The sequence below is a fragment of the Rhipicephalus microplus genome, chromosome 7 (genome assembly GCF_043290135.1).
Source record: "Rhipicephalus microplus isolate Deutch F79 chromosome 7, USDA_Rmic, whole genome shotgun sequence".
In the NCBI taxonomy this organism is placed as follows: Eukaryota; Metazoa; Arthropoda; class Arachnida; order Ixodida; family Ixodidae; genus Rhipicephalus; species Rhipicephalus microplus.
The window spans coordinates 133,821,199-133,965,377 of NC_134706.1; the positions used below are offsets into that span (position 1 = coordinate 133,821,199).

General features: G+C 47.0%; 3 protein-coding genes across 4 annotated transcripts; 2 read left to right on the top strand and 1 right to left on the bottom strand.

The window, feature by feature from the left end:
* Positions 1-36,420: 36,420 nt before the first annotated feature.
* LOC142767872 (uncharacterized) lies at positions 36,421-89,913 on the top strand. The gene is made up of 7 exons (XM_075870121.1): positions 36,421-36,562; positions 77,113-77,368; positions 78,474-78,627; positions 80,342-80,454; positions 81,966-82,104; positions 83,706-83,897; positions 88,105-89,913. The coding sequence occupies exons 1-7, from the start codon at positions 36,421-36,423 to the stop codon at positions 88,330-88,332; spliced, it is 1,224 nt and encodes a 407-aa protein (XP_075726236.1). The 3' UTR covers positions 88,333-89,913.
* Positions 89,914-93,035: 3,122 nt separating this feature from the next.
* On the bottom strand, positions 93,036-102,540 carry LOC142767873 (chitotriosidase-1-like). Its single transcript, XM_075870122.1, has 6 exons — positions 102,511-102,540; positions 101,510-101,742; positions 98,117-98,273; positions 96,359-96,607; positions 94,469-94,768; positions 93,036-93,451 (listed from the first exon to the last, which is right to left on the bottom strand). Exons 1-6 carry the CDS (start codon positions 102,538-102,540, stop codon positions 93,206-93,208), a joined length of 1,215 nt encoding a protein of 404 aa, XP_075726237.1. The 3' UTR covers positions 93,036-93,205.
* A 959-nt stretch (positions 102,541-103,499) lies between these two features.
* On the top strand, positions 103,500-107,645 carry LOC142767634 (uncharacterized). Of its 2 annotated transcripts, none has more exons than XM_075869750.1 (2): positions 103,500-106,314; positions 107,119-107,645. In XM_075869750.1, the coding sequence occupies exons 1-2, from the start codon at positions 103,640-103,642 to the stop codon at positions 107,498-107,500; spliced, it is 3,057 nt and encodes a 1,018-aa protein (XP_075725865.1). In that variant the 5' UTR covers positions 103,500-103,639; the 3' UTR covers positions 107,501-107,645. The 2 variants fall into 2 exon arrangements, with proteins under 2 accessions (XP_075725865.1, XP_075725866.1); XM_075869751.1 differs by having other exon boundaries at positions 103,500-104,923; positions 106,184-107,645.
* The last annotated feature ends 36,534 nt before the right edge of the window (positions 107,646-144,179 follow it).

The following is a 144,179-nucleotide window of genomic DNA, read 5'->3' on the forward strand; positions in this document are numbered from 1 at the left end:
AGATCCTGTTGGTGAGCGGCACGACGCACCGAACAGCAACTGCGTACCACCCACAGACTAACGGGTTAACCGAACGTCTTAACAAAACGATTGCAGATATGCTTTCGATGTATGTCGCCAAGGATCAGAAGAATTGGGATGAAATCCTCCCGTATATAACATTTGCCTACAATACGGCTTTGCAGGAAACCACCGGCTTTGCTCCTTTTCGTCTGGTTTACGGCCGCGACGTCACCACAATGCTTGACACCATGCTGCAACCAACTCTGCCGGACACGATTACCCCGGACGCAGATGTATTTGTTCAGCGTGCCGAAGACGCCCGGCAGCTGGCGCGCTTTCGCATTTTATCGCGGCAAAATCAAGATGCTCGCCGGTATAACACCCACCACAGAGCAGTAATATACGAACCCGGTGACCTAGTCTGGGTTTGGACTCCTATACGTCAATGTGGACGCTCAGAAAAACTGTTATGTCGGTACTTCGGACCCTACCGAGTTCTTCATCGCCTCGGCGAAATGAACTACGAAGTTGTCCCAGCAGACACGTCACACCGTTCTCGCAGACCCCGCTCCTCGGATGTGGTTCACGTCTCTAGGATGAAGCCGTACTATTCTCGTTGACTGCAAGACAAGAACTTTGTGATGTGGCAATATCCTTCAAGACAATTGCACATTACTTTCTTGCCTCTTTATTTTTCATCTCGTCCTTTTTCTTTTCAATGGACACAGACATTTCTTACTACTTTTCGTTGTTTCTCGGAGCCATGGCATTCATTCGATGCTTCTTTTTTTTTCATTGGGGGAGGGTAATGCCACGCGCTGTGTTGGTAGCAGAAGACGAGAGCGAAGAAGTGAATGGCAGCTGTGGCTGAATAAACAGTCCTCTACTTCGAGTTCCTGCCTATCGTTTCCTCTAGCGACAATATATATATATATATATATATATATATATATATATATATATATATATATATATATATATATATATATATATATATATATATATATATATATATATATATATATATATATATATATATATATATATAAAGAAAAGAAGTGTATACCTAAGGGCTCGTTTTTCTGTGTTTTGACACAATATTAATGAGATCTAACAGACAGTAATGCTAAGGAATGTACAGGGCAAGTTATTAGAACCAATGGAATGCAAATAAGACGAAAGAGAAGTGGATGAAAAAATAACCAGCCGTGAGCGGGAATCGAACCTACGACCTTCGAACAACGCGTTCGTTGCTCTAACCACTGAGCTACCACAGCGGCCTATATATATATATATATATATATATATATATATATATATATATATATATATATATATATATATATATATATATATATATATATATATATATAACGTGGAGCCGTGAAACGTACCCTTTTTTTATTAGAGTAACGAGTAACGTATTGAGTCACTTTTTACTGTAACAGATACAATACAAAATATATAGACTCACAGGAATGATGTCGGCCCACACCGTCAGTTGTGGCTGCGGTCTACAGGCTGTCTGTAAACATTACATGGATATATTCCTTTCATCCAGAAGGGTTGCTCGACCTTTGAGGAATACACAACAGCTTCTTAATAATATGCATATCATCCCACTGAAGCGTGCACATCGTTTTGCTAAACTTTACACTCAATGTGAGTGCTGTCATCCCACCGTATGTTTTAGGTAGAAACTTAGCCTACTCAAAATATCCTAAGACGTTGATCCATCCACCTTGCAACGCGTGACTACCCGCTGACGGTTCTGTATGAAAATAGCATCCACAGTGGAACCTGTTGCATCTGCTGAAATTTTATCGCAACATTATACTGCCACGCTCGCTCGTAACTGTCTTGCGCAAAGGCACCGCCGTAGTGGTTCAGGGGATAAGGTACTCGGCTGCTGACCTGCAGGTCGCGGGATCGAATCCCACCTGCGCGGCTGCATTTTCGATAGAGGCGAAAATGCTGTAGGCCCATGTGTTCAGATTTGGGTGCAAGTTAAAGAACCCCAGGTTGTCAAAATTTCTGGAGTCCTCCACTACGGCATCTCTCATATTCATATGGTGGTTTCGAAACGTTAAACACCACATATTAATCAATTGCCTTGCGCAAAGCGCACTTGGCTGTATGCGGAAATTCTAGATTATTTTAGAATCTTCTGATAAGCTTGAGACACCTACAATATGGATGATGTTCGATGCCACGTGTATATATGGCGACGTACCTTCGCGCAGATCACATTACCGACGACCAATTCTCTGATTACCGCTATCTGCGTATAGTGTGAATTTCTAGTACTTTGTACTTTTCTAGGCGCATGTTAACTCAATAAAAAGTGTCGTCTTGAGCAAGCCAAGTACCATATTCTTTGCCGTTGCAACCACGTGGCAATACGGTAAGTGAGATGAGAACTGTGAAATGATTTATACAAAACAGTGAGATGGGATGTAAGTGCACGGCATAGTTTTATTTAATATGCGTATACCACAAGCTATTTCATTTCTTCTAGAGAACCAATATGATGCGGATTCGTTAAATTACTGTTAAGTTGAATGTCAAGAAAGGAAGAACTAGAACTTGGAAAGAGACAGTGGAGACGAAAAGTGATAGGTGTCGAGGTAAAGTTTGGTCGGTCATTCCACGCCAACAAACGTCCAAGGCATATTGGCGACTACCTCAAGTGTATTAAAAAAAATGTCGGGCTGATTTACTCCATTGAAAGCAGTCTATTGCGAAAATGTTTTGCAAAAAAAAATATTTTGGTCACCTATATGTGACCAAAATACCGGCTATAGGCTGGGCCCTATATCGAGTCCTAAGATAAGGCACATATACTGAGCGAGTCCATGTGGGCTCCATTTATTTTGCGGACCTGTGATTCCGAATATTTAAAACCTCCCACTATGGCGTGCCTTGTTGTCGTATTGACGTTCCGGCTTGTAAAGCCGAAAATTTTATTTTTCAAATGATAAAACTGTTCATATCTCCCCCTCCCCGGAACTCATTCTAGGGTTGGTTCTTTGATAAACACCAGTCATATATCTTTGAAAAAATGCTTGGATATCAACTATTCATAACTCTCATTTAAGGATGTGGAAATGAAATGACCGTCACTAAATGACCAGTGAGGTGAAATATTAACATTAATAAGCATAGTAAACGTGACTAAAAAGCTAATTCTACGCTAAAACAATGTAACCCGAACTAATAATGTCACCACACCTCTAAAACATCATGCAATGTATATTGCATACCTGCAAGGTGCAGTTATTCTAACGCTTCTTGCAGTGAAATGTGGCCACGGAGTTTATCCCGTGCATGGTGGTGCTATTTTTAAATTTAACGCTCGAATATCTAACGAAGCATTAGGAAATTCTTTCCTTGAAACCAGTATTTTTTATTTTTGGCGATGTAATTGACGATTGTATGCATTGTGCTGGCACGAATTTTAATGTAGTTGATGTGTTTATAGAGTACACCGTTCGCTGACTGTGGTGAAATAGAAACAGCAATTAATGTTAATTCATGCTACAAATATCACGTGATCTGGTCCCAGAGAATAGAAGAATGCATAACGAAGTGCGTTACTAGCGAACAGAGGAATTACAAATTTCTCAGTCTTTTAATGTTTTTTTCTGTAGTCCAATCTACAATCGTTCGTATTAAACTAGCATGACGGTACGAAGGCATCGAATTGGGTTCTGCAGCTTGTTGTGACAGATGTCCCACTCCAGGTCACCTTTATTACGTGACATCAGAATCCACACTGTGCTTGATCTACGATTATGTACCTAATCAACAGAGAAATGTGCTTAGCTGCAGATTCATTATTAATGTGACTTCAAATACGAGAAAGCAGCACGATTTGCGAGCAATCGAACACCCGTTCTCTCTTTCTCTTGCGTTGAACTGCTTGTGCCCTCAGATGCCACTTCAGTTTTTTCTTAAATGAATGCGGCGATTGGGAAAGTTGTGAGCGCTAAACAAGATGTTCACAAGAACGAGAGAGACAGGACGGGTGCTTGTGAACGTCGTGTGGAAGCATGAGTTTGCGCTAAAAATTTCCCGATAGCATTGCGCCAGCTGGCTGGATTTCAAGTTTTGTTAAAATGTAGCGATGGCACAGACCATGGGCTTTTGTCATGTCATTTGCTACCAATTAAACAGCTACTGCGTAATTTAGGGTACCATGAAAATTGTCACGGCCATATTTCAAGAAGGAAGGAGGAAGAAACACATCGTTCATGCCGTACGTGATCCTTCATCACTTGCGGAACTAAATTTATTGAAGCTGTAACGTGGTCGAAGAATTCTTTTACCTCTCGGCAATCAGAGAGGCTTTTATTTCTCGAGACTCTTTATGAGATATTGCTGCCATCTTTTTCCAACAGGCCTGCTATTCTGTTGTACCGACACGACATAGCAACGCCCGTGTTTTTGTAGATATATTTTTTTCATTTTCATTCAAACACTTTTCCAATCATAGCCATCTTTGAAGCGCGTAAGAACTTCCTGTCGTCCCTCACCCTTCATTGCGTTCTTCCAGTCCACGCGGCAAAAGGCTTGATGGCAAAGTCGTTTTCCCCGCTGATGTTTCTCGTACCCAGCTTTCGCGCTCTTTGTGCACTTCAAGGAATGCCCCTACAAAACAACGCAACGAGCTATACACCGTGCCGTCGAGACTGGCAAACATGTTGCGAGTGGTGTCGCAGTGTTCTGCCATTGTGCTCCGTTCGCTGTTCCCTGCGCTCAAGTTGGGTCGTCACGCGGCGTCGTTGCGGCGCCATAAGTGTCGTGTTTCCCGTGTCTTTTCTTATACACAGTGTTCTGTGAATAAACGCCCCCGTGTAACCGCAGGTGCCGAGGTCACCGATTACGTTTTTTTTCCTTCCTTCCACAGCTGTGGTGACAATTGGTGGTTGGATTATCGGTTATTTCTTTATTTATTTTAGTTTCTAGTTTAGCTAATTTTCTGTATTCTTGCCCAAGAAAGGTGATCTAGAACATTTTTTTTTCTCGTGGGATTGACCATAGGTATCTGCGTACGTGGTTGAAGCTCCACATTTCCAAGTCGTACGACTCGGACTGCCCTGCCAACGGCCCCTATTCTCCTTCTGCTCTAGCAGCCATGGCCGTCACGTTCTTCCAAACCTTCTCCTCCTACCTACTTCTAAACTCTTTTCTACACTCCCCCCCTCCCTCCCTTCAAGCCACTGAGCCGTGCTTTCGCAAGGAAGGTAGTGTCTTTTTCCTTTTTTTTCAACAACAGACTCAACCATTTAGGGGAAGCTTGCATGCAGTAACTGGTTTGGAAGGCAGGTAAAGTTCGCGGAAACTCACCTCACCCGGAGATGCCGAGTACAAAACAAAGCTTAGCCGAGAGTCATGAGAAGGCAAGGAGATTACACAGCAAGATGAAAAGGGAAGATATTTTGCCTAATGGAGTATTGCGAAAGGCACTGGGGCAACCCTCTCCTTTACCACCATCCCCACTTCTATTCGTACATTGAAGCAATGAGAGAACTCCAACCAAAACATATTTTTTTTAAAAACGACGTTTTGAACCCAGTCTCTCACCCTGAAGAAGGAGCGGGACCAGCTTCGAAACATCGTTTTTTTTCCTGAAATATATTTTGGTTGGAGTTCTCATTCCTTCAGTTTCTATCCAAAAAAGACAGACTTATGTCGAATGTCCACCTTTGATTCTAGCCGTACAAATATATCATCGCTGCTCCGACGAACCCCATCACACCGAAACATTCGGGGAAGGAACGACAGCTGCGCAACCCTAAACAGCCCCTCTTCCTTCTTGGACGCTTACAGCACTGGTGTGCGTGTGTGTGCTGGGGGGGGATAGAGAGGATTACTGACGGAAAAAATGTTCCATCTTGTTTTTTTCATTTGTTGCAGCAGGTAGCTAATGCCCTAGTCATTATTTTCTTTTTGAGGAAGCAGCATACATTACAACACAATCATGCCCACCCAAAAAGACGCAAACACAGGCGCTGTATTGCAACTGATGAGTTATTGTCGAAAGACTCAGCTTATGTAGGATAACACGTACATGTGCACTAACACCTGTGCATCCAATGAAGACAAATTTTTCTTGCATTGTTTTTCAGGAAGACTTGATGAATAATGAACCATGAATGCACCTAACCTGATTCGAAACTCGAGACCGGTAACAGGCTTTTTAAAGAACGAGACCCTGTCAAGCCATGGTTCTCAGATTTTCTGCTGACAAAAATTTTATATTACAGCATTCCACACAATGACCAGATTACAAGCGTGGGCGAATGTATTGACAAGCATAGTATCACCAAATTTCAAAATAGCACAGGTATTTACAGCAGCCAATTCGTATGGTACTTATTGTATTTAGTGCTATCAGCGCGCATGTGCCTGTCGTGGAAATTGCACGTAGTGTTAAGTTTCTCTTTCATATTAATACTTAGAGGCACAGGAAATAACCTGTTTGTTTACGTTGAAAGCTATTATATATATATATATATATATATATATATATATATATATATATATATATATATATATATATATATATATATATATATATATATATATATATATATATATAAGGCAAACAAGTGTATGCTTGAGGGCTCGTTTTTTGTGTTTTACACAATAATAATGAGATCTAACAGGCAATAAGGCCAAGGAAGGTATAGGGGAAGTTATTATGCCAATTGTAATGTAAATGAGAAGAAAAAAAGTGGGTGAAAAGATAACTTGCCCTGGGCAGGATCCGAACCTGCAACCTTCGAACAACGCGTTCGATGCTCTACCACTGAGCTACCACGACTGCGATCACCCCAGCCACTTTATTGGGTATCTATGTCAATTTAAACGTGGGAGTGTCAGTCAGCGCCACTAGTAGCCATGGCGGCGAGTGTGGCACATTCTTTATGAGCCTGTTTGGCGTCACGTAGCACGTGAAATATATATATTTCTATGTTGCTTGACAATTTCAATTCTTTCACGTGTGTATTTTAATGGTGCTCCTTCGACCAACTCGAATACCGCTCATTCTCATTCAGTCCAAGTGCGTCTGTTTTAGAAACATTTGGCGAGTCTATGAGTCCGAACGACTCCTTTTCAGGGAAATTTCAGTGAGTCTGAGGGAGTTTAATTAGAGAGAAATTTCAGTAGTACCAGTCCGAGTGAGTCCAAGACAAGATATTTTTATATATGGTTACTGAGTTAGTCTGAATAAGTTCCATTTATTTTGCCAACCTATGCCGTACGTGGGATCTTTCCGTATTTCGCAGAGTGTAGTCTGAGTGTTGTTTACGAAATTTGCAATAACCTTGCTCGTTTGAATGGCAAATTTGGTTTTCATGTTAAGCAAAATCGTTTGTGCCAGGTGTTAAAAGCCGAACAATATTGCTGCCATTTTCTGTCATACAAGCATCCAGAAATCTTGCCGAAATGTTCTGTTTGAATTTATTCCAGGTAGCGGCGCAAGGGTTGGGCACGGGGAGCTGGAGCACCCCCCCCTCAATTATTACTCGTCCCTAATTGCCCCCCCCCCACAAGAGAGAATATAGTCACAACACAATGGCTAAGGTCCCTGCCTCCCTGCACACTCTTAAGGAACTGACTTATTATGAATGCCCCACCAGTAAAATAATCCTGACGCTGCCCCTGATTTATTTCGTTGTGTTGTTGCGCTATGCATAAATACCTGAGTAAGAAAATGCTTGCTCTTCGGAGGGTATATTATGCCTGTATTTTTTGAGGCATAAAGTTTTTTAAATTTTGTAAAAAAAACATGGGCTTAAAAAAATCGTAATTTGGGTCCTCATTGAGACGGAATTTTCACCACGTGGGGCTCCAAGTGAAAATTAGTTTTATACCTCAATCTAGAGCAAAAAAAAACAGCTTTATGTGGCAATTGTTATCACTAAGCCGTTGCACGCCATCTCTCCAAACCTTGGTGCTCGACCATTAGAAATAAGCTTTAAAAAATTTCAGGATAATCTATTTATAGAGCAAGGGCTTTTCCCCTGAAATGTTTCTTGGCATACATTTTTCAGTAGCGTAAGACGCATGCCAATTGTTTTCGGAAAGCTTGAAGCTTGACTCGTAAATTGTATTGCCAAAAAATCCGTTCGACATTCTCAATAAAATTTTTACTAACTCACTCCTATATTAAATTAGAGAAAAGTTTGTCCAATTAAACAGAGGTGTTCTTTTAACTTGAAATAATTTTTACGAACCATTTCATGGGTATTTATTGCTACCTTAAAGAAGAGAATTATGGCCTATGTTGGAGATTTTTTTCGTAGACAGATAATAGTGAAATGAAATAGATTGTATTAACGAATTGTCAAGTAGTTTTCCTGAAGGCGAAAAGTAATTTTAAACGTACGTAATGCAAAATAGTGTGAAGAACGTACGTCAAAATTTGCTAAAAAAGCTTTTTTTTTTGCTCATAAGTGGTCGTAAGTTTAACATTGACGTGTTCCAGGTAAAAATACACTGAACAGTTCATTTAGTAGTAATTTTCATTGCGTACTGACTGATAGTTTTTGTTTACTTTTTGTTTTGGGTGAGAAAATTATTCACTAATTATCTTCGGCCTATCTAAGTTATCCGTGTGCTTGCACGTGTTCATTAATACAATAGCGGGAACACACACAATGATTTATTGAGGGCGAACTTGTGCCCAGAAAAGTAGCCATGTCACAAAAAAAAAGTCTGCTAAAAGTGTTCCGCCTACGTGTCCCTTTCTGAACAACCACTCCGTCAGTCTTCCCGGCTCGTGCTCGTACACCAGAGGCATGCGCTGCTCTGCCCAAGATGCGAGACTAGGCGCGAGGCACAGTAGACGCCCACATAGCGTCTCGTAGGTTGCGAGGCACTGCAGACGCCCACATAGCGTCTCGTTGGTCGCGAGTCACTGTAGACGCCCACATAGCGTCTCGTTAGTTGCGAGGCACTGTAGACGCTCACTTAGCGTCCCGTTTGTCCTCTTTGTAAAATAATTAGTAGGAGCAATCTCTGTGGCATTACTCCCTCTCCGAAATACGCATCGTCTCGGTGCGTGAATTAGGAAGGTTAATAGTGGAGGGGGTAAATGTTTCATTCTCTTTCGTGGTATGGCTTCATGCGGACAACGTGGACGACCTCCGCATGGTTTTGCCGTTTCGAGCGCTCTTGTCCGTCAGGGATTACTTCTTAAGTTAGGTCACTTAGCCGGCGAAGGATCTTGTATGGACCAAAGTAACATCGAAGGAGCTTTTCTGACAGGCCGCGGCGTCGTATTGGTGTCCAGATCCATACTTGATCACCTGGCTGGTACTTGACTCCCCTGCGACGCAGGTTGTAGTAGTCCGCATCCTTGAACTGTTGTTGACGTATTTGGTGCCTTGCCAACTGGCGTGCTTCTTCAGCTTTCTGCAGAAATTCGTCAATGTCAGATGGCTCGTAGTGGTCATTGTCGACTGAGAGCATGGCATCGAGAGTTGAATTGCCTATGCGACCATAGACAAGCTGAAATGGGGTGACGCGGGTGGCCTCTTGGACGGCCGTATTATAGGCGAATGTTGCGTAAGGCAGAATTTCATCCCACGTTTTATGCTTCCAGTCCACGTACATCGACAGCATGTCAGCGATCGTGCGATTTAGGCGTTCCGTTAACCCATTCGTTTGGGGATGGGACGCAGTGCTTTTCCTATGGCTGGTGTTCGTCATTATCATCAAAGAGTGCATCAACTCTGACGTGAAGGCTGTTCTTTGGTCGGTGATTACTACTTTTGGGGCGCCATGTCGAAGAACTATGCTGTGCACGAAAAACTTGGCTACTTAAGCTGCCGTTCCTCGCTCAAGGCAGCCGGTTTCAGCATACCGCGTTAAGTAGTCGGTGGCGACTACGATCCACCTCTTGCCCGATGATGACATTGGGAAGGGTCCAAGAAGATCCATTCTAACTTGTTCAAGTGGTGTAGCAGGCGAATCTATGGGTTGGAGCAGGCCGGCCGTCTTCAGTAGTGGTCTTTTGCGCCTTTGACATTCACGACATGTCTTCACATATTGCTGCATGGACGCCAGCAGCTTGGGCCAGTAATACTTCTGGTGAATTCTGGCAAATGTCCGGCTGACGCCCAAGTGACCAGACGATGGTTCATCATGACAAGCTTCTAATATTTCGGGTCTCATTGCTAATGGAACGACGAGTAAGAACTTCTCTTTGTTATGCCGGAAGTTCCTTTTGTATAGTACATTTTCAGGAAGACACAATGAAGATATTGTTCTCTAAAAATACACGTGGGACCTGGCCGGCACGCCCTTCGAGGTGTTCGATCAATGGGAGCAGTTCTGCGTCAGCTCGTTGATGCTCCGCAATATCTGAGGCTTCCATCACACAGAGAAATGTCGAGTCTTCTTCTGAAGAAGTAGAGTCACGTGGCGAGCGTGATAAGGAATCGGCATCATTGTTTTTTCGCCAAGACCGCTATACAACAGTAAAGTCGTATTCTTGCAGTCGGAGGCTCCGTCTGGCAAGACGTCCCGACGGGTCTTTTAAGTTCGCCAGCCAGCAAAGTGAGTGGTGGTCGCTGACGGCACGGAACGGTCTTCCGTGGAGGTATGGTCTCAACTTGCTGATAGCCCATACCACTGCCAAGCACTCTTTTTCTGTCGCGGAATAGTTTTTTTTCGGCTTTTGAGAGAGATCGGCTCGCGTAAGCTATCACTTTTTCTTCTCCATTTTGCCATTGTACGAGTACTGCGCCGAGACCAATATTGCTTGCGTCTGTATGGAGTTCCGTGTCAGCAGTCTCATCGAAGTGGGCAAGGATCGGCGGGCTTTGCAAACGTTGCTTTAATTCGTTGAAATCTGTTTCTTGTTCTGCACCCCAAAGAAATGATTCTTCGTCTTTTGTGAGTTTGTTTAGAGGTTCAGTGATTTTCGAGAAATTTTAAACAAATCGTATAAGCCCAAAAATTGACGCACCTCTTTCTTGTTTCTGGGCTTTCGGAATCCTGCGACCGCCGCAGTCTTGTCAGGATCAGGGCCAACACCTTCCGCGCTGATTACGTGTCCCAGAAAACTAAGCTTGTCGGAGCCGAACTGGCACATTTCTGGTTTGATTGTCAAGCCGACCGACTGGATAGCCTGAAGCACTGACCGCAGTCTCTCTACGTGTTGGTCAAACGTTGCAGAAAATACCACAACATCGTCCAAGTAGACTAGGCATGACTGCCACTTCAGCCCCGTGAGGACGCTGTCCATCATGCGCTGGAATGTCGCTGGCCCACTACAGAGGCCGAAAGGTAGTGCTTTAAACTCGTACAAGCCATCCGGGGTTACGAAAGCAGTCTTTTTACGGTCTTTTTCATCCACTTCGATTTGCCAATATCCGCTTTTTAAGTCGAGCAAAGAGAAATATCTGGCGTGCCGTAGCCGATCCAATGTGTCATCAATGCGTAGTAAGGGGTACACATTCCGCTTGGTTACGCTGTTTAGTTTCTGGTAGTCTGCACAGAATCTACACGTATTGTATTTTTTCTCACGAAAACTACCGGCGATGCCCACGGGCTGCTAGATGGCTGAATGACATCATCCTGCAACATCTCCTGCACCTGGCTCTTTATAATCTCTCGTTCTTTCGGCGAAACTCTGTAAGGGTGCTGATAAATTGGCCTGGTTGTTTCCGTTGTTATACTCCTGTGCTTCACGATCTGCGTGCGACGTACTTTTGATGAGGTGGAAAAACATGCTGCGAATTCATCTATCAGGTCTTCCAGGATTTTCCTCTCGGCTGGCGATAGACTTCGGCCGATCGAAACTGATGTTCCAAGGTCATGCGTAGTTTCCGAAGTAAGCGGCTCTGACGCAGTGGCACATAAGTCGGTAACTTCAGTAAAGCTGTCAGAAAAGCGATGGCATTGTCTTATGCGACATGCTGAATTTTATTTCCGAAATTAGTGAGCCGTACGTTGGCAAGCCCACCACGTAAGCGAATAATGCCTCGAGCTATGCAAATACCTTTCTTTAGCAGCAGCTTGACATTGCCATCCGCTATTCCTTCAGAGTCGACGAGTGCGTCATTCCTTACGCCAACCAGGACGCTGCATCGTGGTGGCACGGTTACGTCGCCGTCGATAACACGCAACGCAGAACTTCCGTCTCCTCGTCCATGGCCAGCTTTGTCGAAAAAGGAATACTAAAATTCTGCAGGTTTATTATGGCGCCGTTATCTATCAGGCACATCAGAAACGATCATTGATCTCTGTTTCACTAATTTATCCCCTGACAGTGCATTAGCCGGAGTATTCAGTTCTGGTATAAGTGACCACTTACCTTTTTTTGCACTATTAACAACGCCAGAACTGCAGAATTCTCCAAAATACATGCGTAGAGAAATAAACGATCCAAATATTCTTCGTTTTCGCTCTCTAATGTTTAACTGCAATTGGGATGACCTGTACCGAGAACCTGATCCGTCTAAGGCATACAACCTGTTTATGTCAAAAATGGTTAGTAACTACAATACTGCTTTTCCGTACGTTGTTGTAAAGAAACACAAGAGAGCAAGAAAGGAGTGGATTACGCCGGCACTTCTTAAGCGGATAAATAAAAAAAACAAACTTTTCCAGCACTTTTTGAAAACAAAAGAACAAACTGACCTCATTGAGTTTAAAAATTTTAGAAACAAAGTAAACAAAGACCTCAAGAAGGCGAAAATAGATTTCTATGCCTACAAGTTTTCTACAGTGATTAACAACTCAAAAATGGTTTGGAGCTCGGTTAATAAATTGATAGGAAGAAAACAAGCCACTGTCCCTAGCTATATACAGATAAACGATATTCACTTCAGTGGCAAGGCACTGGCAGACAAATTTAACCTTCATTTCCTTGAGGCAGGATCCTCAAGTAATATAACACAAGCGACTGACCTTAAACCGGCTGAATGCTATATTGAAAGCTCTTCCACTAATTCTTTGTTTTTATTACCCGTTACCGAGGAGGAAGTAGCCACTGTCATATGCTCACTAAAGAACAGCTCACCAGGAGAAGATGGCATTTCCGCAGCACCTATCAAGGCAGTTGCTGATTTGATTGTCGCCCCATTCACTTACATATGCAACAGACTCTTCTTGACGGGAATTTTTCCATGTGCCATGAAAATAGCTCGCGTAACAATAATTTTTAAAGGAGGTGATAAAAATGAACTTCAAAATTATCGCCCAATCTCTATTCTGCCGCTTTTCTCTAAGGTCGCGGAACGCCTGATATATAAGAGGGTATTTTCTTTTATAGCAAACAGAAATGTCATTTGTGAAGAACAGTGTGGATTCCAACCAGGTAGATCAACTCAGTCTGCTTTACTCCGTATTAAGGACAGCCTACTTCATAACTTTGAAAAAAAATTTTACACTGTGGGAATATTTCTCGATTTCCGTAAGGCTTTTGACTCGATAAAGCACGATATATTAATTAGGAAACTTCAACTGTATGGAATACGCGGGATTGCGCTTGATCTAATGAAAAGCTATCTTTGGGCCAGGAAACAATATGTACAGCTCCACAATTATAAATCTGATTTGGGCGTAATTAAGTATGGGGTTCCCCAAGGATCGATACTTGGTCCTCTACTTTTTATACTTTATATCAATGACATAGTTAACATTCAGTTCACACCAAACATAGTCATGTACGCCGACGATACCAATGCCTTCTTTTCTGGTTTAGATCTTCGCGATATTGAAATAACTGCAAATTCTTGGTTGGATAAACTAAAATCATGGCTTACAGTCAATCAGCTAGAACTAAACATAAAAAAAACTAAATTTATGCTCTTCAAACAAAAAAATAGGCCTGTAGATTATGCTATCTCTCTGATTTTTAATGGAGAAAATATTGCGCAGGTAAATAAAATTCAGTTTCTGGGTGTGTGTTTTCAAAGTGACCTTAGTTGGTCCCACCATGTGGACAACCTGCGAATAAAAATATCAAGATCGATCGGTCTAATTCGACGCTTACAGCATCTCCTTCCAGGGAGAGTTAAACGGCAGCTTTACTTTTCTTTTATCTACTCGCAAATCATTTATTGCATTTTAGTCTGGGGTACGTGTAACAAAACAAATACAGAAAGTATAATTCTTCTTCAAAAACGCGCACTAGGTTTGATAAGTACCTCGGTCCCCACTAATATGTCTCTTTTTTATATGTATAATGTACTCCCGTTCCCAGAGTGCTATAGGATGCAACTAGCCATGTTAATCTTCAAAAAAATTAAAGATAATTTCCAGATTTTTTCTGATGTGTACTTAAGCAGAGATCTTACGTATAATCTGCGTACTGTTGCGTTGGTCGGGCCAATGTGCCGGACTAACTATGGTGTACAGTCAATTAATAACCAAATCATTCTACTGTGCAACAGGATTCCTGAAATAATTGAATACGCTAAGGAGGCTAAAAACATAACACAATTCAAGAAGCGAATTTACAATGTAATAAACAGAACACAAGTCTACAGTGTATGTAAAGGAAATATGTAATGTATGTAATATTTATAGTATTCACTGTTTTTCAACTTGTATTGTATTTCAAAATATGTTATGGTGTTTTGTACTGTCCTGCTCTACCTGCCCGAGGTGCCTCACGAAGAGGGGCCAAGTCAGGAGACACACTCTCCTTTTGCCCCCTTCGTGGGCATTTCTGCGGAAATGTCCGAATAAAATAAAAATGAAAAAATGAAAATGAAATGAAATGAAATCCATTCCGATTATTACGTCTCTCGAGCATTCTGGCAGAACTAGGAAATCAGCGACATAAGTGGCACCCTGAATGCCGATCCTGGCGGTGCATCTTCCCAGGGGTGTTATCAGATGGCCCTCAGCCGTGCGTATTTTTGGTCCACTCCAAGGTGTCAAAACTTTCTTCAAATCTTTTGCGATTGCATAGATTACGACTGAATAATCGGCACCAGTATCGACAAATACGTTAAATTCCCATCCGTCCATAGTAACACCCTAGTCTGAAGAAATTTTTTCTTCACCTATATTCGTCATCATTTTCTGCTCGTCGCTGCTTCGCTGTGGCCTTGACGGAGGATCTTTGCTCTGTCGGACATCAGTGGCCTTGCCTCCCCAGGTCGCTGGCTTCAGTTTTCCTGACGCGGGCTCGTTGACCGATGGTTTCGTGAATTTGGTGGTGAACTTGAACGTCGCGGATTTGGCGATCGATAATGATTTGGTGCTGGTGACCTTGGCTGGTGCTGGAAGCTAGCGGCTGGAGATCCACGCCTTGAAAGATACTCCTCTATTTCTATAGGCCTTTCACCATTACGCGGTCATAGAGCATACACAGAAAACCTACGCAGACCGACCCTTCGGTATGGACAGTGTCGGTAAAGATGTCCAGCTTCTCCGCAGTGAAAACAGAGCGGTTTCCTGTCAGGTGTGCCCCACATATCGCTTTTCCGTGGTCTCTGCTCTCCAAGAAAAGGTGGGCTGGTCGGAGCTGACTGGCGGGCACCGGGAGTCGCGAACAAGGCATTGTGGACGGCAGGTTGGCGTAAAGCGTCTGCATACGTTGATACATGGCGTTCCTGCAGGGGAAGTCGAAGAGGTTGCACTTCTGGTTCCGGCTGGCGAATGGCGTGCCGAACTTCATCACAGATGACGGATGTGAGGGATGAAACTGTCGGCATGACTTGCGGTTGGAGAATGTTACGAAGCTCCTCTTTGACGATGGAACGCACCAGCTCCCTCAACGTCTCGTTGCTGCTGTGTCGCTTTGCCAAAAGGACGCCCATGGGCTCACTACCGGCATCCCGATTGTAGTGAAGGGCACGTTTCTGCAGTGCTCTTTCTATGGTCGTGGCTTCTGTGCGGAATTCAGCAATTGTACGAGGAGGATTGCGAACCAAGCCTACAAATAAATCCTGTTTGACTCCACGCATCAAATGGCGCACTTTCTTTTCTTCGGTCATGTTCGGATCGGCTCGTTTGAAGAGGCGGGACATGTTCTAGATATACATGCTGACACTCTCGTTCGTGCGTTGGTTTCTTGATCGAAGGGTATTTTCTGCTCTTTCCCGGCAATACGTGCTGGCATATGCAGCAATCAACTGCTGCCGAAAGTCTTCCCACGTCGCTATTGCCCCTTCGTGGTTCTCAAAATATATTCTCGCTCCATCCTACAACACAAAGTACACGCGGCCCAATTTCCTCGCCTCATCCCAGGCATTGGTCCTTGCGACCCGCTCGAAATGCTCCAGCCAGTCTTCCACATCTTCGTGCGCGTCACCGTGGAATGGTTCAGGTAAGCTCGGGGAAGACACGATGAGTTCAGATGTTGAAGCTGGATTGGCCATTTCTCTGAGATTGGCGGTTACCGCTGCCCGTTTTGCTGGAGTAGTGAGGAGTGGTCCGAATTCAGGTGACTTACCTCGGAGGCGGCGACTTGAGCGCTGGTGTACTGGAGTAAGTTCGCTAGGCTCCAATCACTGGGGGTCAAGGCTTCTTTCTCTTGCGCCAAGGGGACTTCCAATCATACCCGGCCCGCACCTCCACCAGAATGTCACGTAATACAAAAGGGGGAACACACACAACGATTTATTGAGGGCGAACTTTTGCCCAGAAAAGTAGTTATGCCACAAAGAAGAGTCTTCTAAAAGCGTTCCGCCTACGTGTCCCTTTCTGAACAACCACTCCGTCAGTCCTCCCGGCTCGTGCTCGTACACCAGAGGCATGCGCTGCTCTGCCCAAGATGCGAGACCAGGCGTGAGGCATAGTAGACGCCCACATAACGTCTCGTTGGTTGCGAGGCACTGTAGACGCCCACCTAGCGTCTCGTTGGTTGCGAGGCACTGCAGACGCCCACATAGCGTCCCGTTGATCCTCTTTGTCAAATAATTAGTAGGAGCAATCTCTGTGGCAATACCTTGTAAATTTGGATCCTAGCATGAAGTACAAGCTGCGTGAAAGCGAGGAGTATTTAGAGAACACAGTCAGCTTTGGTCAGGCTAATTGAAGTGATTTATTAGGGAGTATTAGCTTGGGTCCCTATCAAAACGCCAAAAATCAAGACTGATTTATTAAAATGTCGATTGTCAGAAAGCTGGAAAATTTTAATGCCATAAAATCGAAACACTTAAACAACGAATGCTGGAAAATCAAAATGCTGAGAAGACGTATCGCCGAAAATCCCTTGGACCATGCAAGCGAATACCCCCGATTTGGAGGGAAATGAACGAAGATGTGGCGGGGTGTGTTTCCAAAAATGAAAACCAATACTTTGTTGCAGTTGTGAATATGTTTATGTTTTTTGACAAGAAGGTGTATTCTAGGCACTATTGGAGGTGCGAGAAGTGAGGAGACTGCAACGCCAGAGTGACTACCGACCTTCCTGTAGAAGGTACTCGCATGGCAATCTCGAAGAAAGTGATCTACGACAGCCATGCACTTTCGGCTTATTGCTACCATGAAGAGGAAGCAAGCCAGACTCGAAGACATCGTAAAGAGAGCGACAACCCTACCGTTTACAGAGCACGAATCAAGGGTTACGCAAAATCGCTTGATCCTGCTCTGGGCAACCCGGACAATGACGACGTTTCATGTTTTGGACAACGAATTGCACACAAGCTGTTTGCAATAAGCAAGAAATCACTCTGATGTGCGAGTGAAAAGTTTGGAGGTGGAAAAGTTTTTAGTTTGCTATTTTTATGAAGGCTTGAGATCAATGTAAAGGGACAACTTGAAATGAGAGTGAAAGAGTGTGCTGGCGTAACCTCTAATTTAGCTAGGTACTTCATCTTCCAGTATAGCTAGGTGTTGCAGACATTTTGATATTTCGGCTTTTGGATAGTTAGGTGTTTTGACTTTTCGACATTTTACACTTTGGGTGTCTTGTGTAATCGGCTTTTTGATTTTTCGTTGTTCTAAATTTCGGCATTCCTATAGTTGGTCATTTTGAGTTTCGGCATTTCGAGTGCCACATTATTATAGCTTTAGTCAACAATAAATGTGAACCCTACCCAGGTGCATTTAAACCACGTGCAGCTCTCCGCTTGCCGGGAAGTGATACCAACCTGTGCGACAAAAGCAAAGAATCCATGAAAATAAACAAAAATTGCATGGCAGAGAAGTCACAGTTATGAACTAAATGAATAGTATTTGAGGGACCGTGCTTAATTAACCAGTTTTCATGCGTTGGCTTATAATTGCAACTCATCCGATGCGAAGCACACCTTTTTTATTTTCGCAGATTTTTTTGCTTGATCGTTGTGCTCTATCAATTTATAAATCTTCGGGTGTAATTAACGAGGTGCTTGACACGTCGGTATTCTTTCACAGTGTCACAAGATATCCACCTAGTACACTCTAAAACTATTCGAATTCCTCGTTGACTCAAGCTAATACTTGCGTGGAGTTTTTTTTTTTTTTTTTTTTTTGAATAAGTACTTAGAGAGCTGGATATGCTGTCTAGATGGTTCTCACGTCCGCTCAGCTTGCACTTAATGCTAGGATGCATTGCTTAAGGTATAAACCAACCACCTTCATATAAACACATGCGAGGACTGGGATCAGTAGAACGCCAATTCAAAATTATTTAACTCACTAAAAACAACAAAAGAAGCTTTTTTGAAAAACTTACAGTCGGTACACAGGGCAGGCTGCTAGGAAATGCGCTGTTAGTATATTTCTGTCCGGACACATCAATGTTAAATTTAGAACCTAATGCGGCACGTCATGAGCTCAACATTTTTCGGCATAACACCCCAGTCTAGAAGGGGATGGTCTACAAGACCTTCAATTAGCAGAAGTGGTCTCTTACAATGTGTTTTACTTTACCAAGTGTGTCAGGCGGATAGTCTTCTATGCATCCCCCTAGAATAGGTTTAATTGAAGGACTCATAGAAGAAGAGATACAAGCTAGTTTTCTTTTTGTAGCAGCACCAAATAGCACATTGGCACTACTGCCGCGTGCTCCACATAGCACCACTCAGTGAATAGACAAACGCCATGATGAAAAATAGCAATGGGCAAAGTGCATGGTTTAACCCAACACCCTCAACACTAAAGGGTTTCGTTACACCGGACGTACAGACAATAGCATAGAGGCGTTTACTTGCCGTCTTCACGCTCGCGATGATTAAGAGTTGCAACATGCAAAATCTGTGCACCAGGCCCCAGTGCATAAACCAGGTTTTCAGCAAAAATATGTCGCTTCTTTTAATCAAACTATGCCCGAGGGAAAATGCCTGGTGATCAAATGCTTAGTAGTCTGTAGAAAATCCTGTCACTGCGTTGATATGGCTTATTGTGCACCATTCTATAGAAGCGGCAGCGGGACTTAACACTCATTAACCATGGAAAAGCGCAGACAGAGAACAAGTACTCCCACGTGTGAACTTAGTTTAAAAAAATGTTGGAGCGATTTTCTTTTTCTTGAAGTATCATTTCCAGAAGCCATGCGCGGCGAATAAGTATTTGTAGTACTTTCACCCAAATATATGCGACTAACAACCACCTCATACCTCGGCTATATAATGAAAATGTACTAGAATTACAAGACTTTCAAAGAAAAGAAGCTATCGCATACGCTGCACGCCTTTTTATAACAGATGCACGACTCGCTCGCTGGATTCCGTGCCGACCTGTTGTGCCCTCGCGATCTCCGACGTCAGCGTAGCTCTGGCCGACTGGGCTGGCCCTACGTCATCTCCTGACCTCGACCTCCAACGTCAGTGTAGCTCTGACAGACTGGGCTTGCTTTACGTCATCTCCTGACGCCGACAAGAGCTCTCGCAAGTGGTGCCCCGTCCTCGGACTCCTGTGACCGTGTTTCCATTTTTCCTATCTCTCCTATCTCCTCGATATGTCATCGCTCTCTCTGGCTTGCCACCTCACACCTCTTTCTCTCTCTCTACACCTTTATTCCTACCCTTTTAATCCCTCCTCAGCCCCATTCCTTGTGAGCTACTGTTGAGGTGTCGCTCTCTGAATCAGACAGTTACGGGGCTCAGTAAAGTAAAAAGTTGGGCGAGTTGGTGCTGGTTCATGATGATAAGGGGCGCGAACAAAAACGACACACAACAGAGAAGAAGTACACGGGACGACGCGCTACTAGCAACTGGAATATTTTATTCAGGAAACACCATTTATACCGCAGTGACATCAAATTTAACCCAACGAATCGACCAAAAACTAAAACTACGTGCTCAGCATGCCTATAAGTAACGTTTCAGATAGGCTATCTCCCCTTCCTGCAGACTGATAGAGGGGTGGCTGATGCAATCAGGCCCCTCCCTCTGGATAAAGAGGGCTTCCATAATCTCCCTCTCCGCTGAGCCCCTGTGCCTGTAGATTACAGTTGTCTGCTCAAATACCGGCTTACAGTTACCCTGACTGCATCCTCTGCAATGCATCGCCAGATGCGTGAACGGCCTTCCTATTAAAGAGCTGCTGTGCTCTCGCAACCGCACGTTGAGGCATCTACCAGTTTGCCCTATGTATGCCTTGCCGCGCGACGATTGCAGCTAAGCCTACCCTGATTTGTTCCGGGTCAACGCTCTTGAGGTGCGCCAAAAGCAGCGACAACACGAAAGTTTTACTCCGAATTCTTTAGGGCGGTTGCCTCCCCTCGTCAAAAACTCTTTGGACACGCCTGACTGACTGACGGCCTAGAAAGCGCTGTTGGAAATCGGGGCTGCTTGATTTGTTCGACGTGCCACGAGATGCGCTGAACAGTTAGCCGACAGCTTGGGATCCGTCGTCACGTATGTTTCCCACACTGTGTGGTGCTTTCAAGTCTTCCATTCTCACAGGCCCTAGCCTGCCTAGCGCTGCTGACCCACTTTTGCACCTGCGATGCTATGTCATTACACTCTGCTGTGTTGTGCGTATTATTTCACTGTGACCTACGTTCTGTTTCTCTCTCGCCGTGTAACGAACTGAACGTGCATCCTCTCTCTTTCCTGGGTTGAAAAGAAGACAGTCTTTGACTTTCTCTCTCTTTCTTCCTCTCTCGTGTTTTTTTATCCTTATTTGTATCGCCCTGCGCTTCCATTTCATTTAATTCATTTATTGATACTGTCAGCCCTTTGCGGGCTATTACAGGAGTGGAGTTGACTCATATAAAACATATAAAATTTATAATCATATAAACATATAAAATTATATATAAAGCATATAAACGTATAAAATTTCTGCAGCCCTGCTGGGCTGCAGAAATTAGGCGCCTTCTTCTAACCACTACCACCCCCCCACCCCCATTTGGCGGACGGAGATGAAGACGACAATTTTTTTGGACTGCCCTGAACTGTATGGACATGCAGTCTGTCAAGGCGGCTTTTCTGTAAGGTATGTTTTCCAACCAAAACCTCTCGTTCACAGACTGCTTTTCTTTCTCATTTTGAGAACGCGAGTACAACAAAAAGTCACCAATCCAAATTCCAGCGAAGGCACGCGAGCACAACAAGATCTCAAAAAGGGGAATGGCAAAATGAAATGAGCGAGAAAAGCAGTCTGTGAACGAGAGTTCTTGGTTGAAAAACTAACCTTAGAGAAAAGCTGCCTTGCAGATTATTGCAAACTGTCCATTGTTCTCTCCTGCAGAGAATTTTAGGAAGACCAGGGCTTAAAACGCAGCACCGAGACTCTCCGATCCAGCTCTCAGAAGCTCCCATCAGGCTTCCATGATGCTACCATCAACATGTAGTATTACGCTACCTTTAGTGTGTAAATAGCGTATATAAACGTTCCTGTTATCAGCCCCGGCTACTACTCTGCTCGACTTCTACGCGAGACTTGGCTAGCCCCTTCGAATACATCACGAGCAAGCAAAAGGGCACGGAGTTGTACAGGCGAAAATGTGCGACATCACATCGCTTTTATTGCGTGACATTTACGTTCTCCGCTGCATTCGCCCGCTTGTGTCAGCAGATAACGTTCCAGTTTTTATTGCGACTGCACACCGTTGATTGCGGTCACGTCATCGAATATCAATTAAACAGCGGTCGCATTATTTGTTTACAAATTACTTCACCATGAAGTATGGTGAAATAATTTATTACTTGGCCACCTGAGGAGCTTTCTAACTTGACTTACTTTTTTTATCAAGACCTGAATATAATGTTAAGATTTATTTGGTTAATTTTGAGCATTACCTTCGCAACAGAAGTACATCGCCACTGTCCGCAACAATTATTATTCATCTCTCCCAGTGCCTGTAGGTCCATTCAAGTTACGTTATTAAAACCAGTTTGCTGGACAACGTCATATATGACATGTCGCTCGAGTGTCTGTCTCCGCATTACTGACGAATCCAGCAGTCTTTTGGGAACTTTCTGCCGGCAAGTTTTTTTTTTTGATTTTATTTCGTTCTTTTCAAAACTGGTGGCCTCAGACAAGACATTACGCCTCTGCTCACCACTTATATAGCGTTGTTACCCGTGGCGCCTGGGCCGACGGGGCAGAGCGGCGTTTTTTGTTCATCAAACAAGTCACCGAAGGGCTGCCAGCCTGCTGTCCGCCATGTTTTGTCCATCTTAGCCGGGAATTGAGGTGGCATTCCGACACCATAAGACGTTCGACGAGACGACCACAATGGTTTCTTGGTGTCACAGGTGCAGTGTGGCGGCCACGCCCCAATCAAAGACATTGACTTGAGCGAGTGTGAGCGGCACCGTGAGAAATGGTGTGTGTGTCCCGTGATTCAACAGCGCATTCTGGGCCTATTCCCTGATTTAGTCAAAACGCAGACTTTATAATGAGCTACCCAGCTCATTTGTAAGAGATCTCTCACCCTGTCTGTACAGAATGTAATAAATCTTCTGTTAAGTCTGTCATCTTACTCCTGAGTGCACATGCGTTTTCTTTTCTGTCTCTTTACACACCCTTTCTTGCCCCTATTTCTCCACCCCCAGTGATGGGCAGCAAACCGGATGCCAAGATATGGTCAATCCCCCAGCCTTCCTTTCTCTCTCTTGCCATCTTACTGCCTTGGCATCTTCATGCTGGATATCCAATGTCTTAAAAGGCCGGTACAAACAGATAAGTTAAAGAATAAAACAGGTGGTGAATATTTTCTGCAGCATGTTCAGACGCTGCATATAAGTGGTCATCCTCGAAAATTATCATCTTTAACACCACGGACAAGTGCTGATATACCCTGAGTAGGTTCGATCATGTATTATGTCTCGAGGCTTTTAATATTCATTAAACTTCTCCCTTTCCTTATCATCCTTCGGGACTTTGTGTATTTCTTCATCTAACGCGCTGCATTGGTGCTGCACTGCTACCACTTCGTTTCTTCTGTATATACGCCCTGTTTCGGGCACAATTAGAAGCTGCCATTTTGGACTGATAATGATGCCGTTTTGCATCCGTATGAATATTCGAATAGTGCTACGGTGAAGTGGCACGCACCAACACGCTGGGCCAGTACATTCAACGTCGTATGACCATAATCAATGCTAAGTACGACATAGAAAACCAGCAAAAATTGCTTTTAAGCCTAAGATGGCAGCATCTATGCTTTACTGTAACTGTTACATTTATTTTTGTCAATTTGTCCAATATGTCATTTCATGCAGCAACCACCGAACTTGTTCCGCTGTTCATAGTGGTACTCTCGGTCTGTGAAGCTGTATGACGATAACTAAGAAGCCTGGTTTTTATTGGCTACATAAAATGTGAAACGAAGCTATCAATCAAGATAAAAAAGAAAAAAACACAAATCTGTGAAAAGTCAGTACTGGCGCACAAATGGCGCGCCGATTGCACTGATGAAAATAGTCGGCGGTGGCGCGCCGACCAGTCGGCGCACACCTCTAGTTGCAATACAAACTCGCGAGCGTACCTGCAGACCGGTTCACGTTTCCAGGTAGGACTCCATGAAAATCCGCTTGTGGAGACAAGTCTTTGAGTCAACGGCACGGAAGATGTCAAATGTGATGTTGTGATCATAGGCCTTGCTGTGCTCGGCCACTGAACATCCTTTGTCAGTGCAACTTGTGGAGGTTGTCGCTTTGTTTACCAGCCTCTCTAAAAGATCTGCTTGCCCCACGTACGATGCGCCGCAATCCGCTTGAGGGAGAGCGTTTTTTTAATACGATAGCAATTATATGAACACTCATGGCTAGATTTTGCCACCGGCGTCATTCACCGTATATGTACACCCATCTATATATATAAAAACGCAACAAAGAAAAATAATCCAGTAAAGGACTCCGGCACGCGGAAGCGAATGTCCGACCTCTGAATAGTAAGTGCGAGGTGTTAACCACTGAGCCACGAAGGAGCACCTCCTTCGACGTGCAAACGGCAAGATATTTATACCTACCACTTACCATTGCCAATGGTCATCTCGGGGGAGCTGTCACGTTTTTAGTACTGCCAGCGAGATGGCGAGATGAGCACGCGTTGCTAGATTGTCATAACACGACAGCGCGCGCTCTCATCTCCCACGCAGAGAGGAGAGGGCTCTTCCTCTCGCGGTGAGGAAGATTTTACGCTTTGGCCTGTCGCCGGAACGATTCTGCTGTAGTTACCAGGCGCACAAAGGTGACTGCACTCGTTGCACAGTCTCCGTTTGCGAAATGGGCGTGGTTTTCAGGCACAACGAAGTAATAGCTGATACGCTTATTCGCGTTCATTTGTACCTGCGAGTACGTTTCATGCGTCATTTGTGCAGAAGAAACGCGTGGCACGGTTTCTATCTGCTTGCCATCCTTCGACCTTCCTATTAGTTGTGACTTTTTTAGTTGGTGTATCTTTTGGGTGCAGGAAGAAGCTGCCGAGTGATGAAGTTGGCTTATGCGCCTCTTTTATTTCCTACTTCCACTCAAGAGAACACCGGTTGGCGCTTCGCTGGTGCCCTGGACGCAAGAAATGGCGACGCGGACCTGATTTGAAGGCGATGGGTCAGTGCCCTCTTGAAGGGGCACTGGAGAACGGGCCTTGCAGCTTCCGACCTACTCAGCGATGAAGGCTTTTGAGTAACCGTTGTTTAGAAGGCTCCGTCTGATCTTTTGTTCCTCTTTTGTCCATTTTATCCTCCGAAGGACAGCCACATCTTGCGCGGTGGAGTAGGGGTGACACCACCGCGGGTTCGACGAACACATCTGGCTGATCATGTCATCAATAACTCGGAAGTGTCGTTGCGTCGGTCGTGAACCCTTTCCTAGCACATGCTCGCACACCCGCTGCCGCACTACGGGGGCGTGTGCAAAACGTAATGGAGAATTTATATCTACCCAGTAGTGGCGAGACCATGAATCTATGATCCAGGATCAAGAGCGTTACGAAAACCCGACAGCGGGAGGGCTGACCTGATGGGTCCAAGGATTACATATCAAGGACCCAGCAGGAATCAAACACCACTAATGTGCATGGCAATCAAGATCACACCAGGTCTCGGAACTACTTTTCAAATAGACACTAATGTTCATATTGCTGGCCATCTAACTTTATAAACATTACAAATGTCCTGTGATGATAAAGCCATCAGGCGAGGTTAACGTTACTTGTCAGTAAGCGTCATTCGCTGAACTTGACTGATGTGACATCGTTCATGGCTGACTTCCTCCGGAGCCCCAGCGCTTCATACCAGCTTATCGCTTCCAGTGTAGCTAATATCCATGTTTCTGTTGGCAATGTTACGCAACAGTAAAGAACTGGTTATATCACATTGGATTGTGTGTGTAAGCTATGTCTGTGCGGGCACTTTTACATAAATTTAGCGCCACTTCGCGATGTTATGCTAAAAAAAATGACAGCACTGTCACTTTCTATGCGCACTCTTCGCAAAACGTTCATTCCGAAGGTATATAGGTCGCATCTGCCCATTTTTTCATCTACCGCTTCTTTTGATCTGACTTTCACTGACGCAACAATATTACAATACACAGGTTCAAGAGGAATTTTCGTTTGCTTCGCAGCGCTACGCTTAATTCTACGCATAACAAAATTTTCGAAAGGCAGGCTCCATTTTGGTCCTACACCTGGTCGTGAAATTTTTCTAGGAAAGCACGAAACATAGACCTTCACCTTGTTTTGTTTCATGTGTGAAATAGGGCATGCTGTGTTGGAATGGTACTATGTCATATATGTGGCTGAAGAAGGACTTCAAGACTTCGACAGCTTTTGCACTACACAGACAGTCAGCCGCAGCGTAATGCGTCAGATATATAATCTGTGGCTACGATTATTCACTTTTTGCGTGTACACGACGCAGACGTCATCAACTAATTTCGACCTCGTTTGTGATGCATCAAGCAACGTACTCCTGAAATTTGTAGACAAGTATGTTTATTTATTTTTGGGGGGCTTGTTTCTCTTCTCTTTTTCGAAACCATGTTACCAAGTGATGTTTGGCGTGATGATATTTGGCGGTGATAATTGGTGGTAATTGGCGTGTTAAAGTACCTGTCGCTGTGCTGCCATGAGCCCTTGTAATGGGGTGGGTGGCGGGCTCCTTATGTTTTCAAAGACAACTTTTATTGGTGGCTCCTTCGTCCATGAACTAGAGGAAAATGAAGTTGTTTGATTTTAAGTCTATCGGAAACGACGCAAACTTGCCGCAGCCGTTGAATGCTCACCATCATTGCGATTGCGGTAAGATTCTGGAAGGCGACACTCGCGGCCACCGTTGTAATATAGAGGCAGAGAGAGGGCGCTGGAAGATCTGCTCTGTAGGCTGGCAATGCTGATAATAAAAGAAAGACTGCAGGCATAGATAGAGGATGAGGGGGTGCTGGGGGAACTGCAGAATGGGTTTCGAAAACACAGGAGGTTGGAAGACAATCTGTTCTCGCTGACGCAGTGCATCGAAATAGCAGAAAAGGAACACAGGCCCCTGTGGCTAGCATTTTTGGATATCAAGGGAGCGTACGATAACGTGGTTCAGAAGGACTTGTGGGGAATACTGGACAGACTAGGTGTGGAAGATGGAGTCACTAATATTTTTAAGGATATCTCTAAAAGTAACAATGTAGTTATAAAGTGGGAAAACAGGTATCTAAGCCCACAGAGGTAAAACGGGGGCTTAGGCAGGGGTGTCCCATGTCACCCTTGTTAATCATGATGTACCAACAAAGATTAGAGGCTAAGTTAGAGGGAAAGGGACTTGGCTTCAACATTTCTATCGTCAAACAAGAAAAACTCATTGAACAGACACTACCAGCATTAATGTACGCAGATGACATAGTGCTAATGGCTGACAACAAGGACGATTTGCAAAGATTGATGGACATCTGCGGTAATGAGGGAGATAGGTTAGATTTCAGATTCAGTAAGAAAAAATCAGTGGTCATAATTTTAAATGATAATGAAGGCAGTGAGCTTAGAATACAGGAGGTCACGCTAGAGATAACAGATAAATACAAATATCTGGGCATATGGATAAGCAAGGGGACCGAGTACCTAAGGGAACACGAAATATACGTGACGACTTAAGGTAACAGGAATGCAGCAGTGGTGAAAAATGGGGCACTGTGGCATTACAATAAGTATGATGTTATGAGAGGAATATGGAAAGGGCTCATGGTTTTGGGTCTGACGTTCGGCAATGCGGTCTTGTGCATGAGATCAGAAGTTCAAGCAAGATTAGAAATGAAGCAACGTGGAATAGGTAGGGTTGCTTTAGGAGCTCACGGGAATACACCAAATCAGGGAGTACAAGGTGACATGGGATGTACATCATTTGAGGGCGGGGAAGATAGCAGCAAGATAAAATTTGAGAAGCGATTGAGAGAAATGGGGGAGGAGCGTTGGGCTAGGAAGGTTTTCAGCTACTTGTAGATGAAGAATGTCGATACAAAATGGAGGAAGCGGACCAGAAAATTGACGGGTAAATAGTTAGAAAGCAGCAGGGGGCCAAATCAAAAAGAACTATCAGTCAAGAAGAAGGTGAAGGAAACGGAGACTGACATGTGGAGAATTGGCCTGATTAAGAAGTTCGCACTAGAGATCTATCAAACTTTTAAGCAGGAAATTACTAAGGAAAGATTCTATGATAACGCTCGGGGTAGTTCTCTTCTGTTTGAGGCCAGGACAGGAGTATTGCGAACCAAGACATATTGGGCCAAATACAAAGTTTCCTCCTCCTCTCCGGATGCACTGCATACCGTATTAACGCGGTATGCAGTGCATCCGGAGAGGAGGAGGAAACTGCCGAACACTTGATGATGTTCTGTAAAGCGCTTCACCCTATAGTTCAGGATAATGGCACAGAGCTTTTTAAAGCACTGGGGTTTATAGACAGGGAGGGCAAAATGGACTTTGGGCAGGTAAAGATAACTAGAAAAAGGTTATCTGATTGGTGGCTGAAGTAAAGGCACGAGTGAAAATTAATCCATTCACTGCAAAGTACCAGTCATATAGTTCACTATTTAAAGGGGAAAAAAAGATAAACCTAGTTGGTCGTTCACTAAGTATTACGGCTAGGTGGCGTTAGCCGCCTCACAATATAAAAGGTACAGCCACATCAATCCATCCGTGCATTGAGAGAGGGAAGTGCCCTAATTGCACGTCGCCCTCTTTCCCCTGCCAACACCATGTTGATAACTTAACATTACAGGGAAGGGTTCTACGTATAACTTTTTCTTTTAAGATTTTTATAGCGTACGTAAATCCGTGCTTAAATTAATTAGAGTCATACGCTCAATGTAAAATACTTAGACTTGTCACGTATCATTTGTATGCGGAAGGAGTCCCCATTTATTCTGACCGTTTTGGTATCACCAGCGTTTGTGTTTCAGAATCTTGTCATTGTAATATCAACATATGTTATCTACAACGTATGATACTCGTTTCAGCTGGGAAACTGATTACAGCTGAGATTAGTTCCAGCTCCATGCTGTCCCGAATTGCCTCTTCCCGCATGACTGCTTTCGATGGACCTTTCTCGATAAGCCTTAGATGATAATTGCCGAATGTCGCACGCTGCAAGCACTGAGGTGAATGACTCACGACCGCGACAAAAGACCTCATGGTGTATACCTAGAAGGCCATTAGTCAGTTGAAGTGTTCCAATGGAACATTTACTGGCCAATAGATTTCAGCTGAGATAAGTTCATGTGCCACGTTGTGCCTTCTTATCGCCATCTTAGTGACCGATTGACCGATTTGTATAAACCTTCTCTGATAGACCGTAGTTGAGAAAACACCAAACTATCTCTCACTTAGCACGCATTGTTGCAGGTGACTCACGACCATGACAAAAGACGTGATGACAAGCACTGATGACATGAGAAAGGTGAACTATTTCAATTGAAAAAAAGAAAGAGCGTGAATAATTGACAGCCGAGCTAGTTTATTGAAGTGCCTCTGTAGCTTCATTCTAACTGGGGCACAGCGAATGCTGCACTTTTTTCCAGGAAGCTCACGACGTGGCTGAAGGGCTTGCACTCAGGGACAGCGGGGTGGCCTGCGTCAATTTTGAACGCGTTTCTGAGGAGACTAGCTCGTGCATGCACAGAAGCACAATGGCACGCGTGCCATGTTTTCTTGGGGTCAATGGGTGGCGACATTTGCTACTTAACACTGAAAACGTGGTTTATCCCATCTTCACGGAAATGGGTACAACACGAAAGGAAATGTCTCCTTACCAAAGTAGTTTAGTGCTCATACGGTAAAATACGACAGAGCTCATACAATGTATGTTGGCGTTCAACAGCTTAAGCACATTCTTTCGTAAATACACCCACGTTAACGCTTAGCGATACATCTCCATCCCGACGTCTAATGTCCATGAATAATGATTGATTAATTAATAAACATGCCCCTGTATTGATGCCAGTGGTAGCTGTAGTAGTTTACAGCGAGAGCGGAAACAAACAGTGCATGGTGTGACAGCCAGAAGAGCACGACTGATCTTACGGCAAACTTGGGCTAAGATCGCATACTCGCGCCATGTTAGACGTATTAACGCCATTGTTATTGAAAGCAGCACCTTCAGCCAGAGTTATTGTGAATGGACATACTGTTTATACACTGGTACAAACAGCGGAAGAACGATTTGAAATTTGTAAGAAAAAAAAGAGCGCTAGAGGTGCCTTTGATATCACTTACCCCGAAAAAAATGTAAACCCACAATGAACAGTTTTGTGCGTGCTCATTAAGGAGCGGTGGGGAATAACTCTGTTGCTCTAAACAAAGGCACAACATTACAGTTATAGCTGTAGAGCGTGTTGGTCGGGACTCATAAGGTTAGGAGTGCGCAACCATTAGGCCTGCATTGCCCAGTGAATCATGGCGTCTGTACATATTAAACATTCTGCATACATTACTTTCACGACCCAAACAGAAAAAAAAGATTCAGTAATACGCAACAGACCTATTTATTCGATCTTTGAGAAATTACGAACTCGTACAGAAGAATTCACGCTCCAAATTACCAACAAAAACCTCAGCTGATGTTAACAAGTGACACAATAGAGGAAAAACTATACAAAAAAACAGCGCCAGAAAAACATACGAATGTGTTACACAAAGAAACGTCTTGCAGTGACCACTCAAAGAAACAGAAAATACGCAGTGTAAGCGAGACACGACTGCAGGGAATCGGTCCCCACCTACTGTTCGTTACGAAGGTCGCTTAGCTTCAGGTATTGGCGTATGTACAGCCAACAGTCACGACCAATGTCCACCAACTGCTTTTTGCCGTCGTCGCGGCTGTGGCAGGTGACACGGTGCTTGACCACCCCTGCCAGGCGCATGAAGTCGTCCAACTCAGCGATCTTCATGAGGCGCGCCTTGATCAGACACGCAGCTTCCTTTTCATTGACAAGGGTGAGCTCCTGAACTTTTTCCACAAGTCCCAGGTAACTGAACGTATTCGGCAGCCTCCATGCAGTATCTATGCTCCGCTCCAGTGACGAAGTGCGATGCTCGCGTCACCAGAGTGCAGTTGCGACCGAGGACGTCTCAGACATGACCCCGATCTCTGCCTTGCCGGTAATATGAGGGTGCGTTGATGCTGAGGAGGGTGTAGTTGCTTAAAATGTTGGGCGACAGTCTTCGCACCAGCTGCTTGATAGAGTCGTTACAACTCGGGAAGAAAGACACTTGGCAAAGCGTCCGGCTGGACAGCAGCGTGTCCACCAACCATCGAGTGTCGTCCTCGTCATACCCAAAGCCATAGACTCCTAGCCTGCGCACGCCTCTGTTGACGGACAACGCTAGTAGAAGCTCCCACCTCGCCTCACAGACGGCGTCCCCGACTTCGGCGTCGTCGAAGCCCAGCTTGAGATCCCTGAGCGTGGTCGTGCCCTTCAGGTACTGATCAATTTCGGAGGTAACCGTGATGTTCAAGAGTTCCCGCGTCAAAAGAAGCCAAAATGAAGACACGTGACTGCACGAGGGCTGCGAAGTCAGAGTGGTGAGCAACTGAGCATACCCGAAGAACACCTGACTGTCTACGCTGACGCCTGACGGCCCTGTCGCCTCCGTGAACGCAACTGCGTTTTCCAGAAGAAACGCAACTGCCTCTTTCCGAGAAAACAGATCTGCATTTTCCGGAAGCACGTTTTTCATGCCTCGGTGAAAGCGATCCTGTGCTCCATTTTCACGTACTACGCAGTAAATCTTGACGGCATCCTTGCGTTTAGGCACGTCGAAGTTGACTTGCTTCAGTGATGCATGTGACGCCACCGCCTCGACCAAGGACCGGTTCTCGTTCGTGTTGAACCATGAAGGTGTAAGGGTCAGCTGTTGCAGCGTGTTGTTGTTAGTGAGGGTCAACACGAATGAATGGGCGCGACTGGTTATGGCCTCAGCGTTCTCATGAATGTGTCCTGCATACTCGTGAAAGTGACACTTGATCAGGCTTAAACTCGTCAGGGTCTTGTTCTGGAATATTAGCTGGTTAATGAGTTCCATATCACGGTGTAATGGTTAAAGGACGTTCGTCACTATGTTTGTTAATAGCGGGCGAGAAAGCATTGACATAAACATGTGATGCGACCAAAAGAAGCTTTATATTGCACACTCGAGAAGGAAGTGACACTTTCTTGTTGATGAGCTGCACGAACCAATGGCTCTGCGCCTCCTGCGCGGGGAACACGCCCCCAAGCGGCTGCAGCAGCCCGATGAAGGCCAGCGTCGGGTGTGGCAGGTGCGGCGGAAACACCTACTTGTACAGGCACACCTTGTTCTTCTCGGTTTTGTGCACTTCCTGGTCCAGGAATGGGAACGTCGCAGTTTAAGTCCCCGTCGTCCCGCATGATGCGGTCGTCGACGTGCGCGAGGGCAAAGGTGGCGCGGCTGGAACGGCTGACCGCACACGGATGCGCTACCGTGTGCAGCGCCGTTGAATCAGACGTCGCGACCAACCTTGCAGCCTGGGTCGCAACTCCCGAGGTCCAGGATCAGGCCACGGCTCACGAGGACCACACCCGGTAGGCCTCGCCCACGAACCTGCTCGCAGCCACTGCACCCAGGCAGGAGTCGTTCAGCAGGCCCCGTCCTTGGACCTTGTACAGGCCGACGGACTCGACCTCGAACCGACACACCAGAGCTCGACCTGGCCGACACGTACCGGTCCCACGTCCGGCTCAGGAACGCTGCCAGGAACTCGTCCTCTCGAGCAGCGCACCGCTTCGTCTACCTTCGTGGCCTCACCCCTCGAGCTCTTCATCACCACCCGGGCGTAGCGGTTCCACGTGCAGGTTTTGGCCAGCACAGCACCGTCTGTGTCGCACTGAAATGCTGCTCGCCCCAGCTGCGGTGCGGCAGCTCAGTCACCGACGTTCCTCACCTTGGCCAGGGCACCGCCAGGTACCCTCGGATGAACACTGCAGCTCATGAGCTCGTGGTCCACGTCCGAGTCTGGCACGTCGCTCGGTACGGCTTGGCACCGCTGGGCAATCCTCGATCCAGCCAGCAACTCCCCTGGTACCTGGATCCTCGGCCACCCTGAACCTCGCCCGGTTCCGTGGTCCTCCTTACACATGCCCGCGTCTCGCCCGGCAGAACTTCTCGCTCGTCCCTTGCCGATGTGCGACGCTCTGGTGACACCGGAGCTTGATGGCATGGGTGCGGCTACGGAGCAGTCAACCCGCATCGGAGACGCGATGCTCCATGCGGGGAATGGCCAGCCCGTCCAGCGAACAGCTTGCGTCGAGACGCGGTGCTCGGCGCAACCGTGACCATTAGCCAGGCCACGTTCATCGCTGTGCCGAACGGCTTACCGGGGAGACGCCTCGCCGAGATCCGCGATTCCCTCGGCAAGAAAGAGAACAGCAGGCCAGGCCGCGCCCCGAGATGCAGTACTCGTGCCAGCAATGCTGCCCCAGCAGGTGGTTGGACGGCAGCAGCGTGGACGGCCACGTTCCCTGGCCGGAACCTGGATCGCCTGCGTCCGACGCTTCGGCCCGCTGTCTTCCGTCTGCCGCTGCTCCGGCTTGTTCCCAGCCACACAGCCTACTGCCACGTAATAGTCGCATGTGGCCCAATCGTGGCACGCCACCTCTATGGGCCACCACTGGTCATCAGCTGATTGGCACACAGTTGCCTCGTAATCGCACGTGCGTTCTTCTTCTCTTCTTCTTCATATCTTGCTGTCGCCTTCGTGCCACCTGCCCTCCGCTCGTCTTCTTCAGTTCTGGTTTGACGTTCCTCGGCGCCTTTAAGTCTTTTCGTTACAATATCCCCCTGCTCAAGAAAGTTGTTTAGGGGGAAAACAACTTTTTACAAGCGCACGGGGTGGATTAAACGAAAGCAAAAAATAGCCAAAACAATAACTATATTTACAGAAGTCCATTGCGTAGTCCGTAGAGTCTTCTGCAGCCATCCGTCCTACCACGGTCAAGGCTTCTCCCGTAAGACACAAGCTCAATGACAGGGCCCACTTGTCGGTTGGCCAGCCTTGGCTCGTGGCAACCCTCTCGATCTTTCGCTCTCTGGTCCCTCATTTCTTTTTCCTCAGCGCTCACCCATGCCAGCGAAGCCTCTCCACTCAGCCCCATCTCCTTCCCTAGCTCAACTAGCTTTCTCTTGTCGTCCATTCTCGTCTGCCACACACAAACAACGTGAGGCTCTCAGATGTAACGCGAGAGCTCAGCCCTGTCGCGGACGCCAGAAATTGTGATGGTTAAAGGACGTTCGTCACTATGTTTGTTAACAGCAGACGAGAAAGGATTGACATCAACATGTGATGCGACCAAAAGAAGCTTTATATTGCACACTCGAGAAGGAAGTGACACTTTCTTGTTGATGAGCTGCGCGAACCAATGGCTCTGCGCCTCCTGCGCGGGGAACACGCCCCCAAGCGGCTGCAGCATGCCGATGAAGGCCAGCGTCGGGTGTGGCAGGTGCGGCAGAAACACCTACTTGTACAGGCACACCTTGTTCTCGGTTTTGTGCACTTCCTGGTTTAGGAATGGGAACGTCGCAGTTTGGGTCCCCGTCGTCCCGACTTGATGCGGTCGTCGACGTGTGCAAGGGCCAAGGTGGCACGGCTGGAACGGCTGACCGCACACGGATGCGCTACCGTGTGCAGCGCCGTTGAATCGGACGTCGCGACCAACTCAGCAGCCTGGGTCGCAACTCCCGATGTCCAGGATCAGGCCACGGCTCACGAGGACCACACCCGGTAGGCCTCGCCCACGAACTTGCTCGCGGCCACTGCACCCAGGCAGGAGCCGTTCAGCAGGCCCCATCCTTGGACCTTGTACAGGCCGACGGACTTGACCTCGAACCAACACACCGGAGCTCGACCTGGCCGACACGTACGGATCCCACGTCTTGCTCAGGAACGCTGCCAGGAACTCGTCCTCTCGAGCAGCGCACTGCTTCGTCTGCCTTCGCGGCTTCAACCCTCGAGCTCTTTATCACCGCCCGGGCGTAGCGGTTCCACGTGCGGGTTCTGGCCAGCACAGCACCATCTGCCGTACTGAAATGCTGCTCGCCTCAGCTACGGTGCGGCAGCTCTGTCACCGGCGTTCCTCACCTTGGCCAGGGCACCGCCAGGTACCCTCGGGTGCACACTGCAGCTCATGAGCTCGTGGTTCACGTCCGAGTCTGGCACGTCGCTCGGTACGGCTCGGCACCGCTGGGCGATCCTCGTCTCAGCCAGCAACTCCCCTGGTACCTGGACCCTCGTCCACCCTGAACCTCGCCCGGTTCCGTGGTCCTCCTTACACACGCCCGCGTCTCGCCCGGCAGAACTTCTCGCTCGTCCCTTGCCGATGTGCGACGCTCTGGTGACACCGGAGCTTGATGGCATGGGTGCGGCTACGGAGCAGTCAACCCGCATCGGAGACGCGATGCTCCATGCGGGGAATGGCCAGCCTGTCCAGCGAACGGATTGCGTCGAGACGCGATGCTCGGTGCAACCATGACCATTAGCCAGGCCACGTTCATCACTGTGCCAAACGGCTGACTGTGGAGACGCCTCGCTGAGATCCGGGACGCCTTCGGCAAGGAAGAGAACAGCAGGCCAGGCCGCGCCCCGAGATGCAGTACTCGTGCCGGCAATGCCGCCCCAGCTGGTGGTTGGACGGCAGCAGCGTAGACGGCCGCGTTCCCTGGCCGGAATCTGGATCGCCTGCGTCCGACGCTTCGGCCCGCTGTCTTCCGTCTGCCGCTGCTCCGGCTCGTCCCCAGCCACACAGCCTACTGCCACGTAATGGTCGCACGAGGCCCAATCGTGGCACGCTACCTCTATGGGCCACCACTGGTCATCAGCTGATTGGCGCACAGTTGCCTCGTAATCGCACGTGCGTTCTTCTTCTCTTCTTCTTCATTTCATGTTGTCGCCTTCGTGCCACCTGCCCTCCGCTCGTCTTCTTCTGTTCTGGTTTGACGTTCCTCGGTGTCTTTAAGTCCTTTCCTTACACACGGGGTTCCAGCAGTATATTGATAAGGCTAAGCTCGGTAATGTAGCGGTTGGTGAGCAGCGTCTCGATCATCGAACGAACAAGGCGGAAGTGTGGCAGGTGTGAAGTAACACTCAGAGTGCGCAGTCTCTTGTTCCGGCACAAGTAGCCGGTGGCCAAGAGGGCATATCGCGGCCATTTTCAGTTCAGTATCTCAAGGTAAAGTAGGGACGTGTTGATCGACAGCGTGGCAATGGACTTGTTCCGCCCGAGTGCTTCCAGTATAGCGACGGCATCCTTGCTGTGTTCTAAACTTGCTCAAGTTGAGTGTTCTCAGCGAGGAAGTGCTCGCTAGGAACTCCGAGAGGCCGTGGGCGAAGCTGCGGTCCATGTGCTTGCCCTCGCAGGCGAGCTCTCGCAGGTAGTTGATATGCAACAGCACCGCGCCAAAGCTGTGCGCCGGCGGCCGCGTGAAGTAGCTCCAACTCACGATCAACTTGAGCTTTCTTAGACCCAGGTTGTTACAAAGCGCGTCGTACACGAGTTCGTCAAAACGCCAAAATATCCATACCCATATTTCCATAGAGGTGACGCAGTGGTGACGTGTCAGCAGATGGGGCAGTCGCTTGGCGACCGCACCATCTTCGACCGGGCCATCTTTGCCGAGGCTGTGGGCGCCGAGCTGATGCTGCGAGTGACACGACAGCCGAGCTGGCCGACCGCTGCGACAATCTGGAAAGGCCGCGTCGATACGAGTGATCAGGCGCAGCAGCCGAATGGCGATATGCCTCCGTGACTAAAGGAGTAGTCCAACCACAGCGAGGCTGACCACAGAGGCTATGGGCTGACCATAAGCCTCTGCTACTGGAGAAGTAGTCCAACCACAATGGGACAGGCTTGTGTCCATCCACCTCGCCCCTTTCTTTGTTCACTTGTTTGAGCAACCTGGTGAACGATCTCCGGCTGGGCTCTCTTTTGTAAAATGTGCACCTGCGATTCTCCTCAAGGCCAGAAGTGTGTTAGCTGGAAGCGCTCCCGAGAAAAAGTGGCGATGCAGAGAACAGCGATCTGTGCGCCGGCAGTGAGAGAAAAACAACAACGAGGGGGCGAGCTTCCACATGCAGCTGTGAACGGGTTCCTCTAAAACAGGTTTTGCTAGTTAGTCTTCTGCTTTCCCAATCACTGCCGTCATGGCGCTGAGCCATGCTACTGCAAGGGTTTCAAAAGGGAGTCCCTTGTTTTTTGAACAAACCACTTCCTCCGAAACAGGAATGAAAATGCTTGTTTGACAGCCTGCCCCAATGGGACGTGAACTCTAGGCTGACGTCATGAGCCGGACGGCCGTTGACTCCGTCTGCTGAGAACGTTGCTGAGAGAAAGAGCCGATTTATTTCCTTGCTCGCTGAGGTGATCGGAGGCTGCGATTCGGTTGTCTGGCCTCCCCTGACTGTTAAGTTGTATCGGACAACATATTTCACGAACGCCTTTTAGTACAACACTGTCCACATGCACGCCGGCCTTCATCTTTGGTGGTTTATTCTGCTTTGTCAAGTGGCTCCACCTATTTAAACGCTTATTTCTAGGCGTAGCCGGTGGTAGCTGGAAGGGCGAGTACGCATCGTGAAAAGCGGGTTTGTTTACGCTGATTTGTTAGGGCTAGCATTTTATAGTCTTGTAAGGACGCTGTACTCCACGTTAGTATCTCGCCGAGCCTGAATCATGATCCCGCTTTGCTACGTTACGATGGCCCCGTGACTTCTTCCGTGCCTTTGAGTGGTAGTGCATTCGCCTCCTGTCTTAGAGAGACCGGAACATGCAATTGTACGACGCGGACATGAAGGCGGTGGACTTTAAAATCATATTTAGTCATCTTTTTGCGCGATTGCAATAGGGTTCACATTTCCTAAACTTACTGTGACGGTCACTAAAAAAAATGAAAGATAAATAAACATTATGTCGCGTAGCCTACCAAAGAAGCCTCCGCGTGCCGTTCTTTGGACTCCTGGTTCTCTACGTGGTCCGGTTGTTGCTTTTTTTTTGCACACCATAACTATAGCTTCATATTGGAGCACATTATCCTTGCAAACTGCATTATAAGCTTATTAGGAAGTAATTAGTGGCGAGCACTGGTAGCAGCGCTGCTTTAGGCGAAGCGCACGTGCAGCACCCCGCAGTGCAGACCACGGTAGATGCATTTTCATGTTGGCGACCCTGAAAAAAAAAATCGGTACACCTTAAATTAAGACGCACATGTTGTAAAAACCTCGAATCGTCCGAATCGTTCCCCGGGGTCTCCCACTGCAACTGGCACCGTAATAGGTCCTATCAGCATAACGATGTCAACTTAGTGTGCTACACACTTCCTAAGCGTTGTTTAAAACGGTCCGCATTCTATACATACAGTCACCGGCCTGTTCAGTTTAACAGTTTTACATTTATTTGATCGCGATTTAGCCCGTGGAGTACTGATCACAAATAGGCAATGATATTTTTTAATACGCCTTCAAAACGAAGCGAGTGGCACAGCCTGTACGCTCGGGAATCAGTGCTGTTACATTCATGCCAGGCGGTATATATGACGGCGTTATCTTTTAACTTCCACCTCCCATTCACAAAGGCTGACTACACTGCTGTGGAAGCCAGCGAGACTTCTCGCTGCCAACACGTTCGCAACGAAAAATACTTCAATGTTCCTACCACCATAACAAAAATGTTTTTCGTTATTTTTGCGAGAAGTAATTGAAATGATCTTCTTCCTTACAAACAAAAACAGCGCTAAATGTCTGTTTTCATGCGGCTGTATAGCTCAGTTTCCACCTGACGTCGCATACAGGCTTTTTGATTTGGGTCCATCGCGATGGCGGTCGTCTGGACTTTTTATCTCACGGGACAGTATCAGCGCACCAGAGGAGAGAGAGTGCCTAGGTCTCCGCGTTTTTCGGTACTCTACCTACTTTCTTCTCTTGGCCACCCAGTTGCACAAAGGGGGACCTGAAAAAAAAACGCGAGAGCGCGTCGGCACTAATTGGATGACCCGCGAGCCATTCAGGAGACGCTTGGAGTTATACGTTTTGCTGGCCGAACTTCTTGTGTATGATGATTGGTGGAGTTTATTGGCGCAAGGGCCAGATATGGCCAAAGAGCGCCAGAGCGATGATAACGAACTGTGTGATGTGCAGTGTGAATAAAACAGATGTGACGTGGCTGTAAATGGGCCTAAAAACAGTCGCTGTAGGTGCATTAAAATATACATATAGTAAAATTATGGCAATGAGAAATGATGTGTGCTATGGAGACATAAATTGTTTTAAAAGTGAAACGTATGTGAAATAAAAACTTGACATTGAGCACCAGTGCGTCGGCAGAGCCCTTAAAGCAAGAGCGGGGAGGCCTGGGCTCATTGAAAGCTGCTATCACAGCGGCATCCTCTGAACAGAGGATGCACTATGAACCTGTTGGGCTAAAAACATTCAATGTTGGGCTGAAAACGTTCAATACTACATCGTTTAAAAAGCTTAAAACTGATTTTGCATCAAAAAGCGGCTCTTCACCGAGAAACATAATCGGAAGTAAAGGAAAACGATAGCGGTATGCTAAAGCAGAATGTTTCTTTCTCTCACTTTCAGCTTCTGGACACTCCAGGAGGACGTGGAGGACGGTTAGCCTGTCGCCACATCTACTACAAGTAGGAGGTTCATCGCCAGTCAGCAGAAAGCTATGGGTACCATAAGTGTGTCCTATTCTGAGGCGACAGAATAGGACATCAGTTCGCCGTGTTCTCGTAGCGGAGGGCCAGTAACCTAACTGCGGCTTAATCAATAGAAGCTTATTATTTATTTCTGTGTCCCACAAGCGTTACCAGTGGCTTCGCAGTTTCTTACGTAGGAAGGGTTTTAGGTCTGTTGCAGGGACAGTAGCAGTAGGGTTAATAGCGCGCAATATAATTTACGTGGCCATTTGGTCAGCTAACACATTGCCCTCGATACTTCTATGGCCAGGTACTCAGCAAATAGTAACATGCTGGTTGGACATATACGCAGTACACAGGACGGAATACAACTCAATTATTACCGGATTTCTTAATCTAAAAAGTGATAATAATGCATTTACGATGCTTAATGAGTCTGTGAATATAATTGATTCTTGTAAGTTTGGTTTCCATATATGCTTCACAGTCGACAATAGTGCATAACCCTCAACCCTAAATATACTTGTTTCCGGGTGCAGTACACCGGATTCCGAGAAGGATGGTCGGACGGCTGCATAAGCCACCCCTGCATGCGACTTAGAAGCGTCGGTATAAAACTCTACGCATGAGTATTTGGACTGGAGTTCTCGGAAATGCATTTTAATATGTGCTTCTGGTGCGTGTTTAGCGATTTCGACAAATGAGGTGTCACAGTGTATAAGCTGCCACTACCACGGCGGTAAAAGTTTCGCTCTGGTCGTAGGACAAAGTTGTAACAGTGGAAAACCCATTTCCTCACTCAAGCTTCTCACACGCAAAGAGAACGGCTTTCTCACTGTGGGGCCATTATGGAAGAGGGTGGCAGCGGTCATATCGTTTATAGTTGAATAAGAAGGATGCTTGATGTTTGCGCGTACTTTTATAAAATATGTGAAACTGCTATAGGATCGCTGCAGGTGAAGTGACCACTGATTCAACTCCACATAGAGGCTCTGGATCGGGCTTGTCCTGAAAGCACCAGTTGCAAGTCGGATACCCAGATGGTGAACGGGGTCTAGGATTTTTAATGCACTTGGCGTTGCGGAATGATAAATTATAGAGCCATAATCAAGGCGCGACCCAGCAAGGCTTTTGTACAACTTTAAGAGGCACTTTCGAACACTACCCCATGTTGTACGTGATAGGAGTTTTAGGACGTTCATCGCTTTCAAACATTTCATTTTGACATATTTAATATGGGGCATAAACGTCAGCTTTAGAATCTAAAGTGGTTCCCAGGAATTTATACTCGCTGCTCACAGAGAGTTGGTCTCCCTTGATCACAACATTTGGTATTGGCATTACTCATCGTTTGTTGGAGAAAAGTACGCAAGTACTTTTCTTGGTGTTTATTTTAAAACCATTTTCATCCGCCCATTTAGAGAATTTATTCATTCCAAGCTGCACTTGTCGTTCGCAGATAGATATTGCATGATTTGAAACTCATCTGCACATATCAACATACACGGAATAAAACATCGCACTTGGAATGACTGACTGCAGGGAGTTCATTTTTGCAAGAAAGAGTGTGCAACTAAGCACGCCCCCTTGCGGAACACCAGTCTCTTGGGTAAAAGTTCTAGAGAGAGCATTTCCCACTTTTACGCGAAAGTTTCGCTTAGACAGATAACTTTTAATTGTGTTTAGCATGTTCCTATGAATGCCCATGGTGGCAAGATCTCGGAGAATTCCGAATCGCCATGTGGTGTCGTACGCCTTCTCTAAGTCGAGGAATACCGACGAAAGTACAAACTGCCTATGAATAAATGCATCTCTGATGTATGTCTCTATGCGAACAAGGTGGTCTGTTGACGAGCTCCCTTCTCTGAAACCACACTGAAGGGGGTCTAGTATACTGTTACTTTCTAGGAAGTGCATTAAGCGCTGGTTTATCATTTTTTCATATAGTTTGCATAGACAGCTTGTTAGCGCTATTGGCCTGTAGCTGGAGGCCAAGGACGGATCTTTGCCTTGTTTAAGTACCGGGATGACTATAGCTTCTTTCCATGACAATGGAATATACCCAGCTGCCCACGTGATATTGAAGAGAGCTAGGAGTGTTTTTAGTGCTTCGGGGTGAAGGTACTTGACCATTTTGTATGTTATACGATCGACACCTGGCGCCGGGTTGTTGCAGCACGCAAGAGATGCCTTAAGTTCAGCTAATGTGAAGGGCAGTTGTAAGTCTCACTGGATGGACGTTTACATTTAAGGGGCTGCCGCTCTTCGCGTTTTTTTTAATTTTAAGAACGTTTCTGTATAGTTTGATGCACTTGGGACGTATTCAAAGTGTTCGCCTAGGCAGTCCGCCTGCTCCTCCAGGCTCTCACCTCGGCTATTTACCAAGGGTAGGGGGTGCAACTCCCGACCCATTAACTTGTTTACCCTATTTCAAACCTTAGTTTCGTGGGTGTAAGAATTGATACCAGAAATGTACCTATTCCAACTTTCTTTCTTTGCAAGACGACGCGTTCTTCTGGCTTGTGACTTGTTTGAAATTGACGAGGTTTTCAGGCGTTGGGTAATTTAGAAGTAGTCTCCAAGCTTTATTTTGTCTATTGCGCGCTTTTCGACAATCGTCGTTACACCATGGCATGCGACGCATATTAGTCATTCCGTTAGTTTGATTTATACATTTCACTGCAGCGTCAATAATAAAACCTGTTAGGTATGCTACAGCATCGTCTATGTAGAAATCAGCAATCTCATCTCCGTCTAAAAATGTAATTTCTCGGAACAGTTCCCAGTTGGCTGACTTGGTGTTCCAGCGAGGAAAGTCAGGCAAGCATGTATCTTCTTTTGTTAACTTTAACATAATCGGGAAGTGGTCCCTCCCAAAAGGGTTCTTGAGAACGAACGACTCCAGCTAAGGAATTATAGCACTCGAGGCAATACTTAGGTGTATAGAAGAGTATGTGTTGTGTGTAGTGCTATAATGCGTTGCTTCTTTTTTGTTTAGTAGACATGCACCTGACGAAAACAGAAAGTGTTCTATTAGGCGTCCTCGCGCATCTAAACGGGAGTCGCCCCATAAGGGACTATGTGCATTTAGATCCCCAACGACTATATATGGCGGAGGAAGTTCATCAATGAAGCTTTGAAAGTGTTTCTTTGAAAGTTGATAGCATGGGGGAATTTAAATAGATGTAATTGTTAGTAGCTTCCCGAACAGCACTGTTCGGGCAGCAACTGCCTCAAGAGAAGTTCGGATGTTTAATTGCTTACAGGCAACACCTTTATCAACTATTATAGCGACACCGCCCGACGAAGCGGCAGCGTCGTCACGGTCTTTGCGGGAGATTGCATAATGCTTTATAAAGTTTGTTTGTGTGGACTTGAGATGTGTTTCCTGAACACACAGCACCTTTGGAGTATGTTTATTAAGAAGATCTCTAATATCATCGAGGTTATGGAGAAGTCCTCTCACATTCCACTGCAAGATCTGTGTATCCATTTTAGATGTGTTTTGTGCTGTGTGCTCAAGGATGGAAAGTTAGCTCACGGACCCTTTCCAGGGGCCATGACACGAGATTTTTTTTTTTTTTGGATCGGTTGACGGAGTCACGCCGATTCTTAGGCGCTGGTTGCGCCCTCACGCTCGGTGTTGTGTCCATTGCCTCTTGCGAGGCGCTGGACACGTGCTCTTGTGAGCGCTGCGTTTGTTTTGAGGGCCTCGCCTCAAAAGACGAGACCTTCGCAGCCCCCAGCCCGGAGGTTGGTGGGTCTTTCTTGGATGGCGGAGCAGCACTGGCTGCAACCGCCGAGGGGGCGGATGGTGTCACCGCTGGCTCACTAAGCGGGTGCTAGACAGGCGCCGGGGGCCGTCGTGCCGCTGCCCCCTGACGCGCCACTTCGGCAAAGCTAGTTTCTGGTAGGCAGGACACCTGCCTTCGTGCCTCCCTAAATGAAATGTTTTGTTTTACTTTAATTGTCACAATTTCCTTTCCTTTTTTCCAGCACGGGCATGATCGCGAGTGCGCGGTATGCTCCCCATTACAGTTCGCACAGTGAAGAGAGTTTACACAGGCATCTGATGTGTGTTCTTCAGCACTGCATTTCGCGAGAGTTAGGCGGCCCCGGCAGTTCTGTGAACTGTGGCTGAACCGCTGGCATTTGAAACATCGGAGAGGGTTTGGTATATATGGCCTCACTTGAAGCCTGATATACCTAGCCTCAACGGAGTCGGGCAGTACACTTGAATTATAGGTGAGTATCAGGTGCTTAGTCTGGACTTCTTTGCCATCACGCCTCATCCTAATCCTTTTCACGTTGATAACATTCTGTTCGCTGAAACCCTCCAGGAGTTCAGCCTCCGTCAGCCCTAACAGGTCATCATCTGAAACAACGCCACGGGTGGTGTTCATGGTTCGGTGTGGGGTCACTATTATTTTGGTATCTCCAAATTTCACTAGATTAGGCAGTCGCTCATATTGTTTCTGGTCGCGGAGCTTCAACAGGAGGTCACCACTTCCCATTCTCGATGCTTTATATCCTGGGCCAAAGATTTCCGTCAAAGACTTTGATACTAGAAAAGGTGAAAGTGTTTGCACTGATTTACCGGGTGTGTCAGAGTGGATAACATGAAATCGGGGAGAAAATACTTTCTGGTTACCAAAAAACTCGAAAACTTCATCGGTGCACCCTCTTTTCTGAGGGCGATCAGGGAGTGGGGGGAAGGAACAAGCCATATGTAAATGTTTACTTTCGGCAGCGGCGCCAGCCACCTACCCTGGAGTCCTACAAGGGGACGCTGCAGGGTCTGTAAGTACAGGCCCCGCATACGCCAGCTGTACGCCACCACTATAACCGAATATGGTGTATCCAAGGTAGGATAGCCACACAGGGTTAACCCTTGCCGCCAGGAAACACGGAAGTCAATGGAAGTGAGTAGAGGACAGGAAAGATTTAAAGTGAGAGAAAAGACGAAGATGTGAGGTGGAGACAGGAAAAGGCAACTGCCGATTCCCCCTGGGCGTGTCAATCCGGGGGTGCCGTCTTCGTGAAGCCGGGGCCAAAGGGGTGTGTTGCCTCTGCCGGGGGGCCTTAAAGGTCCAATCACCCAGCGTCGGCTCAACCCCCAGGATCCCCTTTTTCCCGGACATGGCAAAGCCACGCACGGCAAGGCGTGGGAGGGAGTCAAAACTCCCCCGTTAGCTCGGGTCCGTGGTGTCGCTACACACCAAACGCCTACTTGTGCAGGCGCCCCTGCGGGGCGCTCCACGTCTGTTTTCATGCGGCTGTATAGCTCAGTTTCCACCTGACGTCACATACAGGCTTTTTTCTTTGGGTCCATCGCGATGGCGGTCATCTGGAATTTTTACCTTATGGGGCAATATCAGTGCATCAGAGGACAGAGAGTGCCTATAGATCTCCGCGTTCTTTTGTGCTCTACCTACTTTCTTCTCTTCGCCACCCAGTGGCCCAAAGGGGGACCTCAAAAATAAAAAAAAACGCGAGGGTGCGTCGGCACTAATTGGATGACCAGCGAGCCATTCAAGAGACACTCGGAGTTATACGTTTTGCTGGGCGAACTTCTTGCGTATAGCTTCAACAGCATTGCAGCTGATGAATGAAACGGAGCATAGAGGGTGATGACTCGGCGGCCTTGGCTGCTTCCCACGAAGACGCGATAAACACACAGGAAGAGGTCAGTTCTCAAGCGAACAACTTGACGGTGTGTCATGTGAACACGTGCCATTAGCTCCCACCTCTGCTCCCCCCACTCCCAATCCAACAACAGTGATACCCGTCCAGGTGTGAGCATGGATGGATCGATTGAATGGATTGATATAGCTGTACCATTTAGATCGGGCGGCGGCTGACGCCACCTAGCCGTAATACTTAGTGACACAAGAACTAGATTAATCTTTTTTTTCTTAAAATGGTAAAGTAGAGAACTCGTACTTTGCACGGAAGGGTTTATTTTTACTCGTGCCTTGATTTTAGCCACTAATCAAATAACCTCCATCTAGTATTATTAATTCGACCCGCTTGAAGTCTATTTTGCCCTCCCTGTCCCTAAACCCCAGTGCTTTGAAAAAATCTGCGCCATCATCCTGAACTGTAGGGTGCAGCTCTTCACAGAACATTATCCTGCGTTCGGCAGTTTTCTCCTCCTCTCTACACGCACTACATACCGTGTCTACCCCTTCGCCACTGGAATGCGCCGCGCTCCCGGAGGGCAGGTGAGAAGGTGACGAGTAGGGAGACCATGTGACTGAAACATTCCAAGCCCCGGCATGATCTTTGTGGGGCAGCAGCAAAATACGCGTGAAATCGGTCAGCCCCACATTCTTCATTATTCTAATACCTAGTATGCTTGTGCAATGACTCATTCGGCAAACGCCCAGCTGTCATTGTAGCCATCCCTACAAGACAGCGCTGTCAAACTACGCATGGCTGCTACCATTGCCGCCGCGCTCACCGGCTAAAAAAAATCGGATGCTGTTACATTCAATGACCACGTGACTCGTCGCACTGCACCTACTCCGCTTTTCAGGCTAGAGCACTGCAAACTGCTCCTGGCTGCTCTCGGCGCAGCAAAAGCACCCTCGCTCTACCAATGGATGATAGTGCTCCTGCACCTGTTCGACCATTCAAACACGCCTGCTCTGAAGAGAGCACTTTAAGAGTGCTTTTTAGTGCTCCTGCTCTTCAATTGGAATTCGCCACTGGTTCGCAATACTCCCGTCTTGGCCACGAACTGTAGAGAACTACCCCGAGTATCATCATAGATCCTTTCCTTGGTCATTTCCTGGTTAAAAGTTCGATAGATCTCTAGTGGGGACTTCTTAATAACCAAGCCAATTCTCTACATATTGGTCTCAATTTTCTTCCCCTTCTTCTTAACCGATATAGTTCGTTTTGATTTGGTCCCCAGCTCTTTTCCCAGTATTAATCCGTGAATTTTCTGGTTCGCATCCTCCAGTGCAAAGCACCTCAAGCTGTGCACTGATACTATCAATAAAGAAAAAAAGACAAGGTTAAAAAAAATACGAGGTGTTCTTTCGGTTGGCTAAATCTTTAATTTTTCTTGCTTCCTTCTCCGAGTGTTTTCTCAAAAATAAAACATAGGTACATGTAAATACCCTCCGCCCGCCTTCCTGTTCAGCCTGGTGACAGTTTCTCGAGTTACGCAGGTGCAGTACGGTTATATACAGTATTTTCTGATGTTTGCCTTCGCGCCATACCACAAAGCGATGACCACATTGGCCTGGATGGAACAGCGGAGAGGGGGGGGGGGTCTAAGACCACTTAGAAAAAAATATTCTGGCAACCAAGCGAACGAAGCACAGAAACAGGTGCCGCGTAGCTGGTGGCCAGTGCAGCACGTGTAAAAAACGAGTGGAGGAATTCTGGAGATTTGAGGGCGTAGGCACCCAGGCATTCCAAACATTGAAAAAGAAACTTCGCGGAACTGTTGTGGCTAATAGAAAGAGGAGTTGCGGTCGTCTTCCTTGGTTGGCTATTCAGTCGCGCCGTTGGTAGTTTTAAAGATAAAGGTAAAGGCTTCTGGAGGAAGAGGTCGAATTCCCTCATCTCCACTTCAACTCATTCAAGACTGCGTTGTCAGCCACCAGGTTTTTTAGAGACGCTCCGCAGATTTCGCGGATGAAGGTCGTGTCGCTCCGTCCAAGGACTTCCCTGACCTTCAACATTCTTTTACTGTTCTCTCAAGTTTTACCTTTCTTGCCTCGTGAGCTACTGCTGAGTTGTAGTACTCTGATGCAGACAGTTGCAGGGCTCACTTTTTTTTCTATTTCTTCTTCTAAGGAATCACTACGCCCCTCTCCATTTCTTTAGGTTTTTCTCTTCGTGGGCCTTTCACGATGATTATGTAGCGGTGGCCTGCCTCTTGTAAGGGCGAACAGACTCAGTGTGCTGGCTTTATAGAAAAAAAAAGGAGTGTAAAAATTTAAGGAAAGTAAAAAATATATAAAAAATGAAAAAAATGGCCGCGGATCTGCATATTACACTGCAAATGTCGTCGCAAGACGATAGTATCAATTGCGTCTGGATAGAGTGAACAAAACGTTTATTTCATGTTCTGCGCAAGTCTGGAGGCGCTGCGTTAGAGTGCCTCGAGCGTGCAGCGGAGGCAAACGAGCGCATCAAGTCACGCCATACGTGAGACATGAGCGATATCTCCAGTTATCTTGGAAAACGAAGCGCGCGGTGCGTGCCTGTCCATAATTATTGTTTGTTATTATATACAGACATGACTAATGTTATCTTTAATAATTAATCAATCATTATTAACGGACATTACTCTTCTGGATGGGGCTGTATTACTGGCTGTATTATTATCCGTGGGCTGTTTTATACGGTTTGTTATGCAGCACGGGTTACATGAACAATCAGTATATCAGATAAGGCACGACTACCACGAAGTGCTCACGGAAGGTCACGATATTGTATTTCAGTGGTTGCCGAGTCATTGCGGAATCGTCGGCAATGACCGCGTGGATGAAGCTGCTCGATCGGCTGATGACCAAGACCAGCGCACGCCCATACCACTCTTGAGAACGGACGCTGCAAGGCTACTACAATCACTTGCTGGCCGCATATCTCTCCTACAATGGAATACGCAGGGTTTCTCCAACACGCACCTGTATTCGATCGACCCAAACTTGCAACTTCGTTTGCCATCCGGGCTCCCACGATGCGCTGAAACTTTACTGTGTCGCTTGAGGTTGGGCGTGGCATTTACGAATTCGTACTCTCGTCTATTTGGAATGGCGAGCACTTCGGCATGCAACATCTGCGCCTGCGAGGAAACGCTTGAGCACATTCTATGTCATTGCCCAGCATACCAGACCGAACGACGTATTGTGGAAGCTAAGCTCTGTCAGCTGGATTCACGACCGCTTACAGAAGAGAAGATCCTGGGACCTTGGCCGACGGCTTCCCATACGCGCAAAGCCACGAAAGCCCTCTTGTACTCTTTAAGGACCACCAGACTTCACGACCGCTTGTGAAAGAACTGTGCGAGGCTGTGCTGTGTAATCTCGAGCTGACTATTCATGCTTCTGTTTCTTACTCCTCTTCTTTTCTATCTCTTTCCGTTCTATTATTCTCCTTTTCCCCAACCCCAAGTGTATGGTAGCCAACCGAGCCAAGCTTGGTTAACACCCCTGCCTTTCCTCTCTATTTATCTCTCTCTCTCTCTCTCCAACTTACATTGTCTGAGCTCTGTTGTATTTTACCGTATGAACACTAAACTACTTCGGTCGAAGACGTACCTATTCCTAAGAAGGTGAGATCAACCACATTTTTTTGCTAAGTAGCAAATGTCGCCACCCCCTTTTTTTCAAAAAAAAAAAACATGGCACCGCCACTGTGCATGCACAGGCTTGCCCTGACGTCTTTCACGACAAGCCCTTCAGTCATGTCGCGACCTTCCTGGACAAAGGTGCAGCATTCGCTGTGCCCCAACTAGGATGGAGCTACGTAGGCGCTTCAATGAACTAGCTCAGCTGTAACTTATTCACGCTCTTTCTTTTTGTTTTGTCATCGAAACAGTTCAACTTGCTCCTGTCGTCAGTGCTTGCAATCACGTTTTTGTCATGGTCGTGAGTCACTCGCAACAATACATGCTAAGCGTGCGATTCTTCGGCTGATTGTTAAGTTCGGCTTATGAATGAAAGTAAATTTAAAGCAATCAGCGACAAGTAGGAAAAACGTGGCGCAGAAACTAATCTCAGCTGAAATCTATTGGCCAGCAAAGGCTCCAACACCACCATCAGATCACTGTCGAGAGTCATTCCAGCGTGCGTTATTCGGAAATTCTCATCTAAGGCTTATCAAGGAAGGTCTATCGCAAGCGGTCATGCCGGAAGAAACAATTAGGGACAGCATTGAGCAGGGCCTAATCTCAGCTGCAATCAGTTTCCCGGCAGAAACGAGTATCGTACATTGTAGATAGTAAATGCTGATAATAGAATGAATAGTTCAAAACACACACACTGGTGGTTGCAAAGTCTTAGGCTATATGCGGTCTCCTGCCGTATACAACTGATACGTGACATGTCTAGGTATTTTACAATGGCCCTTACAATTCATTTAAGCTCTGGTTTAGCTACGCTATAAGAATATGAAGAAAAATTATATGTAGAGGCCTTCCTTGTAAAGTTATCAACATGGGCGTTGGCAGGGGGGGGGGGGGCGACGTGCAAAAGGGGCACTTCCTCTACTCAAGACACACCACCCTTTTCAGCACTCTCTCCCGGCCTTTATATAGAGGCGGTGGCTGCGAGCACTCAGAAAGGCGTGTCACCATCCAGAATCTTACCACAATCGCATTGATGGCAATCAAGCCTTCAAAGGCTGCGCTAAGTTTGCATCGCTTTCAATTATTAGACACCAAATCAAACAACATAATTTTTTTCTATTTCACAAAAAAAGAAACCGCAAGTTGTCTTTGAAAGCTTGACGAGCCCGCCACCCAATTACATGGGCTGACGGCAGCACAACAACAGCTACATTTACACACAAATTAAAAATAAAAGACATAATGTACAGACATGTAAACATTAAAAGGGTACATAATATAGATGAGTCTTAATAGCGCATCAGACGTGACTCATTTACCCGTCCTGATCTTGCAGGATGCTCTCTTCTGTGCCGCGGTGTTCTGGACGGCTGCGCCCAGCATGAACGCATATGGTCATGACCTTCTGCTGCCACCTTTCCAAGTTTCACACCAGCTACGCCGAGACCGGATGACATCGCTTCTTCTATCTGGCAACCGGCCAAACTTTTCGCCCACGATACACATCACAGCAGGCCCGGGATATAAAAGCTACCGAGCAACCAGCGCATTCGGACATAACACCGCATAAGACATGCATCAATTCATCATCATCATCATCATCATCATCATCATCATCATCAGCCTGACTACGTCCACTGCAGGACAAAGGTCTTTCCCATGTTTCGCCAGTTAACCCGGTCCTGTGCTTGCTGCTGCCGATTTGTACCCGCAAACTTCTTAATCTCGTCTGCCCACCTAACCTTCTGTCGCCCCCTAACCTAACTGCCTTCTTTGGGAATTCAGTTAGTTACCCTTAATGTTACCCTGTCTTAAGTTACCCTGTCTACGCGGTACATTCCCGGCCCATGTTCACTTCCTCTTCTTGATTTCAACTATGATATCCATAACCCCCGTTTGTTCCCTAATCCTGTCTGCTCTCTTCTTGTCTCTTAAGGTTACACCTATCATTTTCCTTTCCATCGCTCGCTGCGTCGTCCTCAACTTAAGCTGAACCCTTTTTGTAAGTCTCCAGGTTTCTGCTCCGTAGCTATGTACCGGCAAGATACAGCTGTTATATACCTTCCTCTTCGGGGATAGTGGCAATCTACCTGTCATAATTTGAAAGTGCTTGCCAAATGTGCTCCACCTAATTCCTATTCTTCTAGTTACTTCAATCTCGTTGTTCGGATCCACGGTTATTACCTGCCTTAAGTAGACATAGTGTTTTACAACTTGAAGTGCAGTATTACCTATCTCGAAGAGCTGCCCTCTTTCAAGGTTGTTGTACATTACTTTCGTTTTCTGCAGATTAATTTTAAGACCCACCTTTCTGCTCTACTTGTCTAACTCCGTAATCAAGAGTTGCAATTCGTCCCCTGAGTTACTCAGCAATGCAATGTCATCGGCGAAGCGCAGGTTACTAAGGTACTCTCCATTAACTCTTACCCCTAACTGTTCCCATTCTAGGCTTCTGAAAACCTCCTGTAAGCACGCTGTGAATAGCATTGCGGAGATTGTGTACCCCTGCCTACGCTAAAACCACCAACGGTCAATTTCTGTTTTTGAGGCGAAAACCTTAGATGACTCATCAAACGTGGAACTCGACCGTTTGCGTCCTGCGTCGGCGATATCGAGTGATCCATCACGTGATGACAACATATATGACATCAGACATTGCAAAAGATTGTGAGGTAATCAAAACATCACGTGACTTCACTTGATCACGTCATCGCATGACGTCCGAGCTTGGTGCAATGTGGTCTGATCATGGAGGCCATGCAAAATCAGTTTTGCAGTGCCTCCGAATTTGGAGGCAGTGCGAACCTCGTAAGGTACAGCAAGTTTTTAAAGAGTGGTGTGAATGGTGGCGAGCTAGGGCGTCGGCCGGGTGGGGGGGGGGGGGGGAAGGGGCACGGCCCTCTTCAAGCCCAACCGGCATCTGTCCACGCCCAAGCTACACTATAGTGTTCTCCCTCAGTTGCGATGCAAGACAGGTTTGCAACCACGGCAAAAATCTTGCTGACAGTCATGGACTGTTGGTGTATGATCAGTACATCGATTGAGAAAAAAAGATGGCTTTCGCCATTTAATCGTATTAGGTGGATGGATATCAACGCTGTGAGTTTTTATCGAGGTATGTAAGCCTATCCCCCTGATGAATTCGCGTAGTTAATGCAAGACAAACTGCAGGAGTAAAATCCTAGCCCCATAATCACAGTGAGGACACAGATAACAAAAATTCAACTTATATAGCTTCACAAACATAGAAGCCATGAAGTAGCATTAGGCAATTAACGAATAATATAATTGTTAGGGTTTAACGTCCCAAAACCACCACGCGACTATGAGAGACGCCGTAGTGAAGGGCTCCAGAAATTTAAGCACACGGGTTCAAAGCATTTTCGCCGCCATCGAAAATGCAGCCGCCGCGGCCGGAATTCCACCCCGCGACCTGCGGGCTAGCAGCCGAGTGCCTTAGCCACTAGACTACCGTGGCGGGTAAGGATTGAATGAAACGTCCAGTGCCTTTGACGTATTACCACATCCCATAACCGAGCAAGTGTGTCCGCCGCTTTCTGCATTCGGCATGTTCAGTGAGGATTCCGGTTATGTGCGACAAACAACACGGTCTAGTATGCATGAATGAAAGTTAGAGCGATCAGAAGTAAAGATTCTTCACAGCAGCAGCTCCTTACAACAGCCAAAGCCACTCACGGCGCGCGATAAGACAAGCGAGAGCGGCAAAGCGTCGTCTGCTCTGACCACCAGCGCTCCGCTCTCCCATAATGCCCCAGCGCCGAACCACCAGAGGAAAGCGCGGCGCTTCGATTTCTGGAAAAGTCCATTTATTGTGGCTAGCCACCACACTGCGAGCGAGGCTGCCATCGATTGAATTAAAATGTCATTCACTGGGCGCTACTATTGCTTCACGCTCTACGCTAATCGCCTTCGTCACTCGACATCAAATCGTCGAAGGCGATCGGAGCTTCTTCGCTCCGGTCTTGTTGCCCGCTGTTCATATCGTCTTTCCAATAATTTCGAGATTCTTCCTTGCATTGCTAAGGTGAGGTATTACACACAGTTAAACATCTAATGGGCCAACAAGTGATTCTACATATCCGCCCTGTGGAGTCTGAAACCAACGCCAGTAAGATCGAAAACAAATATTAACTCTAGCTGGTGCATAAAAATATTAATTTTATAGGATACTCATAGAACTTCAGAAACGGTTGTACTGTTGATACTCTATATCATCACAAAAGAATGGGCAAACTTGCCTCTAAGAAAATAACATTATTGGCGACTAATTTCGGTAATCCAAGGCATAACCTTAGGCCCTCTCTATACAGGAGTACCAAAGGACGCAATTTATAAGCTGGCGCACCCGAATATAAAACACATTCAGATTCTAAAATGGGGCTACGTGCAGTTTGTATGCAATAATTAGTGAATATATCCGCATCACCCATACACTGTTTCATAGCCTTCGTAGGACTCCTAGCGCACGTACTCCTTTCCCGGCTATGTTGATTGATATGTGAAGTTTAACGTCCCAAAACCACCATATGATTATGAAAGACGCCGCAGTGGAAGGCTCCGGAAATTTCGACCACCTGGGGTTCTGTAACATGCACCCGAATCCGAGCACACGGGCCGACAGCGTTTTCGCCTCCATCGAAAATGCAGTCACCGCAACCGGGATTCCATCCCGCGACCTGTGGGTCAGCAGCCTGGTGCCTTCGTCACTAGTCCGCCACGGTGAGGCATTCCACAGTGGGTATGCACCACAGCTAAAAGGTGATTAAGAACAAGAACAAAACAGAGACAAGGAAGACGACGGAGCCATGGGTGAGCGGATGTACCAGTTGTTGAATACTGTTCCCCCAGCGAGGCAGTTTTTTTCTCTCTTTTCTGGATAATAACTGGAGGATCAGTCTCTGTGCCAATACGAGAGGAGCGAGATCCCGTGTTATGAAGCCCAATATATCGCACCGCTTTCAACAGAAATGTAAATCTTGCCTACGTTTATCGGAAGTCACCTGACAGTCACATTCGATAGAAGGCCAAAAGTCTTTCAAGCATAGGCGTTGCCTAGTGTTGTATCGCGCCGCAGAGAAACGGGCGCTAGCAAGGAAGTCCAGGACGCCGAACTACTCATGTACATGAGACCCATGAACTGCCCTTTATTCAAACATAAAGTTATCTATATGCAGAGTTGTTAACATGCATACAAGATCATTTTAAATGTTACCAACCCACCACAGAAAACGGAATATACTTCTATAGCCAGCACAACACGTATACCAATCCCGATTAGCCTAAGATTCATCGCAGAGACCCGCTCTCCCCGGTTGGCTGGCCGAGTTGGAAAGAAATCAAGCACCCGAAGGGCATGCGTTCGACCCCGGGGCACCATTGCCTTCCGACAGAGGCGGAACGCTAGATGCACGAGCAGTGTGTCGTGTCGGTTCACGTCAAAGAACAGATGGACGCCGAAATTTCCGGAACCCTCAAAAATACGGCGTAGCTCATGAATTACAGTGGTCTCGGGGCGTAAGACCTTAGATAATGTGACTAAGAACGCAAGCTTCGCAGTGGATGCAAGAATGAAAATGTAGTGCTGACGTGCTGTTGCCGACGTTTGGTCTCTGGTTTTCCGGGCGTAAAGATGAGAAACAAATCTATAGCATGCCATCGTTACGGGCCTTCGGCTGCAGCTATCCACACTGACCAGCGTGGCCTCAACCCTCCTCTTTAAACAATGACGGTAAGGGTCCTACTGAGTAACGGTATGCGAAAGGCCAGTGCCACCAAGAAAAAAAAACACCTTTTCGGAACTCGGAGCCACTGGTAAATGGCAGCACCAGGTATTTTTAGTTAAAGGGACACTAAAGAGGAAAGTAATTGCTTGCGCATTATATTGAAGTACCATTTCACGATCCCGAAAACACCACTTTTACCGCGACGCGACTCTTAGTGAGCAAGAAAACGGAGAAAAAGAAAATGCTCGTGGCGACGCCACCTGAAGATTCTCGCACCAAACACCGTGACGTAAACAATTTCGAAGGCGTATACTAGCTTCTACGTAGCTTATAAACAAAAAAATGAAGTACATTCCAATCTGTAGGTGCCTTAGACTTACATACGAAGTCTCAGAAATTTCGATCGAGCCACTGCTGCGAAAATACATTTTGAAATTTCTCACGTCACGCGCGAATTCTGGTGCTAAATTTAAAAATGAAAATAAACCTTGATTTTCTCCGTTAATAATGGACCTATAATACTGAAACTGACGCCATCAAAGTTCGCAGAGTGTACTTTATCTATATAAATTAAGTCATTGTCCGATTTTAGTGTCCGTTTAAAGCCGCTCATTTTTTACAAAGCTAGGAAACAATCTTTTAGGGGCGAAGCCGATTACGCCGTGGGTCGTACGTTCCATGTCGTCGTAGCCAATTTCAAGGTTTCAAAACGGTTTCACAGCATATCCACAGAGTGAATGGTGATGAGCGGGGCGAAGCGTCCATCAGTCCGCCCGCGTTTCCGTTTGTCCGCCAATCCACCTCGTCACCATTCACCTCGTGGATGTGCTGCGATTTTTTTTTTCATTCGAAAAGTCGCATTGTCAGTGCAGCGTGATAAACTTCACGGTCTTCAAAATTACGTATATATGCATTTTCTAAATGAAAAGACACTGTCTAACCTTTACGTATTACTGTTGCGACTATAATATGGGTAATGTTTGCTTTTTGATTGACAATGTCAGAAGTATAATCACACTCACCAGTTCAAGACAGGTAGGCGTTGAACAAGGGGTTAAAATTTCGCCGGGTAGCTGAGTCGCTGCATAGACAGCAACAGACAGAGAGATCAACATTTTTGCGTTGAAGTTTCCAAATAAGGACTGTCGTCTTTAAAACGCATGTACATAGAATATGCTGCCCCGCCCATTTATTGCCTCCTTTTGATGTGCTCAGGCGTGCGAGCAGCGGAACGTAAACCGCGTCTATCGCTACGATTGTGAAGTCGTTTCGCCGCAGTTTCGCCGTCGTTCTGCAGCCAAGCAGACCGCGTTTCGGCGAAGCGCCCGTATAAAATGTACAGCATATCCACGGAGTGAATTAGGATTAGTGGGCGAAGCTCCAGGGGTACATTGGTAAACCGTGAATCATCCGCAAATTTTGCCAAGTCGATCATCAAAGACGTGAGAAACACTGTATATAATGTCACACAGGCGCAGCTATGAAGCGAAGTGCAAGACATGATGAGTGGCAAGCCATAGCAACTCTTCGTTTTATTTCATTGGGCTGACCTCCGGCCGAAAAACGCAACATAACAGCAGTGCCGATGGCGGAAAAACTATATACTTCGCATCCTTATGCGCTCGCTTTATTGGCGAGGGGTGTTTTCAGTTAGACGCGGCGCTATCATACGCTTATCGCACGCATTCATGATGGAGTGCCCATACAAGCGTCTCAAGTAAAGCAATCACTATGGAAAGTAACCGCGGCAATATACATAACGTAATTTTATTTGTAAGTGGTAGCGAGACATGGCTTCTCTTCCTCCTTTGTTATGACTGCTTTATGGTCGGTAAAGTCAAAGGAGAGCGGTTCTTTGATTGGCCACAGTGTAAAGTTTGCAAAGACAGGTTCCTCAGATAGTGGTTGCTTGCATGCGATACGTATCTGAGAGCACATCGAGATCCCACGTGTGAGCACGCGCTGCAGCAGCTTTCCGAGCCCTCCGCTCCGTCGCCTTGTCTGCGTCGTTCCCCCTCGAAACGCGCTGACTGCCGGGCGACAGAGGAAGCGCGCCAAGAGCGAACGCATTTTATAGCTTTGGCCCCAAGCAGTCGCCTATTACACTAGCAAGCATCAGCACGTGCGCACCCAACCAATGAAAGCGCAGATGCGCCATCTAGTGGTCTCCTATCACACTAGCGCACGCGTATACTACGCATCTGAATAGATGGATGGATGGACGGACGGGAGTGGCTGTACCCTTTAGATCGGGCGGCGGCTAACGCCACCTAGCCGCAATACTTAGTGAACTAACCATTAGATCTGTCTTTTTTTCTTTAAATAGTGAGGTTGAGGATTCCACCTTTGCAGTGAAGGGGTTATTTTCACTCGTGCTTTGACTTTAGCCACCAATCAGATAACCTCCTTCTAGTGAAGTCTACCCGCTTAAAGTCTATTTTGCCCTCCCTGTCCCTGAACCCCAGTGCTTTGAAAAACTCTGTGCCATCATCCTGAACTATAGCATGATGGCGCAGGAACTATAGGAAACCCTTTACAGAACATTATCAAGGGTTCGGCAGTTTCTTCTTCCTCTCCACACGCACTGCATACCAACGTTACTTGACCTGGTTCTAGTAACGTTGCTGCATACTGTGTCTACACCTTCGTATTTGGCCCGATATGTCTTGGTTCGCAACACTCCCGTCCTGGCCTCAAACACTAGAGAACTACCCCGAGTATTATCATAGATCCTTTCCTTGGCAATTTCCTGCTTAAAGGTTCGATAGATCTCTAGTGCGGACTTCTTAATCATGCCAATTCTCCACATGTCAGTCTCCGTTTCCTTCACTTTCTTCTTAACCGATAGTTCTTTTTGGTTTGGCCACCTGCTGTTTTCTAAGTATTTACCAGTCAATTTCCTGGTTCACTTCCTCCATTTTGTATCGACATTCTTCATGCACAAGTAGCTGAAAACCTTCCTATCCCAACACTCCTCCCCCATTTCTCTCAATCGCTTCTCAAATTTTATCTTGCTGCTAGCTTCCCTGCCCTCAAATGATGTCCATCCCATATCACCTTGTACTCCCTGATTTTGTGTATTCCCGTGAGCTCCTAAAGCAAGCCTACCTATTCCACGTTGCTTAATTTCTAATCTTGCTTGAACTTCTGATCTCATGCACAAGACCGCATTGCCGAACGTCAGCCCAGGAACCATGACCCCTTTCCATATTCCTCTCACAACATCATACCTATTGTGATTCCACAGTGCCCTATTTTTCATCACTGCTGCATTCGTGGTAGCTTTAGTCGACACGTATATTTCGTGTTCCCTTAGGTACTCGGCCCCATTGTTTATCCATACGCCTAGATATTTGTACTTATCTATTATCTTTAGCGTGACTTCCTGTATTCTAAGCTCACTACCTTCATTATCATTAAAAATCATGACCACTGATTTTTTCTTACTGAATCTGAAATCTAACCTATCTCCCTCATTACCGAAGATGTCCATCAATCTCTGCAAATCTTCCTTGTTGTCGGTCATTAGCACTATATCTGCGTACATTATTGCTGGTAGTGCCTGATCAATGAGTTTTCCTTGTTTGACTGAAGAGAGGTTGAAGCCCAGTACATCATCATCATCATCATCAGCCTGACTACGTCCACTGCAGGACAAAAGGCCTCTCCCATGTTCCCCCAGTTAACCCGGTCCTGTGCCTGCTGCTGCTAATTTATACCCGCAAACTTCTTAATCTCATCTGCCCACCTAACCTTCTGTCTCCCCCTAACCCGCTTGCTTTCTCTGGGAATCCAGTCAGTTACCTTTAACGACCAGCGGTTATCCTGTCTACGCGCTACATGCCCGGCCCATGTCCATTTCTTCTTCTTGATTTCAGCTATGATATCCTTAACCCCCGTTTGTTCCCTAATCCACTCTGCTCTATTCTTGTCTCTTAAGGTTACACCTACCATTTTTATTTCCATTGCTCGCTGCGTCGTCCTCAATTTAAGCTGAACCTTCTTTGTAAGTCTCCAGGTTTCTATTCCGTAGCTAAGTACCAGCAAGATACAGCTGTTATATACCTTCCTCTTGAGGGATAGTGGCAATCTACCTGTCATTATTTGAGTGTGCTTGCCAAATGTGCTCCGCCCCATTCTTATTCTTCTAGCCACTTCAATCTCGTGCTTCGGCTCCGCAGTTATTACCTGCCCTAAGTAGACATAGTTTTTTACAAATTGAAGTGCATTATTACCTATCTCGAAGCGCTGCTCTTTTCCGAGGTTGTTGTACATTACTTTCGTTTTCTGCAGATTCATTTTAAGACCCACCTTTCTGCTCTCCTTGTTTAACTCCGTAATCATGAGTTGCAATTCGTCCCCTGAGTTACTCAGCAATGCAATGTCATCGGCGAAGCGCAAGTTACTAAGGTAATCTCCATTAACTCTTATCCTTAACTGTTCCCATTCTAGGCTTCTGAAAACCTCCTGTAAGCACGCGGTAAATAGCATTGGGGAGATTGTGTCCCCCTGCCTTACACCCTTCTTGATTGGTATTCTGTTGCTTTCTTTATGAAGCACTATGGTAGCAGTCTATCCCCTGTAGATTTCTTCCAGGATGTTTATATATGCTTTATCGACGCCCTGATTCCGCAGTGTCTGCATGACGGCTGATATTCCTACTGAATCAAACGCCTTCTCGTAATCTATGAAGGCTATGTATAGTGGTTGGTTATACTCTGAGCATTTCTCTATTACCTGATTGATAGTATGAATGTGGTCGATTGTTGAGTAGCCTGTTCGAAATCCTGCTTGTTCCTTTGGTTGATTGAATTCTAATGTTTTCTTTACTCTGTTAGCAATTACCTTTGTAAATAGCTTGTATACTACAGAGAGCAAGCTAATCGGCCTGTAATTCTTCAAGTCCTTGTCATCTCCTTTCTTATGTATTAAGATACATAAGAAAGGAGATGACACGGTGACACAGAGTGGTGACACAGAGTGGACACGGTGGCATCGCCGTGACAATGACGCCTGACGTACCGCTGTTCATGCAGGTCCTTTGCGCGTGCCTACGCTTCATAACCGGAGGCGCCGCGGAATCTTTTCAAACTGGAAGCGACGAGCTTCGCTACGATGCCGGCCTGCCGCCATCCTTCTGTGTGGGCGGTGATCCCTTCCGGCTTCATGAGGGTGTCTGCAATCAGCAGCTTGGTCACATCGACGATCATTTCGGACAGCCACCCGGGAGCACGATGACGTCAACACGCATGCCCACAAGGGTCCGCCTGTTTGCTTTAAATCTGGGACCATCGCCTACCTGCTTCAGTGGACACGGTGGCATCGCCGTGACAATGACGCCTGACGTACCGCTGTTCATGCAGGTCCTTTGCGCGTGCCTACGCTTCATAACCGGAGGCGCCGCGGAATCTTTTCAAACTGGAAGCGACGAGCTTCGCTACGATGCCGGCCTGCCGCCATCCTTCTGTGTGGGCGGTGATCCCTTCCGGCTTCATGAGGGTGTCTGCAATCAGCAGCTTGGTCACATCGACGATCATTTCGGACAGCCACCCGGGAGCACGATGACGTCAACGCGCATGCCCACAAGGGTCCGCCTGTTTGCTTTAAATCTGGGACCATCGCCTACCTGCTTCAGTGGACACGGTGGCATCGCCGTGACAATGACGCCTGACGTACCGCTGTTCATGCAGGTCCTTTGCGTGTGCCTACGCTTCATAACCGGAGGCGCCGCGGAATCTTTTCAAACTGGAAGCGACGAGCTTCGCTACGATGCCGGCCTGCCGCCATCCTTCTGTGTGGGCGGTGATCCCTTCCGGCTTCATGAGGGTGTCTGCAATCAGCAGCTTGGTCACATCGACGATCATTTCGGACAGCCACCCGGGAGCACGATGACGTCAACACGCATGCCCACAAGGGTCCGCCTGTTTGCTTTAAATCTGGGACCATCGCCTACCTGCTTCAGTGGACACGGTGGCATCGCCGTGACAATGACGCCTGACGTACCGCTGTTCATGCAGGTCCTTTGCGCGTGCCTACGCTTCATAACCGGAGGCGCCGCGGAATCTTTTCAAACTGGAAGCGACGAGCTTCGCTACGATGCCGGCCTGCCGCCATCCTTCTGTGTGGGCGGTGATCCCTTCCGGCTTCATGAGGGTGTCTGCAATCAGCAGCTTGGTCACATCGACGATCATTTCGGACAGCCACCCGGGAGCACGATGACGTCAACGCGCATGCCCACAAGGGTCCGCCTGTTTGCTTTAAATCTGGGACCATCGCCTACCTGCTTCAGTGGACACGGTGGCATCGCCGTGACAATGACGCCTGACGTACCGCTGTTCATGCAGGTCCTTTGCGTGTGCCTACGCTTCATAACCGGAGGCGCCGCGGAATCTTTTCAAACTGGAAGCGACGAGCTTCGCTACGATGCCGGCCTGCCGCCATCCTTCTGTGTGGGCGGTGATCCCTTCCGGCTTCATGAGGGTGTCTGCAATCAGCAGCTTGGTCACATCGACGATCATTTCGGACAGCCACCCGGGAGCACGATGACGTCAACACGCATGCCCACAAGGGTCCGCCTGTTTGCTTTAAATCTGGGACCATCGCCTACCTGCTTCAGTGGACACGGTGGCATCGCCGTGACAATGACGCCTGACGTACCGCTGTTCATGCAGGTCCTTTGCGCGTGCCTACGCTTCATAACCGGAGGCGCCGCGGAATCTTTTCAAACTGGAAGCGACGAGCTTCGCTACGATGCCGGCCTGCCGCCATCCTTCTGTGTGGGCGGTGATCCCTTCCGGCTTCATGAGGGTGTCTGCAATCAGCAGCTTGGTCACATCGACGATCATTTCGGACAGCCACCCGGGAGCACGATGACGTCAACACGCATGCCCACAAGGGTCCGCCTGTTTGCTTTAAATCTGGGACCATCGCCTACCTGCTTCAGTGGACACGGTGGCATCGCCGTGACAATGACGCCTGACGTACCGCTGTTCATGCAGGTCCTTTGCGTGTGCCTACGCTTCATAACCGGAGGCGCCGCGGAATCTTTTCAAACTGGAAGCGACGAGCTTCGCTACGATGCCGGCCTGCCGCCATCCTTCTGTGTGGGCGGTGATCCCTTCCGGCTTCATGAGGGTGTCTGCAATCAGCAGCTTGGTCACATCGACGATCATTTCGGACAGCCACCCGGGAGCACGATGACGTCAACACGCATGCCCACAAGGGTCCGCCTGTTTGCTTTAAATCTGGGACCATCGCCTACCTGCTTCAGTGGACACGGTGGCATCGCCGTGACAATGACGCCTGACGTACCGCTGTTCATGCAGGTTGGTGACCGGAAGGATAGCTTCCGTAGCGATTCCATAGCTCTTATAGTGCTGCCGTGTCCACAAGTTTTGGCTGACTGTGTATGTGACTGTTTTTCTATTGTGGGTCTGTTGTTGAGTCTTTCTGGCGATGTCGAGCTGAATCCGGGGCCTATAACGGACGCCGTATGCAAAGAAATGCTCCAGAATCAAAAAGAAATTTTGTCTAAACTAACAGCGGTTCAAGAAAAGCAAAATTCGTTTGAAACTAGAATTCTAGACATGCAAAATCGGCTTCTTGTTATTGAGACTAAGGTGCAAAGCTTAGATGAGACTCGCAGCAGGCTCGCAACTCTTGAAACAATTGTGGCTGAATGTCGTGACAAATCATCTAGTCTGCTTGATCAGGTGGACGATTTGGAAAATCGTTCGAGAAGAAACAACCTTATCATAAGGGGAGTAGCAGAAGATGAGAATGAAAAAGAAGAAACTCTACTAAAAAAAGTAAACGAAGAAATCTTTAGCTCTACCCTAAAGGTAAACATAACGTCTATTGAGAGAATTCATAGGATAGGAAAAAAAAATTCTGGCAAAACTCGCCCCGTCATCCTTAGGCTGGCAGACTATAGGGATAAAATGAAAGTCTTGCAGAGGTGCTCAAGACTGAAGGATACGGGTTACAGTATCAGCGAGGACTTCTCGAAAAGAGTACAGGGAATAAGAAAAAAACTTTGGGACTCTGCTATCGAAGAAAGAAAGGCAGGAAAGAAGGTAAAACTTGTTTTTGATAAGCTGAAGGTAAACAATACTCTTTACTGCTGGAATGAAGCGCGTGCCGAAAGAAGCAAGCTTGGAAATGATGATGCAACACGTGATAAGTGACAGGCACAGGGACAGAAAGATAATTTTAAAATAATCAATTTAAATGCCCGAAGTGTATCAAATAAATCACATATGCTTGAAGCCTTGGTTATCGATCACGAACCTGATATTATTTTAATTACGGAAACATGGTTGCACGAAATTATACCTGATACTGAAATCGCTCCACCCGGTTACTCAATGGTTCGGAGGGATCGTGATGGAAGAGGGGGTGGAGTTGCTTTCTTAGTCAAGAAAGGCGTTAATTATAGTTCCCTGGACGCAGCAGATGGTATTGAGGCCGTATGGATTAAAACAAAACTAAATAATCGCACCGTGTTTATAGGTGGGGTCTACAGACCTCCAAATTCCCCTGTTGAGTACATTTTGCAACTAAGAAGATTCATGGACAGCCACTTTAGAGAAAAAGACAATATCATCTTACTAGGTGATTTCAATCTTCCGGCTATTGATTGGCATTCGCATGTGGCCGTCGACTCACATGATGCTTCTTGTGACTTATTTCTCGACTTAATATTCTCTTTCAATTTACATCAGGTTGTAAATGAGTTCACTAGAGTATGTGCAACACGGTCCTCTGTACTTGATTTAATTTTATTATCCAACGCTTTGACTTCATATGTGAATGATTGCCTTGTTGAAGAGGGTTTATCAGACCACAAGATGATTATACTGTCCATGAGCATGTCGTCGTGCACCTCACAGCAGAAATCGGGCATCACTTATCCGAACTTTCAAGCTGCCGATGATGTTAATGTTTTGGATTTTCTTGAAAGGTCGTTTTGTAACTTCACTGCTATTTATGAATCAAATGGTAGCTCTAACTGCTTGTGGGAATATTTTCATAATATTACAATGGAATGCATTAGGCGGTTTATTCCTAAAAGTTTTAAAAAGTGTAAAAGAAATAACCCTTGGATCACGAGAGATATAATTCATGTCAAACGGAGGATTAAAAGGAAGAGAAAAGCTTGTTCTCGTGATCCAAGTGCCCAGAACAAGATTGCACTTCATAACATGAGGCTTGATCTAAATCGTCTTGTCAAGGAATCTAAGGAAAGATTTTTTAATGTAACATTGAAAAAATTTCTGTACGAAGCACCTAGCAAATTCTGGAGGTATGTAAACCCGTCCGAGCAACAGAATACACCGGTCGATGAAAAAATTGCCCTTGAACGCGCGGAAAATTTCAATTCTTTTTTTTCTTCTGTTTTCACCGAAGATGATGGTACCCTTCCGTCCCTTTCTGACGCTTCCAATCGCCCTCCGGTATCCGACCCGTTAATCAACGAAGAAGGAGTATTAAACCTTCTTCTACACATTGACATTAAGAAATCCGCTGGTCCAGACGGCATTCCGAACGAGTTTCTATATAGATATGCTCAATGGGTCGCAAAGTATCTTACTATAATCTTTCAAACTTCAATTAATCAAGCCTCATTTCCTGTAGCCTGGAAAGAAGCTAAAATAATACCAGTTCACAAAAGTGGGAACACTTCAGAAGTGGGTAACTACAGGCCTATCTCTCTTACGAGTACCTGCTCCAAACTGCTTGAGCATATACTGTGTAAGCATCTCTCTAATTATTTAGACACTCACAATTTATTATCACCTGTGCAACACGGCTTTCGAAGGGGATTATCTACAGTAACGCAGCTTGTTGTTACAGTTCACGATTTTGCGCAGGCAATTAATCGACGGGAACAGATTGATCTAATATTCTTAGATTTCGCCAAAGCCTTCGATAAGGTCTCGCATCCCAAACTCTTACTAAAAGTAAATGAAATATTCAGAAACTCAAATATTACTCAGTGGTTCATTTCTTACCTCCATTCTCGTACACAGTACGTAGAAATAAATAAAATTAAATCGAAGTCCAGACCCGTTATATCCGGTGTGCCTCAAGGCAGTGTTCTGGGGCCTCTTTTATTTCTTATTTTTATAAATGACCTGCCCTCAGATTTGTCTGTTCCCGTGAGATTGTTTGCAGATGACTGCGTTATATATAACAAGATCACATCCCTGAGAGACCAGGTAGACCTGAACAACAACTTAAACAAAATTTTACTATGGTGTAATGAATGGCAGATGGTTCTAAACCCCGTAAAATCAGTTTGCATGAGCATAACAAGAAAAAAGGTACCTCTCAAATATAATTACAATATTGGTTCCCACGATCTAAAAAGGGTAACAGAATATAAATATTTAGGGCTAATATTCACTCCAGATTTGAGGTGGAATACTCACGTAGACGTCACCTGTAGAAAGGCAAACAAAACTCTATGGGGTCTGAGGCGCAGGTTACATGACGCAACACCCGAAGTAAAAAGTCTTGCGTACAAAATGCTAGTACGCCCAATAATTGAATATTGTAAAATAGTATGGGACCCTCATACCACCACTAACCTACATAAACTGGAGAAAGTTCAAAGAATGGCTGCCAGGTTTATATTCAATAAATATCAACGTATGCACTCTGCTTCCGATCTTTGCAACCGTGCAAACCTACAAGCCTTAGAACTTAGAACTAAGTATGACCGTTTGAAATTCCTATTCCTCATTATTCGTAGTCAGGTTAAAATCAACTCATTAGATTTCTTTGAAATTTCTCCAGATCCGCGCTCTAGACACAAACACACTTTATATATACAGCCACCAGCCACCCGAAACGACGCATTTAAATACAGCTTCTTTCCGAGGGCAATTAAAGAATGGAATGAACTACCAAACAAAGTCGCGATGTCTTCCTCTATCACGGCGTTTTCTGCAGCTTTAGAATCGCTTATTTTCTCCGAAATAGATGCGTCATAATTCACGATGTCAATGTATATTGCCTCTCGCTTTGTTAATTGTTGTTTTCTATGCGCAGAATGCAAGTGCACATGCCTGTGTTTAACTTTGTCTTTTAGTGTAAATACCTGTGTTCGCTGTATGTCTCTATTTTGTAACGTATTTCATGACCATTTCTTTCATTTGTTTTCCACTCCTGTAAAAACCCCAGCTGGGGTTGACAGTATTAATAAACAAACAAACAAACAAGATGATGTTAGCGTTCTTCCAAGACTCTGGTACTCTTCCCGTCAGAAGACACTTCGTGAACAGAGTGGCTAGTTTTTCTAACACAATCTGTCCTTGATTTTTCAGCAGATCTGATGTTACCTGATCCTCACCAGCAGCTTTGCCTCTTTGCATGCTCTCCAAAGCTTTTCTGACTTCTTCTATCATTACTGGTGGGGTGTCATCTGGGTTACTACTAGTTCTTATAGTATTAAGGTCGTGGTTGTCTCAGCTACAGTACAGATCTCTGTAAAACTCCTCCGCTATTTTAACTATCCTATTCATATTGGTAGTTATTTTGCCTTCTTTGTCCCTTAGTGCATACATCCTACTTTTGCCTATCCCAAGTTTCCTCTTCACTGCATTGACACTTCCTCCGTTTTTCAGAGCGTGTTCAATTCTCTCCATGTTATACCTTCTTACATCGGATACCTTACGCCTGTTAATCAACTTCGAAAGCTCCGCCAGTTCTATTTTGTCTGTTGTAGTTGAGACTTTCCTGATTTGACGCTTCTTAAGAGATTCTTCATTTCCTGGGAAAGCTTGCCAGTGTCCTCTCTAACTACCCTGCCTCCAACTTCCACTGCACACTCCGTAATGATACTCGTCAGATTATCATTCATTGTATCTATGCTAAGGTTGGTTTCCTCACTAAGAGCCGAGTACCTGTTCTGAAGCGAGACTCTTAATTCCTCTACTTTCCCTCTCAGTGCTAGCTCAATGATTGGCTTCTTGTGTGTCAGTCTCTGTCGTTCCTTCCTCAAATCTAGGTGAATTCGAGACCGTACCATTCTATGGTCACTGCAACGTAACTTGCCATCCACTTCCACATCCTGCACGATGCCTGGGTGTGCACTCATCATAAAGTCTATTTCGTTCTTATTTTCGCCATTAGGGCTCCTCCATGTCTACTTGCGGTTTCCTCGTTTTCGGTAGAAGGTATTTAAAATCCGTAAATTATTGCGTTCTGCGAATTCTACTAGTAGCTCTCCTCTGGCGTTTCTAGTACCGATGCCATAATCTCCTACTGCCTGGTCTCCAGCCTGCTTATTCCCTACCTTTGCATTAAGGTCTCCCATCAGTGTTGTATACTGTGTTTATACCTTACTCATTGCCGATTCCACGTCTTCATAGAAGCTTTCAACTGAAGTATCATCATGGCTGGATGTAGGCGCGTAAGCCTGTACCACCTTCATCTTGTATTTCTTATTCAGTTTAATTACGATACCTACCACCCTTTAATTAATGCTATATTATTTCTCTATGTTGCCAGCTATGTTTCTGTGAATTAGGAAGCCCACTCCCAGTTCTCTTCTGTCAGCCAAGCCCCGATAGCAAAGGACATGCCCATTCTGTAGCACCGTATAGGCCTCATCTGTCCTCCTAACCTCACTAAGCCCTATTATATCCCATTTAACACCCTCTAGCTCCTCGAATAGTACAGCTAGACTTCCCTCACTAGATAAGGTTCTAGCGTTAAACGTTGCCAAGTTCAGGTTCCAATCGCGGCCTGTCGGGATCCAGAGATTCTTAGCACCCTCTGCTGCGTTGCAGATCTGACCACCGCCGTGGTCAGTTGCTTCGCAGCTGCTGGGGACTGAGGGCCGTGAGTTATTTGACGTATGCATGTGGGAGGTAGTGGCCAGATACTGCACCAGGGTGGCCAATCCTTCTCTGGTGAGGGAGTGCGTTCCCGGCGGTGGTTACCGGTGAGGCCGCACCCCAGGCCTCGTAATGCAGTTCCATCACCACGCGGATGTTTTTTTTATCTGGTTGGGAACTGCGCGGCACCGGGCTTTGAACCACGGACCTTTTGCATGCGAGGCGGATGCTATAACCACTACGCCATAGCTGCTCCTAAGCCCAGTCCATTTACCTCTAAAGAGGAGGCAGCGCCGCAGCACCATCTAGTGAGCACTCCGAGTACTAGGGGAGGCTACGATGGATGGAGCGAGCGCCGCAGTGCCATCTAGTGAGCACTACGAGTACTAGAGGTGGCTGTTATGGACGACGAGGGACGTCTAGCCTACACCTTAAGTAAAACGCAAAATCTATGCAGTTTCCAGCCTTGTCTCGGGACGCAACGTTATCGCGGATTGAGCACCAGTAACTATCTCAGCTAAAAGTGTACGCTCATGCTAACAAGTGAGACGTACACATGACATCACTTTACAGAACCGAACGTGTTAGAGGTGGTGCTTTTAAAACAAATGAAAATCGTACCTCTGAATCCCACACAGAACGTATGCCACTGTCATCCCGATGAACGGCACGCGTTAATTCACTTTCTCGTAGTCACAGGGGAACGAAAACACTCGGACCTCCGATGCGTTGTCAATGGAGGCGACAGTTGGGCTCCGAGCAGTGCACCTTAGTGAGAGCTTGCAGGGTTGCACTGCACGAACATTCAACGAACGAAGCACATCGTATCACCACACAGCACTTTACAGACGCAGAAAAACGCGGTCCATCTTCATGCAGTCGCCGAAAGAGCACACCACGACAGGCTTCGTCAGGCTTAGCAATCCTGCTCTCTCGAACGGTGGGAGCAAGCACGCGCACGTCTACTCGCCTGGAGACGAAGTCCGGAACTGAGTGACGTCAGAGGCCGTGCCCGAAGCAGTGAACAGGCCTGCACTATTTTTCTAGGTGGCATTGGCTAAAGCATAGCACCTTTCCCCCTGTCCCTCATGTGGCTGCCCCCCCCCTTCCTTGTGGCGAGGCTATACTTTCAACATACTGCATGGCCAGCAATGTTAATGATCTTTTTTTTGTTTTTTCATAGGCGAGGCCAGTGACAGCGATGGCGATCAAGACGGACGTAAGTGATCATTCGTAATGTATCAAGCGTTTATCAGCAACGGTATATCTCCCCTTGCACGTGCGTCCAAAAAGTCCCAAGTGTGTTCTTGCTTATAAGGGCCGACCTATGCAACACACTCGGCCAATACACTCTCCTTAGAGCGACCCTTTCGTTGTGTTTTCCAAAAAAAATGGCTACCTTTTTTTTCAGCAGCGTCCAAGCGTTTCCCGGTAAGCAACGTCACACTGTCTATCAAGGACAAATATATTCTACCTTTTTTATTCAATATTAAAATTTACAGGAAGTTTTTTTGCTGCCCTCTTGTTTACTGTAACGGGGAGCTTAAGGTCTCTGTTGTCGTACGCAACGCTACCGTTTTTACGGTACTTTAGAAGAAGCATAAAACCTGTCAGTTTCTTTTGAAAAAAAATATACATGTAATGCAAGGCTGCATCATTCGACCAGAAACTTCGAACTACCGCTCGTTTTTTTTCGGTCGAGTCAAGCACGCCTGATTCAAAAGAGATCAGCCGTTACTTTAGATTCGTGCAACATTTCAATTTGTCGCCATTGCCAAGTGGTCGCGACGTCTGCGAAGGCAGAGACGGCGTGTCCAAAATGGAACTCTTTGTTTGGCCAAACTTGTGGCTGGAAAATAGAAACTCAAGCTACAGCAAGCAATGCGTGCAGTCCACTAATATTGCCGAACTTAGCGTCGGTCGTCAAAAAACTGACAAGTGGTGATGAGCGTCGGCATTTATGGATGTGCCGTCGAATATTCCAGCGTTCTTGTAAGTTCCGGAAGAATCTGTGATGTTCACGTGAGCGTAATCGCACCGGATGATTCTAGATTATCTCCGTCGTTCTCAGTCAATCGACGCGGTTTGTGCGAGACAGCACTTACACGTGAAATTCGGCGATAAGAAAACTTGAGAAAGGAATGTGGCATCATCGTATTCACTCCTTCGCTCTTGCGGCGAAACAGTCAATTTTTCAAAATTTCTGCGACTGTTTAAAGACAAGACATTGCTCCAACTACGTGTTTTTTTGTCACGACCAATATTGCGGTGGTCCTTGAGTTTTCGGCTTTCATATGAAAACTATATATACCACAGACAAGAAACATATTGTAAATCTGAATTCGTACTGCGTTCGCTATAACTGATACTTCGCTGTATCAATGCTTGGTATGACGAGGTTTAACCACATATATATGTACATACTGAAGCAGAATCGACTGACGTTGATATCAACGGTGCTGACGATGACGATGACCTCATGATCGGCAGGACGGAAGCGCCGCGGAGACGCAAACGACATCCGGGACAAGCGCTGTGACAACGGTGGAAGCCGTGATCACGGCCACCCTCGGCAGCCAACCTCCAGAAGTGGACGATGTAGACGGAGACATACGGCGTCTGATAACCACCATACCGGTCCTCTACAGGGTGACACGCGAGCAGGCAGCGCTCAGGAGGTCAGTTTACTTTAAGTCATTTCCAACATAGCAGCTGCGAGGTCCGTCTGCTGCGAGCGGTACCATCGTCTTTGGGCGAAAACACGGCCTTCAAGATCTGTGGGAATTTCCTTTAATAACATTGATATCTGGCGTTGAACGTCCCAAAAGTACGATGTGATTATCAGAGATGCCATATAGTGAAGGGATTCGGAAAATTTGACCATGTGCACGGACATTTAACGTGCACCTAAATCTAAGTACACGGGAGGAATTTTCCTTGACAGAGCTATAGAGCTCGGAAGAGCAACTATGGCGGTTCCCGAGGCCCCCTTCACGTCATGTTGCGAACTCATTTATCTATAGAAATTCGTTTATTCGAGCTCTGTTGGTGACAGAGAAAAGACACGTGATTCGTTATGCATTTGCCTATAATGACTCGAGGGCTAAAGTCATCTTCTTCGTCTTTTTTCTTTTCAATTAATAATATTGATCCCACCCCCACCCCATCCTTTGAGAAAGCTTCCTGCGAATAATGGAATACAGTAAATTGGGCTACTTAGTACTGGTCGGTCATGTTACAGCCAGACAAAAACGAGAAAGAGACTAAGCCACACTCGCGGTGGGAGAGCACGTTGTGTGTGTGCATTAGCCTTTTATTCTTTATTCTCATGCTGTAACATGACCAAAGATTTAAAGAAAAGTCACGGTTACGTCGCTAGGGCAAAGCAATGAATGCGATAGCAACATCTTGGAATGTAACGCTGAGAACGGTAAGCAGATCGAAACGTGCAGCGCACTGCTCACGCACAAATGACGCACGAAAGCAACACACACAAGACGAGGTCCAACTAACTTTTACAGCACACTCAACGCTCTGTTTAAACAAAAATGACGCATGAAACGTAATAAGAGGTACATATATAGGGAAGGGCTTTCAGCTCCTCTATACATTACGTGAAACTCGGTGGAGGTGTGGGTGAAGGTTGCAGTGTGCTTTTACTTAATGCGCACACTGCGAATCGTTATTTCTTCAACTAAGCACAAGGGTAATCTCCTACAGGCACTACATTGCAGGTCGACATCCAGCGCCTATAAATACGGGGTGGTGGGCAAACGGTTGTGCAGCGCATTGTCTCTCGCGGACAAGAGAACGTTGCCATAATGAACGCGCGGTAATCGCTCTTTCTCGCCACGCGGCGAGCGCTAAAGTCGGGGCGAGGGAGAGCGAACTCTTTCTCGCGTTTAAGCAAATCAACCATCACGACAGCAGCAGCACCAGACGGCGGACGATTCACACTGACATGCTTGGACCCGGGGGCCGACTCTTCGCACCTGAAAAAAAAACCACTCGCCACCTCGTAATATTTATAGGTTTATTAAGTCGATCCCATACATTCACTCAGTCACGCCTTTCTCATCATTACTCAATGTCCCAATCATGGACTCACGGTTTTTGGCCATAACAGCAGATGAAGTCTTCTGACGTCGAATTGCGGGAACTCACTGCTTACACACTTGGACATACTCCGGGGAATCAAAAGTAACCCTCATGAAAAGCGTGTCATCGCTCTATTTTCTGCGTTTAATTTTTGCATCATTTCGAAGCTTGCTTTCTTTAGGACACAACTAACCTGCCTGGGAGGAAGTGAGGGGGCACTGCGGCGAAAGTTGTCCCCCCTCCGTCAATGGTGAATTGCATGCGCCTATGGATCAGACAGTCTCACCAGATATGAGGAGACTACGCCACAAGCTTACAAAGTTCTACGCATCAATTTTAATCGCAATCTACCCACGGAAGCGACCGATGACTGCGCGCTCGTAAGGACTTCCTGTTCAAGAATGCGTAAAATTTCACCATTTAGTCGACTTCTGCACAGGCCGCAGAGGCCCCATTAGCCAGTGGAGCTGACAACTCTTTAGGGGACCCGCCGCGGTTGTCAAGTGGTTGTGGCTGACCCGGAGGTCGCTGTATCGAATCCCAGCCGCGGTGGCTGAATTTCGAAGAAGGCGAATTCCCAGAGGACCGTGTGCTTAGATTTAGGTACGTGTTAAAGAACTTCAGGCGGTAGAAGTTTTAGAATCTCTCTACAACAGCGTCTCTTATAATCGTATCGTGGGTGCAGGACATAAAACACACCATTTATATACCTTTATAACTGAAAGGAGGCTTACCCCCTTTCTGGGCTATTGCACGGAGACAGAAAATCCGACGTCACAGCTCCAGAAGTGCGTGTTTTCTGGTTAAGGCGTGTTCACAACAGTCCAGAGAGGACAATGACGGCGCCCAGGAAGCTTTCAGTAAAGAGTCCTGCACATACACACAAGAAAGTGCCCGAAGGTGTGACAGTCCTCACTTGTGCCTGTGTCGTCAATTTTCGCGTTTCAGAAGCAAGTATTGCTTATCACAACCCGTATTACCACCTTGATCATCACAACCTTCCAGGAGGACGGAAAGGAAGCGCAGACGCTACCTTCTCTGTGCGGCCCTACTGGTCACATACATGATCCTCCTCGCGCTTCTGCTTCTCATCCGCCCACCCGGTACGTACGTCGCACAGTCCCTTGCTCAAGCATAGCCTCGGTGTTTCGCAATCGTAACCTTACAAACTGTAGGCGAGAAATGTCGGAGGCTACACTCTCAGTCGGGTGTCGGATAACGAGCGGCCTATAGGTGGCGTGCTCCTACGTACTGTCTATTATCGCGGCTGTAGACAGCCCGGCGAAGAGACGTATACGTGACTCTCTTTAGGCGGCCTCTAACTTGACAAATGCCATCTATAGCGATCGCTGATAAGCGGCTGAAGTGCGTATGCGGCCTCGCCCGCGGTCGCGGGAGAGGGAAGCGAATGGGTGCGCCGAAGCGTCGACAACGACTGCACCATGAACGGTGAAGGGAGAGGGTGGTGGGGGAGGGGAGGAGAGGAAGGTATACTTTTTTCACCGATTTCCCAACTTTGCGACATATTTAGCGAATGCACCTTGTGTTCAGGTACACAGTATCATTGGTGGCGGGAGTGGGGTCTATGTTGCTTGGTATTGGCAATACGGTGTATCATTCTCTATGATTACTTGGTTTCTACTACTACTACTACTACTACTACTTGGTGGCGGGCACGAGTACAGTAAATGAAGCGTAAACGACAATGCACTGCTGAGCAATGTGTGCCCTCCCATGGTGCTCTAATTCATTGGCGGAAATCATTAGCGGAGGGGGTCCTGACTGACTTCCTTGTGGCTGAGCTGGGGGGAACACCCCTTGCAGATGTCCCCTCTTGGGATCTTGCTTTCGAACGTCACATTTGAATCGCTTGACAGTTATGCAGCACACTAGGCTGTACAGCACAAGTGACTACATGCTAACCCTAATAAGTATACACTACGCTGATTGGAGCCGTGGTTAAACAACAGCTGTACCTTAATGCGCTAGCACTTGCACTTGATTGTTAAAGCCGAATGACATAATCACTAGAAATATGCCAGATGTCCTTCAGGAGCTTAACTTCGAAACTTCACTTTGCCATCGTACGTTTCTTCTATTCACTGCTCATTGTTGTTTGATTAAGCTCCCTGGCGTGGTACCGAGGCTCATGCTCACTATTCATTTTATTTCAAAGCAGGACTTTTATTTTTACGCAATTCAAAATCAAACCCATAGTTATAAAATCAGAATGGCCGTCAAGACAAGAAGTGTCCCACTTGTGGCTTTTTTTATCTGGATTTACACCACTGCTCTAGTCTCGCAACATTTTATTTCACGTAAGACGCGTCAATTAGCACAGTTTTCAATAGAATGATGTACTGTCATTCTACTGTCTTGCACGTTTACATAGATGCCCAGGCTAGTTGGACGATTCTTGATGAGCATCTAAACAATGGCGGAAAAGAAAAAGCTCGCCTGACACGGGCCTACAGCAATTTTACAACGCCATGTATACTATCATTGCGTTTCCTCAAGATTACTTTCACAGCTACATAACGTACACTGTAAGCTGTGGTGAGACCACTATAGCCATGCGTAAGCCGACTCAAAACACGTAATAAGATTGCGGCGTTGAATCTGCAGTAGTCCAACTACGTTTGTAAGTCTACTGCTTACTTTATGAAATTTGTAATCTTGACCATCGCCTCTTATTTCTTTGTTATTGTTGTTGTTCTTTTGGGACACACGAGCAGATCCGGTAGTGCGACGAGTGCTGATCACTGTAAAACGCCCGACGACGACGACGACGACAACGACGACAACGACCACTACTACCACTACGACGACCACGACGACCACAACGACTGCTAAAACAACGACGACGACCATATCCACCACCACCACGACCACGACGACTACGACTACGACAACTACTACCACCACTACTACTACCACTACAACAACCACCACAACGACTACCACCACCACCACGACAACAACGACTACCACTACGACCACCATCATGACTACGACTACCACGACGACCACTACAACAACCTCTACAACCACAACCACTATGACCACTACAACAACCACGACGACCACGACTACAACAACTACCACAACTACTACGACTACGACTACTACCACTACCACTACGACTACCACCACCACTACGACATCGACAAGTTCAACAACAAGTGAGCCTCTCTGACATGTTAATAGCACGCGTGCAGTTGTCAGTACTTCGTCTCTGCGCTGTCTGACGGGTAATGCCGTGGAACAATCCCGATAGTTCTTGACACACCCTTGTATATGAAAAAAAAAGGCGAAGCTTTAAAGTAGCGCAAGGCATCAAAGAGCGAAGGTGGACCATTAGAGTACAATCTCATTGTTGCTTCTATAGAGTAAAGTGTGGGATTGGGCTCGTTGGTAATCCATTATTAAACTTCTCAGCACAGAAATTTCAGACATTGAACACAAGAGACGAGGACGAGCGCTGTTCCTCGTCTCTTGTGTTCGTTGTCTGAAAATTTTACACTGAGAACTTTGATGTTGCTTCTAGGATGTTGCTTTGGCTCCAGCTGGGTAGTTGAGAAGATTGTTGCCATGCCGCTTCTCAGAGCAGATATACGTTCTATACTCGGCGACAACTTTTGCTGCCACTGAAGGGAAAGCTATAGGTAGGTGAAGCTTCCGCAGATGGCGCTACACGAAGTAGTATGTTTTTCTTTTGACACGCTTCTCGTAACGCTGTGAAATATGACAGGGGCGCAGCATCAGCGTTTCGTGCAGACGCAGACGCCGCTTAGTATTTGAGGTATACACGTAAAAAGGCGGGACTTTCTCGCGCGTCCAAGAACGCCAAGTCACAACAACTAAATTAAATAAAATACGAATATCTTACTGGTGTGAGTTGCGTCCTGTCTCAAGTAGCTTCAAGTAGGCAGTAGGAAACAAAGGAGGAACTTTTATATTTCACGTCGGAAAATACGGGTGGTGGTACGATGCACGCGACTTGGCTTTATAGTCTACACTTCAATGCCAAGAAAAGTTGACGCCGAGTATAGTCGGAGAACAGCCTTCAGACACGACACACTCGCCCAAACTTAAGAGACAGAAACTCAAGCCGAAATCAAGCGATCGCGCTTCCCATAGATCTACGTACTTGATTAATTGATTGATATGTGGGGTTTAACGTCCAAAACCACCATATGATTATTAGAAACACTGTAGTGGAGGGCTCCGAAAATTTTTACCATCTGGGGTTCTTTAACGTGAACCCAAATCTGAGCACACTGGCCTGCAACATTTCCGCCTCCATAGGTCTACGTACTTGTCCTTCGCGTAAGCTTTCTATTGCTTCGAGCTCTTCTCGCTGCCGCCGTACCCTCTACCATACCCTTGTCTAGTGTCGCACTTGCCAGCGGCAGTAACAGAAGCTGCAATCATTGGATTCTTCTGAAAGTTTCAGGTTCGGTACCTCCGCTTAATTTTATCTCTGCCTTCCGGTCTTCTTATCTATCACGATAACTACACAAAGTCCGTACGGTTAATGTCCCCTGTTGCTTCCGTTGTATAATTATCTGGTGATTTTCAATAAGGTTGTGTCAAACGAAAAAAAGGAGCCCTTAATACATCCCTTCCTGCATTCGTATACAATGTAATCTTAACAGACTACGGAGTGCGGTACCGGCACACCACGGCACCCCGACAGAGGCGGTAAACGCGTCTGATCCAAATGCCGCTCTCGATTGATGTCGCATACTGTCCTACGGCAAGCTATTTGTTTTAGGACATTCAATAATAAGAACCGCAACCACTGAAGAGAATGAGGTCAGAAACCATGCAGTGTGAAGAGAGTGCGCTTAATGAAATGGTAACTCGATGCTCCACTTATAAAGTCTTCTTTCTGACCACGACTGCAAGATTCGGCTAAGCTGTTCGCAGTAAAATGCCTATGAAATATTGAAGCGCCACCGACGATTCTGATTGGCTAACGCTCGTTTTCGGTAGCCAGGTTGCTTCTAAGCACTTTTCCAGCACCTGGTGAAACTCGTCCCCCGCTGACTAACGACGTGGCGCTGACCGGGTGAGAAAGGCGCGTCGCGTCACCATATTGTCCACTGAAAGATACGGGGCTAATGCGCTTAGGCGTACGTGGTTTTGCGATTCTTTCCAGTTGGGTAGAAAATGGCGGCGGGAAAAAAATGGCGGCAGACGCTGACTGAGCGTTAGGTAGGGCTGGTAGGAGAGGCAGTTGTCGGTATACTTATCCCCGTATTCGTAAACGCTCCTCGACTCGAATTCCATCCTTCACTTGACTGAGTTGAGCACTGCGCCACTACTCGACTGAAATTGACGCGGCGCTGCTCAATAATCGCTGCTTCATATTGCAGATATGCAGTAACTTGTTCTTCCAAGAGACGGCGCTCCCATCGACTTTTTCACTTCGAGGAGAATCCTTGAGAGAAGGAGCGTCTGCGAGTACGGGGGTTAGGGTAAAAGAAAAAAATACAGGGAGTTATCGTAACAAACATCAGCGACTGTTTGTTACGAGATGTACTTGTACGTCATGCTCTGCAAAGTTGATTCATGAACCCTTTAAGCTGCCGCCCTTCTTCAACCTGCATCGCAGAGAGGCCAAAAAAGCTCCAATACCCGCTGCTGTGCACCACCAGCAGCGAGGCATATGTGGAATTCGCGGCAGACCTGCCTCCCGACGGCATCTGCACGTTCATCTTCTACGAGTCGGTCTACAAGAAAGGTCAGCACCCGTTCGTCAACAGGACCCCGACGCCAGGGCCCGTTCCGTTCGACATCGACTTTGGCCACTTCGCGCAGCGCCAGTTCTTGTTTCTCGATACCTTGCTTGGCGTCTCCTTCGCTCTAGAGTAAGCATACGTAACGTTTTTTTTTTCCCTCTTGCTGTATGACCCCTTGTTTCCATGGTAATTATCAGGACAATCGGGGCACGTCCTTATCGCAGCGGTCATGTTACGTGTGAATTCCAAATTGATAACATCGTCCCGCATGTAGTATGTACTGTGTGCTAGTAAGACACTGCGAAGGCCAAGCAGGCATGAAACGAGCCGTCTGGCTCCATCGTTCGAAGGGGTATGAAGAGATGCCGATGGCAGGTGCCGGTGAAAAAAAAGGCGAGCTTCGATAAAAACGGGCCCTGTGGCGCACGCTATCTTGACGGAGATCAGAAAACGGCTCATACCCTTGTACGTGCCGTGCTCCCTTTTCTTGCTGGGCGTCGAAGCTGCAGAGAGTGCGAAGACCGTTTCGCCCACGAGAGCGACCGTGTTGCCTTAAGCCGGCATTTTGTGGAGTTACACCAGGTCGTATCCCAAGTGAGTAAGCTGCTATAGGCTCGATTAATCCAACATTGGGATTTGTCAATATAAACTTCATGGCCTTCTCGTCGCGATGCAGCTGTGAGTTTCTTTCAAACAACACAGCTGTTTAAAGCCAACTGTTGGTCCGTGACGCACCAACAAAAACTTTTACCATCTTAAAGCGGTGCGCACTCTCTCAATTCTTGTTTGATCTTCGTCGACCTCGGCTTCGTTCCTTTGAAAAGTGATGTCTGAGAGAACAAGTACTCAGAGTGGGAAGAGACAGAGATATTCTGGTTCTGGTGATGTCATATATGCTTCTCAATACGAAAGAAAATTGTTGTTTTTTCTGTCCTACAAGTTGCACTGCGTAAGTATATATCGCGCGCCGTTGACGCATAAGCCTTTGTGTTACGTCAGCGCTGTTGTTTGCGTCTTCATTTTTCTTGTGATCCCTCATTCGCGCTGGTTCTGTTCCACTGTCGTCTCCACGCGTGATCACAACTCGTGCAAACGTATGAGCCACACGCCATGGCAATGAGATTCACTTGATAGAAACGAAACGTTACTTCGAGTTGCACCATAGCTGCTGCGAACGGTCCTGTCGAAAGTTTCTCTCGTTTCGTCTTTTTTTTATTCTTGTTTCTCTTACTAGCAACGGCGACCTAATGAGAGACTACCAGACGCCCGAGTTCCGACAGAACCTCGACTACACGTGGAATCAGAAGATCTACCAGTACGGCGTCGCGAGCATGAGACCCCCGCAGATCACCAAAAACGACATTCGCGACGCGCTAACCTTCATCAAGGTAAGTCCCGCGACGCGGTGACGGTGGTCGAAAACCCCCCAAAACAGCAATTAAGGATTCAAGCCCCAAGCTGCGGCTATGATCACTAGAAGGCGTGGCTTTACACGATGTAGACAATGACAATCTAAGAAGAATTGACAGCCCCACCCACAAACTTTCTGCAGATAACTTGTATGGAGTAAAGTGCTTCACCCACTGTAGACCTTACTCAGTTTATTGACATTGCTAAACACCTGGCGCCACGCGATGGAAAAAAAGAAAGAAAGAAAGAAAGAAAGAAAGAAAGAAAGAAAGAAAGAAAGAAAGAAAGAAAGAAAGAAAGAAAGAAAGAAAGAAAGAAAGAAAGAAAGAAAGAAAGAAAGAAAGAAACTGACAAGGAGCTCTCATTTTAGTGAACCTCAGGGGACCCACGAAAAGAGTTCGCTTAACTGAATGTTCACTGAGCTTAATATTCCCTACAGAATGAGGAACAGCATTGGGCACGGCAGAAATGAAGCCAAACGTGTGAAATGCTAATTATTTTGAGAAGTGATCTGTAATTTTCATTTAGACCTGGGTGCCCTTAAAAGCCCTATAGCAGACAAAGGTGTCCATATAGCATACGCTTCTACGCACTTCCTCTAGAATAGCACGTTGCTGTGACAGGAAATCTCGAAGCTTCTTAATACTTCCTACAGCCTTGGCTAGAGATACGGGATTTGAACCTGCCTTAGCCACTACAACTATTCCATCGCACTCTTCCTTCTGTTTCGGACAAACACTGCAAACAATTTTCGAATCTGTGCATATCTCATTATCACATACCTTGCTTTTGGGACGTTAAACTTGGTCAATTGTTATTATTAATTTCCAAATTTGGTGACTCTGCTTGTATGGACACGGGGCTTGTTTTCATCTCCCGTACGACCACTTTGCCTCTGCGGCGCTGCATAAACAAGCGATGTTGCACCGCCATCAAGCGATGGGCGATTTGGGGGTGGTACGCATTAGCTACGTCAGTGCTGCAGAATGCGATGCTTCGTTGATCTTAAAAATGAGCCCAGGTCCGCAAATCAATTTCGTTCAACAGAGATGAGTTTTGTTCAGCAATAGTTCAACTGAAAAAACGTTTTGCACAGAATGCACAGAAAACCGCTGGGTATTTTCTGAAAGTTCGTTGTTCTAAAATATTCTTTAAACTATGACGTTGGCACAAGCTAGAGCTCTCCGTAGTAGGTCAGAAGCACACGTGCCAAGCGCTACACTTGCGCCAATTTTTTCGATAGGCTCTTCAATTTTTCGCCTTCCTCACTGCTCGACAGTTGACAAAGTTCTAGTCATGCTGGGGTATACTATACACTGGCACTGAGGTTTCGAAAGACGAAGCGACGTAATTGCGAGAAAGGTAACGTTCTGCCCACTGAAATCTGCAATATTATGGTGCATTCGACTGGTCATTTTCGAGCGGCCTTCGAGCGCCCCCGTGGCTCTGAAAAAGGTACATAAAATGCCAACTGTAAGCACTACCACTAAAATAATCGGGCAATTACATGATTAGGAAGGAAGGACACTACTTGCACGCCTTCTTGTTCTCGTCGTTGTAGAGCCTTAAAGCTGCTTAATCCACCACTTTCAAACACGGTCAGAGCGCTCGCACATGTACGACCACACGAATGTGCCGTGAGTGTGCACGGGCTGCCGCTGCGTGTTGAAATGCTTTCGAACGACAACCCAGCACCTGGACACGTACTGGCACACGAAGCCAAACTTCACGGGCATCCAGCCTTCCACCGCCCTGGGAATCCCGCTGCCGGAGCGTCATTGGCCCGATCTGTTGGACCTGATGCAGTAAGTCAAGGCGTCACCGCAGAAGTGGCTGCACATGTGTTTAATTCAGTTGAGCAGCACAGCAGGGGCAGCGCCAATTTTGATTATACCTCTAGAGCAGGCGGGAGGAAGCAACAATGAAAAATGTTCTGCTGGGCGAGCGGAACAAGCCCCGAAGGAAGTAAGTATTGGGTCGGTTTTCTGGTGCCCAAAGTGGGATATCTATGGTGAAGAAATAAAAATTTTAAAGCTTGTAACTATAGCGAACTTGGGAATTTACGTACTTAATAAATTATGGACCACAATTGGTCACGCGGATAAAATATGAGGGAACCTTAAGCCTCGCCTTTAAGAGTTGAATCTGATGGCGAAATCCGGCCCCTAAGCGCCCTTCAACTGCCAAGTGCATACTTATGAATATGTTTTGTCACATACACACACACGCACGCGCAAGCACTCACACAAACGCACAAAGTAGAGTGTACCAGCGTGCGCGCGCGAGAATGGTACTTACAGGTTTTTGATCTAAAGGAAGAGTCGCACGGCCTCTAAGATACACGTCGCGCGCTTGCCATCTCAGAGGCCATAAAGAGTCTGACAGTACCTCACAGATGGCAGCACATTATCTAGCGTTTGCTACTTGCTCGATCAACGCCTCTGGAAAGGCATGATATGTTTTCCGCCAGATGGACATATCTGTTCATTTTTAGAGCTTTTTAAAAGTACCTGTATGTTTTTGGTGACGGTGGCTGCATTATCCCCGCCTTTTTCGGCGTAGTTTGAGGCCTCCCAAATGCGTCTACAAATCGTAGAGTGGGCTAGTCGTCGTGACACCTGTCGAACAAAATGCGTTAAAGGGGCCCTGAAACACTTCTTCAAATAACCATGAATTGAATTCACTAAAAGAGCTTATTGCCTCACGAATTCAATGCCGCAAAAACTTTGAGAATCCGTCCAGTGCGCGCGGAGCTACAAAAGTTGGTCGCATGCTGCAATTGCATTCTCTCTTTTCTCGTCCCGACGAAAGCGCTGGAAGCGAAGAAGGGAGGGGTGGCAGGGGCAAAAAAACTACATCACCCGCGCATCGTGACCTTCATCACTTTATCCTCCTTTTTTCTTTCAATACGCGGCTTGTCATTGTGATCGTGCGCACACGCTTCGACAAGTAGGGGCCTCCCGCGGCGATCTCTCTAACGAGCTTTTTTCGCTCACGGACGATTTTTCACTCACAACCAACGGGGATGCCGCCGACGGCGGAATTTCTGCGACACGAGCTCTCTCTCGCTATCGCGTTAATATCCACGCTTCTTAGCGTAACTCCAATAAAGATTGCGCTTGTGATGTGTGCTCACGTTACCCTAATTCAAAACGCCATTTCACGCATGATTTATAAGTGCCTCATTTTTCTTCCTGAGCTGCAGGAATTCGCAGACACGTCGAAAACGAGTAATAAAATCTCATAATAAGTGAACACCGGACGCGTCAAGACGTAGTTAGGCTGACCCTCCTTGTTGTTTTGTTTTTCTTCGCAGGAACTTCTTCACTCCGCACATATTCATAGCCATAAGCCACATCTCCATCGACGATTACCTTTTGCCGGAGTGTCGCATAATGCCCACCTCCGTATACGAATTCCCAGCGAACGTCACGGATCGCTACTTCATGTCCGTGGTAGGCGATGGCTTCTTCTCTTTACAGTTGCGCGATTTATTTAGGGCAGATCGGGACGTCTATGCGTATTTTCAAAGCATACTTTATTCTGCCCTAAAGGTCTCCTCTATACAAAGTCTGTATACTCGCGACTTGTATGGCAATGGAACATCGCTATTCGCAATCATATCATGGCATTGGGACGTAAAACGCCAACAATCGTTATTGCGCTGCTACCACGTGATCGCTTTATTGGCCACGACACCGCGATAGTCTAACGTCTTGAAACGAAACCGGAACTGGCTGAAAGAAATTTGTAATTCGGCAAATTCCGAGGCCGTTATGATGTTCAGGATTTACGCCCCGAAAACCAAGTATATGGCTGCGATTGAGGTCGTAGAACAGGTGTCCGAATATTGCGACCGCTTCGTTTTTTTTTTTTTAGTGTTCCTGAATTCATATAAGGTACGTTTCTCTACAACATTTTCATCATATTTTGTTCTAAATGGCTAGTATTGCTACAGTAGTATGGTGTTATTATTCTATAATATAATTTCTGTTTATTGCTTATGCTATTGCGTTGTTTTTATTGTATGTTACTTTTCTGTCAACGTTTTTATGCGCACGTAATTATTTTATTTTCACTTTTTTCCCGCAGTTCTCTTGCTGGAAATACATGTAACCCATTATATATGTTCTTATGATACAGTATTTTGATTATTTTACTTGTTGGTTTGCTCACTACTGCACTAGATCGCTCGTTGTTACTGCCCTAGTATAGTACAGCCTGGTTGTTGGGTCCCGTCAAGCTCCTTATGTTGCTTTTAACCCAACGAAACTATTCAGCATGTGCGTACTCAAAAATGAAACCGAATTGGAGAAAAAAATGATAAAAATTCTCGACTACATCGAAGTGCATCTCCCGTGGCGGGGATTCTATCCCGCGACCTTGGGGTTAGCACTGGGGCACCATCGCCAAAAACGCCACGTCGGGCGAATTCTGAGGTGATAGATGGCATCTTTTATCAGCCGAGTTGTTCTAGGGAAGAGGCCGACGGCAAATGAGTGTCCATGCCGCATGTCACGCTGAGGTTCTCGGATACATACACAGATGGCGTAACTTTAGTGGTTCCGGACAGCGCGGCATCTGGTCAGCGGAATGTGGGAAAGGAGCTGGATCGTGAATGAGGCATAAAGCCACTGTAGAAGGCCCGGGTGTGTCAGGGCCTCCCGCAAGTTTTTTTTTCCTCGTGCATCTCTAATCTAGAAACAGTGTAATAAAAGACACTTGAATAAAATCTCAAGACATCACATAAAAATCAGAAAAGAAACATATATGGGAACCGCAGCTCCACTGTTTCTGCAGATTCCGCACTTAGTGTAGCTGGAGTTAATCTTTTCTGCGGTTCTCAAGCTTGCAGATTTTTTGATTGATATCTATAAGCAATGCGATGTCGAGAACATCGTGACAGTACTCCTTTATCACGGCCAAAAAGGATCGAATACGTACTAACGCGTCAGTACGTATTTAGAACGATGCGACGACTTCCGACTTGCGTACCTAACAAATCCTGTCAATTGTGTCTGCTCTCTCTGTCTCTTGTGTCTTCCTCGCCTACCAGAACGACTCTGGCAGGCTTCTCCAGATGATATGGGACAGGGGAATCCTGTCCGCTCTCTCCTTCTCCTTCACCATGCGGGCACGCTGGTACTGGCCACGCAATCCGGACCCCAACGTGGCCGCCATCGGGAACTTCGGGCTGTTCAACCCGTGCAGGGATGGTGGAATAATACCGGACATCAGCCCCGGCAAAGTGAGTACCCACACTCGCCGTGTCAATGGCGGAGCTGTCCCAAGTCGAGCGTGCGCCGTCTGTATACGCCTGTCCGGTGTCACGCAGGTCGTGTGACCAGAGAGTTAAGTGAAATAATGAAGAAGCAAAACGAGACGACGATAATGACGATGTTCGAGAATGTGTTAACTCTGGAGGCTCAAAAGGAGAATTAAGCTCTCTCGATCTACACTCACATACACTCGTGCGGTTACAGATTCGCTCTCCGATGGTCTGTTTTCACGACGTGAAACTTTTTTTAAAAATAAATAGTACAGGAAAACGAACTTTATCGTCGTCATCATCATACTCACTATCAGACTGACCAAGCACGCTGCAGGGCCCTAGAAAAGAAGACGCAGTGAGTCAGATAAAGAAAAGAAACGCGTGTTAAGGGCATCACAGTGAAAACCAAGAAGAAAAGGTCGTGGGCAGAACGTGTAGCGAGAAGCCAAAATAACCGCGGGTCATTAAGACTAAATGACTGAATTCTTCTAAGAGAGGTAAAGCACACCACGGTAGGCACAGGACCGGGTAATGTGGACACTCGCGTATATGTGGGGGGGGAGAGAATGGGGGAGGTAAAACATGCTCATTTGGCTCACAGGGGCCATGATACACAATTTCACCTCATAATCTTTGTAATGTGGGTTAATTTTAGGGTACTCATAAACAAGCTGGTGAAATTTTTCGCGATTTTGGTCAAGCACATAATTTATAATGAGCCTTTTTACGAACACTCAAGCGCCCCGAGTGTCTGACAACACTGGTATACACTCGTGGGGTGTGACGTAGCAAGTCAGTTCCTTTGCGATTGGCTGCATTTCAGCCAACGATTTTCTTTCGCTGTCAGCTGCACGTAAAATGAAGCTATTTCGACATTCTTCGGCTTGGCAGTGAAACAATGAAGGATTCAATGCAGCTGAAACTTGACAGACGACGGCTATACACATGAAGCGCATGACGTCACGAACGCCAGGACAAAATAATCGTCGTCGGCACGAGGCGGGATTTTTATAGCCGGTGACTCCTGGGGCTCATTTTGCGGTAACAATTTTTTAGTCTTTTTTTTCTCATATGAACCATGTTCTCTTATTTTTTGCCAGAAACCGCGATTTGGTGGGTGTCTGTGTCACGGCCTTTATAACACCTTCGTGAAATGCTTTGAAAATGGAGGAAAGCAAAATTGGGAGTGCTTTGCTGTCACTTGCTCCTCGCGTTCGTGCTCATTTCCCATGCTGCTAGTTTTTTTTTTTTTTAGGTTGGCTCATTAGAGAAAACAATAACTCAAAAAGTAGGCGCGCGTAGCATCCACAAGCCAACCTCCTCGGACGCCGCCCTTCGACCTTCATACGCCGTGCTCTATTCCCAGCATGCTCGTGCTTAATTATTCATGGCTGGGCTTCGAAAGTTTCACGTGACGCCCTGCCCACTTTCATTTCCATTCGTGGTTTTAAATATGTCTGCTATATTCTCAATTAATTTGCACGGAAAAAGTACAGACTATATGGTCCTGATAACGTAATGAATGAAGAGTGCTTTATATCCATTGTTCGGGGTAAACGTACAGACTCATCATCATCATCAGCCTGACTAAGTCTACTGCAGGACAAAGGCCTCTCCCATGTTCCGCCAGGTAACCCAGTCCTGTGCTTGCGGCTGCCAATTCATACCCGCAAACTTCTTAATCTCATCTGCCCACCCAACCCCCTAACTCGCTTACCTTCTCAGGGAATCCAGTTAGCTACCCTTAATGACCAGCGGTTATCCTGTCTACGCGCTACATGCCCGGCCCATGTACATTTCCTCTTTTTTAATTTCAACTATGATATTCTTTAAACCGTTTGTTTCCTAATCCACTCTGCTCTCTTCTTGTCTCTTAAGGTTACACCTGCCATTTTTTTTTCATCGCTCTCTGCGTAGTCCTCAATTTAAGCTGAACCATCTTTGTAAGTCTCCAGGTTCCTGCTCCGTAGCTAAGTACTGGCAAGATACAGCTGTTATAAACCTTCCTCTTGAAGGATAGTGGCAATCTACCTGTCATAATTTCAGAGTGCTTGCCAAATGTGCTCCACCCCATTCTTATTCTTCTAGTTACTTCAATCTTGTGGTTCGGCTCTGCGGTTATTACCTGCCCTAAGTAGACATAGTCTTTTACGACATGAAGTGCCTTATTACCTATCTCGAAGTGCTGCTCATTTCTGAGGTTGTTGTACATTACTTTCGTTTTCTGCAGATTAATTTTAAGACCCACCTTTATGCTCTCTTTGTCTAACTCCGTAATAATGAGTTGCAATTCGTCCCCTGAGTCACTCAGCAATGCAATGTCACGTACAGACTATATGGCCGCGATAACGTACTCAACGAAGAGTGCTTTAGATTCATTGTTTGGGGTAAACAGTGCGAAAAATTAATCATTACACACTTGCTCAGTTTTCAATACTACTCAGTGTTTTATATCTTCCTATCTATTTCTACCTGCAGGCTTGCAATGTGTCGTTCACAGTTCGCAACACTTCGAGGTACGACCCGACCTACTTCGTCAGAGTCGGATACGACAAGCGCCTCGGTCGTACGCTTGTGTTCGACCCGCTGACAGGCATGCGTGTAAAGGTGGGACACCAACACTTATACACTGCAGCAAGAAGTACAGTGGCGACGAGGCAATGTATATAAACAAGGACGCACTACAGAGCTTGCATAAACAGGAAAAACTGACGGGGTCTCTTATGCATTGACAGTACCACTCGAACGCGAAATGCATCTTATTTTTCTGCTCAGTTGATGTGCGGATTCTGACCCGCCACCCTTCGAAAACTCTCTGCATCTAAAGAAGTTCTGCATTGCCTCCGAGATCGGGGGCAGTTCACCTGGTTTTGCATCGTCTTCGTGATATGACTCATAGAGTTTCCTAAAACAAACTATAGTGGACTGAAGCACTGCGATCGTTCAGCGACCATGAAAATGAAGGGTGTAGTATACAAATTTGCCTAGTCGTGATGATTGCGGTTTCCCCGGGCACGCTACTCTATGATCCACGGTTACACATATTGGAGGCTATAAAAAACACATCGTTCTCCCCCTTTCTCTCTTTCTTTCAAACTAATCTTGCATTTTCGGACGCTTAACTCACCGAGCGAAGGTTGCACTCAGCAGGCACCCGCTGCTTTTGTATAAAACAATGTCATTATTATTATTAATTATTCTTATTATCCTATTCACTACGGTATACACAGAGAGAAGCTTAGCAGTGAAACAAGCAAACAAGTCGTTTTAACTGGAATGCTTCCCTCAATATGTACAGAAAAGACGTACTCGCGAACAGGAACTTGCGTACAGCAAGATATCGCATGCATATTTAATCGGTGTAAGGATAAACCATCCTCGTCTATTCTAACCATGCGTGGAACAAAAGCGACAAAGAAGAAGACTTGATATTGAAATACGAGGTGCTTGAAAATCAGAGCGCTGCTCATACTCACGATTAGGCCCGTTTTCACTAACTGACCTTATCTTTACCTCATAGTTTCCTTACGTTTCTGTACTGATTACGCGCGTTATAAGGGCACAGAAATGATAACATAGCAAAAGAAAACTACCGGAGGCACAAAATCGACAAGAAAAACGCGATTACTATGAGGAATTATGGGCTGAAGTCTCCGAATTGTTCAACCGCTTTTTTCTTTTATTAGGACAGGAAATCTATGGACACCCGATGTGAATTTTTGCCGTCGTCGTCGCCGTCATGTCCCGTATAAAGCCTGATCCATAATCATTCCTTTAGTCGTATATTCTGTGTGCGAGCGAAAGCTTGCAGAGGCTGCTGACGGGCGCTGTTCGAGCAGAAGCGCGCCGGTTGGCTCCATCGGGCGAAGGAGCATGAAAGGTTCCGGTGGGAGGCTGCGTCGCTAGCTCGGCAATTGCGAAATTTGTTCCATAGGGCGCAGTCACGTGCGTCATCACCACAGACATCAGTTGGCGCGCTCCTACCCTTGTACCATTTGCGCTTTCTAGGGCGACCATATTTCTCATAGGCTAGCGTTCTGAGAGTTACGCGAGGTCTCAGCCTGATGGAGATAGCCCGTAGGCCTCACTTTGTATAACTTTCCAATGATTTGCTATCGCAATCATTGTTCCGCCCTTGCGACAAAACTGTGACCCCTCTTTCTTTTTGCCTCCCTCTCGACAGATTTGCACGGCGAAACGCATCTTCCTGCGCGTAAACTTCACCGTGTCCGCGTACGACGTCGAGTACGACGTCTGGAGGTACACCCGCTTCAGGGGCAGCGTGAAGTGCGACCACTTCAACATCAACGGCACCAACGAGAGGACGCAGTTCCTCGAGAACATCCGCGGATTCCTCAATCGGAGCTACGTCACCGCACCAGACGTGCAGGACTGCATCACACACTGGTAGCGTGTCGCGTGGTGGCCGACGCGGATGTTGTTGGGTGAACTTCTTTTCGGTGGGCACAGTGTCGAAAATAGTGGTAGGCATTGCTGTAGATGCAACCTATGCATCCTGGTGGGCACAATAGTAACCGCGGTGAAGGACGCAGTAATAGGAACAGTGAGGGGCAATCCCATATAGTACACATTCTTAGACTTTCCTTAGTGTGATAGGGGGTACGTGCTGTCGAAGGTGCGGCTATGAGTGAGAGATGCGGCAGCCACTGTCATGGGTTCACGGTGGGAATTACAGTAGGCGCAGTGAAGGAGGCAGTGGTTAAAATAGTGGCCGGTAATCTGGTAGTATGGGCATATTTAGAAGTCCCGCAGAGCTATAGGGGGCGGTCTTGGAGGAGTCGCAATGAGCTAAAGGTGTTGTGCGTTTTAATGAGCAAACTACTGTGCCTGGTAACCTCGTAGACACATTGAAGCTATATAATGGTTCTATTACTTCTTCTACAATGTCGTGAGAGACACCGGAAAGTGTCGCAGTGCGTAGTAGTAGCGTGGTGTATAGTGAACGGTAATCAGAATAACGATTGACGTTATAATACATGTAACAAGTCTGGCAGAACGCAATGACGTGGTTTTATAGCAGTACGAATGACAGTGACCGGACTGTTACGCTTGGTGACCTTTTTGTAGTGAAGTGTGCCATGGCATGCTCGTGTTATGTGGTTCACGGGGTTCTTTCGAAGCGTAACCAAGCCACGACGCAATACGCACCTCCTCCAGAGTGCAATAGTCTACGCAAACCAACGCACCTCTACATCAGCATGCTGTCCGCTGTCACTACTGAGAAGACCAAGTACATCATTCTGCAACATCTCCCGTCATCGCGGACATGCGACTTGACGACTACACGATAGGCATGTCAACACATGGTTATCGATTGGACCAGAATGACTTAACGCGAATCTTCCGCTAGGGTAGCCCAGTATTAACTTTTCAGTTGTTATTGCGCAGTTTTGTTATAACGCTTAATAGATACCAACTTTAGCTAGGAGAACCCAGTAGGTAAGATCTCTTATCTACGACTTGTCCTGGGAATTGACGGACGCCCACAAACGTTCGACGTCATAATTCATCCGCATTTTTCAGTTGATTTATTTGATTTGGTTTAGACATACTTAGCTACCTGTGTGCGGTATTTGATAGCTTACTTCTGCGCCTCACACACTGTTTAAAAGGGTGTGCGTGACTGTCGATGGTCTGCGTTACTTATCACTGAAATTACGTTAAAGCGACGGCTTTGGCGGCCACAACTGATTTGCCTTGCCAAACTGTCAGCCAGACGCTGAAAATTCTACGTTAACGTGATTAACCTAATCGTCAACACCATGACCTTCACGTGTGATTACGCCAACGAGAGGTCATTTACCGATTTGCGCTCGAAACCGCCCGGGAGTGTAATATATTAGGAGCGAAGGGCTAGTTTTGAAAAATCGCAGAAGTATTTGAAACATCTGTTGGCAAAAGTTTGTGAAAACTTAATGCAAAGTTTACACTTGTAATTTTCTTGCACTAAATAAAAAAAACATGACTTCAATTCAGTGTCTGTCGATTCCACGTCACAAATTTCCCTCAGAGGGGACGCCCTCCCAAGTGACTATGATCTTTGTTCTGCCGAACACCAAGCCAGGAAAGCGCTAGTGCTTATTTCACCAGTAGGTGCCTGGCGACAGCAATTATCTGCTTTCCAGAGCAGGGGCGAGTGCTCTCCTATTTCACCAAGGCTGTGGTGGGTTAAGGTACGCACAGGGGTCTGCGAAGAACTTTATGGGGCTTTCCTTGCGAGAAGAGTAGCCAGAAACAACCAAGCGCCAGATGGCTGTACCCGTTGGAAAAACCAGTGGGTTCCCGGTCGGCAGAGAGAATCGAACCCGGTACCCACTGTGGCGGGTTGGCCAAGAATTAAGTGGCCATGGAATAAAGCGTTATGAACTTCAGGATAAAATTTTGATAATCCCTCAAATGTACAAAATATAATGAGTTTTCCTTAGTGATAAATAATAAATTCAACTCCCGGTGGTCCACACATGGCACATTACCATTGGAGGGAATCGGCCAAGTAGAAAGTGAATTCTTCCCATAATTACAGTGTTATGTTATTCTTCGAAAATGACAAGAAAATCATCGACGAAGCGGAAGATGCGATCTTGATGACATTAGTTGAGTGTAGGCCAAATAGTGCAAGCTAAAATTAGAATTCTCGACAAATAATTTTACATTATAAGTTCATTTTAACTTATTTGAGCTCTTGCATAATATTAATAATCATAAACCCAGTATGTATAATTCGCCAGACTCTTGGCCAATCTCCCTGAGTGGATAGGTGCCAATATTCCAAGGAGCATGATAATCTCCATCAGCGCCCCGAACAAGCTTCGAAAAGTGAAAAACCAAACAGGGTCGATCCTATTGTGCCACTGTGCTCGGTAGTCTGCAGTGTGTCGCCAAAGTGCTCCGCCAAGTGGCACAGGGGTAGCATGCCCGCTTATGACTAAAGTAAGTCCGGGTCCGAATCGCAGCTGTAGATGGTGGGTTCCTATTCTTAGTGCCAAAATTTGTAGCTGTATTGGTTTTTCCTTTGTTTCTTAAAACTAGCCTGTGTAAATACGTTATGAAAAAATTGCAACATATCCACGAAGCGAATGATGATGAGTGGGCGAAGTAGCGAGATCGTTCGGTTTTGCAGTAAATCACCCGTGACATTGACCACTCGCGCATGTAAATGAGTACCAAGCGGTCTACAGTGATATTTATTGTTCATAACTGCTATGTTGTGCGGAGTTGTGAAGTTCACTTGTCGAAGACGAAGGCCTGGGCACGTTACCCCGGTGAATGTTGGTTCTTTCCAGTAGGAAATGCATCGTAGAGCACATCGAGACGTCGTCTACTGCAAAAACCAGTAGGTGTCCGTGATCGTCATCTCCATCAGCGTCATCTTCACGGCGTATAATGGGTATGCTGCATGTGCTGGGCCGTGTTGGCAGTAAGAGAATGTGTGGTCTGGAACGTGGTTGTTTTTCATTCTCACTGTCAATGGCAGCTTCAGCACACATCGCTAAAGCCGCCAGCGGACAAGCCTCCACATTCATCATCGTCATCATCATCATTAACCCGACTACGTCCACTGCAGGACAAAGGCCTCTCGCATATTCCGCCAGTCAACTCACTTCTATGCCTGCTGCTGCCAATTTGTGCCCGCAAACTTTCTTAATCTCATCTGCCCACCTAACGTTCCATCTCCCCCTAACCCGCTTGCCTTCTCTAGGAATCCAGTTAGTTACCCTTAATGACCAGTGGTTATCCTGTCTACGTGCTACATGCCCGGCCCATGTCCATTTCTTATTCATACATTTCAGCCTCCACATTAAGGAGCTTCATTCCTAAAATGCGTATACGCAGTCTGGCCCGCACTTGTTCGGATCATGAGCATAGTCATCGTCATGACGTATAGTAGGTAACTTGTGCGATGTTGGCGGAAAGAGAATCTGCGGTCTGCATCTTCATCGTCAGCATCGTCATCAGCCGTATCACCATCGCCATCGCGCAACTCTAACACCGGCAAAAGACACGCCTCGATTTTGAGTAGCCTCGCCCCTAACAATGAATGTGTACGCATCTGGGATTTTTCCCTCGGGTTAATAACAAACTTTCATGAAACGAAGTTGCAGGTGCGGTGCCCCTCTTGCAAGGAGGGCCCCGCTGACAGCAGCAACTCACTGGTACTAAACCAAGGGCTTCGGCGGGGACAGATTGGCGTCGTTCCTCCCCCAAGACACCACTTGCAAGCGTTCTCAACATAAGAGTAACGTACGTATAGTTGAAACCGCACAAACCACACTATTGACTAAACAAGATAATAGGTACTTTCTCATTCGAGTCGTATTACTTAGGGGCCACTTTATTTTGAGAAAGCTACCACATCAGTAGGTATTCGGAAGAAATAAAATACGCACATCACAACGTATCAGGAACGACAAGCACGCTTTTTACTTAATAAAGTTACCACGTGAATCACATCAGGAAACACAGCAAGTGGAATCCTATGTATATATAGGAAAGCGTATGAAACGAAAGCGCAACCTGTGGCTTTTCACGGTACTGCCTTGAAGCGCCCAATGGCGTACTTCATAGGCCGGCAGCATCCGCAGTTGTGTTTTCAGTGGGAAATTGAAAATCATTCGCATTATAGGCGGAGAGTAACGGGGGGCTGAGGCCCCATTAGAGCTGCCACGTGGGGGGGGGGGGGGTTCCCTTACGTAGGCTTTTAGATCTTGCCTTAGGCACTTATCCACGGCTAGCGAAGTGTTGGTCATCCCGTTATCCAGCTAGTCTAAAAAGAACTGTATATGTCCGTTCCTTTTCTTTTCAATCTTCTAAAACTCGCGTCATGGGGTGGCGGCAAGTGAGTAGGGACACGGTAGAATGGAGTCACAGGATGACGAAAAATGTGGCATTTTCGAGGCTTTTGTGCACCACAAGTACGCATACGCATACAGAAATTGAATGTGTTTGTATGTGACAGACATGCTTGCTTTGTTTTCTTGATACCTTCGATAAGCTTTTCTCTCTCTCTCAATAAGCTCCACTGGACTGTGGGGGAACATGAGCTTATGTGGGTAATTAGTGACAACATGGTTAGCCACAAGGGACGTCACAATGTATTGCTCACCATACGTACAATAATGACGTAACAAACGTCATAGCGAGATAAAAATCACAAATAAAGAAAAGCGACACTATGGGTGTCGCTTTTCTACAAGGATGATGAAACTAAAGAGATATTGATCGAGGCGCCGTCTTTTGGACGTCCCGAAGAAGGGACGTCTACACTACGTCTCGAGCGGGTCCTCGTAGAGACGTTTCAGCAGCGGACTCATGGCGCCCCCGCACGCGCCCAGCGGATCGTCCAGGTGAGTGTCCAGCGCGGCCAGGCACAGGCGGCCGTGACCGTCGAGCGCCATGCGAGCCAGCTTGTGGCGCAGCGCTTCGGGTCCTTCAAGGGCGGCCACCGTGGAGCCGCTGCGTAGCATGCTGCACTCGCGGCTGCGCGAACGCTGCCTTGTCCAGCCGCACACCTGCGTGTGCACCCAGATGGAGGCACGTCGCGTCCAGGTATTCAAGAAGCACAAAGGTCTTGCGAGTTCCGACGTAAGTGTGTTCTTCATCGACGCCGGCAAGACTTTGTCTTCGGGCGTGCTACCTCGTGCTACCTCGGCAATATTTGGCGCAAAGTGACACAAGGAACAGACGGGAGGACACCACACAGGCGCTAATGGACACAACAAAGGACACAACACGAGCGCTTGCGCATTTGTTGTTTGCATTGTTGTTTTTGCACTGTCATTCACACGTGTTGGGTCCTTTGTGCATGCACTGGCGTACGACGAGTTCTCCATTAGAAAAGGGGGGGAGGGGTGCAGTATCATCGCAGCTACTCGCCACCTCTTCCCTAAGCGAGCTTCGTAATGAATGAAGTGTACGTGAAAGTTAAAAAGTAGGCATTTCTGAAAATGCAGCACTTATTGGTCCTCGGTAACCATTGTTGTCCTAATTCTTGCGCGGCCATAACCCTGTAAATTAAACAATAGCGAGAGAGGTCTGAATGAGAGGAGCTGCCGTACAAGATTCGGCGCCCCCTAAGATGCCTAATCTTCAGATGTAAAGACTGGCCGACGAATAGACACGTCTTCTTAGTGGAATATTCGTCTTGAAATAGACAAGTCACATTAAATTGCGAAAACCATTGTTTACTGCGCCGCCAGAGCTATAAAGTGTAATAATATCCGAAATCCAACGTCCTATATTTTGGATATGATCACGATGGAGGCCGTAGCTGAGGGCTTCGGAAATATAGACCATCTGGTCTGTATAGTGCACTGACATGACACACCATACGCGTGCCTCTGCGGGTTGTTGATGTTTCCTTCTACGTAATAGATCGTCGGCAGACACCAACGGCTTCACAGACGTTACAGAAGTAGCGCTCCATACACTCGTCCTCTACTTTCCTATCAATCGTTGGTACAGTGAGCGTTAAAGGAAACCGCTGCCGATGCGAAAAATGCCCCACGCCTGCACGTGGCCACCTTTACCTCAAAGTAGGCTGCCTTGCCCGGCGTGCCAGTGATGGACTGCGGCTCGCCGGGTCCGGCGCTGGCGCCGTCGCCCTCGCTGATGTCACCGACTATGGCGCCGACAGCCGCCGTGCCATAATCGGCTAGGCGGTACGTGACGGCTGCCAGTGAGTGAGTGATGCACAGCTTGCCCCAGTGACCGTGGAAGAGCCGGGCCGCCAGGGAATCCAAAAGGGCGCGCACGCTTGGCCCCTGGACAGCTTCGTAAGGGCTAGCGCAGCGAGGCCACGGGCTAGATGGACCGTACATGGAGTGCGCCTGCGAGCAACAAAGACGGTGTGAGCCGAGAAGGTACGAACTTTCGCATTCAATACGTGCACTCACATCACCCCTTAACCAGCAGTTTCCATTTCAGCTGTAGAGTGGTTATAGTCCTCCACTACCGATTTGAAGGTCGTGGGATAGAATCCCGGCCGCAGTCGACGTATTTTGGTGGAAGCGAAATCCTAGAGGCCCATTTACTTAGATTTAGGTGCACGTTAAAGCACAATAGTAGACCGAAACTTTCGAAGCTCATTATGACGCGCACCTGTCATAATCGTGTCGCATGTTTTGGATGTTGAAGTCGAACCCTCATCACTATTACATCACGACTTGGACATCTTGAACGCAGCTTAAATAAAAAAAAAGTCAGTTTCGCTGCAAGAGCGCAGGAATGAATGTGATAGCAAACAAATTGGGACGTCACACGAAGAAAGACTAGCTGCTCACTTCTTCAGCAAAAACGGCCGGTGCCGCGAGACATGTGACATTCAAGCAGTCCATGGCTGCAGCGTAAGTATTGCGATAAAAAAAATAGGCGCACGACCGCGGTCGACCACAACCGTTAGGTCAAGCGCAGAGCTGAAGGTGGGCAGGCCCACTCTGTCGAAAAGAAAAAAAAAGGGGGGGGGGGGCGTACCAAGCGCGTGCTTTGGCCCTTTGCGCCATCTCGTAGTTGATAGTGAACACGCATACGCCACGCTGAAGCAGCTCGGAGATGTGCGTGCCAACTCATAGATTAATGTTAATGGTGTATATACACCAACAACAAGCGAGTACCTCACATGGCAGGGAGGCGGAGCAAACTGATTCGTTTTGTTTTGACTACGTTTTATCGAATGAGAAAAAAAAGGGGAGGGGGGCGATAACTTTGAGGCTTTCGACGTTTCAGCAGCCAACGCTCACTTAAATCAGCTAAGAGGCATTATTTTGTGAAAGATCGACAGACGGCTCATATCTTTGTAGAGCTGTCTTATCCACACTCAATTCGCTTCGAAGCGATACACAGTACGAAGGTCGCTTCGCTCGCTGCTGCAGCGCCCGTGTTTCCTTGAGCTTCACCAGGTCGCATACTAATTGAGTTAGCTGCTGTAACCTTCTCATAGCATTAAATATAATTCTATCTCATTAGATTCTTCTTTTTTATGACTATAGGCTTCTATGTCGTCTCATGAAGCTTTCAATGATTTTATCTCATCGATAGGTCAGAACCACTTCATGGTGCTAGCACTTATGTTCTTTGAGGAGCATACCAGCATTCTGCCCCCGCCATCCAGAAGTCCAGCGTTCACTCGCAACATATGAAACAACAATAAATACTCAGACAAGAAAACGCAATGGTTCCAGTTCCGAGTTACATAGAATAAATAAAATATTGGAGCATGGGTTTAGTTAAGAGCGACATAAATGTAAGGATAATAATAAAAATTAATTTATTTATTTCACCGAAAGAGCAAACTTTTCTTACGAACAACTACGGACTTGTATGAGGAAGTATTAAAATCGTTGATAATTTTGCCCAGATTTTCCTGTTCGCCCTGCGACCAAAAACAACATATTCCATCGGGTGGAAACAAAGTCTCGAACCTGGACCACGACGAAGTCGGTCAGCTTGGCTAGCGGCGCCAACTGTGACGCCACCTCGACAAAGTGCTCCTGCGGTGGCAAGGTCACGACGAGCAGGAAATCGCGGGGTGCCAGCGGTCGCCTCAGCCGCGTTCGCAGCAGCCGCACCAGGTCCGTGAGGGCGTGAGCGTCGCCGGCGCGGCCGCACCGACCGCCAGGGGTAGACCAGTGAAGGTTGACACCGTCGTAGCCAAGCGTTACCAGCGTCTCCTGCGAAGCGCAAGAAGTGCCGCGGACAGCCGTTCACACGTGCGTCCACACAACCGTTCACACATCGCGATTCGCACACGTGTGTTCACACATCGCGATTCGTAAAGCCCGTTCCACATGCGAGCGACTGAGCGGTGGCGGTCGCGGCGATGAGCGACAGTAGGACGTGTCGACGCGAGTTCGTTTCACGTGTGTCGCTTTTGCGCGATGTCGACCGCGCTGATGGGCAGTGCTTCCCACCGCCAAGTCGGAGCGAGTTCCTCTCGGAGCGCACACCCGCTCCTCGACTCCGCTCCTGCCGTCACGTGCACACTGCGTCACTTCTTTACGATTAGTCAGACGTTCTGTTGCGAGCGAATTTTTCACACTCTGTTGATGTTCATCGTATACAGCGTCTGGTAGGCGCTCTAAAAACCTGTTTTGGGCTCGTGCAACAACTGCAGCTTCATTCGTGGGACAAAATCGCTCACATGTGAAACAGGCGTAAACCGTATACGAAGGGAGGCTATGTACGGAAAAATAATGAGGGGAAAGTTGTCCCTTTTAATCACATGACGAACAAGCAGTTCTTTATTGTGAAATTATAGCGTGTGAAAAAGCTTCTGTCACTATGCATTTTCTGTGCAGCGTGAAGGGTTAGGGGATACCGATCACACATGAGTTCCCACATCGCGATGCGTGAGGCGTATACCGAGGGCCGCTACTTACGGAGAAAAAAGTGTATGGACAACCATGAACATTTTTTTCTTCGCAGGCATTCGCGGTCGAGTACTGTAAATGTTCCAAATATCCAGAAAAAAATGTAATAAATCTAGTATGAAATAGATGGTTCAAATTTATGTTGGATACATATATGTTACTTGTTATAAGAGCCATTTAACTGTTAAGATGATTAGTGGAAATGAATTGAACGAATAAACTGAAAGCACTAGACTGTTTTGTTTTTTTCCTGTGAGCAACAGGGGCCTCAATGCACGCGTTCGCCTCGGCTCCCAGGGGGCACGCTTCGGGGCTCTCACGGAGCAGTAAAGCTTGTAGGTTACGCTTAGAATCCTACACAAATGGTTCACTAACGTGTCCCATGCGATAGTTCGGGGGCGCTCCAGAAAGACTCGAGACGACAGACTGGAGTGGAGAGGACGAGATGCGGGGGCTTGGCTAAAAGAACTTAAAAAATATATTTAGCAGCTGATTGTTGTTGTGGCACCTGGCGGAGCAGATCTGGACCACACATTTCTTTCTACGTCGACTCCGAGATTTGTTTCGGCAGCGCTACGAAAATACAACAAATGCACGAATGTGCCTAAGCACGAGTGTCACTACCAGACACCAACGTCAAGGATCAAGGTACGTCTCCAATTTCTGACCCACTGTCCGGGAATATTTAGGCGCAACGCCAATCTTGATACCAATTTTGATGTTTTAACTCATCCCCTATTGTTAAGACTATCCTAACCATCATTTCAGTCTGGGCTAGTAATTGGGAGAAGCTGTGTGGTAGGTACTCACCTTGAGGTCCTTGGCGAACGTTTCCCTGCGGACTTCGTCGGATGCGAGGCGCGACCAGTTCGCGTTGTCGGTGTCTTCGCCGCCCACCGTGAAGAGAAGCTGCGTGCCGTATCCTCGGAGACGAGCAACGCGGGCCAGCTCGGGCATGCCGAATTGCCTGCAAACGAACAAACAAAAAAAGTAACGAATACTGCCACGCCCGTTTTTATTTTTATTTATTTATTTACTTATTTTGCTGTACAGTCGAGCGCAATATGATGGTTATCGCGCGACGGTCGACCTGCCTAACGTCCCAGGGACGAGACGTTAGGCAGGGGCCTAGCGGCATGTCTCGCAACTGTGAAAATCAAGATCGCGCTTTCTTCACTTCCTCATTGGCTGTTATCTGCTACAATAGTCGTCACTACAACAAACTCTACATCCCTTCTCTCAATTTTGAGCCTTCCTTGCGTGTGTATCAGTTGTATTCTTCGCGGACTCTTATCTCAGTAGGTGTTTACAAAATTGCTGGGAAAGATGTGTTGAAGCTGGTACTCGACACTGCTTCGTTTAATCGATTGATATGTAACGTCCTAAAGCCACCATATGGTTATGAGAGACGCCGTAGTGGAGGGCTCCGGAAATTTCGATCACCTGGGGCTACTTAACGTGCACCCGAATCTGAGCTTACGGGCCTACAACTTTTCCGCCTCCATCGGAAACGCAGCCGCAGCACCCGGGATTCGAGCCTGCGACCTGCGGGTCAGCAGCCGAATACCTTAGCCACTAGACCACCACTGTGGGGCAATCCTTGCTATCGCACGCGACTGTACAAAAACTGTCAGGAATGCTCAACACAAACTGCGCACCATGAGTGTTCGAGAAACTTGACGATTGCAGCGAATCGTTTTAAGATTGCGCGCTAGGCGTGAACACTCGAGATTATTCTAGATCTTGCTCGACGACCAGTGATAAGACTTGAAAATTCGATGAGTGATGTACTATATAAAACGGCGCGTTCTTACGGCGACCAGATTTAACGCCCGACGCTGCATTCGCCGCTATCAGTGTATCCGTGCACAGCGTGCGTTGTTCGTTTTAGTCTGAAGTTTCACTTTCCTGGACACAGGTTCGGTCAAATAAAGAACTTCATCTAGGACACAGCGACATCTGCCTTCATCGACGTCACGAGTCCGTGACATCTGGCCAATACGCCTACAAGCTGATAGAATGGGGGGGGGGGGGGGGGGCGTGGGAACACAGTTTGTGCGCAGAGTTCTACATTAGGGGTGTCTCAAGATTCGACACCACCTCCCCCCCCCCCCCCCACCCACGTCATTCAACTGTTTGGTAGAGTTCAAAAACACATATATGCATCGCAACCAATACAAAAATCAAACGGAAGCGATGAATGGCTTCTCACAGCAACCAGACTACAATTTCAGGCTTTTCCGAAGCGTGAAGCAGACAGTTTTCTGAATGTGGTAATTTACATCGGCATTCCACGGTCGCCATTATTACCAAAACCTGCATACTGATAACATATTGCACTTTATTCAACGACGGGGCAGGTCTGACAGATTAAAGAGACCGACAACTGCCCACAACATGAAATGAGATGACTGCACAGATCGAAAGATTGTCCCTTATAGTGACTCAAACCAACCTTTTTTTTCTCGTCAGAAGTGGATTTTTATTTTCATTTCTTCATTGAAAATCGCGAAAAATGACCTGTGGCGTCTCTGGTGGCAAAAAAATGAGCTATCATGAATGTCCTGTAACGTGACCCTGCGTTAATGTACATGGCCAAGAATTTATTGATTAGTACTAAACTATTCTTTGATTCCTTATAGCCTAATAGAATACTTCAGAAAAGCATACATATAAGCTTGCGTTAGTAGTACGCATTAAAGTGGCGCTGCCTTTGCGTGACATATGCGCAGTTCTGTTTTTGATTACTTGGCTTGGCGACGCGGTACAAATGCAGGGGAGCTCTATAGAGCCACACCGCCTCATTGTAACGGCTTGCTATTTTCAAAAACAGTTGTAAAGCGCAGAATAAACGTGGTTAGGCATAGTTCCAGGAAATCCTGCGAAATAAGAACAACGACAACATGCATAAGCCACCAGAAAGGCTACTGGCATCGCTATCAATACTCAGCGTTGCCGGATGAAAAGGCACCGCCATGATCTGAGCCTTTCAGATCGAAAAATACTGCTTATAAAATGACTACGAGCTCTTGGGATTAACTACTGCAGCTATGATCACTACGAAGGGTAAGGTTTCTGTCACGCAGGAAAATACAGGATAAAAAAAAAGTGCCGCCATATCCACGAAGTGAATTATGATGAGTGGGCGAAGCTCTGGAGGTAAACCATGAATCCTTCCTAAATTTTACCCACTCTATTCATTAAAATGCTCCCCCTAGCGCACGTCACCGCACTTAATCGAATCATTGCCTTCCGCCAATGACACGCGCCATATGTGACATCATTCCTATTTTATAACATCTCGCATCTTTCACCATCAACTACAGGTACCGCCGTCTAGTTTATAACATCTTGCGTCTTTTTATCCTCAGCTACAAGTACCACCATCTAGTGAACACTGCAAAAACTAAACGAGAGGTGGCTACATACAGGGGACGCACAGCTCACGCCTTAAGGAGCTTCGCCCCTAAAAGAGTCAGTTGTCGGTCAATTTAAGGGAAAGGGGCATACTTGATATCCCCTTTCCACCTTAATGCGCACGCCTATGCCTGAGAACGCATTGACCCTTCAACTTTGGCGAAAGGGCGCTGAGCATCGAAACGGTTACAATTTCGCAATAACGAAAGCACCATCAACAGTGCGAGAAGCAGCTTAGGTGAGCAAGGGTGATTTCATGGCAGTGCTTACCAGCTTTGGAGATAAGCTAGCTTTGCGGATATGCGCAGAGATCATGTTCCTAAAATTTCACGCAAATTGTTGCCCAGGGTATAGTTGCAGCCAAAAAACAACATGCTGTACATGTTACCGGTAGAGACAGAAAAGGTATGCAACAATGCCACAAAATGATGAGGATGATATGTGGGGTTTAACGTCCCAAACCCACCATAAGAGACGCCGTAGTGGAGGGCTCTGGAAATTTCGACCACCTGGGGTTCTTTAACGTGCACCCAAATCTGAGCACACGGCCTACAACGTTTCCGCCTGCATTGGAAATGCAGCTGCCGCAGCCTGGATTTGATCCCGCGACCTGCGGGTTAGCAGCCGAGTACCTTAGCCACTAGACCACCGCGGCGGGAATGCCACAAAATGCACAATTTTCTTTTCATTGCTTCTCTTTTAAGTTGACCTCCCAACTTCAGATTTTCAAGTTCATATAAGCTAGCTCCACTCACAATCGTATTACACGGCAGTCAAAAGGCACACCTGTCGAATCCCGGGTTCCGGTACGCCAGCCGGTCGTCGTGAAGCGCGAAGGGTGCATGGTATACGGCGTGCGTGCAGTATCGCAGCGCCATCTGCCGTGGGAAGTAGGCGTAAGGCGGCGGTAACCGGTGGGCACGCCGGTCGTAAAAGCAGAGCACAGCACGTGAACCGTTGCGCACCAGGCGCGGAGCGAGGAACTCCAGCTCGCTCGCGTTCCACGAATCTTCACGCTCCTACGAGTCGGTAATTGAGCATAAGTTAACAGCCCGCGTTTTCTTTATTAAAGACTTCTTAAGATACTTGAACACAGAAATTTTGGCGTCTGTTTGTCACACGATTCAGATACCTGGCCAAAGTTCAAGCATTTGCTAACACCCTACCACCTTGAACTGGTGGCTGCGTTATTACTTGTAAACACTGTCGATCAAAAAGCAAATTTTATGCTTATCTGAAGCGCTACGTCAATACGTAGGTATTATAGGTAGTGTCTTCGTTTACTAGAAAAAAAACATACATGCGTAATATTAATGACCCTAGTGTTTCTTACGTTGCGCGCAGAAAATGCAACGCTTTGCACGAAAAGCAGTCTGCTGGCGATATAGTGCTGCCACCTGGCTGTGGCCCTGGGTTCTGCATAAGTTCCTGTTGCTCGACGCCACCGCCAGATGACGTTCATATCTCTTGCAGCGCCTCCTCTATTTGATTAATGCCAGCCACATGTGGCTGATTCAACATAGCCTGGACGCTGTCTGAGCGTGGCCTCCGAGATAAGCCGGCGGCTGTAGCAAGAAGATGCACCTTGACTGCGCGCGTATAACGTATCTGGGATAGGTAACAACGTACAACACGGCCGATGGTCCGACTGAAATCGCACGCTGTGCTTGGCATACGAGCGCCGCTAAACTCATGGCGAAGGATCGCCTTCTCGCAGCGCCTTCGGGTGGCGACAAAATTACACTTCACCGCGGGTAAATGCGCTGGATTGGGACTGCCGTAGTTACGGTGCGCCGCCGGCTAATCTTGAAGGCCATGGTCTGAGGCAAGGCAAAGAAGACTAACGCCTTTCGACGAGATTTGGAGTGAAACACGCATGTAAGCGGCCACTTTTTTTTCTTTATATACGAATAACAAAGCTCAGCACGAAACACGTGACAACAAAAGTTAGGCAGTCCCTTATGCGCTTTCGCCTAAGACAACCAAAAGTCGAAAGCCATTTCTTTTCTTCCGAGTCGATTGCGCTGCCACCTGAAAACTTTCTGCGCCTCACGAGGTTTTTTTTCAATCCCTCCATGATCGTCCCAGCGTTGATCAAGCGAAGACGTCATCAGATTATCCTACATCTTCGTGTGACGTCGCGACGATATCACAAAATTACGGTGGCCCGTGACGTGACGATGAAGTCATCACTCGGCGATTGATTTTTGTATCAGTGGTGTTGACGTCGCCACCGCTGAGGCCACCGACGGTTACATTTTGCGTTCCATGAGACAGGCTTTCGAAACCATAACAACCACGTGCCCGTTATGGTGTCTTTGTAGTACTTTATATAGTAGTTCAGCGGAACCTCATTGATACGTTTCCACTTAATAAGATTTTGGTCTAGCAGGTGCAACGCACTTGTATTTCGATAGCGAATATGTGGACACTGCAGACTCATTTTTGCCGTTGGTGTCGGTTTCGCCGTGAGGTTCCAATAAAGTCCAAGCGATGATACCATTACTTGGCGCGTCGTAAGTGTTATGTGCGTGTGAAGAACAGATAGATAGATAGATAGATAGATAGATAGATAGATAGATAGATAGATAGATAGATAGATAGATAGATAGATAGATAGATAGATAGATAGATAGATAGATGGATAGTGCTGCAGATAACAAGTCCGGCCAAATGACGCCCCTCGGCGCATGCGTCATTGTAAAACTTTCCTTCTTTCTCTCCTCTTGCTTTCCTATATATATTTCCGAGCTCGAAATAAAGGCGGTTGGTTTGCACTGCCACATCGACTGATTTCCTTGTCACCGCGGCCGGCCTATGGCCGGTAGAACGTAACAGTGGCGACGAGAATTCTACAGCAGCAAGAAGGCCAGCATATGCCCACAAGCGACGGCCTGCAGAACGAACCCACCAGCCATGGCACACCAGCTACCGGAATTCGAAGACGCAAAAGATAAGTGGCAGGCGTACTTGGTAAAGGTGGAGGCTTACTTTGAAGCTAATGATGTGAAGGACGATGCTAAGAAGAGGGCCCTGCTGGTAGCCGCGCTTGGAACAAAGACAATTGAAATCTTGAACGGGAAAGTAGCGCCGAAGAAACCTAATGCTCTGACCTACGCGGAAGTTGTGCAGACGTTAAACAGCTACTACGACCCAGTGCCGAATGAAATTTCAGAAAGTTTCAAATTCTTCCATCGCTGCCAGCAAGAAGGGGAGTCTGTGCATGCATTTATTGTGGCAATTCGACAGATGGCCCAGAATTGCAACTTTTCGACGATGCTGGACAGAATGATAAGGGACCGTATTGTGTGTGGAGTCAGGTCCAAGAATTTGCAAAAGCAGCTGCTAGCAAAGAAAGACCTTAATCTTCAAGAAGCCGAGGCCCTGGCCCTGGCCGCAGAAAGCGCCGAACGCGATTCGCAAGGTATTACTTCGGACAAAGAGCAAGCGAGTTTGCTCAAGTTGAGTGCTCAATATGAGTCGCGCGCGAAGACGGCGGGCGTACAACAATGCAATTGTTGTGGAAAGCAGGGTCACAGAACCAATGCTTGTCGCCTAATCCAGCGCAGATGCTTCAAATGTACACGGCGAGGGCATTTAGCCAGAATGTGCGCGGTGAACGACAAAACAAGCAGAATGCTAGCAGTGACAGCACAGGCGACAGAAACGGAAGACAGTGATAACAGTGCGTCGCAGATTTGGTCGTTGACCACTAAGCGCTCGCTCATACCCCCTATAAGAAAGGAATTCGCGTGGAACGGCATTCAAGTAACGATGGACATCGATACGGGCTCGCCTGTTTGCGTCATTCCTAAGAGCATCTACGAGACGTACTGTCATCAGTGGCCGCAGCTACAGAAGTCAGAACTACAGCTTTCATGCTATCTGGGCAGACTTCCGCTTCTCGGCGCAATAACAATGCCGGTTTCCTACGAAGGTACAACAGTGCAATGTACCTTGACTGTTTTAGACTGCGAGGGGCCCAGTCTTTGCGGTCGGGATCTGCTGAAAAAATTAACCGACGAATGTATCCAGGTTCTCAACGTGTATCCGCAGCCTTCAAGGTCAAGCCAAGCCCAGGAGGTCATTCCGAAGCTGCTCCAGAAAAACGCTGACCTTTTCACTGAGGGCACTGGTCTCATGAAAGGTCCGCCGGCCCGACTGCATATCAAGACCGGATCAACCCCCAAGTTTTTCAAGGCAAGAAAAATTCCTTTTGCACTTCGCGATAAAGTGTCAAAGGAGCTTGACAGATTAGTATCCGCTGGCATAATCTCTCCAGTTCCTCATTCCGAATGGGCGACGCCCATTGTTCCAGTTTTGAAGAAGGACGGAACGGTGCGCATATGCGGTGATTTCAAGGTGACTTTAAACCCAGTGTGCGAGGTTGAGCAGTACCCATTGCCTGTCATAGACGACATATTTGCAAATTTACGTGGAGGGAAGAAATTCAGTATATTGGACCTTCGCGATGCATACAACCAGGTCGAGCTAGATGAAGACTCGCGGAAACTAGCAGTGATAAATACACCGAAGGGGCTGTTCTGCTACAATAGATTGCCGTTTGGCATCGCGTCAGCTCCTGCGATATTCCAACGGAAGATTGAATCGGTGCTACAAGGGCTGCCAGGGACACAGGCATATCTGGATGATGTGCTGATAGCCGAGAGCAACAACAATGAAAATGCTAATCTGGAAGCAGTGTTGCAGCGATTCCGCGAGTACGGCATCAAGCTTCGTGCAGAAAAGTGCAGGTTTTGTGAATCGTCGGTGACGTATCTGGGACATCGTATTGATACCGAGGGACTACATCCGCTCGAAAAGAACGTCGACGCAATCAGACTGGCCCCGTTGCCACGAAATGTTGCTGAGTTGCGATCCTTTTTAGGAATGGTCACTTTTTACAATAAGTTTCTGCCAAATCTTTCCACTGTGCTTGCACCTTTGTATAAGCTTCTTGAAAAAGGCGCAAAATGGGTTTGGCACACGAAAGAAAACTCGGCATTTCAGAAGGCAAAGAGCGCTTTGTGTTCGGCCCCAGTGCTAACGTATTTTGATCCGCAGCTGGAGTTGCTGCTGGAATGCGACGCTTCCCCTTACGGTGTCGGTGCTACCCTGTTTCACCGTATAAATGGCGAAGACAGGCCAATTGGGTTCCGGTCACGAACGCTCACCTCAGCTGAAATGAAGTACTCTCAAATCGAGCGAGAAGCTTTAGCCTTAGTGTTTGGCGTGACACGGTTCCGCGATTACCTCTTGGGTCGGGAGTTCACGTTAGTAACAGATCACCGTCCTTTGCTGGGGCTACTGAGACCGGACCGTCAGACTTCTGTTATGGCTGCCGCACGCATTCAGCGATGGGCGCTTTTGCTCGGCGCGTATAAATACAAGCTTATTTGTAAACCCGGCAGTCAGATGTTAATCTCTGATGCCCTAAGCCGCTTACCACAATCCTTGCAGGAGCCGGAAGCAGAAACGGAAAACCTCACGGAAATGGTGCTTCTCATTGACCAGCTGGACGAGCCCGCGGTTTCGCACAAAGAACTTCAAGCACTCACAGAAGCGGACGCCGTTTTACAAGAAGTATGTAGGTACGTGACTGAAGGATGGCCTTCCGTCGCGGGTGACAGCAGAGAAATGGTCGAATACTGGAAAAGGCGACATGAGTTGTCTGTCGAGAAGGGCATGTTATTCTGGGGCCATCGGGTAGTGATACCAAGAACGGCGCGTGAGAAGCTATTGAAATTGTTGCACGAATCGCATCAGGGAGCGTCCACCATGAAGACAAGGGCAAGGGTTAGCTTTTGGTGGCCCGGTCTGGATCAAGACATCCAGAGGGCCGCTTCAGACTGCAAAAATTGTGTGCAAGCTTTGCCTATGCCCCCGGAACGGAACCGCGTCAGTTGGCCAATTTCGCGTGAGAGGTGGTCGCGGTTGCACGCAGATTACGCAGGACCTATTTCCAACAAAATGCTGTTGGTAATCGTGGATGCACACAGCAATTGGATAGAAGCCATTCCAGTATCGCGAGCAACCGCTAATGCAACGGTGGATTCTATGCGAACCTTGTTCAGCCGTTTTGGATTACCGCGCACCATAGTTACCGACAACGGTACGCCTTTTACAGGGGCAGAATTTGCTCAATTTGTGCAGAAAAATGGAATCGAGCACATTCGTACCCCTCCTTACCACCCTCAAAGCAATGGGCTCGCAGAACGCGCCGTGCGAACCCTTAAGGATGGGTTGAAGAGAATGCCCGGAGTAGAACTGTCAACGGCTCTGTCAAGAATTCTTTGTAACTATAGGAATTCGCCACAAGCTTCAGGGGTTTCGCCGTCTGAGCTACTTTTGGGTTACCGTTTGCGTACTAGACTGGATATTTGCTTTTCTCCCAGGAACCACGAATTGCCGAAGAATCCAGGTGCTGAGTCTGCGAGTTGGTACTTCGCTCCTGGAGATGCCGTCTATGTGCGCAACTACGGTGTTGGGGACAAGTGGACGCCAGGCAAAGTGAAATCGACGAGTGGGGCACGTCTCGTCACTGTAGCAACGGAAGACGGCGTCGTTCGACGTCATGTCGACCAGGTGCGAAAACGTTCATCCGACACAGGTGCAAGCCGAGAAACAGCGACTCCAGAAGAACCGCCACCCGAGGGACAACACCGAACCACCCAGGATGCTCCGAAATGCGAAGCGGATGACCTTTCCGAAAGCCCTGTCCCCGAGTTACGTCGGTCCACAAGAATCAGAAAGCCCGTGGAACGCTACGGCTCCTAGGGGGAAGGAATGCTGCAGATAACAAGTCCGGCCAAATGACGCCCCTCGGCGCATGCGTCATTGTAAAACTTTCCTTCTTTCTCTCCTCTTGCTTTCCTATATATATTTCCGAGCTCGAAATAAAGGCGGTTGGTTTGCACTGCCACATCGACTGATTTCCTTGTCACCGCGGCCGGCCTATGGCCGGTAGAACGTAACAGATAGATAGATAGAAAGATAGATAGATAGATAGATAGACAGACAGACAGACAGACAGACAGACAGACAGACAGACAGACAGACAGACAGACAGACAGATAGATAGATAGATAGATAGATAGATAGATAGATAGATAGATAGATAGATAGATAGATAGATAGATAGATAGATAGATAGATAGATAGATAGATAGATAGATAGATAGATAGATAGATAGATAGATAGATAGATAGATAGATAGATAGATAGATAGATAGATAGATAGATAGATAGATAGATAGATAGATAGATAGATAGATAGATAGATAGATAGATAGATAGATAGATAGATAGATAGATAGATAGATAGATGACGTCGAAATGAGCACCTGCACGAGCTCCGCCTGGCAGTAGGGGTCTGTCCCGCCAACCAGCGGTGGCTCCAGCATTTCACTGTCGACACTGGTGGCCGTCCCTCCAACGTGAGCACCACGCCACTGTGCAGCGTGCTCGTCGTCCTCGAGCCTCGAGCGGACGCCTCTGTCCAGCCGGAGCAGCGGTCCCGACGACGGCGACGACGCAGCGTGGTCGGCGGCCGAAGGCGCGAGCAGGAACGATGTGGCCACTACGATGGCGGCGCACGTGGCGCCGGTGTAAAGCCACAGCGGCGAGCACTGCGAGCGACGAGAACAAGTACGATAGTCAAGGCAACCCTGTACCATATTAGGCCTTGTGGTCACAAAAACAACTTAGGCTAAAAATTTTGCGCCGACAGTAGGCAGCTCTAGTATACCAGGCTTACCGAGATACCGGGCGTACCGTGATATCGGGATCGAAGTGTGCACGCGCAGATACGTACGGTACCCGTACCGCTTACCGTACGCGCGCTGTTTCTCAGATTAAACCACACGATATTAGAGAGTTATAGTATACTGGGCTTACCGTGATACCAGGCGTACCGTGATACCGGAATCGAAGTGCGCATGCGCAGATGCGTACGTTACGCGTACCACTTACCGTACGCGCGGTATTTTTCAGATTTAAGGCAGCGTAGGTGCACGTAGTGTACGTAAACATGGCGGTGCTCTCGGAAGCCCGCTTCGAAGTGTTTTTGGCGTAGTTGTTGAAAGATTCACCTGGTTCGCAGCAAACGACTGTTCAAAGTGGCTTCGCTTGCCTTCAGTTAGCTTCGATGACCGAGTATTACGGATAAGTTGGCGTGGTTTTTGAGATAGCTTCCCATTTCGAACGCGCCTAGGCCTAACTAGGGTGGCTAGAAGGGGCCCTAGCCTAACTACAAGATCAATGTAAACAAATCGGCAACGTAGATGTTTTCGTGTTTTGTACGTGGTTCATATTTATTTACTTTTATTATCACAAAAATAAACTTCTAACAATGATTCGCGTGGTGGCATAGGCAAACATTCTCGTTTTATTTTCATTTTCACTGTTTAACTTATTAGCTAGCGAATAGGTGGCGCCACCATCCCACTTGGGGGCACGTAAACAACGTAAGCGCTATTTCGCTAAACTATAAGACGCTGCCTACAACGAACGTTTTCTGCATGGTAGCGTCATTCCCCTAACCTACGCTATCACGCTAACGCTAAACTATAACTGTCTATTAGCGTAGGTGTACATAGTGTACGTACAACATGGCGGTGCTCTCGGACGCCCGCTTCGAAGTGATTTGGCGTGGTTGTTGAAAAAGTAACTTTGTTTGCAGCAAACGACTGTTTCGAGTCACCTCGCTTGCCTTCGGTTAACTTAGAGGACCAAGTATTGCGGATAAGTTGGTGTAGTTTTTGGGATATCTTCACGTGTCTAAGCTTAACGACAAGATCGACGTAAACAAATTGGCAGCATGAATGTTTTCGCGTTTGGTGCGTTCATATTTATTTACTTTTATTGTTACTAAAATTAACTTGTAGCAACGCTTCGCGCGGTGACACAGACAGACATTCTCGTTTTCTTTTCATTGTTCTTACTTCTCAACCCTCCGAGAGGTAGCGCCACCATCCAAGCTGGAACTAATAAACCACGTAAACTCTATCCCGCTAAAATATAGGACGCTGTAAGCAACGAACGTTTGCTACACGGTAACGCTATTCCCTTAACCTCCAATATCACGCTAATGGTAAACTATAACTGTCTAATATGCGTTATATTGGTATCAGTTCAGGTTTGGAACCAGTCCTCTGGCCCCCGGGGCGCGCACTACCTACGGGTACAGCACCTGTACTTGTATAGTAATATATCGAGTCCCGTGACTGTGCGCCTGGGTCTATGCTACTACTCTTTCCTTCTACGGTCGACGCTCCAGACGCTGGGCCCTTGGTCTCAGTCACGTCTGACGGGTGATACAACACAATTATTCACAAAAAACAACACAATACTTTTCAACCAAACACGATGCGGAACATATTGTCGCGGTTCAACGTAAGCAGTGCACCGAGACGTTGAGTCCAAGAACCGACGGCGTGTGTTTTTATGCAGGAGCCAAGAGCAGGCGAGCAAAAACAAACGCACGTCGTCTTCTTCAGTCCCCCTTTTCACGAGACTGTTGGCGCACACATCGTCTTCGTTCTTTGTTTCGTGCGCGGCATTTGCCTCCCCTTAAAAGAGCATCGCCCCGATGCTATAGCTGAGACAGTAATTTGTGCAAGAAGTCACTTTGTAGAAGCGACGGTGCCTCGCAGAGTCACTCGCTGACGTATGGCTTAATGCGCACTACGTGCACAAGCTCAGGTCGGTGCTGGCGACGCCTTGAACAGTTTGGGCTATCCGGGACGACTTCATAGGTAACGTCACTTAGTCGTCGCAGCACTCGATAAGGTCCGAAGTACCTTCTGAGCAATTTTTCGGATAGTCCCCGTCTTCGTACAGGCGTCCACACCCATACCCTGTCCCCGGTTTCGTACGTTACAGGTGTATGACGTTGGTTATAGCGGCCTGCGTCGTACTCTTGCTGTTTGTATATTCGCAGACAAGCGAGCTGCCTGGCTTCCTCTGCGCGTTGAGTAAACGCGTCAGCACTCGTTTCGTTGTCATCGCATTCGTGTGGCAGCATCGCGTCTAACATCGTTCTTACTTCTCGTCCGTAAACAAGGCTGAATAGGGTCATTCGTGTGGTTTCTTGTTTCGCAGTATTGTATGCGAACGTTATGTAAGGGAGAATCTCGTCCCAGTTTTTGTGTTCGAAGTCCACATACATTGAAAGCATGTCTTCCAGAGTTTTGTTAAGTCGCTCGGTCAACCCGTTGGTTTGTGGATGGTAAGCTGTCGACTTGCGATGAATAGTACCACTGAGCACCAACACATGATCTAAAAGCGCGGCCGTGAATGCGGTTCCGCGATCTGTTATAACGATCTATGGCGCACCGTGTCTCAGCACAATGTTCTCTATGAAGAACCGGGATACCTCCTCTGCTGTGCCTCTCTGGATGGCTTTTGTCTCAGCGTAGCGATTAAGGTAGTCGGTCGCCACTATAACCCAACGGTTGCCAACACTAGAGGTGGGAAGTGGGCCCAAAAGGTCCATTCCGATCTGGTCAAACGGCGTTGTCGTGATCTGGACAGGGTGTAGCAAACCGGCTCGTTTCGTTGGAGGGGACTTGCGCCGCTGGCAATCGAGGCAGGTCCGAACATGATGCTTTACGGTAGCGGTGAGTTTAGGCCAGTAATATCTCCCTCGAACTCTGCTCAGTGTGCGCGTGTAGCCTAAATGTCCAGATGTTACCTCGTTGTGGCACGCTTGCAACACCTCAGAACGAAGAGTGGTAGGGACGACAAGCAGGTAGGTGGACCCGTCTGACGAGAAGTTCATTTTGTAAAGGACATTGTTTCACAGACAGAACGACGATAGTCCTCTTGTAAAGGCTTTGGGTGCATTCTGGCTTCGTCCTTCTAAATAATTAATCAAGCCAAGTAGCTCAGGATCGTCATGCTGGTTATCTGCGATGGTTGACGTGTCGAGGATTCCGAGGAACGCTGTCGCTTCATCAAAAGCAGCAGCTGACTCTATTGGTGATCGAGATAGGCAGTTGGCGTCCGTGTGTCGTTTTCCCGACTTATACACCACCGTTATATCAAACTTCTGTAGTCTAAGGCTCCAGCGTGCCACTCGCCCGGAAGGATCTTTCAGACTTGTTAACCAACACAACGAGTGGTGGTCACTGATAACCTTGAATGGGAGGCCGTACAGGTATGGGCGAAATTTCATAACTGCCCACACCACGGCGAGGCATTCCTTTTCAGTGGTCGAGTAATTTGCTTCTCTGCGTGACAGAGTTCTGCTTCCGTAAGCGATCACTCTTTCCTCGTCATCCTGGCGCTGTACAAGCACAGCTCCGAGGCCAACAATGCTGGCGCCAGTATGGAGCACTGTAGGGGCTGTGTCATCAAAATGGGCAAGCACGGGGGTCGTCTGTACACGTTGCCGCAAGTCATTGAAAGCATCTTCCTGTTCGTCGCCCCAAACAAGTGCAACGTGATCCCTCGTGAGACGAGTTAAAGGTGACGCAATGCGCGCAAAATCTGGAATAAATCGCCGATAATAGGCACAGAGACCCAGAAAACGCCTCACTGCCTTTTTATCTGATGGTGTTGGAAACTGTGCGACGGCGGCAACTTTTTCGGGGTCTGGACGAACTCCTGCGTAACTGACGACATGGCCAAGAAACTGCAGTTCCTCAAAGCAGAAGTGACATTTCTCCGGCTTGAGCATCAGGCCTGCGGCCCGTATGGCCTGCAAGACCATTTGCAATCGTTCAAGGTGTTCGTCAAACGTTGTAGAAAACACAATGACGTCGTCAAGGTATACTATACAGGTTCTCCATTTAAGGCCAGAGAGAACGGTATCCATGAGACGCTGGAAAGTAGCAGGAGTGGAGCACAAGCCAAATGGTAAAACCTTGAATTCGTACAGTCCGTCTGGCGTCACGAAAGCGGTTTTTTCACGATCCCTGGGGTCTACTTCAATTTGCCAATATCCGCTCTTTAAGTCCATGGAAGAGAAGTAACGTGCGTTTCGAAGCCTGTCAATTGAATCATCTATGCGAGGAAGCGGGTACACGTCCTTCTTTGTGACCTGATTTAGCTTTAGATAGTCCACACAGAAACGCAGGCTGCCGTCCTTCTTTTCACTAGACAACAGGTGATGCCCAGGGACTTTTCGACGGTTGAATGACGTCGTCTTCAAGGATTTTTGTTACCTGCTGTTCTATCGCTTCTCGCTCTTTTGAAGCCACACGGTACGGATTTTGATGGATTGGTCTAGCCGTGTCCTCTGTGATGATTCGGTGCTTGGTCAAGTACGTCCGGCCAACTTTCGAGGTCGACGCAAAACAGTCGTGGAACTCGTCTAGCAGCACAAGCAGGCGTTCCCGCTGTTGCTGAGTTAAATTAGGGCTAACGTCAAGGTTAGGTGCTAGGTCACGTGGGTCTTGTGCAGGTGTTGCTTCGAGTGCTGAAAAGCAGTCATGAACATCTGCGATCTCGTCGAAATGTGCCAACGTTGTGCCTTTTGGAAGGTGCCGTCGCTCGAAGGTGAAATTGGTCAACAGCAAGTTCGTTCAACCGTCGGTGACATTGACTATTCCTCGTGCTACGGAAATCCCGTGAGTGAAAAGCAGCGAGGTTAGTTGGTCGGCGACTCCTTCACCGTCGAACGGTACGTCACATGCTACTGAAACGAGGATACACGATCGAGGCGGCACGACTATATTGTGGTCTTTGAGACGAAAGGATTTGTGCTCTGGTGATGTATGATCACTCAGACGAGCACTCTCGTAAAATGAAACCACGCGGTCCGGGATGTTGAATATTGCGCCATGCTCCCTGAGAAAGTCCATTCCTATAATTAAATCTTTGCAGCACTCTGGGAGAACAGTGAAAGTCGCGACGAAAGAAAAATCTCCTGTGCTGATTCTTGCTGTGCATCTTTCTGTGGGGAGCAGCAATTGACCACCCGCTGTTCTTATATGTGGTCCTGTCCATGGCGTTCTTACTTTTCTAAGATGATCAGCCAGCTCCCGACTTATTATGGAAAAATCAGCACCCATATTGACTAAGGCCGTCACTTGCTCTCCGTCAATAATTACATTGAGGTCGGCGCTCACCATTTCGTCGTTGTTAATATTCGTTGGCGTCAAGTCGTTCTGTCGCGGCAGTACTGGGGGCTTTTTATCGTCTTGTGGTCGGGCTGCGACCTTACCCCGAGAGGTCGCCGCCTTTAGTTTCCCCGGTAAGGGCTGGGCGACCTTGTTGCCCGAAAGTCAGCAAAAGTACGTCGATTCGGTGATGATGTCTGAGCAGGGGATGGAGAGCGTGACCTGTGGGCGGAGTTCGGCTGGCGATGAGGAGGCGACTCGTGATAGGGAGACCACGTTGTTGAAGGTCCTCGAAAAGCAGGGTCGTCATGGCGAACAATGTAGTCGTCATTGGCACGGCGACCGTCGTACCCTGGCCGAGACGGGCGAAGCGATGTGTCGCGGTACCAACAATAGCGAGCTATATGGCCGGCACCACCACAGTTGAAGCAGAGAGGGCGCCGATCGACGGTGCGCCAAGCGTCCGTTCTGCGAAATTGTGGGCGTCTTATGTCCTCTCGTGGTGGTGAGCAAGGCGCGGCAAGTGGTGGCTGGTGGCATGGAGACATCGGAGACATGGAATGACGTCTGAAAGCCTCCTGCAATGGTTGCGACGAAGGTGCGGCTGTAGGTGGCTGGTATTATGATGTAATGGGCCGGACGGGTGGTGGTCGGCGGACAGCGTCGATATCATTAGCGAAGCCAACTGATCAATGGGAAAATGCACTTACGAAAGAAGGTTTGCAAATTCGACTAGCCTCTTAGTTTGAATACTCTACTACGATTGTCTCGCAAGGTCATTCATCGCTTCGCAATGACCCTGAGCGACCGGAGTGCAACTCAGTGTTGCGGAGGCGACGGCGAAGCGTAGCATGCTGCTAAGCAAACTCGGAACCTGGCCGCTGTGTCCAGGCGAAGGTAATGGGTGTGCATAGCCTACGCAAAACCAAGCCAAACATACATTTCGCTCATGATAAATAGCCTAGGAGAATCGACCACCTGCTAATTTTAAAGGCATATTATAAAAGGTCCTTACTATTGAACTCGTTGCCCCCCCCCCAATCTGCTGCCAAAAAAAGTCCTGCAAACAAAAACGTTGGTTATCTCACGAGGTTGAGCGTTTTCTGTATGCCTTCGTTGCCGAGAGCACGCTGCAAGTACATACGGGGGAAGGGGCGATGACGATGTAGGCGATGCGCCGCGCCAATCGACTGAGAATTAAGATGAAGATCACTTTTTTTGCTTGCTAGTCAACTTAACCGAATGCACAAAAAACGGCGTGAGTATTCCCGTCCCTGCACATGCCATCTAATGGCACCGTAGTCGGCAACGATGCCCTATACACGACAAGTTTCCTTGACGAGCTCACCTTCCTCCTGAGCGCGGCCATCCTGCGACCCCACAGGGGCGCCACGTAGACCGACACCAAGCGCTGGGCTCGAGTTCGGTCCTGCCGGGGCGTAGCTGCCTCGGAGACGTCGCCTGCCTCAACATCGCTCTCGCCACCCCGGCTAGACGGGGCCGGCCGGCCGAACAACTGCTGACCGTGAACCACTGACCCGCCACCATCACTGTCGTCCACGCCGGGTTCTTGCGGCTGCTCCTCCGAGAATTCAAACCGGCAGCCGCAGTCGGAGCTGCTCTCCGACTGCCACGCCGACGACGATTCGAGAGACGGGGCTTTCATGTCGTTCCGCCTAACTCTCTCGTGTTCTTCCCACTTCCACGAACATCTCGCGCAAAGATGATGATGATGATGATGAACCTTCAGCTTTGCTGGCATTCGCCCACAAAGGGGGATCAGCCAAGAACCGGGCGGAGGGATCATCAAGTGTGCTAAGTCAGGTATTCAGATAGTCTCGTAGCCATAAATAATAACAAGAGATTAACAGGGTAATCTTTTTGTTGCCATTTATGTACTCACACACAGCAGAGAAAACCTCCCTGTGGCTATAACCTAATGTAATCCCTCCGAAGGATAAAATTAGTTCCATGTTTATTTTTAAGCCTAGCTTCTCAATTGGTTCGACCAGGTATCTTTTCCTTCGATAAGCATAACGTTGACGGGATAAAAAGAAATGATCTATTGACCGATCCCTTGCAAAAGAGACACAACGGAGATGCTGTTAGTCCAGCTTTATGTAGGTAGTAATTCAGGTGAGGAATTCTGCATCGTAATCTGGTGATTGTAATTTCTAACTGCCGAGATACACACCACTGTTTGTTCCAGCAATATCTTAGATGTACGAAGTCTCTGACTTTATCTAATGATAATTTATCTATTTCTTTGTGCAAACAAGCATTTGTATATCTGAGTGCTGTTACGTAGGCGAAATCAGGTAAAATAGGTAAGAGTGGTCCGCTTAAAGATGCTTTGGCTAACGAGTCTGTCATCTCATTTGGATGAATCTCAAAGTGGCCAGGTATCCATAGCAAGTGAAATATTTTCAGGTTTTCTGGTAATAAATTGCTGATCATACTCAATAATGTCAATTTTTTTGCTGTAGATAGTGCAGTGCATACTGAGAGAGAATCGGTAAGTACGACCGCTTCTGATTCGCTTGCAGGAAGTTTACGAAGCGCTAGAATTATAGCAAATAATTCAGCGATGAATATAGGCGTGTAATCTGGTAATCGAACTGAGAAAGACCAGTCGAGAGAAGTACAGAAGATGCCTATTCCAGCCTTTTTGTTTAATACGGATACATCCATCGCAATAACGTTGTTTATGGACAGATGTGTCAAGTAATATTTTAACCGAATATTTAAATATTGAAGGGGTGGTTGTTTCGCATTAGAGGGAAATATCACCACATTTAATTTCAAGTTTTGAATTAGGCGTCTTCGTTATGCCAATCTGATAAATATTTGCATTAAAGGCTCTAGCAACGCTTGGACGAACCTAATCTGAGGGGCGTGTAGTCTAGACCATTGTGTTCCAAAGAATGCGGTTGGTTCTTGAATAAAAACGTATAAAGCTTGTCGTAGGAGTGAATTGTATATTTTTAAGAAAGTTTGAACTGTAAGTATTCTAAAGCGAGTTAACAAAGGTGGAAGGCGCGCTTCCACATACAAATCATTATTTGCCACAAATTTGGGGAGTCCAAGACACAAGCGCAAAGCTTCTCTTTCTAATAATATTAATTGTCTCATCTTGTAAGCCGCGCTGCCTGAATATAATACACACCCGAATTCCATAATAGGCCGCACATACATATTGTAAATCGTTATCAATGAACTCCTACGCAATCCTATTTTTCTGTTTCCCAATTTGCGTAACCACCCCAAGGCACGTGACGCTTTACAGCCAACCTCCTCTATATGTCTTTTCCAATTTAGCGTCTTATTATATACGATGCCTAGGTATTTCAGGAAATCGACCTGGGGAATGAGCTCGGTACGATACATCAGGGAAATGTTGGCATGATTCTTAAAAGAAAATGGCAAAAGCGCACTTTTTTTGACGTTCAATGACATATGGATATTGTCAATCCATCCTTCTAGCATGTTCATGTAATTCTGTAACGCCTGATACAATGAGTGCATATCACTGTTTGTTGCGAAGAAAGCAATATCATCTGCATATACGTAAATTTGGATATCCTGATGAGTCGGAAAGGAACTTAGTAATATGTTGAATAACACCGGGGATAATACTGAGCCCTGAGGTACACCTCGTGTTTGCTTATATTTTTTAGAAGAGCATCCATCCAAGAAGCAATAAATTTCTCTGTCTTTCACAAACTCTGTAATCCCTGCTATTATATATTTTGGAAAGTGATAGTCTTGGATCTGCTGGATTAGGATAGAATATTCCACTTTGTCGTACGCTTTAGCTAAGTCTAGAGTGACTAGTGCACAGTATTCGCGGCGATGCCGAGCCAGCTGTATGCGACTTTCCAAATCCACATGTGCACTCACTGGAGTATCCCGATCTAAAGCCAATTTGTCTGGGGTTTAGTATTGCATGTTGATTGATGTAGTTTAATATACGGGCATTTAAGACTCTCTCTACAAGCTTGATCAGGTTAGATGTCAATGAAATAGGCCTTATGTTATCCAGAGTAAACTCCATTCCCTGTTTCTTAAGTATCAAAATTATTTTGGAAAGCTTCCAATCTGCCGGAATCCAAGAATTTTTCAGTGAATAATTAACTATATTACGGATTTCATGTGGGTATATTTCGTATAGCACTTTAATCATTGTATAGGTCACCCCATCAGGCCCGAAAGTAGCGAACGGTAAGCTCTTCATCACATCCGCCAGTTCAGCTAAAGATACCTCCTGGAAATCACAATCCACCCTTAATTTCACCATGTACTTTGACATAATTGTCGTAAACCTGGTTTGCAAGCCTTTAGCAATATTTTCCAAGAAATCAGAGAGTTCGCGAGGAGACATAATGGTGGAATGACTGCTTTCTGTCTGTGGAATCATTTTTTCTCGCACGCAAGAACCTGAAAAGCATTTTCTTATTTTTAGACTTAGACAGATAATTAAACTTATTCATATCATAGTCTTCTTTTCCTTTGCGCACAAGACGCTTAAACTCGGCGGCCATGAATTTATAATCACTCCAATTTTTGAATCATTGGTTAATTAACAGCTTTTTCCAAGCCGCTTTTCGCTTTCTATACCCCTGACACATTCTAGATTCCACCGCGGGCTAAAAGATCCCGCTGTGTTCGAGTTTACAGTAAACATGGAATTTTTTAATGATCGTTTCAACACCGCACATAGACCCATAGCCTTAAGGTCTTCCTGCATTCCCTCGCGAAAAGTTAACGCAGATATTAAGTCTTTGTGTAATTTAGCATAATTTACGAATTAGCCAACTTGCCCTGCCAAACTGAACCTCGGGAACTTAATTTCAAACGTAATGGGAAGGTAGTCGCTGTTTGTAGCACAATCTAATATATTCCACGAGGATATGCTTAAAGTGGAGCTGGAAAATGTTAAATCAATAGCTGATTTAGAGTTACCTCTTACAAATGTAGCAACGTGTGAGTTCAAGCAGGAAAAGTTATTATCAAGCGTCCATTCCCAGAAACGTCTTCCGCATACATCAGATTTGAAGCCCCAAGACACATGGTGTGAATTCAACTCACCACACAGTACTATTTCTTTTCTGCATGAAGCTACCATAATATCGAGGCATCTCGTGTCTTGAACTCCTGCAGGAAAGTATACATTTGCAAAAGAGAAAGGCGAGCAGTCTGGTAGTGTTAAGTCTAACACCAGAATTTCGTAATTCGTATCCATACACTGATACGATATCTTGGCTCTGTGACTAAATTTAGTTGATATTGCCGCGAACCATGCATTGGGTTTGTTTATTTGTGTTTTGCTTTTAGTTTCCCCCTCGTGGGCTGGGGGACCTTCCACGGGTGAAGTCAGCATGGCTGCGACGGTTGGGGGATTGGTACGGGTAGGGCGACGGCGAACGGTTGAAACGGGATGGTCCACGGTTGGTGTTCGACAGGCATTCTTCGATCTCAAATGGGCGCTGGCCGGCTCGCGGGCGGGGTGCGTCGATGGAAAACCCACGCAAACCCAGCCTCTTGTACGGGCAGCGGCGGTAGACGTGGTCGGCCTCTCCGCAGTGGTAGCACAGCGGACGATTATCTGGCGTTCGCCACACCTCGGTCTTCCTGGGCGCCTGGCTTCGGGTTACAGGGGGTCGGGCGGGCGACATTGGGCGGCGGTACGGCGGGGCCTCTTGATAACGGGTTGGGACGGTCGGGGTCGACGAGCAGCAGTGGAGTAGGTCATCGCCTGTGGTTCGCAAGATGCTTCCGACGGCGTGGAATTCCCCAGTGCTTGCTGAACCTCCTCGCGGACGACGTCAGTGAGGGAGGCGACTTGGGGTTGTGGCGTTGCTGGGAACAATTTCCTCAGTTCCTCGTGAACGACGGCACGCATGGTCTCCCGCAAGTCTTCTGTCGCCAATCCAGGGGCGTTTACCGGATTCTACGACGTGTTGGCGACTTAACGTACGAAGTGATCCCTGATGGTGACTCCCGCACATCACGACGACGCACGCGGCCGGAAGTCGTCCATGTGGTTTGCCTAAAACCTTTCTACGGATGATGATGAACTTTTATTTTAATTCGTTTGGACTGTCTCTTATGTTAGCATCGGGTCGATGCACTCTTAGAGGGGGGTAATGCCGCGAACCATGCATTGGGTTTGTTTATTTGTGTTTTGCTTTTTTGGCCTGGCTGCACCGGCCTGTGCTATCACTGTTTTCACAGCGTTTCGAACAAACGCTATCACGGCGTTCTCGATACGATTCGACTATTCGAGGAACCCTCGCGCCGTGGGATATAAATTCCCGCACAGCCGATGCCGCGACATTCGATCGCCGACGCTCACTAGCGTGCACGTCGTTTTGCCCGCCGCTGCTTCGCCGCCTGTGTATTCTTTCAATTGTCAGGGGAGCTCCAATAAACTTGTTTTCCTTATAGACAACTGCGTCGTCCTTTGCTGCGTGACAATATTAAGAAAGCCAGACTGCCACCTCTACTCGGCCGATCCAGCCGGTATAATCAATAACTTTTCATGTAAATTTTTTTACCGTTAGCAAGCCAGGTTTCCTAAATGGCGATTATGTCGGGAGAAATTTGCGAAGAAAAATATTGTAAATCTGTAGTTGCCGACCAAATAGACCAGCAGTTCCACTGCAGAATTTTTAGGGAACCTATTTTGATGCTACACCGGCAGAAGAAACTGCCTGATCCAGAATATCTTTTTTCAAGAAATCATTGTTTGAAAGGTTCTCAAAGAAGTCTTTCTTTGACAAGTACTTCTTGGATTTTGGGTTTTGAGAAGGCTTTTTAGAAGGGGGAGATCTGTTACGTTTCAAAGTTCTTAGAGATTCTGTGTCCATATCTGTAAAGTCTCCTGAATCATCTGTCACAGGTTCTGACTCAGCCTGAACTCTATTTTTTGAAGGTCCTGTTTTCCGAGAAATAGATCTATGATTGACTGTCTGATTTTCCTCCTCAGTACCCCTTGGAATCAACAGAGCCTGCGAGTCCCAATTTTGCACAGAAACTGTACCAATTATCTGTGTCAGCTGTTGTGTTAACATATCAGCCAAGGCTTCCACGGAGATCTCGAGTCAAATGGGCCACGCGCCGACGGTGGTGATGATGGCGGTGACCACAAGCGTGCGCAAAATTGAGGAGGACGCCAAATTTTTCTCCTGTTTTTGAAGCTGAGCTCATGGCTCTTGTTTTGGCGCATCGAATACTGCCTTTAAACTAAATCATGTGCAATCATCGTAACAGATTCTCTTTCGGAGTGCGCACAGCTCTTACAGTTTCAGAACAATCCCGAGCCCAATCGACCTTGCGCAATTTGATACTGCCACAACTGAAACTCCTGAATTTATGGGTCCTGGGTGACAGTGGGACACAGTTATATGAACTGGCCGATTCGATAGCCCGAGCTTCGATTGATGAACCAAACATTTCGGTGTACTCCCGGATATAGAATACATAGCATCAATCAGATATAAAAAATTTGTAATTTGTATGGATATAATGTAAATTATTACTAAATGGAGAAACCATCACCACCTGAAATTTCCATGAAAACCTCAATGGAGTCAATCTAGAAAGTTGGAACTTATCACGACATAGTTCCGATACCAAGAACAGGGTGGCAGCATAGAGTGAGGAACTCTGTGATAAAGACATATCAATCTAAAAAAAACACTTCCGTCAAAATAAAAGATCGAATAAAGGGAAAGCAGAAATGGTCGTACTATCAGATGTGATTTATGGAAATTTATTTACGCATTTGCAGCCAAGACAACGAGGTAATAAAAAGTTACTATCGAGATAATGTTTGTGTTTCAGTTATGCAATCAGACAGACACAGCAGAGTAGACACGTCTGTGGCAAATAACAAACGACACAAAGGAACACAGTACTGTGTCCTGTGTGTCTTTCTTTGTGCGCTTAAACAACAGCTATACCATGCATCTCAACCAACTAGCCCAATGTGTCGATTCCCAGTGCGGTAGGGCCTGGTCAGGAAGTTTGGATCCTCCTTTTGTCTTAGCCTGCGGGCGAACCATGTATAAGTGTTACATTGATCCTCTTGTTATGTGGGATCTGCCAATTAAAATGACGAATAAAGCTTGAATATTTGGCCGGCAAAAAACATAATGTATACTGCCATATCAGTAACTTAAATGTGAAAGCGATAAGCTGACATCAGCAGCGTAGACCAGATAAATGCAAAGACAAAAAATGAACGCATAATAATTAAATCCACGTAAAGTATCAAGTAAAAAAACACTGATCGATTTAGCAATTAGACTGGGAGAACGAAAGTATATGCCAGTGTTAAGCATTACAATGCTGCACAGGCTCACAATTTGTACTGCATTACTCGTTATTTTTCTGTAAACACAAAATATCACATTAATTAGTGCCGGTTTCCGCCTCGGTGTACGATGCCAGTTAAATATTCACATGCGATTTTCATTTCACTGAACGTATGTTTAGCCTGTTTCGTGTCACCTTAATGCGCTTCTATTTTCCCAGAAGATTAAGTTCCACTATCCCACTATCCTTCATGGATAAATATTTGGCTGCTAAAGCCATTTTCAGTACCCACATCTGCTGCTTAAGTATGTAGAGGCAGTGTCCCGTCCTATGAGGTTCTAGCATTGTTATAGCGACATTTAGTTATATTATGTACATTTAGTTTAGTTATGAACATTTTGTTGTATTTCTTAATGGAAAGTTCGTGTTTGTAGGCTCTGTTCTTTGTTGATTGTAATAGAGCAGCAAGTTCGCATACAACAGCTGTTTATCAGTGGGCAGTGGGACACATATGTCCCACTTTTTTGTCGGGAAACTTTAACAAAATGTAAATGAAACTTTTCACACAATATAGCAAGCTAATGCAAACGACTATGGCCTAATCTATGGCTCGACCAGGCTTGACAGGATGACGCGAATACCAGTGTGTAAATGCAAGTGCCAGTCACTCTGACAGAGACGGATCTCCGTATTGGATTAACTTGTGCTCAGAAAACCAAGTAACTCGAAGTTCAAGGAAAGTGCGTTGTGCTCCGATAGAAGCAATAAACCTCATCGCCATTCAGTGGCCCGATCATCGGCGTCTCGTCTTATACGGCAGTGATTGGACCGTCCAGCTGCATCGTTGAGGCTGTCGTAAGCTCACGAATGAACTAGAGTGCGTGCATACTGCGCGTGGTCTTATAAAAAAAAATGTTCGGTGTTTCTTTACGTTGCACAGCCAAAATGTCGTTACGAGGGACGTGGTTGCGGACAGTTCCTCAAATCGTGATCATGGGGTGTTCGACAGCGTGCAATTAAATCAAAGTTCTCTTCCATCGAAGTGCGGCTGAAGCGGCGGTGACAAGTTCCTTGTGTTCTAAAACCCGGTCACACCGAAATAAAAAAATTAACGGCGCGTAGCAGTATAGCAATTATCACAGGACAACGCCGCTATCATACTATTGCCGCCTATAAGTCACCTGGCAGTTAGCATTATTAATTTTTAAAAAAGCTGTTGGAAAGTCTATAAAAGGGTATAAATTATAACTAATCAGAAAAGCCGTTTCCTATAAAAAATGCATAGTTAATTGGTATAGATACACGCTACAGGTCGCACTTGTAATACCTATGACAATTAAGCACGATGTAAACCTACCTGTTAAGGTAAGAAAAAAATTCAGTCCATATGGAAAATTGCTTGAAATGGGTCGTTTGGACGCTCATGAAAAAAATGGACCACTTGACAGTGCTTTTCCAATCTGCTTTCCAATATCATTGAGCTTACTCCTAATTATTTTTCTTATTGTAATGCAAACTCAATTTCTTCATTTTACAAAGCAGAAAGCAGAGTATTTGGTACTGTATGCTCAGTGCACGCCCACGTAATGATTTTTCCCAAATCCCCTATGAAAAAAGGGTAAACTAAAGTGAATATAAATTTGTAAACATTATCAGAAACAAAACGGGCAAATAAAAGGAAGTTAAAAGAAAGGGCTTATTTGGTCTTCCATTTAAAAAAAGGCATATTGTAATCACCAGACCAAAAAAACATAGTTCACTGCCCTGAATAATGTATGAGATGGAAAAGAAGTACAAAAAAAAATCGCTTGTGCTGTCAGTCATACGATTTCAAGACTTTTATAAATAATAATATATGGGGTTTTCCGTCCGAAAATTACGCTTTCATTATGATAGACGCCGTAGATGAAGGTTCCGAAAATTTTGACTATACCTGGGGTTCTTTGTTGGCAGTCAGCATTTTCTTGGCAGTCACAGCAAGTTCAACCGTTGGTAACATACCAATTTTCGAAAGTTTGAGAAAAAAAAAGATGAATATCTCGTGAGAACATAGGCATTTGCCGGGGCTTCCGCTAGTGTTTGTGTTTAAAGGGAACGAGCTGTTGATTTCTTTAGCGGGGACAAACATTTATCCGCAGTCAACAGAGAGGCCATTTTTCTTCTATTTCGCTCAATTTCCTGGCAGACTCTGCGCTGCCGCTCTGGACCGAGTGCACCGCCATCCTGCCCACATCGCAGAGCTGTCCAAAGTACTGGCCGTCTCCGAAGCCGATGCCGTAGTGGCCATTCGACAGGGCTACCGAAGCATCGAAGGCATGCACGAGTTCATGCGATTGGCCGGTGTGGTCAAGGCACGCGTCACGTGTCAGCCACGTCACGATGGCCGCCCGCAGCTGGACGCCCTCGACGAGCAGTGCTGGGCTCACGTTCGACGCTACGTGCAACTGGACGTCGTCGACGAACGTGTCGTAGCCGAGTTCGATCGCCACCTGCAGAGACCGCAACTTGAAAGCCCGTTCGCGGCTCTGCTCCTTCGCCAAATGTTTGCGCGAATAAAGTAAAACACTTTTTTGAAGAAAATTATTGCGCGTCTCCTTCATCATCCTTTTCGCGTGAGAATTGGAGGGAAGTGTTCCCTGTTGCACTCTCAGCAGATGTCCGTGACTTACTATTATTAAGGTGAGCCTTATGACTCACAACTCGGGAAAACCAGGAGAAGTAGTCATCAACACAAAGGCGTGGCAGTCATTGACGTGAATATTCATTGTGCCTGGTTCTGCTGCTGCACTTTGGGTGTCCGCAATCTCTTTTCTTTTTTTCCTGGTCCCAGTCCCAGAATCATCTAATGGATTCATATAGGCCGCCGCCAATTGGAAAAGCTGAGCATCAGTCGTTGGCGAAGCATTCGGGCCAAGAAAATTCGGTGATTTCTTTTGTAATCCAACGCCCATTTCCGTGCCTGGAGACCCCGAGGAACATCGTATACCGGTCTGTACGAAACGCTCCATGGATACCGCCAGGACTTCCTCTGGGCGTTGACATGTAGGCGGAATTCAACAGAAACGCGCCACCGTGGCAGTGCGTCAACATTTGTACTTCCGTATCATTGTAAAGTGGTGTTGTTTTTTTCCTTCGTTGAAAATGTGTAAAGCTTCGCACGTAAACTTTCATAGCCTGTGGCATTGACGGGAGCAAGATAGTTGGTGGTCCCACCCTGTCTGACTGAAATAAATGCCTTGTTGCACCCATGGGCTATGCTTGAATGCTGCTGCTTTAAAGCCCAGTGGTGACTTGCAAATCCCAGGACGTGTAGTTGAAAAAAAAGTGCACTTTTGCACAATGGCTTTGGTGAGGTGGGTGCAACTTTATGTGTGCTTATTACTGGAGTTCTGCGGAAACCCGAAAGGAGGCGGAAGGGTTAAGAAAGAGACAGAAGAAAACCACCCGTTTGTAGCAGGAAGCCAGAAGAAAATGTATAGGGATTTCTCAAAGTTAGAATTCCTTGTGGCTTTGTGCTACAAACGGGCGGTTGTCTTCTTTTTCTTTCTTTATGTGCTTATTACCAATGTCGTGGAGTTTATTGCTAGAACATTGAAAACAGCTCAAAAATAGATATAACGAAAAGAAAAAATAGAAAGACCAAGCAAGAAACATGGAGACGGAAGAAAGTAAACTGTAGTGACAAATACGGGCTCTAAGAACGATCAAGAAGACGTTTGTTGTGGCGGAGGCTCGTGCTGCTGCAGCTGCTGCTGAAACCGCTGGTTGCTGTCTCGGTGATGTTAGGCCCAATAAACGGTTGCTCTGCCCCGGCGTGCGTCTAGCAGTATTCTTACATTTGGTCGAGGTGCTGGTTGTCTCAAACTGGAACTCCGTTCCCGGACTCTACCTCAGCCCCTCGCCTCGTCAATGCCTGACAGCATGACCCAGCCCCCTGCAGTGGCAATCCCATCTGTCACCTGTTCCGGAATGCCACGACAGCAAGATCCAGTGATTTTCAACGCGACCGACGACCAAGACGCCGAAGACTGGCTGTCGCAGTATGAAGCGGTAAGCGCCCACAATAAGTGGGATGACACAGACAAGCTCGCTTAACTCAATTTCTATCTCGCGGTTATGGCAGAACTGTGGTTTAACTAACCACAAAGCGGAAATACCCTCTTGGCCTACCTTCAAGACGCGCTTCGCAGAAGTCTTTGGCCGACCCGCTGTTCGCAAGCTACGCGCCGAACAGCGCCTGCGCTGCCGCGCACAGCGCTCAGACGAGACCTTTACCTTGTATATTGAGGATTTTTTGGACCTCTGCCGTCCTATCGATTCAGAAATGTCTGACACTGACAAAATACGGCACATCATGAAAGGTATCGAGGACGATGCCTTTCACATGCTCGTTGCGAAAAACCCGCCAACCGTCGCCCAGCTTATTCAGCCCTGTCAGAGTTTCGACGAGCTGCGGAGAGAGCGGATTTCTGCTCGACGTCCAAACCTCGACACGACTTCTGCATCTGGGTTAACCATTGGCGCCGTTTCCTCCGAACAAACCACGTCAATGCAGCAAATCCAGCAGTTTGTCCGAGAAGTTTCGCGCCAATTGTCTCTTGTGCCGAACGTCCCGACCAGTGAGCACATGCTAACCTCAACGCTCCGCAAGGCAATCGAAGAGCAAGTTTCTGATGCCCTGTCTCCCACATACAATCCTCCGCCTATCTCCGCCCCTCTCACTTACGCTGAGGCCGCCAGACGATCGCCGCCGTCGCTACCGACCATCACGGATCTTGTTAGACAGCCCCGTCCCCTCAACGCAGCAAGTACTCCTACCCATCACCACCCACCTCCTGTTCGCCACCCCCCACCACCTTCAACAAACCCTTGGCGCACTCCAGACAATAGGCCAATTTGCTATTTCTGCCAGCTTGCTGGTCATGTAGCACGCTATTGCCGTCGTCGGGATTACAACCCAACTGCTGGTGAGGCGACTTACGACTCCTACCGTCCAGAGCCACCCCAGCCGTCTTCGTTCCACCCCACGTCGTATCAGTCACCGCCACGTCGCCACGGCTTCGACAGGAATCGGTCGCCCTCACCACGGCGCCGCTCTATTTCTCCGATGCTTCCTCGATCACCACCCGCCCAAACGGAAAACTGACCATCGCAGTTCCCGAGACGAGAGCTGCGCATATATCAAAACCTTCAAGGCCTCCGTTTTTACCTGCTAATGAAATAACTTTGCATATTGATGGTGTACCTGCGAAAGCGCTCGTTGATACTGGTGCTGCCGTGTCTGTGTCAAGTGCTGAACTGTGCCTTAAGTTGAAGAAGCTTACGCTGCCGCTTTCCGATGTCTCCCTCCACACGGCCACTGCGCATCACATCCAACCTTGTGCGGCGTGCACAGCTTGACTGGTCATCCAAAATATTTTGTATGTAGTCGAATTTGTTGTTTTCCCCATGTTAACACGATATCATCTCAGGCTGGGACTTCCTCTGCGCTCATCATGCCGTCGTTCACTGTGCGCGTGCCGAACTAGAGTTGTCGACGATGTGTGAACTGCCCCTGTGTGAAGCGCCGACGTCTGAAGGACCTTCTTTCAAGCCGCTATCTTCCCGAGTCGCCGTAGCCGCGGACACTCACATCCCTCCTCTATCCTGTGTTCATGTGCCACTCTTCTGCGACGACGCGCCCTCTGTCACTGCCCTCTTTATCCCCTCCGACAACTTCGGCTCTCGCAAAGGCTTCCTTGTCCCGTTCGCAGTTGTCACCGTAGAAAACTCCCGTGGCTCCATTTGTATAACGAACTCGCTTCCTTCCCCGGCCATATTATTCCGTGGCGACCTCCTCGGTCACCTTGAGGAAATCGATTCTGTTTCAACCAGTCGCCTACCTGATGACTTGTGATCATCTCACTTAAACACCATTACCTCTGATACCACCCCCACTTCATCTCCGGAGGTTTTTTCCCCATTCAGTGACCCTAAACTTCCCGTTGCTCAGCGCACCCAACTCCTGGCTTTACTCGATCGCTTCAAGATGTCATTTGACCATAGCCAAACTTCTTTGGGTCGCACGTCTGCCATCGTTCACAAAATCGACACCGGTAGCCATGCACCTTTGCGCCAGCGCCCATATCGAGTTTCTCACGCTGAACGCCGTGCCATTGATGATCAGGTGAACGATATGCTTCGACGTGGTGTGATAAAACCTTCAAACAACCCTTGGGCCTCTCCGGTTGTACTGGTGAAAAAAAAGGACGGCGGCATCAGATTTTGCGTTGATTACAGGCGTCTTAACAAGATCACCAGAAAAGATGTTTATCCGCTGCCCAGAATTGATGACGCACTCGATTGCCTGCAAAAAGCAGAGTTCTTTTCTTCTTTAAATCTTCGATCTGGCTACTGGCAGGTCCCTATGAATGAAGCCGACCACTCCAAGACTGCGTTTGTAACGCCTGACGGATTGTACGAGTTCAACGTCATGCCATTCGGCCTCTGTAATGCGCCTGCCACCTTCGAGCGTCTCATGGACAACATCCTTAGAGGCTTTAAATGGAACACATGCCTGTGCTATTTGGATGACGTCGTCGTTTTTTCGAAGGACTTCAACTTCCACCTCAGCCGTCTAGCAAGCGTCCTGACTTGTCTTTCACACGCTGGACTGCAGCTGAATTTGAAGAAATGCCACTTCGCTGCCCGCCAGCTTACCATCTTAGGGCATGTTGTCCGTCCTGATCCAGCCAAGCTTCGCGCTGTCGCCGACTTTCCCAGGTCGGCTACACTAAAAGAACTCCGCAGCTTCATCGGGCTCTGCTCATATTTTCGCCGTTTTGTGCGCAACGAACGTATAGAGAGCGAGAAAGCGAGACATATAGAGGGGATAGAAGAAGGCAGAAACAGAGTGGAAGAAAGAAAAACAAACAGTTAAGGAAGTCCACTCACTCCCACAGTTCCTCAATGATTGTACCTTTATTGCGAGGGTATGGCATTAATTACATTGTTGTCCCCAGGATAAGTCTGAGCTGGCTGCTCCTACGTTGGGACAGAAAAACCACACCACTCTGCCGCCACACGGGCCCTCTGGACAACCCTGAAGTTGTCCGCCAACAAGTCGATGTGCAGCATCCGTTTGCGTTACTGTTTAGCTTGAGAAGCAGCACCAACCAACGCCGAGCTGCGCCAGAGCGAATCACCTTAATCGAGCAAATCCCCTCACTTATCCCGAAAGCGTCCTAATGTTTTTGTTTTTTCTAGCCATAATTGCATGAAAATACTAGCCTGCAATTTCATACCTCATCCTCGTTACCCCATTGCAACGCACTGTCGAGCGCAAGAAACAAACTGATTCCGATTCGATAACACGTAATATTAATAGTTAAAGAAAGGATGGCCCCGATTTGAGGTCTGGCGGTGCCATTCCCAACGGGGTGGCAACCGCATAAGTGGCTACAACTTCCTTCTACGAGCACCAAGCCGGAAGTTTACTTGTACCTATTTAGCCAGTAGGTACCTGGCGGCAGCAATTCTCTGCCTCCCATGGCAGCAGCGGGTGCTCAACAATTTCACCAAAGCTATGGTGCGTTAAGGGACACCCAGGAGCCTTAGCAGAAGCTCGTGGGGCTACCTTACGAGATGAGTGCTCAGAAAGAACCGAGCGCCAGGTCTGCGTACTCATTGGGAAAAACCGGTGGTTTTTCGGTTGGTACCGGGAATCGAACCCGGCACCTCCCGCATTGGAGGCGGACGCTCTAGTCATGTAGCTACCGTAGCCACGGCAGTGGTGGTACATGGTTAGAGAGCAACAGTGCGATACGAAATTGGCCTGCTAAGGCCTCATTGGGGTAGAAGGGCAGTGCCGACGGACCGCAGACAACAGGAATTGACTTATCCACTGCTCACACTAATTATCCACTGAGCACACATCGTCATGAGCTGCTTCACATCTAATAGCTCGAGTGCATGCGCTGCCTGACAAAGAAATAAAGTCAAGCGCCGCAATAGAGGAAATCGCGCAGCAAGCAGTTTACCACGTCACTGCTCGCGAGCACGCCAGTGCTGCCCGACTCTCAGAGACCTCTTGCTCGTTTATGAATGAATGAAATAATGAATGAACAAATTGATTAATTATAATTAATTAATTATGATTGATATGCGGGGTTTAACGTCCAATATCGCCATATGATTATGAGAGAGGCTGTAGTGCAGGGCCGCGGAAATTTCGACCACCTGGGGTTCTTTAACGTGCCCCCAAATCTGAACACACGGGCCTACAACTTTTCCGCCTCCATCAAAATGCATGAATGAATAAATGAATGAATGAGTGAATGAATAAATGAATGAATGAATGAACTTTATTTGAAATCCGGCATTTTCCTCCAGGCGAAGAAGGGGAAGAAGGGATCAACCCCTGTTCCTTCTCACCCTCCGTCGATTATGGTGGTGGTGCAAGATATTCATTTATTGGCGAAGTGCACAGCTTGTTTGTGAACGAACAACGGTACCCACATTACACAGATTATAATAAAAAATTGGGTGTCATCCATGGTCCCTATAGAGGTGTGACAATGCAGGTTTATTAGCGAAACTGTTCTTGCTCGGGCCCTTCATGTCCTAAATCAGTGGTAACACTTGCGGGCTTCATAAACGGGTATAACACTACAGACATTTGGTAAGCGCCACAACTTACCACCGGTACACTGATAATGCACAATGGGCATGTGCCACGGAATTCTGTGCAGCCTATCAGGAATTATACTAATCATAAACGCGCATGTGGCACAGAAATCGGGTAAATCCCGCTGCACACAACTTCCCCTGTAAAGGATTGATTGATTGATTGATCATCATCATCGTCAGCCTGACTACGTCCACTGCAGGACAAAGGCCTCTCCAATGTCCCGCCAGTTAACCCGGTCCTGTGCTTGCTGCTGCCAATTTACACCCGCAAACTTCTTAATCTCATCTGCCCACCTAATCTTCTGTCTCCCCCTAACCCGCTTGCCTTCTCTAGGAATCCAGTTAGTTACCCTTAATGACCAGCGGTTATCCTGTCTACGTGCTACATGCCCGGCCCTTGTCCATTTCCTTTTCTTGATTTCAGCTATGAAATCCTTAACCCCCGTTTATTCCCTAATCCACTTTGCTCTCTCCTTGTCTCTTAAGATTACACCTACCATTTTTCTTTCCATGCTTTGCTCGCTGCGTCGTCCTCAATTTAAGCTGAACCCTCTTTGTAAGTCTCCAGGTTTCTGCTCCCTAGCTAAGTACCGGAAAGATATAGCTATTATATACCTTTCTCTTGAGGGATAGTGGCAACCTACCTGTCATAATTTGAGAGTGCTTGCTGAATGTGCTCCACCCCATTCTTATTCTTCCAGTTACTTCAATCTTGTGGTTCGGCTCTGCGGTTATTACCTGCCCTAAGTAGACATAGTCTTTTACAACATGAAGTGCACTATTACCTATCTCGAAGTGCTTCTCATTACCGAGGTTGTTGTACATTACTTTCGTTTTCTGCAGATTAATTTTAAGACCCACCTTTCTGTTCTCTTTGTCTAACTCCGCAAGAATGAGTTGCAATTCGTCCCCTGCGTTACTCAGCAATTCAATGTCATCGGCGAAGCACAGGTTACTAAGGTACTCTCCATTAACTCTTATGCCTAACTGTTCCCATTCTAGGCCTCTGAAAACCTCCTGTAAATACGTGGTAAATAGCATCGGGGAGATTGTATCCCACGGCCTTACACTCTTCTTGATTGGTATTGTGTTGCTTTCTTTATGGAGTACTATGGTAGCAGTTGATCCCCTGTAGATTTCTTCCAGGATGTTTATATATTCTTCATCGACGCCCTGATTCCGCAGTGTCTGCATGACGGCTGATATTTCTACTGAATCAAATGCCTTCTCGTAATCTATGAAGGCTATGTATAGTGGTTGGTTATATTCTGAGCATTTCTCTATTACCTGATTGATAGTATGAATGTGGTCGATTGTTGAGTAGCCTGTTCGAAACCCTGCTTGTTCCTTTGGTTGACTGAATTGTAATGTTTTCTTTGCTCTGTTAGCAATTACCTTTGTAAATAGCTTGTATATGACAGAGAGAGAGCTGATCGGCCTGTAATTCTTCAAGTCCTTGTCATCTCCTTTCTTATGTATTAAGATGATGTAAGCGCTGTTCCAAGACTCTGGTACTCTTCCCGTCAGGAGACACCTCGTAAACAGGGTGGCTAGTTTTTCTAACACAATATGTCCTCCACTTTTCAGCAGATCTGATGTTACCTGATCCTCACCAGCAGCTTTGCCTCTTTGCATGCTCTCCAAAGCTTTTCTGACTTCATCTATCATTACTGGTGGGGTGTCATCTGGGTTACTGCTAGTTCTTATAGTATTAAGGTCGTGGTGGTCCCGGCTACTGTATAGATCTCTGTAAAACTCCTCCGCTATTTTAACTATCCTATCCATATTGGTAGTTATTTGGCCTTCTTTGTCCCTTAGTGCATACATACGATTTTTGCCTATCACAAGTTTCCTCTTCACTACCTTGACGCTTCCTCCGTTTTTTTATTGATTGATATGTGTGGTTTAACGTCCCAAAACCACCACATGATTATGAGAGACGCCGTAGTGGAGGTCTCCGAAATTTCGACCTCCTGGGGTTCTTTAACGTGCGCCCAAATCTTAGCACACGGTTCCACTATAAAGAAAGACGGGAGCGAATGTCGTTCGCGTTACCATACTCACGCCACTGTCAAATAATACTTTCTAGCCATATAGAGTACTAACAAAGAGTATTTACCAGAAAGAGCAGTGATGCACGATATATGAAATATCGAAACGCGTTATTCTAACGAAAGGAACGCCCACGAGCTTCGTCGTCTCGTCGGTGTCCACAACGCGGAGCTGGTTGGTGGAGCTGGGGAGGGGGAGGACACGATGTGTCTTTTCCTAGCCACGTCCCTACATGCGACGTGTGCATTCCTTTCTGCGACCAGCTTTCTTTTCATTCTTCCCAACGTTTGTTATAAAGAAACTGCAGAACCAACCGACAAGCCAACTCATCGTTCCGGCTCAGAAAACGTTTGCTCCCCCCCCCCCTAAAGAACAGCCTTCCGAAAAAAAAATGTTCTGTGCTTCTTGCGTCTTAGAGAATCACTAACTCGACGACTCGTTGAGGTCACCACCATGCACGCGACAAGACGGCGAGAAGCAAACTGCGACGAAATTTTTACTTCAAGGTAACGATCAGCGTCTGCGCCCTGCGGAGAGCGCTGCTTCAACCATGACTTCGACGCCATACGTGGCGACTGTCCGGCGCCAAGTTGCCACGAGCGCGCCGCGAAGGGACGCGAACTGCCAGCTCGAAGCCGTACCCACTGACGCGTGTGCATCAAGACCGCCGCTTTTTTCGGTGCTCCTGCGGAGCCGGCTGCTAAGACCAGTGCACTCATTAGTCCTTTAGTGGGCTAATATAATCGCTTGTTTGCATCTCTGGCGTTAATATCTCCAGTTCAACGCGCCAAAACAAGACAGGGTTATTGAAGAAATAAAAAAATAGCAATGGCTTAGCTCACCTATTCCTGGATATACGTAGCGTGAGCTATACGGACGGACAATCGAAGTACGGACGGACGGACACGGTAGCGGGCGAGAGATCTCACGCCTGTCCAGTGCCAGCCGACTAGTGACACGTCAATCTAGGAGCTTTCAGACCGTCTGTGACGTCACTGTTCCTCGCGCTTGCGCAAAACTACTGACCGTAAGCCGCGACAAACTTGCAAACTCAGCCGGTGTAGCTTACGCTAGAAAATCCTGCTGTATTTACGACGCGCTGGCTTATTTTAACCACTCGATTCTCCCTTGAACCAAAATTCGCGCATTCCGTCAGTAATGCCAGTAAGCAATGCGGAATCTGCGCAGGGGGAAATTGGCGAACCGTTAAAAGGGAATACGTGCACGCTCGTAATCTATATTGTTTTCTGTGGGGAAGTGAACGCACGAGAAGGGAGCGATACCCTAGACGTCTTAGTAGAGCAACACGAGCAACTTAGGGAAATAACTGCAGGGGTTCCACGTGCCGCAAGAACAATACCATCATGAGGCATGAAGAACTCCGAAAATTGCGATCATTCTGGATTCTTCAACGCCTATAAAAATTCAAGCGCATGGCCTTTCGCCCTTCCCCTCCATCGAAATGCGACCTCAAGCGGCCGTCTTCGAAGCTGAGCCTTTCATGCCAGCAGCCGGCCATAGTAACCACGGTGGCGTCACTAGGACACATCCGATAAGGGTCTAATTAATCAGTGACTCATCACCACTTGCATAATTTCCTAGCTATATCGCTTTGCATTGGCACTGAAGCAGGGGGGGGGGGGGCACTTGAACTTTTCATTCCTGAAGTTACACCCACACATAGGAACACACGCACGACATGCATGAAGTACAACTAAACGCTCTCCTCCACCGAAAGAAAATGTTTGATTACGCCCCCGTTGCTTTGTGTTGTTCAACAAACCTAGAGACCATCAACTCGATAGCACTTTCAAAGCGCTTTCACTTCATGTGTGGCCTGGGGAAACAACACGATTAATATACTTGAGAAATCGAACAATAACATTACGTTTCCTTGTTTATGAATGAAGAATCGACAGCGCCAAGCAGAGAACGTCAGTGACGGCGCCTTTACTCGCTCAAACATCGATTATGTGTACACGGATGTGTATTCATTCAAAAAAATAACTTTAGAAGCACCCTCGCAAATAATACTGTGTTGCGCCCACACCAGCTTTCGCATCACCTTGATACGTACATTGAATGCATCAAACAAATTATTGGCCATTGAAAAGCTAATCGATCCCCCATTCAATTAGTAGGGTATAATACGGTGCCATCAGTAGCTGCAACATCGACTATGCAACTGATTCCCCATCAATTGTCATGAAATAGTTTCGTCCCTTTTTGTCTCTTTTGGAGGGTTGGATACACTACACAAGCCTCACAAACTATACTGACCAACTAATATGGTCGACAGATTAGAACGACTTCTCAGGTTTCAACCCACCACGCAGGTCGCGGGATCGAAGTCTGGCCGCGTATACACGAGAGCCAAATGCTGTAGGACCGTGTCCATAGCTTTAGGTTCATATAAAACACCCCAGGTAACCGAGATTACCGGAGCACTCCTTACCGACGTCTCTCGCAATTGTTGGACGTATACCATTAGGAATCTATTGTTACTTTTATGTTTCAGCAAGGTGACATGATGTAAAGAAACACGTAATTATCCCGGGGACACCTCTGCTACCAAAAAACAAATCATAGAATACGCCAACAAAACTGACTACAAGAAGCGCCCGATCAATCGCGTCTCCGAGGCGCACGCATTCGCATTTTCGAGGCGCGCAACGCTTCCCGTCAGCACGCAAGCCGCATCAGCTTCACGAGATACCCAGCCATCTACTGGAAGACCGCCGGAGCGGAGTAAGCTCATGGCGCCTACGTGTCTGGGCACCCAAGGGGAGGGGGGGGGGGGGGGTTGGCGCCAGCAAGGTGGTTGCGACGCCAGAGTCCCGGATGTGGGAGAGGGTGTGAGTCGCAGTTGGCTTGGAACCCCCGTAGGAGAGGTGTCCTTGAAGAGCGTAGCTGTCGAGTTGGCAGGGGAGGCGGGACTTTCATGCTCTCAGCCAAAGTCCGAGCTCTTTGTGGTTCGGGACAAACCCAGAGGGCTACATGCAAGACACTATATTCCGCCACCGCCGTTAGAGGTAAAGGTAGGGGGTAGGCCGGTAGCTGAAGCTCAAACGATTAGAATTCTTGGCCTATATCTGCAAACTAACAGGAAGAATAGGGTGGCTCTTGAAAAACTTAAGACCACGGTCAATGCTACTGTCAGGTTAATCAGGAGAATCGCTAACCGTAAGAGCGGGGTTAAAGAAAAAGAACTCTGTAAGCTGGTACAGGCGTTTGTGCTCAGCAGGATTACTTACGCGACACCTTATATGAAGTTGGATGCCGCAGAAAAAGGTAAGGTCGAGGCTATGATCCGGCAAGCTTACAAGGCAGCGCTTGGGTTGCCTAACAACGCGCCTACAGAAAGGCTATTAAAACTAGGGGTACACAACACCCTGGATGAATTATGGGAGGCGCATCTGGTGATGCAGCACGCTAGGCTTTCGACAACCAAAGCGGGCAGGATTATATTGGAAAGGATTGGCATTGGAGCAGAGGCTCCCACTGGGGACACTAAAATTCAGGTGCGGCGAGAGTTACATAAGGCCCTGTACATAAAACCTTTGCCCAAAAATATGCATCCGATTCACCATACGCAGCGCAGGCAGGCAAGAGCCAGAGCTTTACACGTTGAGTACGGCGAGTACAAAGCGGCAGTCTATACAGATGTTGCGGAATATAAAGACAAAGACGCTTTTGTGATTGTGGTGGTGGACAGGCGGGGGCGCTTGATCGCTTCTGGATCGGTCAAAACCCGCTCCTCGGAAACTGCAGAGGAAGCGGCAATAGCGCTAGCTATAACTAATTCACAGTCAGATTTGATTTTCAGTGATTCAAAGACAGCCATCCGAAATCTGGCGAGGGGCAGAATATCGGCGACCGCTGCACGATTTTCGCATAGGGCCACGAGACGAGAAATGAGAGAAATAGAAATTGTCTGGGTACCAGCACACTCTGGGAACCCTGGGAACGAGGCGGCTCACCTGAATGCTCGAGGTTTCGTCAGCCGGGTAGGTGAGCCGCCAGTTCCGGGGAGGTCCGCGAGAGATGGGCTGGTGTCCTTTCATGACATAACGAATCATTATAAACTACAGCGGAGGTTTTATCCGCCCCCGCACAAGCGGTTGACTAAGGCGCAGGAATGCGTCTGGAGAAAACTGCAGACGCGATCTTTTCCCAACCCTTACGTGTTGAACAAAATGTACCCGGAGGAGATCAAGCCGCAATGCAAATGGTGTCAGGCTGTGGCAACATATGATCACATACTTTGGGAATGTAGCATAGTGCCGCCGCCGGTGGATATTATGCGTGATCCCTCTCTTGAGCACTGGGAGGCCGTGTTGACCAGCTCAGACCCAGTCGTCCAGTTAAGGGTCGTGGAGTGGGCCACACAGGTCGCCGCCAACCTTGGGTTGATGGCCATCTAACACGGAATCATCCTCAGTTGCTTTCTGACGAATAAAGTTTTTCCATCCATCCATCCATAGCTGTCGACGCGTCAGTCGTTTCGGAACGGTGGCGTACGGCGCAGATCAGCACTCGGTGACGATGCGACGTCCGGTCACTTCGGCTTCATACGAAGGCTGAACCGCACGCAGGAACGCTTTTACTGGCCCAAGATGTACGAAACGGCGAAGCATTACGTCGCTAGCTGCGAGGCGCGCCAACGTCACAAGCGCCCGGCCACCGCTACACCAGGTCCCCTTCAGCGGTTAACACTACCCAGCACCTCCACCACAACTGTAGCAGCGAGCTGTGATAAGATATTTTATTTACAGGAGGTGAACGATGGTCGTTTGCGGCAGCACACTGCAATCGTGCCAAGAATCTTCGTCTTCCTCTGCTTCTCTTCTCTACCTTTTTCTAGTCTGTTACAAATTAATCTTTCCATCAACATAGATACGCATGATGTAAGTGACACCGGTCGATATGACGCGAGGCTCGCAGGATTCTTTCCGGACTTTAGGACTGGCACCACCCATGCTGTCTTCCAAACAACGGGGATCTCTCCCATGCTCCAGACATAATTAAATATGTCTAAAAGGGCCATTTTTCGCTCATATGGTAGATTTGTCAGCATTTGATTGCTGATCAAATCGGGACTCACGGCACAGCGTCTTCTTAATTTGCTAAGTGCCATATCCAGCTCTCGAAAGGTGAATGGCGTATTCATCGGGTGAAAAAACTGGGGTGACAGAGGAATCGCCGGTCCTGCTGATCTACCAGATGTGTACACGTCTGCGAAATCCTCTGCAAGGGTTTGCAAATCTATCCCTTGTTTCAAAGCGAATGCTTCGAATGGCCTGTGTGTTCGGATCTTCCCAGAAAGACTATTTATTACTGCCCATATCTTTGTCAAGGGCGTAAACGTTGATAAACTCTCACAGAAAGCGGCCCATTGATTTCGTCTTAATTTTTTTGTATGGCGACGAATCGCAGCGTTCATCCTGTTATATTCGGTTTTCACAGACGGATTTCCTTTTGTTCTCAATATTTTCCGCTCCGCTCGTCTACGCGCTGCGCAGAGGTTCTTCAATTTCAAGTCAGGAGCAGGAAAATGGTCGGGCAGTTTCAGCAAGGAAGTTGCTGCTCGCTTGCTTTGCAACATATCTGCGAACAGCTCACCAGTGGATTTGTCCTATGCTTCTCTGTAGGTGCCCCAGCGTGTTACATTGCAGAATTGTCGACCAGCAGTTCGAAATCCCAGGATATTGGTAAAGATGGGGAAATGGTTGCTGCCCATCCTGTCTGGAGCCGTGGTCGATGATACCAGAAGGTCTGTGGAGTGAAGTACAAGGTCTATTGCACTCCATGAATCTGGTGGCCTGAAAATTGTAGGTTTGTCATCGTTCGCCACACATAAGTCAGCAGCATCCGCAGCTGCTAGAAGTTCCTTGCCTCAAAAATCTACACTGTTATCTGCCCAGAGTGGATGGTGCGCGTTAAAATCACCACAGATTATTCGAGGAGCGGGACATCGAGTGCAAAGGTCCTTTAGGAAATTCTCCATGGAGACCTTTTTTCGTGGGCTTATGTACACCAATACCACACTCAGTTTTCGGTTTCCCAGGCACACTTGCACAGCAGCGACTTCCAGTGAGTTGGAACAGAGGTTTTGCACTGGTAAGGCGACGTGAGGTATTTCCCGCCTTATGTATATCATTGCGCTTTCATTTGCAAACGACGTTATGCTCGGGTTGCCGTGTCGCGTGTACCCTGGGAGCGTCCTTGCATTCGGTAGATCGGCTTCGGAGAGGGCTAGAATCGGTATTGAAATGTCGCGCAGGAAAAGGTTGAGTTCGCACAGACGTTTTAGAAGACTGGCGCAGTTTCATTGCATTATTAAGGGCACTTTTGAAGGACAAAATAGACCAGGTGGGCGAGACATTGCCATTATTCTACTGTGTGTTTGTGGAAGCAGAGCAAAGTAACACTGACTCTAGAGCCAGGACTGCTTCCAACATATCCTTCGTTGAGCTCGCAGGCATCTTAGCGACGTGTGAACGTAGTGCGGTGAACAGAGCGCGAATAACGTGCTCGAGGTTTTCTTGCTGTTTGCTTCCAGATGGTACTTGAGGTGGGCACAGTGCACCAGCGTAGGTGCGCTTGGCGGACTCTTTCGTGATACATTTCTCACCAGTGTTGAGCACTTGCGTTGACTCAGTACCAGCTCTTGTCGGATTTAGGCGCGGAAAATTCCCTGCGTACTCGTTATCTAAACCGCCATGTTGTGGCGCGCCGGACGTCTTCTTTGTGAGCGATGGTTCGTTCGCAGTCTTCGGGCCGAGGACAAACGTCTTATTTCTTCGCTGCGCAGCTGTTCGTGCTGGATATCGGCCGTAGGTAGCTGGGTGGTCGCCGCCACAGTTTGCACACACAAGTTTTTCTTTACTTGTACACGTCTTAAAGTCATGAGGCTGCCTACAGCGCTTACACCTTTGTTCCCCACGACAGTGCTTAGCAACATGTCCAAAACGCTGACATTTAAAACAGCATGGCGGCGTCTCCACGTAGTCTACCAGCTCGTGTCTGGTGAAGCCAAGGTTGATCTTCTCTGGACGTTCCGAATTGGGAGCGAATGGGAGAACCACAGAGTCAGTGTGCCTTGATTCCCACTCGGAAGATGAGGTTTGGACCCGTCATATGATTCTTCTTTTGTGGTATACTCTCTGAGGTCTCAGGTAAGTTAACAGCTCTTCGTCCGAGTACCATCTTGGGACCCCTTTTATAATGCATGTATTTTTTATATAGCTGTGTGGTACACGGGCAGATATGGCAAGGCCGCAGATAGTGTTGGTCTCTAGAAGCATATTAGCTTGGTGTTCTGTCTCTATATCCAAGAGCAGGGCTCCCTGTGCTGTGAAATGGCTCTTAACTGGGGCTCCACCGAGAATCGTTTCAATTTCCGAGTATAGGTCAATAGGATTCACTTGCGTCAAGTTAGCTCCTTCGGATTTTGGAGCAATTAACACAGGAATGACCACCGTCCTGTCTTTGCGATGTCGCACAAGGCGGAAACCACCCTCGTCCATGTCTAGATCTGTGAGGTTCGCCCCGTTGTGGTCCCCGACGACATTTGATTCGCCCTTTGATTCAACGCTGTGTTGTCGCTTGCAGTCAGGTATGCTTGCGCAAACCAGCTGGCGCTTCTGACTTGGTGTCACACCTTGGGAGGCCATGGCGGTGCTCTCCCTGATGCTTGTTTTGTTTCTTCTAGCACCTTTCGACGCGGCGGGCTGCGCAGCACCCGTCGGTCGCCGATACGGCAGGTACCTTTTCGAGTCGTCCGACGTCTTGAGCAGTGCTGAGCCGTAATATAAACAAAAATAAACGACAAATGCAGACAGAACTACTTGTTTTGTCTTGTCTTGTCTCCTAGGAGATTTTGGCTCATACCCACATGGGGGATTGGCCACACTGTACCTCTTGATAGATCATTTTTTATAACGCTTGCTAAAAAAAATAAAGAGAAATTAGATAGAAACAATAATAATGTTCCTTTGAAAAAACGTGAAAAAATTGCAGAAGAATACGATAAACCAGAATATATATAAAACAAATTAACAAGAATGAGGAAGGGGAAGAAAGAATTGGATATATCTGGCAGTACCACTAGCAGCGTATCCTTCCGGTTGCCTGAATGAATTTATGTAGCGCTGACAGAATAGCACTGTGGCCCACACCCAACTGACTGGCTCCAAACGATAATAGCGTGGATGTATTGACTGGCAATTCGAGCATACCAATCGGTCTTTCAAGAATTATTCGGCGCAGTGAGGCGAAGCGGCGGCATGTGAGAAGAAAGTGATCTATTGTTTCCGGTTCATTGCAAACTACACATAGGTTAGTTAATGAAAATCCTTATTTGTTGAGATAAAAATTTAACAGAGGAACTCTACAGCGAAAGCTTGTGAGGGTCACCTCACATTGACGGGAAAGGCATTTTGCGGTGTTCCATGTGAATTGCAAGTGCCGAAATTCTTCAGATTGTAGAAGCGACGTTTCGTTCATTTTTAAGATTAACAGGCGTTTGAATCGTTCGGCAGTAATAAAAGGAAACTGTGGAGCTACTAGCACCACCGGGAAATTTAAAGATGCCGAAGCGAGTGAATCAGCAATTTCATTTAGTTCAATTCCAGCATGCCCAGGGACCCAAATAAACCGAACTTCTGATAGGTTATGCGGTACGAGAGACCAAAATATCCTGAGAAGAGAAGACTTCTTTGCGGACGTTAGATGTGTACATACAGACAAAGCATCCGAAATAATAATAGCTTTTGATTGCTGATAATTTAGTTTTCGAAGAGCCAATGTAATAGCCAGGAATTCTGAGAGATAAATTGGTGTGAAGTCAGGCAATCGGAGCGCAAAAGACCAATTAAGCTGATGAGAAAAAATACCTACTCCAGCCTTCTGAAGATTTTGCGTTGCGTCCGTCGAAATTACTACGTATTTAGGAAAATGACTTAGATGGTCTTGAAGGAGGCCCTCCAGAACATGCTTTGGAAGTAACTTGGCATTTTTTGGAAAAATATCATCGAAAATTAAGTCAACTGGCACCGAGCACTGGGTTTGCGGAGTTAAATGCCGGAGGGAAACGTGAAGATTTGATAACAGAGACTCGACGAAAATGACTTGGGGTCTTTGATAACGAGACCACGGGCGCTGAAAGAAAGAAACTGGATGTTTGATGAAAACTGTCTGAGAACAGAAGAGGGGTGCATCGTAAAGTTTTAAAAATGTTTGCACAGTAATCTGTCGAAATCTAGCATCAAGTGGAATGATTCTAGCTTCCAAATAAAGCACGCTATTCGCGACACACCTAGGTAGCCCCGAGACACAGCCGCAGAGCTTGCCTTTCTAGCAATATAAGAGGTCTTAATTTGTACTCAGCACTTCCAGAAAACAGAACGCAGCCAAACCCCAGAATTGGGCGTACGTAAAGTTTGTATATCATAAGTAACGTATCCCTGCGCATCCCTGACTTCCTATTGCAAAACCGGCGGAGCGATTCTACGGCGCTTTTTGCTTTACGGGTGTTTGATTCTATTTGTTGCTGCCAATTTGAATTGTCCACGTAAACAATACCAAGATATTTTAGCGCTGTTACTTGTGGAATCGGATCATTTCGATAATGCAGTGAAAGAAATACGGGAACGGGTAGAGGGAATACAAGCAGAGCACATTTGCTAACATTAGGTGAAAAAGACAGCCCGCCAAGCCATACCTCAAGCTCACTCAAATATGACTAAGATTTGATACAAACTATTGATATCTCGGGATGACGACAAAAAAAGCAATATCATCGGCGTAGACGCAAAGAGGAACATTTTTATGAACGGGAATAGATTATAATAATATATTAAATAAAAGAGGTGACAGGACTGATCCTTGCAGAACACCTCTTGTTTGCTTATATGAGGCAGAAGTAATTCCCTCGTGGCAACAAACGAATTGTTTCTCAAAAAGAAACTCCTGAACACAAGTTATAATGTACTTGGGAACCTCACAGTCCACTAATCTTGAAATTACTGTACTGTATTCCACACTATCGTAGGCTTTTGCGATATCTAACGTGACTAATGCAGAAAGCTCACCAGACACTTTTGCAAGGCGAATTCGGCTTTCCAAATCAACATGAGCCGACCATATAGAGCACCTCTGTCTAAATCCTACTTGCCTTGGTGAAAGGATGTCCTCACGAGCGATGAATTCACTGAGCCTTCTATGAAGAATTCTTTCAATTATTTTAACTAGGTTTGAAGTAAGCGAAATTGGCCGAATGTTATCCAGGACATATCCGAGGCTTGGCTTTTTCTGCAGCAACACAACTCTGGCAATTTTCCATGCGCTTGGAATCCATGTGTGCTGTAAGGAGCAGTTAACAATATTCAAAAGCTCCTCGGGATGGGAATTAAGTATCAATTTAAGCATAGAGTTTGTAATCTGATCTGGACCGGGAGCCGCTTGCTTTACAGTTAGTGTGACATCTGCCAGTTCAGCCATAGTGACCTCCCGAAAGTCCGAGGTTGCGATTTTTAATGTCACAGGTCTCAAGCATGACGAAGCGAAACGCGCTTGAAGTCCTTTCGCGATGCCCTCTAACAAATCTGTTGTCTCTTTAGGAGACAGCACTACTGAATGCGAATATGCTGGTACCTGCGTCGATTTTTTGTTCCGTAGAAACCTGTACAGGGCAGATCTTTTATTAGGTTTTTATAAACGCGAATGTAAGTCAGAATTGTGTTTATCTTTAGCTATTGCAACTGTACGTTTAAACAGCGCTGCGCGGAATTTATAGTCAACCCAATTTTTCGGAGTATGGTTGTGGCGTAAACGTTTCCAAGCAGCCTTACGTCGCCTATACGCAAGCGTACAATCTTCATTCCACCAAGCTGAATTTGACGGTGTGCTGCCGTACTTAACAGTAAACTCTGCCGGCTGGACAGAGTCACTTAGACACTCTACGACTGAAGCAGCTCGTTGCTGTCCGACGCGTCCTCTCAATGACGAGAGCGCGGAGTTTAAAACAGTTTTATAAATTTTATAGTTGGTGAACCGTTGTTGCCGGATAGCAGAGGTAAGTTGTGGTAGCATTATTTCATAGGTAATTGGTACGTGATCACTGCTCGTCCCATTATCAAACGTTTCCCACGATGAAATCATAAACTGGCCACACGAAAATGTTAGGTCTAATGTTGACGAGCTTATCCCACGTAGAAAGGTAACTTGTCCAGAGTTATGACAGCGAAAATTATGATCCTGCAACCAATTCCACAATATTTTGTCACAGCCATCTGTTTTAAGCCCCCAAGAAGTGTGATCCGAGTTAAAATCCCCAGCCAATAAAATTGAA

Coding starts and splice junctions, on each gene's coding strand:
- LOC142767872 (XM_075870121.1), top strand. CDS start 36,421: ATGGGGCAGTCGCTTGGCGACCGCACCATCTTCGACCGGGCCATCTTT. Junction 78,628..80,341: donor ACGCGCTAACCTTCATCAAG/GTAAGTCCCGCG, acceptor ACGACAACCCAG/CACCTGGACACGTACTGGCA. Junction 82,105..83,705: donor ATCGCTACTTCATGTCCGTG/GTAGGCGATGGC, acceptor CTCGCCTACCAG/AACGACTCTGGCAGGCTTCT.
- LOC142767873 (XM_075870122.1), bottom strand. CDS start 102,540: ATGGCCTTCAAGATTAGCCGGCGGCGCACC. Junction 101,743..102,510: donor AGATTAGCCGGCGGCGCACC/GTAACTACGGCA, acceptor ACCGACTCGTAG/GAGCGTGAAGATTCGTGGAA. Junction 96,608..98,116: donor CGTTCGCCAAGGACCTCAAG/GTGAGTACCTAC, acceptor TGCGCTTCGCAG/GAGACGCTGGTAACGCTTGG.
- LOC142767634 (XM_075869750.1), top strand. CDS start 103,640: ATGGCACACCAGCTACCGGAATTCGAAGACGCAAAAGATAAGTGGCAG. Junction 106,315..107,118: donor GTTTTACAAGAAGTATGTAG/GTACGTGACTGA, acceptor CTTTTCTCCCAG/GAACCACGAATTGCCGAAGA.